The sequence below is a fragment of the Anguilla anguilla genome, chromosome 3 (genome assembly GCF_013347855.1).
Source record: "Anguilla anguilla isolate fAngAng1 chromosome 3, fAngAng1.pri, whole genome shotgun sequence".
Taxonomy (NCBI): Eukaryota; Metazoa; Chordata; class Actinopteri; order Anguilliformes; family Anguillidae; genus Anguilla; species Anguilla anguilla.
The window spans coordinates 29,167,992-29,312,170 of NC_049203.1; the positions used below are offsets into that span (position 1 = coordinate 29,167,992).

General features: G+C 40.9%; 1 protein-coding gene across 3 annotated transcripts; it reads right to left on the reverse strand.

Moving 5' to 3' along the window:
- Positions 1 to 20,106: 20,106 nt before the first annotated feature.
- Positions 20,107 to 113,430, reverse strand: dcbld2 (discoidin, CUB and LCCL domain containing 2). 3 transcript variants are annotated; one of them, XM_035409250.1, is made up of 15 exons: positions 113,088 to 113,430; positions 88,973 to 89,197; positions 88,401 to 88,538; positions 78,071 to 78,122; positions 77,722 to 77,794; positions 66,551 to 66,684; positions 66,120 to 66,160; positions 62,588 to 62,803; positions 62,232 to 62,356; positions 53,222 to 53,402; positions 51,712 to 51,834; positions 35,162 to 35,255; positions 35,023 to 35,072; positions 34,560 to 34,697; positions 20,107 to 23,176 (listed from the first exon to the last, which is right to left on the reverse strand). In XM_035409250.1, exons 1-15 carry the CDS (start codon positions 113,311 to 113,313, stop codon positions 22,770 to 22,772), a joined length of 2,223 nt encoding a protein of 740 aa, XP_035265141.1. In that variant the 5' UTR covers positions 113,314 to 113,430; the 3' UTR covers positions 20,107 to 22,769. The 3 variants fall into 3 exon arrangements, with proteins under 3 accessions (XP_035265141.1, XP_035265142.1, XP_035265143.1); XM_035409251.1 differs by having other exon boundaries at positions 20,107 to 23,152; positions 113,088 to 113,429; XM_035409252.1 differs by lacking the exon at positions 20,107 to 23,176 and adding an exon at positions 31,544 to 33,099.
- Between the last annotated feature and the right edge of the window lie 30,749 nt (positions 113,431 to 144,179).

Below are 144,179 nucleotides of genomic sequence, written 5' to 3' on the forward strand. Positions count from 1 at the left end.
AGCAGGGGAAAAAATGGAGTGAGAAAAGGGGAAAATGGTAGGAGTCATGGAAAAATGAAAGATAAGACGAGATATTGCAGATAATCAAACAAATAGATTAAAAATGGGGTTAAGTTAAAAAAAAAATTTTAAAAGAGAAAACACTGGTTTGTACAGGTAGCTCGCATTTCGGGTGTAATTTCTTTTCCATTTAGAAAAGCCACAGAGTAATCTTGAGATCACAGAATAGTTGGCCGTCAATGTACAATTTATCCACGGTGATTGAAGCTCTTTTCCCTTCTGCTCGATGGTGTTTAAGAATGGGATAGAGCCTCTTGCGGCGTTTGTTTGTTTATTTCAAGACGGAATTGATCATTGAGGCCATAGCAAGTTCCTTTTAATTCTCTGCCCCTGCTTTTCACCAGCTCCTTTTTTTGGTAATGTTCAAACTTTGCAATGATGGGCCGAGGCCCCCTCTTTGCTGTAACTCCAAGGCGATGAGCCTGGTGAAAATTTATATTGTCAACAGTTTCAGAGGGAAGCTTTAGTTTGGTTCGCATAAAATCTTTAATCGTGTTTATTGGGTTTTCAAATTTATTTTCAGGGATCCCAGAGAAAATTAAGTTATCACGCATGCTGCGCATTTTTGTATGTCCAGTATGGTTTCTTTCATGGTCTTATTTTCATGACAATATTGTCCATTTCCTTAGTCAAGGTTTCAACAGTGATTATCAAGCCCTCGTTATCTCTTCTTAAGTCCTTGATTTCTTTGTGGTTAAAGTCAAGACTCGCTCGCATTTCTTTCAGTTCAACACTCAGCGATTCTAAAATGCAGAGTCTTGCATCATTTGAATGAAGCACACTAACCTCTGGTGTTGGGGGGTTTAAGTCATCGGTGGAGGATTCCCGGTAGTGTTTCTTGGGTTTTTCATTCTTGGATGAGCCGTCTGTGTGCTGGTTGGTCTTCCGATCCGGCATCTCGCAAAGATTGCTATGGTATCCGTCAAAGAAATTTTCAATTTCCTCCACGGTTGATGTTCAGTGAGGACCACCGTCAATTTTTAAAGAAAAGAGAGGTTTGCATTCTTTGAAATTGAAAAACGCACCTGTGTGAGCGACCGGCTACACCGTCATGGCTGATCTCACCCGCGTCTGCACGTGATTATCAGAGTTTGCGCATTAGCTCCCTCCTAAATGTACCATTCAACGTGTCAGTAAATGTACCAATTACTTAATGAATTTGTAATTAATCCTTATAGACAGTACGGTTGAGCACCTGTGAACTATGGTTGGGGCCAATGGCAGAATGGAGAGGAGGGGGGAGTTGCTGTTGGAACCAATGGCGAACTGAGAGGGTTGAGGTGGGGGGGATGTTAGCCAGTGGATGAGATCGTGGACCAGAGATTGGAGATTGGAGACAGATGAGAAATAATTCCAAACTAATGGTAAATTTTAAAGTCAATTACACAGACTGGACATTACATTGGGACCATGCACCAGACCTGTACAAATAATTTCAAAACTGGACATCTGGCAACCTTACTGTGATCTGGCATAACAGACCAAACCCCAATTACTGCATCTCTTCTAAATGATGGTGCATTATCATTTTTTATTAAACAATCTACCTTTAAATTGTAATATTCAATGAAAAATAAAAATATGTAAATATTCAATGAAAATTGGACTGGTTCACTGATCTCTTCAACCTGTACCTTGAGTAACTCTAATGCTACTCCTCCACAGGGTTACTCCCAGAGACTATAAAAAATATGGACAAAGCTACTGTGACGTCACCCATTGACTCTCCGTGAGTCAATGGGTGTCAATTTGAAGCCAAAACCATAGAGTTAAGCAGTTCTGTGATTTTTACAATGTGATTGACAGTCCGGTGCGGAAAAGTCCATCAACCTGAACAAACGATTGCAGAACGAACTCGAGGCTAGCTGACTGTCTGCCGTTATGTTTTAACGTATATTTTCAAATGTTTACGGAGTTTAATTTCCATCCGTGACTGTACTGTGTCATGTAATCACGTTATATGTATGACATTAATAATAAAATTATGTCCAGTTATCTTCAATTTATGTTTCTCAGCAAAACGAATATGCTTAGCTAGCATAGCTTGCCAGTGAGGTAGGTAGGTAGGCTATCCGCATTAGCAATATGAACCACAGGGGAAGAACATCGACTACACTGATGGTCAATCAATCAGAGATGTGTACTGGTGATTTTAACTAGGGTAATTTTCATATAACTGTCTGGTAGACCTGCTGTTAACCGAGCAAGTTATCACCATATGTTTTCGCCACAGTCAGTTAATGAGCCAGTAACTGCTACTCCATCGCCGTTTGTGGTGTTCACTTGCTGGGTGACGCTAGCTGACCGACCGATTCGCAAGTTATTAATATAAATTAACACTGTCAGCGATGATTAACAAATCTACCAAGTATTTTAATAACTGATCTGCAGGTGTGTAAATATGACAACGCACTTTGTAGAGCAAGTTTTCCAGCTGGTGCATGAAGACAAAAATAATGAACATTGAATTTCTAATTTTTTTTTTTTTTTTTTTTTTTTTTTTCTTGTAGATCATCAAAACCAATAGAGAAAAGCCAATATACGCAAGGAGCCCTCAGGACCGATTCTGAGATCCACTGGCTTAAATGCTCTTGTCGGTCTCTTAAATGCTAAAAACATGTTCCTTTCTAAATGCCAGTCTTACAATGATGGTTAATTTCATTCTGTGTGTGTGATTTTATCATGTGTTGTATGTTATCCAGCAAATAAACCTTAAGACTCTTAATTTGCTTTGTGACACTGAAAATGTAGCAGTGTTTATCCCAAAATCGGGATTATAGTAGCTTTGTCACATTCGTGAAGCGTGGCCCAGGTAGACATTTGCGGAATGTACACGACTGAAAAGCTGTCCAAACACGTTTGACAGACTGAATATTTGCCGGTTAGGGTTAGCTAGCTAGTCAAATGGCTTGGTAGCCGAAGTTGCGAACTGTTTTAGCATAGGCTACTGGACTATCAAATATAGCAAATAAGTGTTAGCTGATTACGCTTTCTGCCTTGGCTACCGAAAAAACTTCAGAGGAGGATTATTTTATGGTCGTCTAGTGCAGCTGTAAATAGCACACACCATAATGAAATCACTAGGAAATGGGATGCCTGCATTTTCTGACTTTGCACAGGTGGATTGTGGACGATGAGTCAGAGCCGTAATGTCAAGGCCAAGAGGCGCCACCTCCCACCCCAGTGACCATAGACTGTAGCCCCTACTGTAGCTTAGTCCTCCGCAGTAATCAGGAAGTGACGCAAACTGTATCTCGGTCCACAACAAATATTATAACAGTGCCCAAATGACACAATGTATCACAAAATCGACCCATGGACAGTCATAAGACGAATAAAATACACATATTGTGACTATTTTTTCTTGTGAGAAAAAATTATTGACTTTGTATTTTGACTGCATTTGTACCGTAGACTTACATGGAGACCGGATATGAAAACACCTATACTGGAGCCAACCGCAGTGGCACTAGTGAGCAACCAGGAACAACAAGACCAGGAAATGAGCTTCAAAAACGAAGTCTGGTTTTGGCCGCTTGGTTACGCCCAATCACAAATCAGTGTCTTATCTCTTGTATCCTTCTATCTTGATTTTCTAGTACTTTCATGTTACACCTGCATCTTCATCTAGCACTTTTGTGTTGCTCTTGTGCTATCATCTTGATGCTGTAGCTCTTTATCATCTCTTATAATCATGCCTCACTTCTAGTTTGATTTTCCATAACTTTCCTGACTTAGCCTATGCTTACAGCGTGAACTTCACTTGATGTTCAGGGCTATGGATAACAGATACTTCATGAGAATTGTTCCTTAACGGACCTATGTTTTGTAGTTGTTCCAATGATCTTCAGTATGCATTTATTGTACATCTCTTTGGATAAAAACTTCTATCAAATAAATGTAACGTAAAATGTAATATATTATGATTTGTCTTTGTGTGTTATGTCTGATATTGTGAATGTGATGCTGCAAGCAAGCCATAAGGGGGGCAGGAAATGTAATGTAAAATATTTAGGATGTCAGATTAATTGTTTATTCCAATTAAATGCTAAAATTACAGCCAAAAATCCTCCTTGGGATAATATTTTCTGTGTCCAGCATCATTGAACAGCATGATAATAAGGCAATATCTTAGTCTGTCAGACATCAATCTGAGGTAGATTGGATAGTGCAGCACAGCATTCTGGGAACTTTGGCCTGCTCCACGTGCATCCACTTGTGAATCCAGATCTTGAATTTATGTTCCGGCTGTAAACTTTTGACTCTGTTGCTGCCATATCCATTTCAGTCAATTTTCCCTCTGCCTCTGATACTCTGCATGTTAGGATAAACGAGCATAAACTCCATTACTGTTATGAGCCTGGTACACTGTAAAAACAACACAGACACATGTCAAAATCCTGAGCCTACACCAGCTGCTTCTCCCAGGCTCATGCCCTCACCCAATCTCATGTCTCCTCACTCTCAAAGGTATTGCCCCCCAAGGGACCTCTCTCTTGTACCAAGATTTTGGCAGAATCAAACAGAAAAATGCTCAGTGGAAAACTAGGGTGTTCTCAGTTGAATGAACAGAGGATTTTATTGTGCAGAATGCAGTTCTGAACTCTGCGCAGCTGCTGTGTTTTGGCGCAAACTGCATCTGAGGCTGAGAAGAACATTCCAAAGTCACTTTACTTTTGCTAAGTCAATGAAAAACAGCAGGAGCCCCGAATACAGGGACAGAGCAAAGGGGTATCGATTTACGTGTTTTTGTGAAGCATGACAAATGGGCTGTCACATCAAAAAGGCCATACATACAGCAACTAAGAGGGAACATGCAAAACTGGGCACTTCCTCCACTCTAGGGCATGAGATCAAGCTGTCACTCAAACCCCCTCTCTCAAATTGCCCTCATAAATCCTTGCAAAAACATAATTCATAATCCCTTAAGAGGGAAGAAGCAATCCTGTTTAACAGTCAAAATGACACTGAGGGCTCCCCTCTCAGGTTATTAATGGCCAGCTTCTGTGTGTGCCTGTGGTTGCCATAGAGACCCCGTAGGATACAGCCTGCAAAGACCACCTGTTGTCCATTTCAGGGGGTCAGTACACTGGTATGCAGCAACAGGCATTCGGTGCCTAGTGCCAGCCATGTGGCAGGCTATTCAAAACCCCACAATAAAGTTGACAGACATCTTTAACTGGGTGATCTGTGGTTTCAGTAGGACTTTTTTTATTGAATAAATCACGCTTATGTTTCAAATTCATTCACGTAGCATTTTTATTAACTTTACAGTTGCTGTGATAATTAGTCAACAACAAGCAGGTGAAGTGATCAAGGTGCAGTGAGAACATGAATTCTTGCATTCTTGCTCTCTGGGAAAGAAATGTGTATGAAGACAGGGCTGAAATGGTGCGGATGCAGACATAATGTTCCTTTTTCTTTTGTTCTGCACCTACCAGATGCCATCTGCATGTTTAAGGTCATTACGAGAGATTACTGGAAGAGAAACAGCAAAAGGAAATGTGTGCTGCTTGTGATAAACTAGAGTGGCTTCATTACTTCTGCAACTCCAGAATCGTTTCTCAGTTCAGAGTGATTACACTTGACAAGGATATCTTACAGAATGATTACAGAGATTAAACCTCAGTCTCCGTTTAGTCACAGAGAATTTTCCTTATAATTACTTATTTAGTGAATGGCTCTATTTTAAATGCAGTCAAGGTATGTCATATGTATTCTCTCCTTTTTTTAAAAATTACAATAGTTTCCATTTGCTCGAATGTGCAAATGAACAATTAGCAGAAATCCATTAGCATAATTGTACAAACCAAGGAACCAACATTCAGAAAGCACTTAAATTCACACTAAGAGAAACAGGTAACATTCCAAAATATTAATTATTACAATACGAAATGCTCAAGTAAGTGTGTTTTTGTAATCTCATCATTGTAAGCTTGGGTAGACTGGACCGCTGGTGAGCCGGAGGTTTGTCACAGGGGGATATTGCCATAAATTCCAGGGGTAATGCACGTCATTCCCAGCTATGCTGAGGACTCTAGGAATGGAAGAATTGGATTCCATTTACGTATCACACTCAGCCTCTGCAGTGTTTTCTCAGAGACACAGAGCGTTCAAGGTTGTACCTCACATGCTTTCTGTCCCAGGGGCTGCAAAACTGGATCTCTTACATTCCCATCCTTAATTAGCACCTTATAAACACAAGATGGCCCTGGTGCATGGATTGGTAACCTGTCCAAGGTATATTCCTGCCTCTTGCCAAATGCCAGATAGGCTCCAGCCCCTGACAATCCTGACCAGGTGTAAATCGTTCAGGAAAAAAATGGATGGTTGGATGGATGGATGATGGATAATCACAAGGTACTGAAACTCTAGCCCTGTTCACACCTGTACTTTGTATCCGGATATATCCAGATTGTGTCCAGATTCAGTCGAGACGAATGTCAGTTCACACCTAGCATTAGAATGTGTCTCCACATGTGTCTCGAGTGACCACTTGTGATTGGATCTCACTTCCCCGCTCAATATGCAAATAAACACGTACATAATTTCCGTTTGCAAAGATCAAATGTGTTGTTGTTTTTAACCGACGGGAGGTTAAAAACAACCGGTATATATATGTTTTTAGCCGGTATATTTTTATACAGTCTATGGCAGCAAAGCACTACCTGTGCCTAGTCTGCCGGAAATTAAAAGAAGTTTGCAAAGACCTTAGCACGTGGGGAAAATCAAAACAAAAACAGACTGGGTCTATTCCTTGGCGTGTTCCAGGCAAACCAAATAGCCCAAGATGTTTGACGCACTCGTTTCTGTCGTTTATGTCTCCATGCGCTTTTCAAAATTTTCAAACGTCGTGGACAAAGCCACTTTACGCGATTTGAGAACCAACCAAAATTATACAGTTCTATACGCTTCTCTTTTGCTCCAGAAAACAATGTCAGCTAGGTCTATCAGCAAACACATGACTTAGCTATGCCAAGAAGTCCTCAATGATAATAGTATTTTCCAAGAAATTACAAAAAATTGTTGACAACGTTTCTTTAGGTTCAGCGTCTTTTACTAGTACCACAGAGTGAATGCGTAAATGAATGCGATGATAAGAAACAATTTGGTTATGCTGACCTATAAAACGTTATTCCAAAAGCAAAATTATACATGTTATACATCGTTAGAAAGCTAATACTCGCACCTACTGAATAAATGAATTGTCAGTCAAGCCAGACTGTACTAAAAAGGGCGACAACGCCGTAAACAATACGTGTGGTATCACGCACAGTAATTTTGGAAGGTACCCAGGCATCACAAATACCTGTATATTTCACTAACGGATTGTCCAAGACAATGTATGACCGCTCAGTCTCAAAAGGGACATCTCTATGCGTAAAACCAATGGTAAGGTTGTGTATTTATTTGATATTTAGTCCCAGATATTGACTGTAGAATGACATGGTATCATTTTTTAAAACTTTGTCTCGTTTATTTCATTATTCAGTGTGGCTTCTTCTTGTTGTTTCGCACTTTAATATGACGCTGTTGGCACACAAATGAGTACGTACTTCCGCTTAGGTAGAGGACGTCAGTTGACTAGGCGGTCCTTCAATGTGGCCCAGGATGCATTCGTGTTCACACTGCTAAAAGAATGTGGCCATATGCGACCCAGACCACCTACGAATGTGGTCTGAGTGATCGGATCTCAATGCGTCCTCAATGCGTCTTGGGTGCGTTCACACCAGTAGTTAGCGCTGTCCACTTGTGATCAGATCATCCAAGACGCATTTTAATGCAAGGTGTGAACAGGGCCACTGTGGCACTATTATCTGGACTTTTAAATGTGAATTTTAAGTCTGCATTTAATTGATAATTTTCAGGTCCATAAACCAGTTCTTTGCTAGATCACCTTATAAGATTAGGGCCTGCACTCAGTCAGCATCTTCTCTTAAATATGACTATTATGACCATTGTCAAGTTTTGTGTTTTGTCTGTTTTGCATATGTGTCTTGTGTACTTCCAGTTTGTCATTTCCATCTCTGAGTATTCGCTTTGAAAACCTGCCATTTTCCATTTACCAGTGGAGACTATCTCTTTGGTTTTGTGCTCTGTACTTGTAGATTGTGATTAATTTATTGACTTTGCATGTTTGAACATATTTTGTTGAATTAATGATTTTCATCTAGCCCCTCCAATTTGTTTGCTGATTGGATTTTGTGTTTGGTCATTGACTCATTCTATTTGACTCTGATTCTTGCCATAGCTTTCTAGTTTGTCTGCCCGGTGGATTTTGTGTTTTTGACTCTGTTTTGTTCAATTCATCCTCGACTATTGTTTGCTCACCATATAGCCTATTGACTCCAATTAGTTAGAATGCTCCCTGCTGGATTACAAATTCTTCCATCAGAACACTGTTTTGTAATTTTGTCTTGTTATTTTTCCTTTATTATTTATTATTACTGGGTGGAATTTTAAATCTCTTTTGGGGGGTACACTCTTTGGACTTTCAGTCTCAGTCCGCAGATTAAGTGACCTGAAGCGCAGCACAGCCTTCAAAGACAAGCCAGGCTTTAGTTTGTTTTGGATAGGCAGCTGGGACCCAAGTTACTTATCAGACTGCAGTATCATTTCCATTACCAATTCCCCACTCATTCCCCTTATCGTTTTTACTGTTGTGGTCTGACCTAGACCAGATCGTAACAAACTCACTATTCAATTTCTTCACCAGCACAGTTTGGCAGGTTCAGCAATCACTAAATTAAATTTAACTAACAACTGTTTGCAAAGGAAAAAATGAACACTCATTTAACTACAAGACAAATGTCTATATTTTTCCACAAAATTTACCTTGCCAGCCACCCATAGCCTTCTGGGTAGGAGTTTATGGAGATTTGCAGAAAAGCAGTGTTGGCTTTGTCAGTTCCTGTCCACAGTGACCCATGCCGGTAACTAAACACTAATCTCCGACATCACAGAATTAACCTCCTCTGGCACTGAATGTGCAGTGCTAAAACTTTCCACTTAGCCAAGTACTTGTGACTGAAGAGAGGGGCCTTCTATTCCGGTCTGGGGCTGAACCGTCCCCTATAATCCTCCACATGGAGGGAAGAGAGGAAAGAGGGCAAAACCTGCAATGCATTTATTTTGGTTTATATTATTTTATTCGGGATGACAGGTATTCCACCTGCCAAGCTATGAGTTGGTGTAAGTTGGGCATACCCCATAGCTGTACAGCAATGACAGTTCTGGCACTTTTTATGGTTTCTTGAAACCTGTCTTGTATCCACCAGGAGTCAGGAGGTTCAACCAACCTCCGATATAGTCAAATAAAATAATAGAAATTATGAATTACATCAGGTTCTTAAATTGCTTTACAGCGGAAAAATATTCTAAAAATATATAGTAGATGTGTAGCATCCGCCTGGGGAATGCATGGCAACCATTTTGTACAAGAACATCAGCTGAGTAGGAAAGGGTACTGAGTATGCCTCCTGGCAAAATATCCAAGGTGGCCTGCTGGTGTGTGCTGGAGGTGGGTGTAGCTCTGGCGCAGTGTAATAATAACCATTTTCAATGAGACAAACAGGGTGGTGTGGAGAGATGGAAGATTGCACTCAGCAATCAATCAAAACTACCATAGGGGTCAACATGATGCTCTTCAATCAATAACAAAAGCTTGTTCCAATCGCTTATTTTATCCATCCTTGCTTCCTTTCCTTGCATCCTTTCCTAGTATGGAAGGCCAAATGGGTCAAAAATATGCAAAATTGACATCTGGAAGCATACATTCTCAATGCTTTGTCAACCGGTGCATTCCAATTAGTTATTTTTACTTTTTAGACAGCCAATTACAGTTTATGGTTAATAATTAGATTATTTTGGCAAATATTTTTGTTCACAAATATAATTTCGTAAAAGCATACCTTCGTTTTTGTTTTCTGAGTTTGTGTTTTTAGATCAGTTTCTGTCTTGTTTTTGGTGATTTGGACTTTGTTTGTTGCGGCCCTTCGAGCCGGCCGTAACAAAAATGTGGGCTCGTCCGGGATCTGCCATCCCACTTCTGACACCAGAAACTGATCTAAAAACACAAACTCAGACATCTATTAATCTAAAACACAAACTAAAAGAGTCTTCACAAAAACCTACCAAATGCAAACCACACAAAAGAAACTCCAAAGAAGAATCTCCCCAGCCTCATACTGCAGGGCTTATATTGGGCCACAGGCAGGTGGAGGCAATCAAGCAAGTAAGCAATTAGGTATTACCTCCACCTGCACTACCCAGGCAAGCAGAGCCTGGGGACGTAACAGGGACACACTTTGTTGTTTGGAGGAGTATGCTATTTGTATAAATGAGCAGGTGTATCTGCTATTTATTTTTATAAATTTGACATGGCCATGCATGTACATTTTCATTTTATTATTTTTCATTGGATGATGCTTATCTGTTTGTTGTGGTGGTGACTAGCATTCCCATTAGTGTTTCTTTGTGTTTATTGGAAATCCATGCACATGGTCCCCAGAGTGAAATACAGGACTATGAGACGGCATTAGGTCCTGAATGAGGAAATAAAATAACTTAATGACCTTACTGAGATCTTCTGACACATATCCACAAAATACATATCTACAAACTCATTATACTTCCTTAACAAGTGGAAAGAGATTTAGGCTCCTGTAGACTGTGTTATTCCCCATGGCTTGACAAACAGCATTTAGGAGGAATACTCAGACCTTACACTTTGAAGGTCATTTTCTTCTCATCGAAACCTAATCCTATTTGGTAGCTTCATGTCTCTTTCTTAGTCCATGTCTTAAGACTGCTACAGGCAGTCATTTTTTCAGAGTCTTGCCCTTCATGGACAGTGATTTAGTTTACATCGTTTTCCAGGTTGACATGGGACATAAACCCGTTCACACAACAGCAGAACATCCACTTGACTCTCCTCCAAGTTGGCCTGGGGGATCAGGCAGGGAAATAATCCTGGGACCCTGGAGAGATGGGAAGGTTAAACCATGGGACTTTCCTCCCCTCTGTCCTGGCCCAGCATCGTAAAAGCTCAATCCTCACAGCCGTTTAGATGGCCGGGCCGGTGTTTAAAAATGGAGGTATTTATGATTCAGCATTCTCTCCTGCTGTCCAAGCCCTGCGCCCTATCACCCAGCATGGCTTGTGGGTTTAAAGATAGCCGTGCGACTACACTTGGTCGTCGGCTCCACCATCTAAATGTCAACCTTGCGACAGCCTGTGGAGCCGTTCTAGCTGAGGCAGCGTTTGCAGGGCCTTTGCTCAGGGAACAGAACCAGCCCCCAACCGTCCTTATCAGTACAACCCTGCCTGTTTGTGTTACATTTCCATTTCTAACTTGTAAACAGATGGTGTCACAGGAAACAGAATCTTTGGGGAACGGGAAGGCATTAAATCCACGTGAGGCCTGAAGAGTTGAGAGCAAAAAAATTGCAGCAATTATTTTTTAATAGCTATATAATTCTGAAATTACCAGAGTAGTTGAACAATTAATTGTTAAATGCTATTTTTGGTGAAGGGAAAGATGAGCTTTCCTTTCTGTTGCAGTCTGGTATATTAGAGACCAAGACAGGTGTCATGGGTGGCTTTTATTGATCCTACAGGACCGTTCAGTAGCTGCTTCCATGGTCTAGTCAGACGCTACTGAAGTGAAAGAGAATACACTTGTGAAGGCAGATCATGAGCTTGTCAGATTACAATTGGTTTTTATTGGAATAATTCTAAAGGAGTTTTGGCACCATGAACAGCACTTCATGTATGTCTCCACACCACTAAGCCCATTTCAATTTGACCACCAAAGAAAGAATGAATAAACCTTTTTAATTTCCAAATTTCCATATGGCTGAGACACCAATTGTAGGGACAAGCTGGAAGTGCAGTTTACACTACAGCCCATGCATGATACCCCTTTCTTTTACAATGGTCACAGTCCCATTTGCAGAATGTGCTGCAACTACAGGCAGTAGAAGCTTGAAATGATTGGATGTCCATGGTTGAACTGCTGCCCTCTGCTGGGGAAATGCCACAAACTGCTGACAAATTCTCTATTGGTCACAGTCCATTAAGACAGAATGACCAATAAAATGGTACATGTATATGAATATTGACATTTACAAATTGATCTGCAGATTACATGACATGTTGATCATGTCAGAGAAAAAGTCTTAAACGTAGGAAGTTCAGGTGTTTCTGAACTTCTGCTGAGAATGTGTTCACGTCACGTTTTCAGAATAAGAATACTCTGATATCAACAAAAGACTCTCATTTTTGTTCCAGATGAAAGCTTGGATATAGCATCATGAGGGAGAAAGATGGGTCTTCACCAAGCAGTTTCTGTATATTGTGCCATTTTTAGTAACTACAAACCTTTGGATGCTATTCATAATTGGTTAAGTTATTGTTGATATTTCACAATGACTGCTTAACTATATATGACCACAAATAAACAGTGTTAGACAACTCAACATCTGTGTGTTTGCACGTTTTGTTTGGGTAAACGGGAAGCCCTTCCCACAGGTGGATGGTCCCAAGTCTGTGCTCTGTTAGTAGGAAGTCACATTTATCCTAACATCCAGTTAACACTGACATAAACAGGGAACAGAGTGAAACAGAGAATATTCTATCTCTGGAAAATGTGCATGCAAAAGGTAGAAAAAGATCTAACCAGCAGCTGTATGTATTGGGATGCAGATATGCAATCCAGCCAAGTTATGCCTTGGTGGGGCATGTGTAACAGAGTTATAAATAACACTATAGTTAATGACTTTCTCCAAAATATTGTACCAGTCAAGTGTATTGTAAAACATACATTCCTATAAGATAATTTTGTCAAATTTATTTTCAGTTAAATGTAAATGGTTATACAGCGACCTCTGCTGGCTTTATGTGAGGGAAGATCTGTGTGTAGACCACTAGAGTAGCGTTGCTCCATGCTCCTGACAGAATCCATTTTGCATTGCAATAGAAGGTACGGATCTGGCACGCTCTCTTGAAAAAAAAATGCTGTTTTTATGTGACATATTTTGTCTTATGATGAAAATGTCAGTGCATTATAACCATTAATGAAGCTAGAACGTAATCTTACGATGCATCTAATGTATTGCACAAAATAAGTAATATATATTTTGAAGATTTGCAAATATGCCATGCTTTGCATAGCTAGCTAACGCTAGCTGCTAGTATATGAAATGGTGAATACAATGCTATAGGCTAATCTATGGCCGTTCACGTTATGTATGATAACATTTTGTACTTTAAAAGTAAAATCGCTCTTTATTTCATATCATTCAGAGGGAGGATACACAGATCGCCTGTCACATGAACACTCTGTGTTTACATACTATTTCGCCTGTGCAGGTATGTAGCACAATACGAGTTTAAATAATATTAGCCAAGAACGAATACTAACTAGGACTAGCCTTCAATATTGTGGCGGTTTCGCGAAGAAGCAGAGACGGAGACTGGCTTGGCTGTTTTCGAATCGCTCCCGGGAGCTTCGCTTTATTTGTGACATTTCTTACAAAGAGTAATTCGTAGACTGACCATTATAGCTGGATGAAGCCTGATTTTGTCAAACCACATTCGCCGTGATTGGCTGCCAAGGCACAGCAGGACTTAACCAATCACACAGCCTTAACGTCACACCACACAAAGGACGGATAATTTGCATACAGCGGGAAACAGCAGCACGAGACACACGCAAAACAGGGACAGGCAGGGAATGGAACAACGGTAGTGGCTAGTTCACTAATGACAGAAACATGACGGTGCAAATCATAAACCCGAGGGGCTGCTAGCGCTACGTAATCGATTCCTAGCAGGCTACACACATTTAAAATAACGAGTATTTACACGAGCGCGGAGCGGGACAAGTTAACCGCTAACAAGCTAGCACAATTATTTAGTTATACACAGGCAAGATCGCCACAATATGGTTCCAAAGAGATTCGGTATTAGAATCTCTTTGGTGGTTCATAGCCTAGCTAATGCCATGCCTACAGAGTTGTGTTACGCTGGAATTGTTGTGATTACTTTTTGTACCGAACGTTCCATGAAAATAAGAAAATGCTTTCCCAGATATTATTCTTATAACTGTAACTATTTGTCATTACAATCTATACTATCACTTGTCCACTTGTATATTTAATTGGTATTCACGTAAAGTTATTTGAACTGTTATATTACTGTGAGAATCCATTTTGCATTGCAACAGAAGGGGGAGGATACACAGATCGCCTGTCACATGAACACTGTTTACATACTATTTCGTCTGTGCAGAATAAACCTTGGGAAAGCACGTCCTGGGTCCTGACTGTCACTTCACTCATCCTGATTGCACCAAAGCGAGACATATAGTTCGACCCGGTTACACATGCCCCATACCTATACAGCACCGAGAGTTTGGCACTTTTCAGCGTTCCCCACAGAAATAATCGCAACAGCCACAGACTCTCGGTCACTCTCAGCCCTTAAAAACATTCTTTTCTGTACATTCTGGCTCCATTTCAACAGACAGAATTCATAAACAACATCACATGTCCACACAATAAAGCCCAAACTAAGGGGATTTTGCGTTCTCCTTCTTCCTGCCAAAAATGCTTCTTGCCCACAAAGAATATGGCTTCCCATTGGTCATTTTACGTAAATCAACCAATAAAAACACTGGCTGCAAACACAAAATAATCATATGTACAACTGCCAACGTTTAAAACAGTACAACTTTGCATCTGTGGTGTCTACTTTCCTTGTAGCCTATTGAGTAGTGCCATCATTTATTGGTTGGAACTGTAACAGGACCAAGAGACCCAGGTTCAATTCCCGCCTCAGACTGCAGCAAATCTCTGAACTCAGTAGGTACACTCCCTTGCTGCCTAACTGAAAATACTACATTTAAACTATTGCTTTTGCATCTGAAAAATCTTTCCAGGACGGTTACGCTTTCTGCATTTTCAGCATGTTTAACGTTAGCTACCTTGTTAACTTCCCTGTCTCGTACGTTGTTTTTCATGTCATAAATGTTACTGCAAGAATATTTTTGTCTCTCTAGCTGGTGCGATACCAGCGGAGGCAAGTAGATGGCAGTGGCCGCCAGTCAGTGTGAGATTCGCAGGCACAGGACATCTTGATTGGTAGCTACAAGTTTTGCTGGAATATTAGCAACAAGGTAAGCGAGCTGAAGCTGGACACCCACCGCACGCCGCGTGTACTACGCGCGTAACAGTGAAGCCACACCATACGCGGCCCCACCGCGCGGCGGCGCGAGGCCGCAGTGGAGATGACAAAAATTCAACTTTGGCCCCCTCGCCGCGTCGCGGTAACCAATCTGATTTGATCTAATGATCCGTCAAGTAAATTGTCCCTATTTTTTTTTCTAATTTTAGTTCCACATTCTATCGTTCCACAATGGAGGACCTAACTCGTAATTTCCGTATCGGGTTTCCCAACTTAATAAAATCTCCTACAGAGACATTGATTAGAGGAACGCTCTGAGTGTATGCGGTTAGCTGTTACGACTCGCCGCTGGCAAGTCGGAACATAAAATACGCCACACAAAACAGCTCAAATAAAGAATGTTTATTTAATATAATAAGTAAATGTATAAAGAAAACACAAAAACCAAAGTAACCCAAGGACGGCGACAGCAGTGCTACGTGCTGGTAGGAGAGCCGACTCCAGATAGCCCTTTTTTCCCCCCACTGGATGGGCGATGCCACCCTTTAAAAGCACCAATCCTGGCCTTCACTGCCCCCCACACAGGTGTTGCCAATTCCCTGTAATACAAGGTACCCACACAGCCGCCAGAAAAACATGCGCCACCATCTGAGGTGGAGGAGCATAACATCAGCTAAAAGCTTTTATGTTTTATTTGCAGGTAAGACCATATGAAGCACACATTTTCAATAGTTTTACTACTTGTACCAATTCCTATTGACTTTTACATGCGTATATACGACAATGTTGTTAGATAATTTTGTCTAAACTGGTTAGTAATATAACTAGCTTTTGTGCTAGTTGTTCACATGGTTAGTTAGCTAGCTACGTTACAGTGGTTTCTCCATGAACCATGTTATAATGCTTATTTATGCGTTGTAAAAACGCAGCTTCATTACTTTTCATGACATTAATCATTTCCGTTACAGAAAAACAAAATGCGATACAGAACAGTATTGTAACGTTATTGGTAGCAAGCTTTACTCGAATACTAGCAAGCTAAGCCAGCTGAAAGCGAGTGCCTCCGTATGTGGTTAGCTAAAAGCTATTATGTTTGTTTGCAGTGAAAAAAGAACTGCTTCTTTTCATTAAAATATGTGGCACTGGAAGACTTGTGTTGTCATTCTGCTAGTCTACATTTATACATGATTTATTATTATCACTTACTCATTGCAAACACAGTGCAAAAAGAAATGATCTCATTAACAAGCATAGAAACGTCCATACCCATGGCGCAACTCACTTCCGCAGACACATTTTAGCTGGCACCACCTGCACATGCGTCCTACTAAACGAAGCACCACCTGCGCATGCGTCCGACTAAACATCCATGAGTGAGTGAGTGACCACAATTTGCCACGCATAGCCCACAGCGGAAGTCCTGCCTGCGCGCCGTGGGAAAAACACGTTTTCAACGTACAACTACTATCTGCGTGGTTATTTCCTTACAAAAATGCCCTTTCACAAGGCGTTCACTGGAAGAAAAAAGAGGATAAAGGAGCTTGGACCGGACCGACCAAATATACAAATTCAGCAGCAGGCAAGTGATCGAGGACGAGCCTACACCCTGGGCTTCTCCCGCTCTTGTTATGACAAACGGAGTTGGCTAGCTGGATGTGGTGTAAGTAGTGCCTTCGGTTGCTTTCCCTGTTTGCTATTTCAAAGTGTCGGCACCGAAGTGTTGTGGACAACGACGGGGGTACAAGACCTATAACATATTTCTGAAAAATGCAAACGGCACGAAAGTAGCCGCAGCCGTCTAGACAATAGTATGAGACTACATTTTTTTGGCAGGCTTAGCATTGCTGAACAGCTAGATGAAGGCTACAGGATTGGCATTAGAAGGCACAACAAAATCGACACATCCTGTCCAGAATAATAGACTGTGAAATTTTGTGGAGCCTTTGAGTTGGCTTTGCGTGGCCACGATGAGTGAGAGCTCCGGTAATCCCGGGATATTCCGTGGATTGGTGAATTTTGTTGCCTCCTTTAAACTTCAGCATTCACATATTCACATTTTGTCCAGCAGATGGCAGCAGAAGGCTCTTTAAATGACCTTGGAGTTAGCTAATATTTTCCTACTCTTTTTATGACTTCATAGAATGTAACAGTGGCAGTAAAAATGACTTTAGTAGTTCCATATTTAGAAATTGAGCTGTTGGTAACTTTAGGTTATGTAGGTGAAATGGGCATTTTGTCATCTCTACGTATTATTTTATATTATTAAGGAGGGCAAAATATGTTCAAGTAGTGCTACTGGCTAATGTTTAGGCAACATTAGTGTGTTGTGTTGATTTATTTATTTATTTTATTTTATTTGCCGAGCTATGAAGTACTGCTTCAGTTTGTTTGGTCCACCCCAAAACTGCGCCCCCCCCAAAAATGTTATCACCAGCCGCCACTGCATACAGCCCTTTAAATCCTCATCAATCCATGGTGCTCTACAAGTCCTCATCGTCAGTTTCCTAACAGGTGCATGTTTGTCAATAACTGGTTGAAACTTTTTAAGAAATAGTTCTAGTGCTCTGATTTTTCCTCATTGTAGATGTTTGACCAACATATATTACTGACATCCTCCAAGAAAGCTTCCTGAGAAAACCTCTTGTACAGAACTCTTGGCTTGGCATTGGGTACTTTACTTTTTCTTGCAATCGCAACTACATTGTGATCACTACAACCTATTGGGACATGACATTAATAATTTCTGTTACAGAAAAACGAAATGCGATACAGTATTGTTACGTGCTTGCCTTGGTAGCAAGCTTTACTCGAATACTAGCAAACAAAGCCAGCTGAAAGAGTGCTTCCATATAAAATTATGGTCAGCTAAAAGCTATTATGTTTTGTTTGCAGTGAAAAAGAACTGCTTCTTTCCATTAAAATATGTGGCACCGGAAGACTTGTGTCATCATTCTGCGAGTGCAACATATGCACGTCTCTCATAGTCTACATTTATACGTGAATTATTATTACTTACTCATTACAAACACAGTGCAAAAAGAAATGATCTCATTAAAAACACATTTTCAACATACAAAAATGCCACGTTACTCACACTTACAAAGCACTGTCTATAAGCCATTCATTCAAACTGGCTAAATCTAGGCCTGCCATTAAAAATATTGATAACCAAATGATGCCAAGTTACTGTACTACAAACAATATAGGCTATCTTGCCTCACAGAAATTAAAGAAACTGTATTCCAAAGCAATGCTACCCTAAATTGTTTCATGTCACTTGGCTGTGTTTTTTCATTTTACCATCTCACAGTCATCATTCACACTTTGTGTCACATCAAAGTGTCAAATAACTACAAATCTCCTCATGCAAGACATTTAAATGAATGTACAAAACTGCTGATGAATACCTACAGAAAAGATTTCACTACATGTACAACTTCTTGTATATGTGCTACTTACAATAAATGCTGAATGTAAAATAAATCTTGTACATACATACATACAAACAATACTTCATTATCCCCATGGGGACATTTCCCTCGAAGCATATAACATTCACATTTACAAACCCACATTTATACCAAGAAACATACTATCATTCACGCAACCGAAAGGCTAGGCAGCTAAATGCATACCTACCAATACAAATTGGACATACTGACGCCTATTCAATCAATCTTCACTCTTACAAACCTATCCACACATATATTTGGCCTGTTCATCTACTGTATGCTTGTACACACAGGGCCAAATGATTTGAAACAATTTAAGAGACATTGGGTAGCATTGCTTTGGAATACTTTAATTTCTGTGAGGCAAGATATATATATTATATACAAGCCTATATTGTTTGTAGTACAGTAACTTGGCGTCATTTTGATATCAATACATTTAATGACAGGCCTAAATTTAGCCAGTTTTAATGAATGACTTACAGACAGTACTTTGTAGGTGTGAGTATTTGTAACTTGGTATTTTTACACATTGAAAATGTGTTTTTAATGAGATACTGTATACAGGACCTCAAAGATATGTGACAGAAAAGGTCCTGTGTGCAGTGCATACTCCCATTCAATCAGTCAATAATCAAACCTTTTCACATTCAATTATGCAACTACCTCAACAAAGCTGCTGTTCATTTCACTGTTCAGCAGAAATATAATTCTCAGAAATGCTGACAAGATGCTACAGATGTTTGTCACTAGTATTAAAAAAGCTGGCTGCATTTTATAATATTAGCGTCAGCACATAATGCAGACCTCATGAATAGCCTTGCTAAATACAAGGCAAAAGCTTAATTTGGTTGGGCATTTCATTTTATCATTGCCTTACTCCACCAGATGATGGCAGTATTTCTGCAAAAATAGAGTAGAACCCATTAAACATTAAGGGTGAAAAACAAAGTATTCCAAATACAAATTTATTAAGCCAGTTACTGTATTGGGAACATGATCACTGTACTTTTATCAACTCTATTTTTGTTGTCTACCTTTCTCAGCATGCAAACAAAACAGACTAAAGGCCATTATGGAAAAACACCCTGAGTGCGGACTACATGTGACTACCGCGAAAATACTGGTCTTCTTTGACCAATAAAATGTTTTTTAGTTTAGCCTCTTGGTAATTCCTTAGCTAACTGTAAATGCAATGTATAGCATGGTGCTAATCGTGGCAGCTGAACAATGAACATAGGATCTAGCTTAAGAACTAACCATGAAAAAATGTGCAATTGTTCTAATTCAGTGACCACAATATTATCATATATATTATTATAACTTAATACCCATTACAAAATATCAAACATTGTCACTTACCAGCTGAGCTTCCACATGAATGACCACACAACAAAATAAACCTCTAAATCTCCTTAAAACTTTTATTAAAACAAATTCTCAAAATGACTATGATCTTTTATTCTCCATACAATCTAATGATTCTACCAACAAACGCAAACACAGAGTGACTACAACACATGCCAAGGTAACATGAGGTACGTTCTGTGCTCCTCTTCCCCCTTATGCACAAAAAATCAAGACGTTCCCCTACATCTGCACCTTGTCCTACAAACAAGTGGTCCCCAAACTTACTGGGCTCATAACCAAATAATGAGATGCGCTTTCTGTGACACACCTGTTACTAAACAGCAGATAAGTAATTAAAATATGGATTTAAATGTTACTTCAGAACAACCGCGACAACACTGTAACCAGTGCAGTGCATGCAGCAAGTCTAGTGTTTATTTGGCTGGTGTTAATGTGAAAGTATGTCATCTGTATTCTTGTGACGCACTTAAATCCCATCCATGAGCCACAGTTTGGGAACCACCATAATCCACAGCTTGATGCTCACAGGGATGCAACTAGGGGCGCTGGACGCAACAGCACAATGCATAAAATGTTTTGCATGGTGTGGAGGTGTGGAGACTGAAAACAGAAAAGGAAGAAAGAGTTGAAAGTTGTTTTTTTAACTAGTCAAGGCCACTCTTATTACTGAAATCAATCCTCCACATTCTATGTGCCATACAATAAATATCCATAACTGACAACTAAAATGAAAAGATCCAGTTTTTCTGCACTAGAAAACTCAAGTCTATATTAGCCATAGATATCACACACTGATTTACTGACTGGAAATTTGGTTGTTATTATTTCTGCATCTAATTGTGAAAAGTACAAATTAATACCAACATACACAAGATGGGTGCATTTTTACATGCATATTATTTATAACTCTGTTGCATATTTTATTTAATACTGAGCCTTTGGCAAGGCTTCTGTTTGTAAGCCTGCACTTTTTAAGGTTGTAGATAAGCAAAACTGCCATTATAAAATGATTGGGTGTCAACTCCACTACAGGGATAGGAAACACTGAAACAGTGTGGATTAGCTTTCATTACATGCACCTATCAATTTTATTTGGCACACAAATTAATAAATGTTCTTGTTTTGATACTCATGACACTCAAGTGAATGATTAATTTTATTGGCACAAAAACATTAGGTGAAACATTCAGGGCAATGTGTGCAACCATTTTCCTGGCAACTGCATTTCTTACCATGACAACAAGCCTAGTCTACTGTGAAGCCAGTTCTGAATTCAGTAGTGGTGGTGTGTAAAAAAATGAAAATAAACATAAATAATCAATAAAAGGTAAATAGCTGGATATGTGGCTTCCAGTAACCAAAGGACACAGATGAATAAAAATAGCCAGGACCTGTTAGGAGAAGTCAGGACATGTCTTCGTAAAGGCAGACGATGCAGGATTTATTAGCCTGTGTTTATCAAAGAAGTTTCCTCTCCTCTGGCACTCACGCCCAATTACCCGTCGAAACACACAAATTCATTAGAAACTACCGTTAAATTTCTCCCTTCAGTCACCTGGACCGGATGTTAGGCTACATTGTCCGGTCAAGACCACAAATTATTTGAAAACTGGACATTCTGGTCAAAAACCAGATATCTGGCAACCCTGCATAGGTAAGAGGTAACGTTACTTACAGGTCCAACAGAAAACAACCCAGCACCGCGTCACTTCTCATCCACTTGGAAAACTTTATATGATGCTACAGAGAAAAAGCAAGGTTACAGTAACTCTAGTTCTTCAACGAGCCCAGTGGACTTGTCTTTTTGCTTCGCTGTATGTGGGCCATTACAGCAGCTAGCTAGCTAGCTATAGCAACAAACACGCTGTTGAAATCTGATCCCAAACCACAGGCTCTGTAACCACACCCACCCCTCCCCACACAGAAAAGAGCACCACACCCAAAAATGCCCTGAACACATTTTAGAATAACAAATACAGGTAAAGGGGCACAAATTTGGTGAAAGTGTGTAAAGACAGAGATTGCCAGTGCATCATAGATCTAGGAGTTAGCATGGTTATTTTATAATATTTTCAAGTAAAAAATCCTGCATATTATGCCTTTAACATAAATGTCAAATGATTTGGGGCAAGAAAATTAGATAGTTGTAAAATGAATGTCATGGTCTCAGTTATGCATTAGTGTAAACATCCATTCAAAACTCGAGCATCTAATGCAGATGAACATTCTCAATGATGTAACAGAGGGCAGGAGATGAAAAAAAGAAAGAGAAAGCATGTTTGGTGGATGTTTGTGTGTGAGAGTCAGAATTCTCAAAGATACTCACAGTTTGACATTGAACAAAAACAAACACACAATAAGAACAACCAAGATGGTGCTTGGCAGTGAGCGCTCTAGTGATGAACATTCACAACTTGTGTTTCAGTGATGGAACTGGAATGGCACTACATCCTAAAAGACTGACACTGTGCACATGTGGGCATATCATAAACATAATTCATATTTATATCAAACCATAAATAAGGCTGTGTGTGTGCAGGAGCCCAGCAGGCTCTGTGTTTGGGGGCCTGCGTGTACCCCCTCCAAATCCCTACATTCTACGCCTTAGCGTACGGTCCTCCCTATCCAGATCGAGGGATAGGTGTTATTGTGCACAGCTTCACCCCATGCATGAATTAACCATCGCCTTGCAGGTTCCCCTCAGCTGATTTCAGATCCCTTTTGGGCACAGTTCTGTGGAACCTGGTATACCAGCTCCTCTGTGGGTGGGGCCTGTCCCAGCATATTTTTGGGTGTGTCATACTGCGGACATGCCCCTGACTGGTTGCCATCTGTCCTGGCCAGGAGTGGGGCAGGGCCACGTCCCTTGAAGGAGGAAATGGATAGTTGCTGTCCCATAGGCCCACTGGCAGGGTAGCTGGCAACGTCCAAAACGATTGGTGTGGCGTACTCCGCTCCGGAAGCTGGTAGGGGCTCAGCGTAGGCATGGTATATATCTGTCTGTGGTGCGTCGTATTGGTCAGAATCAGGGTACCGCTGGCCCAGGGTGCCCACAGCCCCGCTGACCAAGGGCTGTGCGTACTCTGCAGAAGTTGAACAAGATTCATCTGTGAAGAGGTTGGACAAAATACAGTGCTTCGTTCACACACCCTACCAATGCTACATCTAGAGCTATTCATCAAACCCATTGGCTAGTTACAGCACTACAGTATATCCTCAGTCCCTCTTACACATACCATGGCACTGAACATAATGTTTCAGATTTATGTATCTACTGTTACTCTCAGTTTTGACACTGCTGTTATAAAGCAGAAAGATCCGGTCCATTGTTCCTATTGGTTAATTTGTGATCCAGCCATGAAAATAATCCCCAATAAACCACAGGCAAATAGAAAATTTGCACATTGTATTAATATCATTGCGAGTAAATATTTTTATGTTAACTGATCCATTAGTCTACACAAACAGTAAGTGCAAAGTTTTGAAAAATGTAAACTTTTAAGAAGCAGTGCACCTGCAAAACGGATGAAGAACACCTCTGCCTGCATTGACAGTTAGCTTCAGTAACTTCACCTCATTAGCAGTGCCCAAATGAATGTATACAATAAGGAAAAGTGATATTTTACAGTGTTTTGTGGAGCTAGCTGGATAATTTGTTTTAGTTTTTGTCTTTGAATTTCATCAACCTCACAACTAGCCAACAGTCAATTAACCCCTTAGCGCACATGACAAATATGGCCAATCCTTGCCCATTTAGGGGGTACTCTATTTAAAGCTTTACAACTCCAGATGTGAACACCACAGAGACTTGAAAAATGGCTTAAATGAAGCAAGACGTGTACCATTTACAATACTAACTTAGATTAGTTTATATTAATAATTTTGGAATAAAGTGCCACAAATGCAATTGTCTAGGCAAAAAATCAAAAATGAATTTGCTCTTTTTTAGTTTGCAATGAAATATTGAGAGATTGCATATATACAGCAGGTTAAACTATACATGTTGTGGATCAAAAACTTCTTGACCACAAGGTTCATAAAATCTAAGGGTGGATACGCAGAACTACTAAAGATATAAAGCAAAAACTAAGCAGTGTACCCAGCGTCTCCAAATCTACCCAAAATGTCTAAATTATGCATTGCTGTAAATCACAACAATCATGTATTGCATTACAAATCAACAGTTTGACAGAAGAAACTCACTATTGCATCATTTTAAAGTGGGAATTACAAGCTTTCCATAAGTACAGTGGCTTAAAATATCTAGGAGTACTGAAACATATCCAAAATCTCTCCACAAATGAATAAAATGCTTTTTGTCTATTATAAAGAATATACATGCGCCCCTTATGAAGGTTTAAGATGAAACATTGATATCAGATTTTAAAAATAATGCAAAAACATTGTGGTACAGTACCTACATGTGTCCATTAACTCTCGTATGTTTTGCTGTTCTCTACAGTATGTAATGTTTCCTTGTATGGGGATGGGACGACATTAAGACAATATTCAACCGTCCACCACGTTTTGCCAATGTTCCAGTTGAGGTCATATCTGGTACATACATTAAACACAAACTACAAGCAAACCACGAACACTTACGTTAGTGTGAAATATCCTCATTCTAAAATACCACTAACCTATTTAAAGACACTCAATTTCAAAAATAACGTATATAACCGAAATATTTTCAGCAGTAACACTTACATTTGGACAATGAAATATTATTTGTGTTCACGTACACTCCTGAGCAAAAAAAATGGGCCAAGCCCAAAATGGCAAAATATTAAGCTTTTAATAGTCTTAACAACAAATCATTGGTCATAAAATTAGCAAGAATTAAACAAATGCACTCCTGAGACCTCCTGTGCCACCATTTTCACGTTTACTATTGCTGCAGTGAACTGTTTGGGGAAAAGCTAGAAACAGGGAAATTCACTTATACAGTAGACAAATTAACAATGTCAAATAAAAGAGTCGATTAACTGTCGATCAAGCCAGATTGTACTACAACGTGTGGTATTACACACAGCTATTTTGGAAGGTACCCAGGCGTCACAAATGAGCATATATTTCACAAACGGATTGTCCCAAGACAATATATGACCACTCCGTCTGGAAAGCGACATCTCTACACATAAAACCAATGATAAGGTTGTATATTTATTCTATATTTAGTCACAGATATTGACAGTAGAATGACATGGCATAATTTTGAAAAATTCATCTTGTTTATTTCAGTGTTCAGTGAGCAGCGTTTTTCACAGCTGTACTGTGAACTATACCTTTGGCTACGGTTGGCTTTATCTTGTTGCTATGAGGGAATACAAATTTTTAGTAGTAAAAGAATGTTTTCATGCATGCCCAGATCAACACTATTATCCAGTGTGTCATGCGTGGGGGGTGTAGTTACAGATGAGACTGCAGGGAGGGGGTGCTTGGTAAATGCACAACCAGCGCGAAAATGGTGGCACTGCGAAACTCCGTATTCGGCATTGTTGTCCTGAATCATCCACGAATAGAGCTAGAAAGTTTGTGTTTTCAACTCATAATTTGGTTGCAGGAGCACAGAATGTCTGAATTGAGTAATCTAGGCACGCCGGCCTGCCGACCACTAGGGGCTTTGCGCTAAGAGGTTAATAACTGAATTAAATCAGTGGAAGGGCAAACTACAATCTGTTAAAAATATTAGTTAAAAAATTGTGCCATCTTTCTATTTTACTATTAGTAAAATAGAATTACTATATAAGACATATAGACATTGTTTTATAAAAGTAATACGGCACAAAAACCAATGGTATATCATGAATATTTACACAGCGGGGGTTTCGCAATTTTGAAAAGATTCTCTCACGTTTTATTCGTTTTATCATGTGATGTGTTTAGAACGTTTGGCGGAACAGAAGTGAATTGCCCACACTAAATGGAGAGCAGTGGCAATTTGGTTGCCAAAAAAAATGTGAAGGCTGCTATATGGCAGTATTTTGGTTTTGAACCAGACAAAAAGGGGGAGCCCAAAAATGTGGATGTAACTGCTACATGTTGTCTTTGCTGAGAACTGGTCAATCACCACCCAGCTCAGCCTGCATCACCCACAGCATCAACATCATCTGTTCCTGCCACGACAACCTGCAAAGTATTATGGGCAGCTTTTCAAGGTCCACAAAATATAAAAAAGTAAGAGATTGCACAAAGGCAGTGACCTGCTATTTATCCAATGATACAGTTGCTTTCCACACAGTGGAAAAAACGTCTTTCTTTGATATGGTTAATACATTGGATAAACATTACAAACTTCCTGGGAGGACATACTTTTTGTAGATTGCGATCCCAGAGATGGTGTATGAATAGATGTGAAAACCTTGGTCCAGGGGACATGCTACTCTCTAACGAGAGATGCGTGGTCAAGTGTCAACATGAGACTGTTTATATCATTGACTGCACACAAAATTAAATGGAGCTGAAGTGCCAACAAGCAACTTTCATGTCGAAGTACCACACAGCCGCTAATCTTGTGCTCCATGATGTTTTAGAAGACTGGCAACTTCATATCCAAACGCACTCATGCATTACAATCAGGAGACCAGGGATTGCCATTCTCCGTGAAGTTCATTAACTCCAGTTATTACTCGAGGTATTGCAGTTTAATAAGCCTCTGGTGCCAAAAAGCAAATTTCCCCATTGAAGTCCATTCAAAACTATGAATTTACCCTGGCCAAATCAAATTATTTTGGACAGAACATTTTATCTCTAAAATTTCTTCACACTGAACTAATTACGCTCCAGGCACCAATTTTTGTTGAGTCCCACAGAAGAAGATATAAGATTTATTTAATTCCAATTTGGTCCGCATAGTTTTATGTCACAGTGGACGCAGATATATCAGAATATGCAAAGTATTAAACCATGACCTAGAATAACATGAATCCACCGCCATTATTGCTTTACCGCCATTTAGCAGACGCTGTTGAGCCGTGTCTGTGAGCTCCCGCAGCTTTTTCCATTATAGGCCTATATCTTTTTCTGCTTTCTTTCGCAGCTTCTGCTGCAGTTTTATTCATTTTTTTTTTTAAATTTTTATCATTCTATCATTTTATTCCATTTTATTTTATTAGCTTTTTTAGTTTTTTTTCTTGTACACAGCCAGCTTTGTCTAGGACTATTTTCAACAAAAAATGCCTCCCCTTCCCTCCCCACCTCATTGCTCGGGCTGTCTCCAGTTAACACAAAAGATCACTGAACTTGAAGGAGGATGAGCAGCTTCTGGACTCTCTGGTGGCACCGGCCTCTCATGTTGCAGACAATGACACCACTCTCCCCTGGCTCGGTCCTAACACCACGGGTGAGCCGGCACCATCCACCACCTCGTCTGCTCCTGTGGTGCATCCCTGGCCCCGGCTCGGAGCAAAACCGAAGACCCTGGTCTGCTCCACGCCCTCTGGTCCGGAGCCTTGGGTCGGTGTCCGGGGAAACAGTCAGCGAGGAAGCAGTCACTCCTACAACCTACAACCCGATGCCCCTCACCGAGCCTTCTTGAAAAATACCCTCACGTTCGTAACGTTATAGTCCATGTTGGCACAAATGATACCTCAAAACAACAATCGGAAATACTGAAACGTGACTTTATTCGTCTTTTTAACTTACTCAAGTCCTGTGGCAAACATGTTTTTATCTCTGGTCCAATCCCTACTTTCGGTCGGCTACTGGGTCGTTTCAATAGAATCCTCAGTCATCCTCAGTCTCCATACATGGCTACAGTCTGTATGCTTGTCGCCCAATATGGTTTTTATTGACAATTTCATCTTTTTTGGGAGCGCAGAGCCTTTTACAAGAACGATGGAATCCACCCCAATGCCTTGGGCGCCAGAAGCCTTTCCGAAAACATTTTTTACTCCGTCCAAACCTCTGGACGCAAGTGACTAATTACTCACCACGCACACTTGGACTCAACACCGGTCAATAATCAGCACTCGCTTTCCCCACATCGTTGAACCACTACCTCTTTGAGTAGCTCCCCCAATCATTTAATCCCTGTTCAAATTGGAAACAAAGTTCGTGGAAATCCTAATTGCTCTGGGGTTAGTATTAGCAACCTGATATCAACACCGGTTCTAGCCACAAGTATCTCAGGCCCTGCTCCAACAAACCTAAAACTAGCCCTATTTAATATTAGGTCCCTGTGTAACAAGTCACTTTTAATCAATGATTTTATAACCTCTTACAAGCTTGATTTTATGTTTTTAACAGAGATTTTGTTGAACACCAAGAATGGGAATGCTATTCTTATTGAATCCTCCCCACCAAATTTCATATTTGAGTTTGAAGCACGACAGAACAAAAAAGGAGGGGGTGTTTGTGCCGTTTTTAGAGATAGGTTCCTTTGTAAGAAGTTATCATTTGGAGAGTTCTCATCCTTTGAATATGTGTCCTTTAAAATGGAAATGAAATTCTCTCAATGTATTCTATATATAGTTATATACAGGCCACCAAAATATTCTCCACATTTCCTTGATGATTTTACAGAGATGCTTTCAATTATCTGCACTGAATTTGACTGTGTAGTCATTATGGGTGATTTTAACCTCTTAGCGTAAAGCCTCTAGTGGTCGGCACGCCGGCGTGACGAGATTACTAAACTCAGACATTCGGTGCTACTGCAACTAATGTATGAGTTAAAAACAGAAACGCGTTGTTTTAGTTTCATTAGTAGATGATACAGGACAACTATGCCGAAAACGGAGTTTCGCAGCGTCACCATTGTCGCTCTGGTCGTTCATTTAACACGTACCCCCTCCCTGCAGTCTCATCTGCAACTATACCTCCCACCCATGTCATAATGGACAATATTGTCTATCTTGGCATTCATAAAAATATTCTTTCACCACTAAAAAATCGTATTCCGTCATAGCAACAAGATAAACCCGACTTAGTTCAGCAATCTCGGTACCCCAACCACTAGGGGCTTTGCGCTAAGAGGTTAAAATACCAACTTCCGGTTATACCCCGTCCAATTCCGGTTTAAGCCCCGCCCATTCCAAGTACGAATACGGATACAGATAATTTTGTTGGTTGAACAAATACAGATACAGATAATGGTGTACTCGCTCATCCCTACCAAGTAGTCATATATTGTCTTGGACAATCCGTTTGCGAAATATACGCGCATTTGTGACGCCGGGGTACTAGTCCCTCCAGGATTTCGTGGAGTTTTTTTGTGATTGTTGCGATCAAAAATGCTTGATTTTGCAGCAGCTTTTCTAAAAAATTGCGATGCAATTTGCTAAGTTTTACGTGACTTTTTTGCGGTAAAATTGCGGGAATTGGCAAAAATTGCAAGTCGAGGAATAAAATTGCAATTTTTTAAAAAACTACTACATAATGAAGAAAGAGTCATGTAATCACTTCCTACTGCACATCACAGAAATAGCTGGAAATATTTTAGTTCTCATCTTTTTTTATTTTCTGAACATAAAGAACCATGGGCTCAAAGTTACAAAAAAAATTGAAAAAAAAAAAAAAGCGACGTAGCTTTACAAAATAGACAGTCTGTGACTGCAATAGGCTATAGAATACATAGGCTACATCCTCTGTAAAAAGTGCTTTAAATGCTTTTTAAATAATATTAATTCAACACATAATGTATGCACAAAACAAAGTGCAATCTCTTACAACCGTGATTCAACGTTATTGAAGACTCCATTGACACATAAGTAGGCCTACTTATGATTGCTTTCCCTAATCATTTTGTCATGCATTTCTTTAAGACTGCAGCCCCTACAGATGCATTTGCTACGTAGCCTATTTTTTAAATATGCGTTAAGGCATATATACGGCTCTTTATACGGCTCTGGATTTGGACATTTAATGCGGAGAAATCGCAGGAATTTTGCAAAATTGCAAGCTCCCGCAAATATTCCGCGATTTCCTGGAGGGACTAGGGTACCTTCAAAAATAGCTGTGCGTAATACCACGTGTTGTTTACGTCGTTGTCGCCCTTTTTAGTACAGTGTGGCTTGATTGACAATTCATTTATTTAGTAGGTGAGAGTATAAGCTTTCTAACCATGTATAACATGTAAGTATTACTACTCAAAATATTTCGGTTATATGCGTTATTTTTTTTAATTGAGTGTTTTTAAATAGGTTAGTGGTATTTTATAATGAGGATATTTCACACTGTAATGTAAGCGTTCGTTGGTAATTTAGTAGTTTTTGTGATGCATGCAACAGTGATGACATGAGAACTGGAACATTAACAAAACGTGGTGGAAGGTTTAAAATTGTTTTCATGTCGTGACATTCCCCATACAAGAAAACGTACGACAGTACAGAGTATAGAAATACATACAAGAGTTCATTATTACACATTTAGGTACTGTACCGCATTGTGTGACAATGTTTTTGCATTATTTTTAATCTGATATCAATGTTTCATCTTAAACCTTCATAAGGGGCTCATTTATATGCTTTATAATGGACAAAAAGCATTTTATTCATTTTTGGAGAGATTTTGGATGTTTCTGGAACCCTAGATATTTTAGACCACTGTACTATTGAAAAGCTTGTAATTCGCACTTTAAAATGATGCAACAGTGAGTTTCTTGAGTCAAAACAGTTGATTTGTAGTGAAATACGTGAATATGTTGTGATTTACAGCAATGCATAATTTAGACATTTTGGATAGATTTGTAGACGCTGGGTTCACTGCTTAGTTTTTGCTTAATAGATCTATAGTAGTTCTATATGCCCACCCTTATATTTTATGACCTTGTGGTCAAGAAGTTTTTGATCCAGGACATTGTATAGTTTAACCTGGTGTATATATGCAATCTCTCAGTATTGTAAATGGTACAAATGTCTTGCTTCATTTAAGCCATTTTTCAAGTCTCTGTCGTGTTCACATTTGGAGTTATAAAGCTTTAAATAGGGTACCCCCTAAATGGGCAAGGATTGGCCAGATTTGGTATCTGCGCTAAGGGGTTAAAAAATGAGAATAGTTATATTTAATTTGCTCTTAAATTGTGTTTCAAATGATGCTGGTCAAGATGAAGTGGTTATGAAGATGATAAACATGTCATTTACAAAGATGAGGATTGTATGAATAGAACACATAAGCCTAATTTATCAATATTTTACGTAAATTTTAGCATTTTGGCCATTTATTCATTATTTCTTGGCTAAATCATAGTTCAATTTGCTCAGTAAGCATGAAAATTTGCCTCTGTGCTGTGATAAACCGGGCACAATGGCATAGTGGTTAGCACTGTTGCCTCGCAAGAAGGTGGTTCTGGGTTCGAATCCGACATCGAATATGACATCTTGAATAATTTTCACCTTGTACTGCTTAGATTGTCAGTGCCCAAGTTCAGGATAGCAGGACTAACAACATTACACTACAGCAAATTGTATCAAAAGGTTGTCTTTGCCCAGATTGTACTTTTTCCTGTAAACAATCAAAACGAGCCAATATTGCACTAGGTGACTAGTCATACTTTATTACAATACATTGTTCATATGCATTGCCAAAAATATAAAGCACATTGCATGTTTCCATTTGAATAAAGAATAAAACTCAGTATTGATTAAATCTTTTGCTTTCTCTCATGCACCTTAATTCAAGTCAAAGCAAGAAAATAAATCAAGTTAATTATATTAGCTAGCTGTTCCAGTCTGCAATAGCTTTTCACAACAGTGCATTATGCTTGAGATCAGGGTCACGCTAGCTAGGAATAGCTAGGAACCGTAGGGAGGTCATTTACGTATTTAGAAAGCTACAATTGAATCACCGATCTCCTTTAAACAACAGTAGCTAGATAGTAGCTGGCTCCCATAACACACTTCCTGACCGTAGGATTTAAACAAGTCAGAAGTTGTGGCTAGCCTGCGAGCTAGATATTACTTATTACAGCCGACTGCCACCAAATGTATCATTAGGAAAAGCCATCTACAACTGTTCTACTGTCTAGCTAACTGGCTGGGTTAGTCAGTAAGACAGCTCGATAGCTAGCTTGTGCAACCTAAAAGTTACTTAGTGAGCACTTAGTAAGCTAGCTAACCACAACTTCTCATTGCATTTCAGTCTAGCTAGCTCGGCATAGCTTTTTCATAAGTAGACTATGTATCTAGCAAGCTAGCTTATGTAATGTACAGTATTGCCGAATGCTTCTATAAAAATATCAACTACCTTATTTATTACTTTCACTTGCAGAGATGATAGAAACCATATCAGAAATGGTCACAATGGGTCCTGTAGCTAGCCAGCGAAGCCACAGTCACAGTTCAGTGGCCGCAGTTCGTCAGACGATTTGAAAGCTTTCGCGAAGCGCACCCCCACGGGTTAACATAATTTCTCTGCGTTTACTGTTATCCTTAACGTTTAGGTACCCAGTGCACATGCTCTGGTGCCAATGACCCATAGTCAAACATGGCTGCGTTCATGAACTGGATTCATGCACCTTCGGGCAGCTCCCATAGGAATCCATGGAAACGGTAAACAGAAGCTGTCCCCAGTTCTTGTATATCTCGATGATTACAATGGGCAATGCTGCAAACATCACTGCTGTCATCAGGAATCAGAAATGGCCATGGCTGAATTTTTTTGGTCCTAATTTGTACATCACCATCCTTGTTTGATATTCATGAATAAGCACATTCTGCTTTATGCTGATAATGTTGGGGACAAAGACATATTTCTTGATTTGGCTCTGTACTTTCACAATTTTAGATGTGTGCTCAAACAATTCACATGTGGTTAAAGTGCAAGATTTTCAGCTTTTATTTAAGGGCATATATATACACTATTGTTTCACCATGTAGAAATTACAGCACTTTTTATACATCCATTTCAGAGCACCATAATGGCTTCACAGACATGTCTGATTAGTCAGGCATGTTCACTTGCTTCCTTGGTGCAGGTATAAAAGAGTTTTCAGTATCTAGTCTTGATTCTTTGCCTTTGGAGACTGTTAGCGGTGTTTGTCAACACGAGGACCAGAATTGCTCCAATGAAAGTCAAGGAAGCCATTATAAGGCTGAGAAATGAGGGGGAAAAAACAGTCAGAGAAACAGGCCAAACCTTTGGCTTACCAAAATCAACAGTTTGGAACATCATTAAGAGGACAGAGAGCACTGGTGAGCTCAATAATCCAAAGTCCATTTGTCCATTCTCTACTTGGTTTGACCCATTGCTTTGGGTTTCATGGTGTTCACTTGTCTTGTTGCTCCACATAGATCACAATAATTTATTTATTCTGGCATTCCTCTGATACATTGTAATAAAATAAATAATAACTTCAACAAGGTCACATAATTGCCAACTTGGTGGAAACATGGAATGAAAATGGTATAAGCACATACCTATTTTTTTTTTCTTTCTGCCAAAACTCCTTTTTCCTATCCAAAAAATGTGGCATAATAATTTTGACAGTATTTTCAATTAAATCGGCCTTACTACATTCCAAGATTTCAAAATCAATACAATTTACCAGTGTTTTCCTCTTTCTTTACTTACACCTAAAATCTCCAATGCGGGCTTATGGAGTACCCTAGGGATCACCTCTACCAATTCATCCATTGCATAACCTTTTAGATGCTTAAGAAGGTGAAACAAGTTTGCTTCCTCTATATAAGCTCTTGGTGCTAACAACAGTTTGGCAGTGGGACCTGGATATCATGGGGGAAGGAATCAGCTGGGACGCAATATGGAATTTTACTTCTGCTTCAAAGAATCTGAATCACCAGTCAATTCATTCCAATTTTGTACAATGACTGTACCTGACTCCCCGTAAATGGCATTTGATCTACGTCCGCGCTGCTCTCTAAGTGTCATGTGCACATTTGTTGTCAATAAACATAGACACTTGCTAATATGGTTGGCAGGGCTTACAGCTCTGCATTCTTAGTCCTGGCACCATTAGATTCTCAAATGCATTGATATAATTGATATGGAGCTCTCTACAGCTCACATTTATGGGTCCAGGAAGGTACAAGAGAAGTACAGTATAAGCTTGGGGCTCTGCTGTTGAAACTATACAAGGCTTATTGCAATGATAATTTGTCTGTATATGACTGGGTGGAACATGGAGGGTTAGGAGTTTTATTTGTTACTATTTTTATATTATTATTTTTATTTTATTTCCCTTCTGAATGCATAGTCCTAACTTTTCATACGTGAAAATATTTTTAAAAATTTGATCACAAAATATGAACTTTTCAGCCACCCTGGTCTATAATAATATAAAAAGTCAGATAACTTTATAAGTAAGCATATATTTTCTCATGAGTGATTGTCTCAGGTTTTATTTAATCCACATTACATGGGTTTGTATCCTCAGTACTCTACAGTAGTTCTTTTCTCCATTGGAGTAAACCATTGCTTTATCCTTTTTTGGTATTCTGCAAAAATGACCAGAGAAAGAGCGAGAGAGGACCACGATAACAGGTGCCTGAACCAGATGTAACCAAAGTGGTTAAACCATGAATGTGCACATACCTGCAGGTTCAGTCTGTAGCACAGGGGCGCTCTCTCCCCCCCTGAGCCGAGCCACTTCAGTGCTGCTGTACCGCACCACAGACTCCTCCCCCTCCGCCATCTTAGAGGGCAAGAGCTGCTTCACTCCCTTCCACCAACCTGAAACACAGACACAAATCCTCTCCGAATTGACCAACTAAACACACTACTCTTGTTCATGTTCCAATTAACCAATTAAACTACCCCATTAGTTTAGTGAGGACAGACTGGGAAATCATAAGACCTCACAAATGATGTCCTGACACAGTATTGACGTTTATCTAAATCTGTAAATGTATACATTTTAATATCCAGAAACATCATCAGTTTTGTACTGGTACTTTCTGAAATGTTTGGCAATGCAAGATAACTCCTGTTATGCCAAAAAAGCATGTTAGTTTTAGTATTCCTGGGAAAAGATTTTAATAGTCTGTTGCTGGGCTACCTGCACGATCCCACTGCGGCAGGTCATAGACTCCCTCCATGCTCTTCTTCCTGTGCTCGAGCAGAGAGATAGATGATGTCACCCACAGATACCCACGCAGGTGTGGATATTACTTACCCTCAACATGTAAGCAACTCACCTGTTCTTCCAGTGCCAGGTGCAGATCAGGGCCAGGATGAGAGCAGTCAGGGCCATGGCCAGAGAGGGCACCAGCACAGCAGCCAACGCCACATCTAAAAGCACAGCCACAGATAGAAACTCTCATGTCCTCAGCAACAGAACCTGCACCCTACTTATATACATTACTATTTTAGACTCCCCGTAAAGCAGGGGTGCACAAGGGGTCCCAGAGAGCTGGTCTGCGGGCTGGTTTTTGTTCCAAACAATTACTTCAGTTTTAGTATTCTGACAGGTATATAAGCTACGCTGTTTCATTCCTGTACTAGAGCACAGTAAAAGCTCCAGGACAGACTTGTCTAAGGCTGTAGCTGGTGCTAAAACAAATGCCGGATCAAGATCTGATTGACCCAATTAAACAATTATTAGATTGGCCCTTGCTGTACACCCCTGCCTTAAAGTTAGTGTGAATGCACACACATGGTGACACCTTACGGAGGATTTGCTTACCGCTATGATTTTACAGCTCTGCAACAGAAATTCTGGTGAAATTACTCACAGTTGCCTGCATCTTGAAAGGTTGACAGCAGAGGGCAGTAGAGTCAGTGATGATAATAGCTCTGATGGTCACAATCCTATCATTAAAAAATCTCGCTAACCCTTCACATTTTGTAGTCGACGCTTGGCTTTGAAAATCAGGAGTAGGGTTTAGTAGTCGGTCAATAGTGGAAAACTAAATTTCCACCACTCTCAGCATTAATCCCAAAAAAACAGATTTAGGCTATAGGTAATTAAAGATTCCCCACAAATGCAATTGTCTAGGCAAAAATCTAAAATGAATTTGTTCATTTTTAGTTCGCAATGAAATACTGAGATTGCATATATACAGCAGGTTAAAGTATACATATCCTGAATCAAAAACTTCTTGACCAGAAGTTCATAAAATATAAGAGTGGATATGCAGAACTACTAAAGATCTATGAAGCAAAAACTAAGCAGTGTACCCAGCGTCTCCAAATCTACCCAAAATGTCTAAATCATGCATTGCTGTAAATCACAACATATTCACGTATTTCACTATAAATCAACTGTTTTGACTCAGGAAACTCACTGTTGCATCATTTTCAAATGGGAATTACAAGTCAGTACAGTGGTCTAAAATAGCTAGGGGTCCAGAAACATATCCAAAATCTCTCCAAAAAGGAATATAATGTTTTTTGTCCATTGTAAAGCATATAAACGAGCCCCTTATGAAGGTTTAAGATGAAACATTGATATCAGATTTTAAAATAATGCAAAAATATTGTCACACAATGCTGTACAATACCTATATGTATAATAATTAACTTGTGTCTGTATTTCTATACACTGTACCCTCGTATGTTTTCTTGTATGGGTATCGGATGACATGAAAACAATTTTAAACCGTCCACCACGTTTGGCAATGTTCCAACTCTCACATCATCACTGTTGCATGCATCACAAACACTACTAGACAACAACAAACGCTTACATTATTACAGTGTGAAATATCCTCATTATAAAATACCACTAACCTATTTAAAAACACTCAATTTCAAAAATAACGTATATAACCTAAATATTTTGAGTAGTAATACTTACATAGCAATGATGAAATCTTATCTGTTTTCAGTAGACAGAGACAGTAAATCAATGATACAGTTCTATCCGCTTCTGTCTTCCTCCAGAAAACGATCTCAGCTAGGTCAATCAGCAAACATATGGCTTAGCTATGCCCAGAAGTCTTCAATAAAAATTGTTTTTTCCAATAAAATTATGAAAAATCGTTGACAACGTTTCGTTAGGTGCAGCCTCTTTTACTGCTACCACAGAGTGAATGCATAAGTGAATGAGATGATGAGAAAACGCTATTCCAAAAGAAAAATTAGACATGTTATACATCGTTAGAAAGCATATACTCTTACCTACTGAATAAATGAATTGTCAATCAAGTCAGACTGTGCTAAAAAGGGCGACAATGCCGTAAACAACACGTGTGGTATTACGCACACCTATTTTGGAAGGTACCCAGACGTCACAAATGCGCGTGTATTTCATAAACAGATTGTCCAGGACAATATATGACCACTCAGTCTCAAATGGGACATGTCTATGCGTAAACCAATGGTAAGGTTGTATATTTATTCAATATTTAGTCCCAGATATTGACTCTAGAATGACATGGTATCATTTTTGAAAACTTTGTCTTGTTTATTTCATTATTCAGTGAGCAGCGTTTTCACTGCTGTATTGGCATATCTTAGGGCTATTGTCGGGTTTATATTGTTGCTATGATGGAATACGATTTTTGAGTGGTGAAAGAATATTTTTATGAATGTCCAGATAGACAATATTGTCCATTATGTCATGGGTGGGGTGTGTAGTTGCAGATGAGACTGCAGGGAGGGGCTGCTTGTTAAATGTACGACCAGAGCGACAATGGTGGCGCTGCGAAACTCCGTATTCGGCATAGTTGTCACATATCATCTACTAATTAAACTAAAACAAAGTGTTTCTGTTTTTAACTCATACTTTGGTCGCAGTAGCACTGAATGTCTGAGTTCAGTAATCTCGGCACGCCGGCGTGCCGACCACTAGGGGCTTTGTGCGAAGAGGTCAACCTGCTTTTTTCCTCACTAATAATTGTCTATTACTTCTCAATTATTGCTTTTGCACCACATCTACCCGCCGTTCACCGAACATATACACTGCATTATGACATACCATCTACACGTTCAGTTAACCGGCTACAATATTGCAAAGTCATATGGATTCAACAGGAGCTCTTCTATTATCTTCCAAGAACCTTCTTTGTTTCAACAGGTAGTCAGTTCATGGCTTAGTGGCACGTCTAACTGTCTACAGATCATGAAGTCACAGGTTCAAACCCTGCCTCAAGCAACTTTCTTAAACATGCTTTTTTGCTCACAAATAATTGTCTATTACTTCTCAACAATTTGCCTTTGCACCACATTTTCCCGGCATTCACCGAACATACACACTGCATTATGACATACCATCTGCATGTTCACTTAACCGGCTACAATATCGCCAGGCCATATGGATTCAACCGGACCTCGGCTGTGCTTATTGGCCTGTGTTCTTCTTTAAAACCACGGACAGGTTTGACCATGAAATTTCACGCATTGTACAGCTATGTCATGGTGGCGCACTAACAAAGTTATGGACTGGTAAGCCTGAGGCTGAAGGATCGAATCCCGCCTTGCCCTCGGGCGGATATTTTCATATTTTACACTAACGTTTTCTTACAATTATATTTGCTTTACCAAAAGTCACTCACGGCCAGCCATATGCATGTCATGACGGCAAATGTATTGATTTTCTTGCAAAGTTACACCAGTTGGCCACTGTGCCATTTGTACTAACTTCTTCACTTGGCTACTGTAGAAAACGTTCTTATAATGAAACGCCACGTTACTGCATTCATGTCACCTCGCCCTGTTCTCTATCTAGCCACACACAAACAATTACTACATATGTACGGTCTGCAACTCCCCATTAAAACATTACATTAAAATCATGACATCATAATTATAACAACTAGTACTGAACATGAGAAAAGCACATCAGTGCAATAGATTTCCTACGCATTATCACACATTACTGAACCCACCACTTTAACAAGGACGGAGTGTAGCACAGTGGGTAAGGAACTGGGCTTGTAACCGAAAGGTTGCAGGTTCGATTCCCGGGTAAGGACACTGCCGTTGTACCCTTGAGCAAGGTACTTAACCGTAATTGCTTCAGTATATATCCAGCTGTATAAATGGATACAATGTAAAATGCTATGTTGTGTAAGTGGCTCTGGATAAGAGCGTCTGCTAAATGCCTGTAATGTAACAACTAATAATTTATACCGTCTGTTATATATACCATTCGATAAGGAAACTCAGCTCACTCTTGGTCACTTCATTTACTTTGCATTATAGTCTGTGATCATGTGAACCTTCACCTACATGCCCATTCTGCTAAAGAGATATTGTCAACTACTCAATTTCATAATTTCTCTCGTACTATTGTTATTTTATGATATGCTTGCTGGGACATATGCGTCTACTCTTATTCTCCACTATTAACTGTCCCGGTTTTACTACTTCCAATTCTCACGTAAGGTGACTGATCTAGCAAAGCAAAACAGCGAAGAGGACTCCTACCTGCAGTTAAGTCTATCAAAATGCCTTATAAACTTTACAAATAGAGCCCGACCGATGCCAGATTTTTGGGTCCGATGCCGATCCCAATTTTGGAGAGTCCTAGCCCACCGATTTCCGTTGTTTTGACCGATATTTCGTCAAAAAGTGCAACATTTTCAAATCAATTTGAAAAACTTATATTTTATTAAAGTTTCTATATTTAAGAACATTTAACTTTTAAGCAAACAAATAAAAATAAAAATAAACACACAAAGAACTTTTCAGATAAAAAAATGTCAAAGATGATATTAAATTAAATATATATATATTAACACCATCTTTAAGTGTGTGGAATCAAAATAACTCCACACCTTGCTTTTATTCCTTTCTTTTCCAGCCATCTATAAAAAATTAATTTAAAAAAAATCAGTTTTCCAGTTTCAAACATGTATTTTTATGAATATTATCTATTCTCAGTAAATTAACCTCTTAAGGCACAAGCCAAATTTTGCCAATCCTTGCCCATTTAGGGGGTACCCTATTTAAAGCTTTATAACCCCAGACGTGAACACCACAGAGACTTGAAAAATGGCTTAAATGAAGCAAGACATTTGTACAATTTACAATACTAACACAGATTAGTTTATATTCATAATTTTGGAAGAAATAAAGTGCCACAAATGCAATTGTTTTGACAAAAAATCCAAAATAAATTTGCACTTTTTGAGTTTGCAATGAAATACTGCGAGATTGAATATATGCAGGAGGTTAAACTATACATGTGCTAGGTCAAAAACGTCTTGACCACAAGTTCATAAAATCTAAGGGTGGATATGTAGAACTACTATAGATGTATGAAGCAAAAACTAAGCAGTGTACCCAGCATCTCCAAATCTATCCAAAATGTCTAAATTATGCATTGCTGTAAATCATAACATATCCATGTATTTCACTACAAATCAACTGTTTTGACTCAAGAAAATCACTGTTGCATAATTTTCAAATGGGAATTACAAGCTTTCAGTCAGTACAGTGGTCTAAAATAGCTAGGTGTCCAGAAACATATCCAAAATCTCTCCAAAATTGAATAAAATGCTTTTTGTCCATTATAAAGCATATAAATGAGCCCCTTATGAGGGTTTAAGATGAAACATTGCTATCAGATTAAAAAAATAATGCAAAAACATTGTCACACAATGCGGTACAGTACCTAAATGTGTAATAATTAACTCGTGTGTATTTCTATACTCTGTACTCTCGTATGTTTTCTTGTATGGGGATGAGACAACATGAAAACAATTTTCACCCGTCCACCACGTTTTGGCAATGTTCCAGCTATGACGTCATCACTGTTGCATGCTTCACAAAAACTATTACACTTCCGTCTAACGCTTACATTACAGTGTAAAATATTTACATTATATAACACCACTAACCTATTTAAAGATACTCAATTTCAAAAATAACGTATATAACCGAAATATTTTGAACGGTAATACTTACATAGCAATGATGAAATCTCCTCTATGTTCAGTAGATAGAGACAGAGACGGTATCAATGATATTGTTCTATTCGCTTCTGTTTTGCTCCAGAAAACGATGTCAGCTAGGTCTATCAGCAAACATATGGTTTAGCTATGTTCAGAAGTCCTCAATAATAATAGTATTTTCCAAGAAATTACGAAATATCCTTGAACACGTTTCGTTAGGTGCATCGTATTTGTCTGCTAACAGAGTGATTGCGTAAGTGAATGCTATGCTAAGAATATTTTCTGTTACGCTGACCTATAAAACGCTATTCCAAAAGCAGAATTAGACATGTTATACATCGTTAGAAAGCTTATACTCTCGCCTACCGAATAAATGAATTGTAAATCAAGTCAGACTGTACTAAAAAGGACGAGGACGCCGTAAACAACAGGTGTGGTGTTACGCACAGCTATTTTGGAAGATACCCAGGCGTCACAGATGCGCCTATATTTCCCAAACAGATTGTCCAAGACAATATATGACCACGCAGTCTCAAAAGGGACATCTCTACACGTAAAACCAACAGTAAGGTTTTATATTTATTCAATATTTAGTCCCAGATATTGACTGTAGAATGACATGGTATCATTTTTAAAAACTTTTTCTCGTTTATTTCGTTATTCAGTGAGCAGCGTTTTCACTGCTGTATAGGCATATCTTAGTGCTATTGTCGGGTTTATCTTGCTGCTATGACGGAATACGTTTTTTTAGTGGTGAAAGAATATTTTTATTAATGCCAGGATAGACAATATTGTCCATTATGTCAAGGGTGGGGGGTGTTTTTTAGATGAGACTGCAGGGAGGGGGTGCGTGTTAAATGAACGACCGGAGCGACAATGGTGGGGCTGCGAAACTCCGTTTTCGGCATAGTTGTCATGTATCGTCTACTAATGAAACTGAAACAACGCGTTTCTGTTTTCATCTCACACGTTGGTTGCAGTAGCACCGAATGTTTGACTTTAGTAATCTAGGCACGCGGGCGTGCCCACCACTAGGGGCAATGCGCTAAGAGGTTAATTATATTTTCTTATTTTATTCCTACTACATGATCTCAAAGAGTAAGACTTTATCTTGCGAGCTTCCCTGTCCATAAGAATTTGGTGGTGAAAATAACTATAATGCCCTCTGACGCGTGACTAGATGACACACTCGCTCGCAATAATGCATTAGCTATTGACACAGCCTCATTATTTCTTATTATATATTCTCAGTAAGTTAAATGAATTGTATAGTCTTATTTTATTTCTACTACATGATCTCAAAGAGTAAGACATTATCTAGCGGAGCTAATGAGTGAATCAAGTGTAACGTTAGATAAAATTAAATTGACTGGATGAAATACGTGAAAAAAACTACAATGCGCTTTCGTGCAGGTTACCCGCGCTAACTGTTGGTTGATTCACTTCTCCAACAGCAATCCTTCTCTCATGTTATCACGACAAAGCTAGATAACATGGCTTAAAACTATCCACGTTAGAAGTGTTTTATCGGCATTTATTTACTGTCTGGTTAGCTTGCTACGATGACGCGTGACTAGATGACACACTAGCTTGCAATAACGCATTGGCTACTGACACAGCATCATATAGTAGCCAATATCATTATCTCAGATAAAAAAACAAATGTGTGATGCATTCAATCACCATTTTATTTTGGCTGGTTATTTATTTGAGAATACAGCGATGTCCTCTGGAAATGTAGATCCTACGCTGCTTATGTGTTCACTGCCACTTCATAAAGGCTTGCTAGCCAGCTAGTTTGCTAAAGTGAACCAAATATGTTAGCTAGCTTGCTCGCTTGATAATGAGGATTGATAAACATAGTGGTCGTATAAACCCATTTAATTAAAAACTTTCACTAAATATACACACCTTTATTGCGGCAATCGAATCTGTGCAGACAAGTCTTGCAGTGGAGAATATTGGATGAGGCACGAGTGTTACGTCTTATTACAGAAGTAGCGCGTCAGCTGCTGCAGTTCACACTTGTATTAGAGCTCCCTCTACTGAATAATTCTAGTAAATAGCAATTACAACGTTCGAACAGACAAGTACAGATAAATAATCAATGTTTTTTTTGTTTATTATACTTACTTAAAAATCGGGACACATCGGCTGCATAACTGCCGATCCCGATGTCGTCAAAAAAGTCAATTAATGGCCGATATATCGGCCAAACCGATATATCGGTCGGGCTCTACTTACAAACACTAAAAGTGTGTCTCCACGAAATAACAGAAAATGCAGCAGGACAGAAGGGTACACAAGTTGCGACCTAGGGAGCTCTAATTCTACGGGCTTGCTGATAATTTTGTCAATCAAGGCTTGCTGGATTGCTGTAAAATCCGTGAGTACATACACTGGCCATATTTCAGCTTCGTTTCTGATGCATTTATACTTACGCCACCGCACCCTTTGTCACAGCCACTGTTTTACATAGCTATATAGCAAAGCGAAAGTGCTAAACGGGACACGCTCATCAGACTGTATATATTCACACAAGGATAGCCATGATCCACAACCGTTTCTTAAAGGGCCATTTCGCATTTCTCACTTTCTCATAGCAAGAAGTTACTCACACATACAAGACATACACTGTTGATAACTCATTCATTCAAACTGGCAAAATCTAGGCCTGCCATTAAAAGTATTGATATCAAAATGACACCAAGTTACTGTACTACAAACAATATAGGCTATCTTGCCTCACCAAAATTAAATAAGCTGTAATCCAAAGCAATGCTACTCAATGTTTCCTAAATTGTTTCAAGCAACCTCTTTGAATTTGAGCTCCCTAGGTCGCAACTTGTGTACCCTTCTGTCCTTCCTGTTTTGTGTTATTTTTTTCAAGATGCACTTTTAGTGTTTCTAAGGTTTATAAGGCATTTTGATATGTTTAGCTGTAGGTAGGACTACTCTTCACTGTTTTCCTTAGCTAGATCACTGACCTTACGTAAGAATTCAAGGAGAACAGGAACACTTGATAGTGGAGAATAGCAACACAGACATATTTCCCAGCAATCTTTGCATATGAGAAAATAACAGTAGTACGAGAGAAATGAGGACAAATGATGAAATTGAGTAGTTGAAACAATATGTTTTTAGCAGAATGGGCATGTAGGTGATGTTTGACATGATCACAGACTATAGTGCAAAAAAAATATAGTGACCAGGAGCAAGAAGAGTTTCCTTATTGAATGGTATATAGACTAACAGTAAGTAGGCCTGTTTATAATATCCTCAACAACACTTCCAAGAATACATAAGGAGCTTTTAACCCTCTGGGATCGAGAGCTCCGCCGGCGGAGCTCGACAAGATGAAATTTACTTTCGTTTTTATTTGGATGATTAACTTCACGTGCTGTTATCATACAGACGCAACAAAAACATTGACAGAAACCTTAGAATCGCGACTTTCCAATGCGCCCATTGGCAAATAATGAATTGTTTTAAGTGTTCTAAATTTGATTAATTAGATCATGTATGCTTCGTTAAACTTTACTCATTACTATGTGAATTTCGCTCAGCAGGAAGTCCGCCCAAATCACATTCACATGTTAACAACATTATAATTACTCTCCATAGAAGGAGACTAAAGGAGGGGCGATGCGAGATCCATGTGAGAAATGCCAAGTCTGCGAAAGCGGGATAGAATGTCAACGTGTCACCTAATTCACTTCTTTTGAGGTGAACATTTTGTTTAATTTTGGAAAATGGTCCGTCCGGAAGCCGACACTGATGAAGAGCGGTGTCATTTCGAACAGCGAACTGATCCAGCTGAGGATCAACTTCATGCGTAAGTATATTTCTTATGATCATATTGGTAAATATGTGTACTGTATTGCAACGTATCTGTGTGTTTGTAGGAATATCCAGCAATATGCGCGTTTGTAAATTCCCACACTACGAACGATTCGAACTATTGCATCTCAAAATTATAGGCTAGGCTCTCTGCGTCTGGTTGTGTTAGAAGTATCAGGTAGACTGTATGTTTTTCGATCATATTGGTAATAAATAGCCCGTGGCGTGGCTAAAATTCTAAAACTGATGTCCTCGCACAATCGATATTAGCATACTGTAAGTAAATTCGGGAAATAGCAATATAATAACCACTTAGCTAAACAGACCTAGCCTACTTCAGATTGAGGCACTCATCTCTTCAGGCTGCACCTCTCCCCACCCCTCCCTAGCCTATAGTTTAGCTCACTGTACCTAGTTAGGATAATATGATTATGTTAGTGTATCTGGCAGGATTGTTTTTGTCTGATTAGGTGTGATTAGATGTGATTCCAGTGCTAGTTTGTACTTGGTAGGATTCTTGCTTGCTGAACAAGCTTACTCTACAGGGTTGGAGTCCTGATCGATGTGGTCACTTCTGGCACTACGATCCTTACTTCACTCTAGTGTTTCTTTTGCACCTCTACATCATGAACCAATGCACTTGTTGTACGTCGCTCTGGATAAGAGCGTCTGCTAAATGCCTATAATGTAATGTAATGTAATGTTATTGATGAGTTGCGTGTAGTTGAGCTGGAATATCAATGTTTATTTAGTTTAGCTAATGTTGTTTCGTTGATAGCTTGCATTATTTGTAAATGTGTGCTGTATTACATTCTCTGTGTGTTTGTAGGAATATTCACTAATATGCGCGCTTGTAAATTCCCACACTACGAACGATTCTAACCATTGCTTCTCAAAATTATAGGCTACCTCTCTGCGTCTGGTTGTGTTTGTTTGGTTCTTTGTTTGTATATGATGTAACCATGTCACATTTCCTAAGTTTTGTTTTCATTAGTTAGTGGTGTGCCCCTTTTTTGTAAAGCACATTTAATTTTCACCTGTTGAAGGAAATGTGCTATATAAATAAAGTTTGATTTGATGTCACATTTCCTAACAATTTTGTTTTTATCATATTTACAGAGATGCTGATCAGGAAACACGGCCTAGTTCACCACTAGCTAAGAGGCCACGCAAGCGTTGCAAGAGTACACCAGTCTCATCTCATCTTCCATGCGTATAGTTTGCTTCAATAAAGGTTCTGAAAATCAAAAGATGTCTTTGTTTCTGTCTTCTAAATGGCTCACTGAGTCTTTGTCTTAGTGGTGGGGAGGCATGCGGCCAGGTGTGAATAGCCTACTTAGCTGGCAGGTCGTCCTACCCAATGCATATTCATTACAGAAAGGCCATTTGCCCTCCCTCCCTCCCACCTGAAGTTGAAAAATAGTAGTCACAACACTAACTTTTAGCAATGTATTTTATATTTCTCATTGGATTTGCTAAAATATTTTGTCATCTTTTGATACCCAAGACCTTGATGAACACATTTCAGTGACCAAAAGTCTTATTCACAATTGTTCAGTGTGCTTTATTACAACATACCTGTGCATGTTCAAAACTACTGTTTACAGTTTGTGTGTTTTTAGAGCAGTTTACAATCCACACATGATTATGACCTACTTACTGCTGGAGTACTACTTACTCCATATTATTGTAGCTGAGTCTGTGCTGAAAACAAAGATATGAAACACTTTGGAATCACTGTATATAAAGTTGATGAAATTTACACAAATGTCAGAGCATCGCACAATCACCAGTGTGCCTCATTTTACCCTTAGACCCCAGAGGGTTAAAACAGGTCCATATCCATAAATGCTAAATGCAAGATGAACATAGTAAAACAGTAGCCATCAGACTAACAATAAATGGGCCTGTTCATGACACTATCAAAAACAATTCCAAGCAGACATAAGGTGCTTATAGCAGGTCCATATCCATATTTGTTAAAGGTGAAAACAGTAAAATACTATCCAGACTAACAATAAGTAGGCCTGTTTGAATCATCATAAAACAGATCTGTAGTCTTTGCATTTTCACTAAGATAGCATTACATGCCTCAATCAGGTGATTTACTATAGAACTACCATACATATCAGACTTCTGTCATTTTGAGCCTGTTTGAGTCAGTGAGAGAAATTACACTGCCTTGATTTTGCTATTTCAACATAGTTTGGCTCATAAGTGGTAAGGGCAATCCTGAGACACTCATACAACTTCGCATTGGTCATGGAACAACGTGCCCTTGTTTTGATGGCATTCATATGAGAAAAGCTAGACTCACAAGTATAAGTAGATCCAAACATAGTCAGTATTAGCAAGGCCACTTTCCTTATTGTGGGGTACTGATATTGGCTAGCATGGTTAGACCAAAAGTCCACTGCACCCTCAGACTGCAAGTGCTGTTTTAAAGCAAAGGAGGACTGCACATCAACCAATTCCATCTGAAAGATGCTCTCATCAATAAAAGACATTACCTCTTTTGCTTTTACACAGAAGTCAGGTTTGATGGAAAACGGGTCACAAGCAAACTGCAATACCTCAATGGGAATGCTGAAGCCTTGGAATCTCTCAGTAAAGTTCTCAGTCAATTTTGTCATGAAGTCTGTCATGACGGGCATTGTGTGTGTCCCAGGTGCTGTGCTCATGAATGCACGGAATTGCGGGAAGTGCAGCAATTTTGTTGCCATTAGGTCTGTAGTGAAAATAGTTAGCTTTGTCTTGAAGGCACAAAGCCACTCAACCAAATCAGCGATAGACTTTTCCCGCCCCTGCACTTCGAGATTCAAAGTGTTCAAGTGTCCAAAAATGTCACATAGAAGTAGACTTCTGCCATAAACCGTCCATCCAACATGTGCTCCAAGAGGTTGGTTGCCTGTTTGTGTTTACACGTGCGAAAAAAAGACACAATCTCCTGGCAGAGTTCACAGAAACGGTCCAGAACCTTTCCTTTGCTGAGCAATCTGACATTGTTATGGACGAGTAAATCAGTGTGTTCGGCAAACGTGTCAGCAAGCAGCTGACGGAAAAGGCGATGTTGTAGGCTGGAGGTTGAACGAATGAAATTCACAATGTTCATGACAGTGTCCATGGTGTTTTTCAGATCACCACTGAGCTTTGCACACAGCACAGACTGATGAATGATGCAGTGTAAAAACTGCATATGTGGGGCTATGGCTGATAGCCTCGCCACCAGCCATTGCACTCTACCAATCATAGCTGGAGCGCCATCAGTAACCAACAGGCAAACGTTTTGTAAATCCAGTTCACGCTCGTTAAAAAACGAGACAATCTTTTGAAAAATCACTTCACCTGTAGTGTGTCCCTCCAACGGAATAAGCCCCAGAAGTTCTTCCCAAAAGCGCACTCCATCGTAAAATCTGACATAGATGCATAGCTGGGCCATGTCAGTACAATCAGTTGATTCATCCACAGCGATAGAGATAACCTCTGCTTTTCGAAGGTTTTCCAAAAGCTTTCTTGAGACATCCTTTGCAAGTAGTTCCACTCTGCGAAGAGCTGATGTGTCCGACAGAGGTACTTTTTTAATGGATGAAGTGACGCTTTCCTTAACTTTTTCGTCAACAACCACTTCATCAATGACAGCAAGCATGCATCTTTAACAGTTTCAGCCTCGGTAAAAGCCTCTTCTGTCTGGTTACTGTCCAGGCTACACACAGGGATGCTATCGTGGCTCTCTCTTGTTCCGTGCAAAAGCGACCAAGGGCCACTTGACTCCGTTGAAAAGATGCTAGCAGTCCCTGTACTTTCCTTCTCCGTTCCTCCGAGCCCTCAGGAAAACTGGCAGAAAACGAGCCATGAGTTGACTTGTAGTGCCACTTCACGTTGAATTATTTTATCACAGCAATGCATTCGTTGCACAATAAACACACCGGTTTATTACTTGTTGCAGCTGGCAAAGTAAATAAATACTTGTCAGTCTATTTGCTCTGGAATTGGCGATTTTCACTGTCAACTTTACATCTTTTTGGCTTAGAAAGAGACATTTTGAAGCTTGTTGTTAGCTAACATGAGTTTCTCTGTGGCCCACCAGCCCAGAATGCAACCATGAGGCTTGACTGAGCGAATGGCAGGTGCGGAGCAGGTGTAATCCTGTTGCAGACAATCACAGCACATAGGTGCTTTAAAAAAACGTAACCAATAATCCCATATTGGTTCAGATCATACAATCTATGGTTCAGATGTCTAAAAGTAGCTCAGAGATATGTAGCCTACCATAGTTTTATTTATCATATCACACACATGCCAGCGGTAAAACATATACTGACATTGTTTTTTCTTGGCTTTTAAAAGTAATCGTGATTCTGTTGTAGAATACAGTAATACGTTTAGTTTGGGAAGTGGGCAGTGGCAATGATTGGGGGCTTGGGGTGGATGGGTAGGAGGAGGTTCTACTGAAAAAGAATAGAATTTAAAAAACTGAAAAAATGAACGTGAACTAGTTCATTTTTTGGGACTGTGAACTTAGTTCAAAATTCAAAATTGTGAACTATGAACGTGAACTAATTCATTTTAATCTGTATGAACTGAACTTTGAGCTTGCTCTTGCACAACACTGCCCCACATTACAACAGAGGCTAGCACTGGCTACGACCTGATACTTATTCAAAGAAGCTATATTTAAAATATAGCTATTTTAACACCTACTTCGCCCCACGTTTTCATTCTTAGAAGACTTTAGTCACATTTATTGGTGAAATGAAAACTAAAAAAAGTTTAATTTGGCTCAGCTAACACGTAATACTATCCTCTGGCTACAAATTGTTCTTTAAGGTATCAGATACAACTCTACGAGTTTAAATAAGCATTTCCAATGTATTCTCTATTGATGTTCATGGCCAACTAATTCTTATTAATATTAATAATATATTGTGAAATAATGTTCCAGCTAACGTTAGCTAGGTAACGTAAACACATTTGCAACTATATCTGAAATAGGTGAAATATCGCTACCAACCTGTACCTAGTTATGTAGGGAAAAATGTCCTTGTTATCCTCCAGTGGTTATTTTTTCAGTATTTTTGCGATTTTTTTTGTGCCAGCAAATAAGTCAGAGGTGGCCTAGCACTAGCTTTTGGTTGCTAAGGGGACCTGTATCGACCACCCCATATAAATTAATGGAACTTGACAGAAATTTGCTAGCATACAGTATAAGTGTCCTGTCTTGCGTATTCGGTGTTAATATGAGAAAGGGTGGTCGCTATCGGCACGTCCAGGAATACGTACATATTCACAGTTGTAACCCAAGTTGCAGGACACAAAATAGTCGTTAGGAAAGCAGTTTGAAATTATGAAGCAACGTCTGCGCCGTTGGGTTTAGTGGGTCGCGATGAGATAATTCCGAGCGTGTTGCTTGTCTTAAAGTTGATATGGTAAATACGGCTGTATTAATATAACTAAATGTATGAAGTTGGTTTTTCACATTTACACAGTTTATTATGTGTACTTTTACAGGACTTACATTTTAATAGGTAACGATGTCCAGTTCTCTCTAATAAATTACTAAATAAAGTAAATACACTAGCGGTTCAGGTGGTCGATACACGTCCCGCCCCTCGGGTGGTCGATAATGTGCGCTATCTCTAACGTTACTTTCGCTAGAGAGGGGCTCAAGGTTCTTACCTATGCCCCGAAATTTTGAAGGGAAAGAAATGCCTTCTAGTTCTAAAATATGTAATGTTAGTGGTGGCCACTGCAATATTTTAATGTTCTTACTGGTTGCGTGATCAAATATTTGTGATGTGAGAGAATTATCTAACGTTACTTATTCTCAAATGTAACCTTATTTGACAAGTACACAGGCAGGTGTAGTGGAGGCCAGTGGAGCAGGAGAGCAGAGTGAAGCAGGAGAGAGGGCAGAAAGATACGAGCGGAGAGGAGAGTGGAGGAGGACAGGAGAGAGGAGAGAAAATGAAGACTAAGCACATACTATCAGGCTGGGACCCTAATTGGGTAGACAAGACAAGGTTCCACCCATGGCTCTCAACCAGGCTGCAAACTTTGCCACTGAGGCTAATATACAGTGCCCTCTGTAAGTAGTGGGTCAAAGAGGCATTGTGTATGAATAAATAGATGTCAATAAATATGTTCTAATGTTTGTTTTGCAGTCAAGTGTGATTTTATTTCATATTTTTAAATGACCTATTGATATTCACTCCGACGCCAGCGGCACGTGCACACCACCCAGGTACAACAAAACCCTTTCCCCTGCTGCTGAAAAAAATCCTAAAGGAAACACTGTTAGGTCCAGCCATATACTAGGTTTTAACCTGGTCTTGTTTTCATAACAATTGCTACCAGTAGTGGTGTAGAATACCCCACCGCCAAATTCTATGTACATTTGGTGGGCGGCATGTCTTAATGCCAACCCTTGGTTGTAATATATCCATGGGTGCAATAAAGCAACTGGAACAAAATTGGTCTGCAGCAAAACAAGGTTTGTTTTCATTTTGTCATATTTTCTTTATTTAAAATACAAAATGAATTAGTCGTCATTATTATTTCAAAAAGGTTTGTCACCTTATTGTCTTCATCATCGTAATCACAAAACAAGGCGTTGACGAAAAATTGTGTCATAATATTAGTTGACAAAACAATCCTGGTATGGACTGAGGGGGCATCATTTGGAGACAGATTCCATTTGTAAAGTGACTAATAATATCATCAAGGTTCATTGATAGTACCCGAGTGCATAGAGGACTGGAATGGAGGCCATCGAGGATTCACGCTTTCCAGAACAGATTTAAATTATCGATAAAAGCCTGATTTTGCTCATTCTGGACCTCCAAATCAATCTCACCAACAGTAATTTGTCCTTAAAAAACAAATGAGTCTGTCCTAACATTCCTAATGAGATGCTAAGAAGTACAAAATAACTCGTTCATTGCCAAATGTTTTACTCTAGTGTTGACTACTTAAGTGGTCAACACGCAGTGGGGCACAACTGAAAGAACTGAAATGCAGGGAAGGATCAGGTGTATGGTTGCATGCGATTAACATAGGGTTGCTCTCACCTTTGTTGCCACTGGGGGTCATGGTGGTGTTGCGGATATCTGGAGTGAGCGTGGTTTTGTCACTTTGAAGTGGGGGGTCGGTGCTCAGTTTAGGGGGTGATGGAAGGAAGATTCGGGGCCTCACTACCGAGTAGAAAGAAGAAAGAGAAATGTGACTGCTGTTTCGCTATGCTTATTCCCTCTGAAACAAAGAACAGAAAAAAACAGTTAAACACGGAAATGCATACATTTCTCCACCCACAATAAGGCCAATTGTTTAAAAAGTACAAGGCTTTCTAATTGTTTTTCTGACAGTGTCTACCTCACCTGATATCACCTTTGCCATTGCGGTGCCATCACATTACTATGTGCCTCGCCGATGTAGGGCTGTTACCTATCTGAGTACCCCACATGACTGGGACCTTGCCTCTGTACGGCTGTTACCTATCTGAGTACCCCACATGACTGGGACCTTGCCTATGCAGGGCCGGTACCTATCTGAGTACCCCACATGACTGGGACCTTGCCTATGTAGGGCCAGTACCTATCTGAGTACCCCACATGACTGGGACCTTGCCTCTGTACGGCTGTTACCTATCTGAGTACCCCACATGACTGAGACCTTGCCTATGCAGGGCCGGTACCTATCTGAGTACCCCACATGACTGGGACCTTGCCTATGTAGGGCCAGTACCTATCTGAGTACCCCACATGACTGGGACCTTGCCTCGGTAGGGCCGGTACCTATCTGAGTACCCCACATGACTGGGACCTTGCCTATGTAGGGCCAGTACCTATCTGAGTACCCCACATGACTGGGACCTTGCCTCGGTAGGGCCGGTACCTATCTGAGTACCCCGCATGACTGGGACCTTGCCTCGGTAGGGCCGGTACCTATCTGAGTACCCCGCATGACTGGGACCTTGCCTCTGTAGGGCCGGTACCTATCTGAGTACCCCGCATGACTGGGACCTTGCCTCTGTAGGGCCGGTACCTATCTGAGTACCCCACATGACTGGGACCTTGCCTATGCAGGGCCGGTACCTATCTGAGTACCCCACATGACTGGGACCTTGCCTATGTAGGGCCAGTACCTATCCGAGTACCCCGCATGACTGGGACCTTGCCTCTGTAGGGCCGGTACCTATCGGAGTACCCAACATGATTGGGACCTTGCCTATGCAGGGCCGGTACCTATCTGAGTACCCCACATGACTGGGACCTTGCCTATGTAGGGCCAGTACCTATCTGAGTACCCCACATGACTGGGACCTTGCCTCGGTAGGGCCGGTACCTATCGGAGTACCCCACATGACTGGGACCTTGCCTCGGTAGGGCCGGTACCTATCTGAGTACCCCGCATGACTGGGACCTTGCCTATGTAGGGCCAGTACCTATCTGAGTACCCCGCATGACTGGGACCTTGCCTATGTAGGGCCAGTACCTATCTGAGTACCCCGCATGACTGGGACCTTGCCTATGTAGGGCTGTTACCAATCTGTGTACCACTTTGTCTGTGTGGGGGTCTTACCTGTCTGTGGCCCTCGCCTGGCAGGCCCCTCACTTATCTGTGGCAGGCAGCCCAGCAGCTCCAGCTTCATGGCGATGCGCTGCTGCCAGTGTGTGGGGCTCACGCGCAAAAACCTCGCCTCAATCGGTGGGATGAAGTTATTACGCACTTCCTGCAGATAATTAGTGTTGCCTTGGAAAACCTGGTGGAAAGATGCATGATAAATAAGAAATTATCTGAAAGTAAAGATACATTTATTTATAAATTATAAACATTTATAATATAAATATGTATTGAACAAACAAGATTAAATCACAGAGTCAGTTCATTAAAGTTACAATCTCGAAGATTTCCGTTTCGTTCTCTTTGGCGGTACCAATGGCGAAAAGCAGTAATTGCAGGTGTGTTTTTGGACCTCACTTCCCAGAGATCCAACCGGATCCAACCAGTGTCGCCTGTGTGACGTCAGTCAGTTGGCTCCTGGGCCACGCCAACTATAACACTTAGTATTTACTGAATAAAAAATGGTTGTTATAAAAGTAACATTATGCACATTACTCATTCATTGTCTAACATTAGGCTAACTTAAGCTGTCTTTACACTGCCGAGCCGGGTTAAAATGCTGTAGCAGACCTGGGGTAGAATTAGTGATGATCAATTTCCACAAACGTTCTTTATCCACCTTTTGCCTGGTATGAACATCTTTACACTACAGAGAAGAATCCATTGGATTCGCTGTGGCTCGTGCAATTATGTATCTCCTGCACAATAAACATTGTCTTTCTCGTGAATGATTGTTGTGTGATATTTTTGAAACCCTGCCTTGCAAAATGTTACCCCTGGTGTTTCTGGTTTTGCTAGCTAAACTGTTTGAGAATAAAGCTGAGCTGGGTGTTAAATTAGCAATCAGAACAAGAAGAATAAAAAATAAAAAAAAAAGGAGATTTTGTCAAAAAAGGGCATCAAGGCTGAAGGAACATAGGAGGAAGCATAATAAAATAATAACAACGCTAATCCATACTGCCATATTTTTTTTATTTAGTTTTCTCCGGCTTGACATCTTTACACTGAAATCAGACCGGCTCTGCTCCACCTATACCCCAGGTTAATGCTCTGTTTAAAGACAGCATTATTCTGATCATTATAATATATTGATGAACTTGATGGCAATGTAAATAACGGTAACGTTAAGGCCAGTTCAGAACAATGATTCACAACGAGACAAAAAGGTTTTAGAATGTTGCAGAGAAAAATGCAGCGATGTGAACTGGTTAGTTGCAGAGCGTCTGAAGCCTTTGCCTGGGGTTTCAAAAGACCCACCTTGTCAAATTGCCAAGTGCAGTTAGAACATTTACAATCAGACGTTTTGGAATTTTGCAAGTGGCATCCAGTCTCTTTGCGAATCTTTGATCGGAACTGACCTTTAGTTAGCTACATTGCAACGTTGCAACAAGGTAGCATTGCATTCGAGAGACGTTTTGCAAGGTCGGTACCAGTCGGTAGCGTAAGCTAGCGTTTTTTCTAATTGTTAGCTGACATTCGATTGTGTTAATTACATTAGCTAGCTAGCTAACACAACGTTACCTGATATGAGAGATGGCTACTGTGCGCAACTGTGTCTAAACTAATGTTGCCTTTCTTGACATGGTCCGGTAGTTAGCGTTAGCTGTGCAAATAGCTAGGCTATGTAATTTAGTAACGTTATACTGTCATCAACTGTAATACGAAATCTACATCAACAAATAATATGACCTCTCATGTTACAAAAAAAACCTTTTAGGGTTCCATAACCTCCCCTTTCTCTGTTATTGTAATGCTAGCAGACACCGGAAAAAACAGTACGCCACTCACACACAAGTGAGTTGAAGAGCGAGCCTGTTGCGTTAGCTCCGTCTACCCTCTCTGGTGGACCAACCACTGATGGGTGATGGAAAACGCGTCACTAACTATGCGCCGTTTGTGATTTTATCCCGGGAATGTCGCCACAGACATCCAGTTCTTTAATCATAAATAATAATAATAATAATAATAATAATAATAATATAAATTAATATAATAATTGGCACAATCACCATTGTGTTACCTAAGTCGGCGAAAGATAGTGACTTAACAGACATTTATTTTAATGAAAATCTTCGAGATTATTACTTTAAAATGAGTTCTATGTTTCCAGTTCTGGACATAAATGTTGCATTTTTCATGTGTGACAGCTGCAGACAAAAGCTAGACTGTAATTAAATGTAAGATTTTCCCAAGAAGAATGAACTGTCCACCCAGGCACATTCTTCACATGAGCTCTCAACCCCAGTTCAAAATGAGTAACTGCTTGTCAGAAACTCAGAAATGACATCACAACTCCGGCCACTTTCCTACATGGGAATTGAAGATTTACCTCTGTAGAGAGACATAAGACGTCAGAACTAATTCCTCAGTTAAGACAAGTGAAACCATGAAGCACGGCCAACTAAGGCAGCTATGTGGCTGACTACTTATAATGAGGAATTCCAGCATCAGGAACTCTTGACAAAGGGCAATAAAAGATTTGTAATCAGCATTTCAATACCATACGATTAAACTCATCATTCAAACACCGCAGGATTACATTCTGAATTCCAACACCACAGGATTACATTCAATATTCCAAGACCACAGGATTACATTCAGAATTTCAACATCATAGGATTACATTCAGAATTCCAATACCACAGGGTTACACTCAGCATTCCAGCACTACAATTTAACACAGCAGGAGCTGAGCAAACCAACACTGCTAGACTTAAATATACCAACACAACCAAGCTTTATCATTCAACAAGAGGGCCTAACATTCCAATAAAGAAGGCCTTTCCATTCCAAAACCACAGGATTATTCCAATACTGGGATATTAGAGGACCTGAATATTCCAGTTAAAGATAGGCCTGAACACAATGTTTCCTGTCCCCAGTAGGGAACATCTGCTTTTAGAAGTGCAGTTTCAGTAATCTGGGGTGGACATAACCTAAACCATAATAAGAGTAAGATTACATCACCACTGATGTATTTTTTGCATGTTTTGACTTTTCACAGCAAGGCAGCTGTGATGACACAGTAAACTGTAAAGTACTGCACTGTTGCAGTGTGAGTGTGCCATCTCAATTATTTAATTCAATAATTCATATTTCCCAGCTTGTACAAGAATTATCTCATCATTCCTGTGAATGTAGCCACGGGAAACATCATCAACATAACCCAAAGTGACAGAACCAGGGCCCTTTTGGTCCATGAGAATAAATGAAACAAGAAAGTTAAAAACATCCTATTAAATGACTCAATTAAAGGAGGCATGACACACATTTCTGAAAAGTAGGCCATACTGTACAGATTCATTCCTTCCTCTGAGTTCAAAATTGTCAAAAGAGTGCTTAGAATGTATTATATTAGGTTATCATTTTTTCCTATAAGGTCTGTGTGCTTATGTGGCAGGTTAGCCCAACAAACTTTTAGTGATGCCCAGGGTTTTTGTAATGTTCCTGATTGATTGATTTTCATTTCTGAGCCTTTTGACGGCCAGCTTAATTTGCATCAACACTGCTGTCTTCCTCATGTTGTCACACCCCAACAACAATCTCCAAAGGCAATTGCAAAGTCTAGAATCAAGACTAGACATCAACAGCTCTCTTCTGCATTCACTAAGGACACCTGCCTAACAAAACACATCTGTGAAGCCAATTCAACAAATACTTGTAGTACCCTAAAATGGGGGGACTATGTACAAAAGGTTCTATAATTTCAAAATGGTTCATCTGATATGTATGAAAATATCCTCAAATTAGGGCTGACAGTCTGCACTTCCAACCTCATGGTCATTGTATCCTTTCAAACTCAAAGTGCTAGAGTACAGAACCAAAATAACAAAAATTGTGTCACTGTCCAATGAATTATGGTGCTCACTGTATATGCATTACTATTATCACTTGCTCATAACAAACACAGTAAAAAAAAGAAATGATCTGATGAAAAACATGCTTTCAACATACAAAAATGCCAAGTTACTCACACAGACAAAGCACTGTCTATGAGTAATTAATTGAAACTTGTAATCTAGGCCTGCTGGTGAATATCTACAGAATGGATATTTCTCCAGAAGGGAGAAATAAATACACAAAAAATAGACATATTGAATCTTACAAACTTATCCACACATTTGCCCCATTAATGTACTGTATGCTTGTACACGCAAGGCCAAGTTACTTGAAATAATTTAGGAAGTACTGGGTAGCATTGCATTGGAATACAGCTTGTTTAATTTGTGTGAGCTAAGATAGCCAATATGGTTTTGTGCAACTTGGCATAACTTTGATAGATAGTGCTTTGTATTTGTGAGAAACTTGGCATTTTTGTACATTGAAAACGTGTTTTCATCAGATTGCATATACAGTAGGGGAAGATGTCCCTATTTGTATTTGTATCTGTACTTCTTGAACCAACAAAATTATTTTTATTTATATTTGGATAAAACCACAAGTATGCGTGTCGTAAACTGGAAGTGGGTAGGGTTTAACACGGAAGCTGTATAAAATGACAAAAATCCCCAATTTTTACCATTATAATCGCTTACACTGCTATTGTTGAGATACTGAAATATTAAAGTCATAGTTTTACAATCACATCAATAATAATACAGCTTTCTAAAGCTGTATTTAACAATGACCTTAACATATAACAGACTTTTTTTAAACATTGAGGTAAACAAAAAAGTAAACAAAGACAGACAAAAATCAAGTTTCAAACAGACAAAATGGTTTTCACGCAGTTGTGATATAGCTGCTCTATTCAGTTTATTCAAAGTCTCACTTTCAAAGAAAACCTGAAAATATGTTGGTGGCCTTATCTACACAGAGTTCTAATTTGTATAACAACAGCGTTCAACGTCATCACATGATTGCAGTGAATGAATCTTGAGCGATTATATGTGCGAAATTAATTTTGATAGTGCTTGATTAGGGACATTTGTATCAAAGCACCATTGAATAGCGTGCAGGAGTAAATAAGTAGGCATCTGTTGTCTATTGTCTGGCAAATTTTTTAAATGAAGTTATTTTAACCACTTCATGCAATCTCCGTAGTGGTCGGCATGCCAGGGTGCCCTGATTGCTCAACTCAGACATTCGTTGCTCCTGCAACCAAACTATGAGTTGTTCTAGTTTCATTAGTAGACAACACACAACAACTATGCCGAATACGTTTCACAGCGCCACCATTGTTGCTCCGGCCATTTAACAACACCACCTCCCTGTAGTCTCATCTGCAACTACACCCCCCACGCACGACACAATGGACAATAGTGTCTATCAGGGTATTCATACAAAACATGCTTTCACCACAAAAAAAATCATATTTCGTCATAGCAACAAGATGAAACCGACAATAGCCCTAAGATATGCTAATACGGCAGTGAAAACACTGCTCACTAAATAACGAAATAAACAAGACAAATTTTTCTAAAATTATACATGTCATTCTACAGTCAATATCTGAGACTAAATATGGAATAAATATTCAACCTTACCATTGGTTTTAGGCAAAGAGATGTCAAATATTATCTTGGACAATCCGTTTGTGAAATATACGCTCATTTGTAATGCCTGGGTGCCTTCCAAAATAGCTGTGCGCAATACCATACCTGCTGTTTACAGTGTTGTCGCCCTTTGTAGTACAATCTTGCTTGATTGACAATGAATCTATGCAACAGGTGACAGAATAAGCTTTCTAACAATGTATAACATGTTTAATTTTACTTTTGTAATAACGTTTTATAGCTAAGCGTATCTGAAAGTTTTGTCTCACTATCGCCTTCACACAATGAGTTTCGTCATTTCTTGGAAAATACGATTATTCTTGAGAACTTCTGAGCATGGCTAATAGGGGTGTGCAGAGACGTCATTATCTGTATCTGTATCTGTGTCCATTCAACCAACAAAATTATCTGTATCTGTATTCGGATAGAATACCGGAAGTCACGTTAAATCAGGCAAATGTTGTATTTTCTAACTTAATATTCATTGGCAATGCAATGGCATATGATTAATTATGAAATATATTTCCACATCCTCATACTGTACTTTTCATCTCTCTCTGTCTTTTTTTTATTTTAAACTAAACTAAGTTTTATGAACTGTCTGAACCCCAGCACCCCCCCCCCCCCCCCCTTTAACTGGGGTGCATTGAACAATCATAAACAGAAAAAAATGTTTTATAAATCGAAAGATTCTGTTTTGCATGCAAAATAGAAACTATATACAGTAAAGATATATAGAAACATATGCTTCAGTTGAAGGGAATAATCTTAAATTGCAATGATGCTGCGTTGAGTTTCTTGATGTGTTAATGTTACTGTAGTTCGCTAGGGAAACATGAATTACTACTTTACAACAGTAATTACATATAACAGTAATAGCCTACATGAACTTTTTTTGCCTGTTTTATTTTTAATTATTTATTTTTTCCCCTACTGAACTATGTTTGGATAGACTGCAAAACCATCTGATGTCCTCATATTTTCCCTGTTACCATGAATGGATTTCGTGCTCATAATAGCCAAGACCTATGACTGATACATACAGCATGTTACATCTTAAACGGATGAATATTAACTGAAATACAAGGTAAAACGTCGGTTTTTTCAATATTTCGACTGGGTTTTTTAATGGAGGAAAATAACACATACAGCTAAAAGCTTGATTTTTATGTATAGGTTGCGGGGGGTTGAAAGAAATAATGTGTAGTAAATGAAACGACTAGTTAGTGAAATCTAAGTCCTATGCTCCAAACAGAATGGGCATTTTTTATCTAGTGGCCATCCACAATGATATGAACCGATTTGAAGAAACATAATGGCTGACGCATAGAACTTAATCATTAAACGTTTTGCAGCGCAGTGTCTCTCTCTCTCTCTCTCTCTCTCCCCTCTCCCCTCTCCCCTCTCTCAGATTTGGCATGTGTGCAAAGGGGTTAAGAACAAATTTTTAGGAACGTTTTTGAAGGAGGAGGATATAGCGTTTACGGAATTAGTAATTTAAATTTTTAAGTCCCCAAAGCCCCATAGCGTCACTCTGGCCTATCTAGTGTTAAGGTAAACTCTCACTCGCTGTCTCTCTGCAGGTGTGTGTGCATGTCTAATTGAGAAACTTCTGAGTGAATCGCATCAAAGAGGTAAGAAATAAAAATATCTGAATCCAAATAATATTGGGTAAATTCGGGAGTAGAAAACATTCGGGAAGGCATTATTTGAGTGTGTCCAAAATGGCATTTGTATTTGGCACCATTCAGAACATACACAAGCTGTTCTGCCAGGTCTACCACAAGAAACACTTACAGTGAGGTCCATAATTTTTGGAAGAAGGACATCATTTGCTTGTGGCCCTGTACTCACAATTTTAGATTTGTAATCAAATAATTCCCATGTGATTATAGTGCAGGCTTTTCAGCTTTTATAAAAGGTTAATTTTTTTATACATTTTGGTTTCACCATGTAGAAATTACAGCACTTTTTGTTTCATTTATTTTTTTTATTTTTTTTTTTTTTTATACATACCCCCCTCCCATTTTCAGGTACCATAACATTTGGGACAAATGGCTTTACATATGTTTCCGATTGAACACACCTGAAGGCAGGTGTGTTCAATTGCTTTCTTCGTGCAGGTATAGGAGATCTTTCAGTATCTAGTCTTGATTCCAGGCTTTTGATAGTCTGTGGAGTCCATTATTGTCACTTGTCAACATTAGGATCAGAGTTGTGCCAGTGAAAGTCAAGGAAGCAATTACGAGGCTGAGAAATACACGAAAAAAAACAGTCAGAGTTATAGGCCAAACTTTAGGCTTAACAAAGTAAACTATTAAGAATGTCATTAAGAAGAAAGAGAGCGCTGGTGAGCTCAGTAATCACAAAGGGCCTGGTAGGCCAAGGAAGATCTCTACAGTTGAGGATCGAAGAGTTCTCACCATAATGAAGAAAGACCCCTAAAACACCTGTCCAACAGAACAGAAACACTCTTGAGCATACACGCATGTGTTGGTTACTATGGTCCACAGAAGAATTCATGAACAGAACTACAGAGTCTACACTGCAAGATGCAAACCATACTGTAAGTTAGCTACAGAAATAGAATGGCCAGGTTACAGTTTGCTAAAAAAAAAAGTACCTAAAAGAGCCCGCAGGGTTCTGAAAAAGCACAGATGAGATCAAGATTTACTTTACTTACTCAGAATGATGGCAAGAGCAAATGTGTGAAGGCCAAAAGGAACTGCAGCCCCCCGACCAAAAAGCAGCCCCCCTCACCTGTGAAACATGGTGGAGGGGGTGTCATAGTTTTGACATGTATGGCTGCCACAAGTAGTCTTCCAAGATTATGTAACTGCTGACAGCAGCAGCAGAATGAACTCTGAAGTGTACAGAAGCATCTTATCTGCTCAAGCAAAGTTCAAGCAAATGCCTCAAAACTCATTTGACACTAGACTGTGGTTCCAAACATACTGCCAAAGCAAAAAAGTTTTTCAAAAGCCAAAAACTGAAAAATTCTTGGCTGACCATGCATCTGATCTGAACCCAACTGAACACGTGTTTCATATGCTGAAGAGAAAACTTAAGGCACCTAGCCCCTCAAACAAGAGGAGCTCAAGATGGCTGCAGTACAGGCCTGGCAGAGAATCATCAGAGAAGATACACAGCACCTGGCGATGAGTATGGGTCACAGACTTTAAGCAGTCATTGCATACAAAGGATATGTTATATGTCCCAAACATTATGGTGCCCTGAAATAGGGGGATATGTATAAAAAGTGCTGTAATTTCTACATGGTGAAACCAAAGTATATAAAAATACCATTTTTGTTGAAATTGTTGAAAATCAAGTGAAAAATATGTCTTTGTCCCAAACATTATGGAGCTCACTGTATATTCTCTCATGTTATAATTTTGTGTAGGTAAGTCTGCTAAGGAAGGTAATGTATGTGGTCTGGCACACTTAAACCATGGTAACAGCCAACCCAGTACCTTGTCCCTGTCGATGTCCGGTTCCCTGAAAGGTTTCCAGTTCTGGCCGTCCTGGCTGTACAGAATGCGGTATACAGACACATAGAAGGGGAATTCCATGAGGGTGGAGCCAGTGGTGGTGATTCCTGGGTGGATACAGAGAAATGAGAACTACAGAATCTACGCCATGGCAATCAAGGGGCCTTTTTTCCATGCTGCAATATAATGTGTGTGTAAGCACACATATATAGAGGCCCCTTTTATTGGTCTGTCCCCCCACACTTTCCTCATCACTCCCTTGTTCCCTCCATTCCCTTCCCGTTTAACCCTCTTCTCACATTCCTCTGTATATCCTCACTCTTCTCCTTCCTACACACCTGTGATCCTCATCTCCCTCTTCAGGTCCACCTGGAGCCACTGATGCTGGTCACTGTGGGCAGCAGCCCAGGGGAGCCCTGCCTTCTTCAGCCTGGCTCCTGGAGGCCCCCACACGCTGGGTTGGCCAATCGCATCACTCCATTCCCATACAGAGGAGGCAGAGATCTGGGACTCCCGGACCACACCTGCCTTCAACCCCAGAGTGCCATAGCAGCCTGCAAAGAGAGCAGGAGACTGTGAGATTAGATAAAAACAGAGAGCAAAGGCATACCTATTACACAAGCATATGTGTGTTTCATGATGGTCAATAGAGAGCTCATGTTATTAAGAGACTGAAGCCAAAAGAATTAGCAAGCAGTGTGTTTCTGTGGTAGCAGTGTGTGGCACGGCCGTCAGAGAACTGAATGGGAGGCCAACTGCTTAGGATCGGATCAAAACATTGGGAGGGTAGCAGTATGGGGAGGGTAGAGGTATGGAGAGTAGGGATGCCACGGTGAGGAAATTTTCCCACCGGTTAATAAACTCATGACAACACCGGACATGTTACAAGATATTCATTGATGACGCTTAATATCTGTAGAGCGCTTACTTTGATCTTTAACGTTAGATCTTCCCCTTACTTTGAACAACACGAATGCTTAGAAGGTTGGTTCATTATTATTTTTTAATGAAAAACACAACAACAATAAAACAAAGTGCAATGACAAACTCTCTTATATTAAACATAGAAATAGAACTTTTATTAACAATACGAATAAGACGGATGACGGTGAGAGTGAGAGCACCTATTGTCCTTGTTATCCTCCAGTGGTTATTTTTGAGTACTTTCGCGATTATTTTCTGTGCCGGCAAATAAGTCAGAGGTGGTCTAGCGCTAGCTATTGGATGCTAAGGGGACGTGTATCCCCATATAAATGAATGGAACTTGACATACATTTGCTAGCATACTGTATAAGTGTTCGGTCTTGCGTATTTGAGGTTAATATGAGAAAGGGTGGTCGCTATCAGCACGTCTAGGAATCCGAATATATTCACAGTTGTAACCCAAGTCGCAGGACGCAAAATAGCCCTTATGAAAGCAGTTAATCAGTGAAATTATTAAGTAACGTCTGAGCCATTGGGTTAATGGGTCACGATGAGAAAAATCCGAGCGTGTTGCTTGTCTTAAAGTTGATAGAGTAAATAAAGCTGTACAGCACATATACGTTGGACCAGTCGTGTTTGGATGCCAATGTAGGTTCGCAAAGCCAGGAGCAACACTTGTAAAAATGTGATGTAGTCCACCATTGTTGTTGTTGCGCTTGAAGTTGGTGCTAGTGTTTCTGGGAAAGCGGAGACGTATACGGACGTATACAGTGACGTAATGACGTGGCTCTCTATTTTTTTTTTTTCTTTTGACCTGCGACGCTGCTGCGCGTGCAGACAGAGCAGACATTTTCAGTTTATAATTGTAGCGTCTGTCGTCCAACTAAGTATTGATAACACGCTTAGTATTTTACAAATGAGTTTTTTTATTTAATGAACGTGGGCGCTGATACACGAAAATTAACTAAATGGGTTTTATTTCTATTTTTTTTAAAAAGCAAAACGACGGTGGGGGCGGTGGGCAAGTAATGTAATCGGTGTATGCCCGAACACCGTGCAACACCGGTAACACCGGTAACCGCAGCAACCCTAATGAAGAGGGCAGCGGTATGTAGAGGGCAGCAGTATGGGGAGGGCAGTGGGATGGAGAGGGCAGCGGGATGGAGAGGGCAGCAGGATGGAGAGGGCAGCAGGATGGGGAGGGCAGCAGTAGGGAGGGGGTAGCGGTATGGAGAGGGCAGTGGGATGGAGAGGGCAGTGGTAGGGAGAGGGCAGCATTATGGAGAGTGCAGCAGTAGGGAGGGGGTAGCGGTATGGGGAGGGTAGCGGTATGGGAAGGGCAGTGGTATGGAGAGGGCAGCAGTATGGAGAGGGCAGCAGGATGGAGAGGGCAGCAGGATGGGGAGGGCAGCAGGATGGGGAGGGCAGCAGTATATAGAGGACAGTGGGATGGAGAGGACAGCGGGAAGGAGAGGGCAGCGGGATGGAGAGGGCAGCAGTAGGGAGGGGGTAGCGGTATGGAGAGGGCAGTGGGATGGAGAGGGCAGTGGTAGGGAGAGGGCAGCATTATGGAGAGGGCAGCAGTAGGGAGAGGGCAGCGGGATGGGGAGGGCAGTGGTATTGGGGAGTGTAGCGGGATGAGGAGTGCAGCAGTATGGAGAGGGCAGTGGGATGGGGAGGGCAGTGGTATGGGGAGTGTAGCGGTATGGAGAGTGTAGCAGGATGGAGAGGGCAGCGGGATGGGGAGGGCAGTGCTATGGGGAGTGTAGCGGTATGGAGAGTGTAGCAGGATGGAGAGGGCAGCAGTATAGAGAGGGCAGCGGGATGAAGAGGGCAGCAGTATGGAGAGGGCAGTGGTATGGGGAGTGTAGCGGTATGGAGAGTGTAGCAGGATGGAGAGGGCAGCGGGATGGAGAGGGCAGCGAGATGGGGAGGGCAGTGGTATGGGGAGTGTAGCGGTATGGAGAGTGTAGCAGGATGGAGAGGGCAGCGGGATGGAGAGGGCAGCAGTATGGAGAGGGCAGTGGGATGGGAAGGGCAGTGGTATGGGGAGTGTAGCTGTATGGAGAGGGTAGCGGGATGGGGAGGGCAGTGGAATGGAGAGGGCAGCAGGATGAAGAGGGCAGCAGTATAGAGAGGGCAGTGGGATGGGGAGGGCAGTGCTATGGGGAGTGTAGCGGTATGGAGAGTGTAGCAGGATGGAGAGGGCAGCAGTATAGAGAGGGCAGCGGGATGGGGAGGGCAGTGCTATGGGGAGTGTAGCGGTATGGAGAGTGTAGCAGGATGGAGAGGGCAGCAGTATAGAGAGGGCAGCGGGATGAAGAGGGCAGCAGTATGGAAAGGGCAGTGGGATGAAGAGGGCAACAGGATGGGTAGGCTAGCGGTATGGGGAGAGCAGCAGTACAGTTGAGGCCAAAAGTTTACATACACCTAGGCTAAAAATATTCAAACCCAGTTTTTCACAACTCCGCACATTTCATGTTACCATACATTGTTTTTGACAAGTCAATTATGGCATCTACTTTGTTCACATCAGAGGTAATTTTAAAACAATCAATTCCGAAAGCTACCCCACTGAAAATCTGAGATAGTACATAAAAGTTGAAATAAATGTCTCTTAGCTATTATTTTGAAATTACCTCTTATGGAAATAAAGTAGAAACCCTAATTGACTTAACACAGGAAAAGTATAAAATGTGTGGAGTTGTGAAAATCAAGTTTGAATGTCTTTAGCCTAGGTGTATGTAAACTTTTGGCCTCAACTCTATGTAGAGGGTCGTGGTACGAAGAGGGCAGCGGTATGGAGAGGGTAGCAGTATGGAGTTGTGGGTAGGGAACTGCAGGGTTGAATCCAAAGCTGAACAATGGTCACTTTTCATCACACATTCAAACCACAGCACTGATATATTCTAGTTCCATTTAAAAGGAAACGGAACCAGAACTCACCACTTGTTTTGAAAGTAAAGAGGCTGTTGGATAGAAGGCCACTGTGGGGGGAAGCGTAAAAAATATATTTTCATTCACATGGGACAGAATAACCACAGAGGAAACAATTACAACAGAGATATAATCATTTGGTCCGAAATGAGAATATGTACATAACTGGATAGAAATTCCAATAGACATCGTACAGTTCACCATACAACATACGCAATAATTTACGAGAAAGTAAAGGCATTTTATGTACAATGTATTCATATATATTTGAATAATATACATATTTGGCATGTACTATGAAATATTCCTACAGGACACCTTTTTGAGCAAACATGATCATATTATTTCTTCATACTGGCAATATGTGGATTTCTTTGATGAGGCCTGCAGGGTTCGCTGCTGAGCTCAGGTCAGCACAGCCAGCAGAAAGGTGAACTCACCTGGTGGAAGTGACGTTGTTGGCCAGTGTTCTTTCGTAGTACGGGATGCCTTTGCTGGCAACCACATTGATTTGGCCTCCCAGGGTGTTGGACACCACCCCTGCGTGTATGGCAGCCAGGCACACAGAGGAGGACTGTGGGGTGAGAGAGGAGATATAGGTGAGCCAAAAAGAGACACAGTTTCAGAATAAGTAAGGAATACTGTAAGAGCATGCATTATGTAAAGCACTGTTCTTGCGCATGAATGAGCCCCACAATCTGGCATCAAATCCAGAGTGTGTCTGCCATTTGTGAGCAGCAGCCCTGCGGGGAGACAACAATGGCTCTTGTGTTGCCCATGGTTAGGAGGGTTTCAGATAACCAGGATGACAGCTCATCAAGTACCAGCGACCTCTGAGGTTTGATTGGGTGTCCGCTTGCCCACCTGTTGAGCTACAACATCAAGTGTTCTCCTCTGAATAGTGTCTTTGTGAACCCGACATGCAAACTGTGGTGTGATGGCAAGCAGTGGTTGACCTCGCATAGGAGAGCACACTTTCTGGACTCACCTGAACTGTTGCATCAATGAGAACTAATAAATATGATTGGGCATCCCAAATAAGTGGCGATAAAGGGAGGCAGCAATAAAAATTAAGGGAGCACTTAAGCAATAACTCACTCCAGGCAGTGGCATATTGTAATTATATGGCAGCAATATACCAAGGCCTGGAGTGAGTTATTGCTTTTATAAAATGGTTACCAAATATGAAAATATGGATGTTATAGCCTCAACCCAATTAAAACATTTTATTAACAATTTCATTACAAGAATAATTTACAAGAACATTGTTCCCAGGAGATCACATATAGTGCCAGGCGGTTGCTATGCAACTCTACTGAATTGCCTTTTGTTCTGCCAAACTAGCTAGCAAGCAAGCTAGCGTTAGTGAGCTAACGAGTTTATACCTTATTGATGTTTATTTGTACGTTCCCATTGATTGTGCAACCACTGAAAAACGTTGTGTAGGTCTACTCATTTTGTTATTTGGAGGAAGCACATTGCTCGATGTGGCGAGGATTATGCTCCACCTTCTCTGGTCCTCAAGTCTTGGTCGTCAGTAGCTCTGGAGAGAGCTCTCGCACTTGTGCCCACTTATGGGCATAATCTCTCTCACCTAAAGACCCATTACATGTAGCGGTTTTTTAAAAAAATTGACTACAATGACTGCTTAGCCGTGGAGTGATAATTGAAATCGAAAAGTAAAGAAGCAGTAGATCTTATAGCTGTGGTATCCGGTTATTATATCACGGCTATTATATCATTGTATGTAGTGACTTATACTACAGGAAGGCAGAGAGCATTAGATCACCAACACAAGGGACAAACAGTCAGCTCTGATGTATTTTCAGGAGAATGAGGACCAAATGGGAGCAGCTGCAGATGGAAGAGCTGAAGCTCACACACACATACACACACACACACAAACACAGATACTATCACACTTACACTTGCATACACACCAGCACAAACACAAACTTACACAAATACACACACACAAGCACACACAAAGTCACTTACAGTTGAGGCCAAAAGTTTGCATACACCTAGGCTAAAGACATTCAAACTCAATTTTTCATAACTCCACACATTTCATGTTACCATACATTGCTTTTGACAAGTCAATTATGGCACCTACTTTGTTCACATCAGAGGTAATTTTAAAACAATCAATTCGGAAAGCTACCCCATGTTACCATACCCTAATTGACGTAACACAGGAAATGTATCTACTTTATTTCTATAAGATGTCATTTCAAAATAAATTAAAAAATAATAGCTAAGAGACAGATTTATTTAAACTTTAATTCACTACATCAGAATTCCTGTGGGTCAAAAGTTTACATACGCCAAGTTGTCTCTTTATACTGTCTGGAAGATTCCAGAAATTGATGTAATGACTTTTTAGAAGCTTCTGGTTGGCCAATTTTCATAATTAGGAGTTAATTTGGAGTTAATTGGCACCTGTGGCTGTATTTAACGGCCTACCTTTAGAGCCACTGACTTTTTGCCCACGATACTATGGGAAAATCCAAGCAACTCAGCCAAGACCTCAGAAAAAAAAGTGGACTGAACTCTTATGGAAATAAAGTAGATACCCTAATTGACTTAACACAGGAAATGTACGGTAACATGAAATGTGCGGAGTTGTGAAAACCTGAGTTTGAATTTCTTTAGCCTAGTGTATGTAAATTTTTGGCCTCAACTGTACATACGCAAACACAGATACTGTACATCAGCACACATGTGCATGCATGCCCACAAACACACGCACAAATACAAGTGCACATATGCACAAGCACAAACACAGACACACCAGCACGCAGGCACGTGCCTGCCCACACACACACACACACACACACACACACACAAACGCATGCCCACACACAAACACTGACAGACACCCACACAAATGAGACACACTTGTACAGTGTTACGACCTGGTCTAGGGTCAGACCATAACAGGGTAAATGATAAGGGAAATGGGAAGAGAAACATACTGCAAACCGACGTACTGGGCACAAGGCGTCTTGGAACGCTGAACTTTGGACAATTAGCTGATGGTCGTAAACTAAAAGCCTGAATAGCTTACCCCCTACTGAGTGTTGAATCTCCACACAGAGTAGCTTCAAAACTAAGAAAGGAAAAATAACAAAGCAAAATAAGAAAGTTGTGTCCCGATGGAATTTTTAGTTCATCTGGGAACACACTAATTAAACGGAGCACTATACGGTGAGCAGACGGAAAAATGTGAGTCGAGGTCAAAAATGAGCGTAAGGTCAAACACGAAATCCAATCAGCAAACAAAGAAGATGGGCTAGGCGAGAATCGGAGTCAAACAAAGATAACGTTGAATATGCAAAGTCAAACGAGGCAATCACTAAACACAACACACCAACCACATGTTCAAAGAGCTAGTTTCCACTGGTAAGCGGAAAACAGCAGCTTTTTCAAGCAAAGCAACCAGATAGAGAAACGACCAATTGCATGCCAACCAGAAAGAAGAAACACACTCAAAAGTGACAAATATAAACACAAACATACTGGGGTCGTAACACACAGCCACATACGCACATGTAGAAAAGCAGATGCATACACACGCACATAAGTGCACAAATGCATTCTCTGATCTAATGAACCTACATGACTGCCTCCAAGTGTGAGCAGGATGTGCCTTGTGCTGCAGCTGCTAAAAATTATTATTTACACTTCAATGTTTTTTCCCCCTTTCGATAGGCTGTATAAATCCACCTCCATGGGGCGCAGCTCCACAAGACAGAGCTAAAATTAGGCACACAGGTCCGTGCTTTTATAACGTGTTAGAATCCAGCCTCTTCATTCTAACTTTGTACAGGGTAGAAAACTAATTCTGGTCACAAGCTATGCATTAATGGCAATGTGTTACTTATTTTCTCTTCATTCTATAAATTGAAGAAATTTTTTTTGCTTATATATGCACATAATCTGGGCATGAGCCAGAACCGTGCCTTGTATTTACATGCTCCAGGGCAGATTCCAGGCTGTGCTGCAATCGCTGTTCGGATAATTGACAGAGAGGCAGAGCATATCGACAGAACAGGCCAATCAAACAAGGGCGAATGAACATACATCACAAAGACTGTCGATAAACGCAACTCTGTTCATCACAATCACTTGGAATGGATTTTGGAGTTGTTCCTCTTCCCATAAAGAAGAATAAAAACCACTAACTGTGACTCCGCTTGACAGCACATTCTAATGGAGGACACACAAGGACATCTGCACTGTGATTTCTGAAAGATTCTGATCGACCACCGTTTTATCATACAGGCGGCATTTAACCAGCTTAAACGCAGCAAGGACTACCACAGAAACCCTGTGACACACGGTGACTGAGATCTGCAAAGCAGGCTTCCCTGAAAAGGGACCGTAACCTTGAATGGGCTTCATTCCCATGTAAAAAAAAAAAAAAAAAAAAAAAAAAAGACAAAGGTAAAAAATGGTTGGAAGCGGACAGAAACCCGAGCTGGCTGTCCCAGTTTCCACAAGTGGGTGCAGGGAGAGACGTTTACCCCCCCCCCCCCTCCCCTCCCCCTCCAGAGGAGTACCGCAGCTGGAAGAGCTGTGGACAACACCACACGGGCCAGGCTCACCACAGAGGTCAGGTCTTGTCCCCGGGCAAACATTCACCGCTCAAGCATCCCACACAAAACCGCTCACCGCTTCCTGCTGGTTAGCAAACTAGCACCCCTCCAACGCTGAACTAACCGACCAAAATAAACAGCCACTTCTGTTCTGCCACGTTTGCCATGTACTGCATACACAAAAAAGAACAAAAGAAAAAACATGAATAAAAAGCCTCTGTTCCAGAGAGGATGTTGGTCGCTGTGGGAAAACCCACTGCAGACAAGTGAGCAACCCAGTAATACCGGACCAGGAGGGTGGGGGTAATGTCCCACAGAGGGGGACAATTTTGGGGGGATGTCTCATGTCTGACTACCCCATTCATTCCCTATGTTTTTTCACGTACCAGGGTTCCTCCTGTCCCCCAGACACACCGCCCCACCACCAACCCTAGGGCACAGGGCGTGACTGGTGGAACACAGAGCATTCCAATAGCATTACTCAAATTTCTGTAACACAGATGGTTCCAATTGTTTTGAGCCACAAAAGACCACATCCCTATTACATATAAATGTGTTGATAAATTCAGCCCTTGTGACATGACAACTTATAGATACCATTAGGCTACATTTTCTAGTCTGGTCAAGGAACACATCTGCTGGAGGAATTGAGATATACACATTGTTTCTTATGTTGTAGTTGTTTATTATTATTGTTATAATAACATATATTATTATTATTCTCACTCCCACATTAACTGAGGAGACCTGCATTCAGACTGTGACAGGCTGTTCAAGCACTGGTCTGATCTACAACAAGCTTGGGTTGGGCAATTGTGCTTCGCTCAAACCCAGGGCTATTTAACTGGCAGTCCTGGGACCAAATACCCCTCAGAGAGCCCTCTTGGTCTTTTGATCACTGAGGAATAAATGTATATTATTCAGATGCTTCAGAACATGTGGCTATGTGAATGTCTACATCTTCTGTGACAACATACCGCAAAGCTATGCATATTTCAACAAGACATCTACACTACATGGGCAAAAGTATGTGGACACCTGACATCCAACATCTCATCCAAAATGATGGCCATTGATATGGAGTTGGTCAATCCTTAGCTGTTATAACAACCTCCATTCTTCTGGGAAGGCTTTATACAAGATGTTGGAGCATTGCTACAGGGATTTGCTTCCATTCAGCCAGTGAGGTCAGGCACTGATTAGGCGACTAGGCGTGGCTCGCAGTTGGCATTCCAACTGATCAAAAAGGTGTTGAGGCCAGGGCTCTGTGCAGGCCAGTCAAGTTCTTCCACACCGATCTTGACAAAACCATTTCCATATGAAACTCGCTGTGTGCCCAGGTGCATTGTTATGCTGAAAAAGGAAACGGCCTTCCTCAGACCACAAAGTTGGAAGCACAGAATCATCTAGAATGTTATTGCATCAAGATTTGCCTTTACTGGAACTAAGGGGCCTAGCCCAAACCATGAAAAACAGCCCCAGACTAAGGGGCGTCCAGGCCCCAAACCAGAAGTAGTTTAGTATCTCTGGTCCACTCTATAACATCCAATCCCATAACAGAGTACAGAGCGGGGAATGTGGCAGGGGGTTAGAAATCAGAGAGATTTCACTGGCCAGACTGCACTTGACTGGCCACATCCAGCAGCTGGACTGTATTAGCAGGGTATCCAGCCAAATTATTATCTCACCTCTCCCTACACTGACTCACAGGAGTCTAGCCATCTGTGGCCCAGCCCTGCGACCTGGCCATGACTCGCTAACCAAGCATGAGGTAACCACCCAGATGCTCTCTGATGATGACCTCACACATGAACGAAGGGCCGAGCCGGACCTTTGTGTGGTAACCAAAAAATGGACTGATGAACATGCTCTCTCAAATCCAGATGTGGATATGATGGTGTGATGTGACTCAGCAGGTGGGTGACATGCATGCAGTGCATGAATATAAGCGCAGACATTCTCTGGCTGTTCAGGACAGGAGACATGATCCTAATTCTTCACTGTCCAAAAGGAAAGGAAGGGAAAGGCAACCAAGTCAGCTGATAAGCAGCCTCACATGTCCGGCCCATATCCTATCAGCCAAACTTCCAGGGACGTTCTTTCTGAGAAATCCCAATCTTGTGCATTAAGGCTTCTAACTGTAGGCAATGATTCAAAAAGGAAAATTCTCAAGTGGTACATCAGTACAGTTGAGGCCAAAAGTTTACATACACCTAGGCTAAAGACATTCAAACTCAACACAGGAAATGTATGGTAACATGAAATTAAGTCAATTAGGGTATCTACTTTATTTCTATGAGGTCATTTCAAAATAATAGCTAAGAGACAGATTTATTTCAGCCTTTATGTACTATATCAGATTTTCAGTGGGTCAAAAGTTTACATACACTTTGTTAGTATTTGGTGGCATTGCCTTTTATTTGCTTAACTTGAATCAAATGCTTGGGGTAGCGTTCTGCAAGTTTCTCACTATACTTTGCCAAATGTTTTGCCCATTCCTCCTGACAGAACTGGTCTAACTCAGTCAGGTTTATGAGCCTCCTTGATCGGACACACTTTTTCATTATGGAATTCAGGCAGGGGTTAAATTGGGGGTGGACATAGGTGTTGGTAAATAAATAAATAATTTTGACCGGCAGTTTTACAAATAACTATGACAATCCAGTCAATTTTTTGTGTGCTCCAGTCCATGTGTTCCCTCTAGCCACTTACTCGCTCAACCAATCAAAAATCAGAAGAAAAAAAACTCAGGAAGAACAGTCATTTATATAGACAGAAAGAAAAATATAATTGATTGTCTTGACTGTTTGGAAGCGGACACGGTATGTAATTTCATTACCATGTAATTTCATCTATGCAACATTTTAAAGAGAGATGAATAAACTGCCCCCACGAATGCCGGCTATTATTAACGGCAACTTTGATTGCATGAGGAAAATCAGCAGGTTGCTGGTCAGCAAACTAGGATTGAATATTTCCCACATACATAGGCCTAACGGTTTATTCAGCGGCGACTGGTGAGCTGAAAATTGGTGGGGCGCAAAACTTTCCTTTAAGCTAATCACTGATCACAACCTGTTTTCATTAGTAATTTTCCTTTATAATCAAGCGTGCCAACGATCGGACTAATCAAATGGCAAGTAGCCTAACACACAGCGTCTTCATACAGTGTTAGGGGGATTAAATCATAAATTCAATGTATCTGTTAAAAATCCGTTTTAATCACCAAGTAGTCTACACTTAACAAACAAGATACACCAGTCTGTTATCTACAGTGTTAGTTTTCAGAATAACCAGCAAAAACAAAACCTGCAATTCAATTTTGTTTACAATCTACACATTGCAGATATTTGCTATGAATATGAGTGCGGAGAAAGAAGTGCATCTATCCGCAAATAATGTTGATTAAAAATGTGCACAATTTCGTAGTGCAAATGAAAATAAATGTAGGCTATAAGGCCTAGGCTACTCGCTAAAACTGCCTACTTGGGGAGAGCTGGCTATATATGATAGTATTGAGTAGCCTATTTTGAGGATTAATCGTATTGATACTCAAGGAAAATTAGGAGAAGATTCCGCCACTGCTTAGTGATTAAAACTGATTTTCTAAATCGCATTTATCATTTGATCTCCCTAACACAATGCAAAGAAGCACTGTGTCCCTTTCCAATTGATTAGTCAGATTTTTGCATGATGTTTCAAAGGAAAGTTTTGCGCCTCACCAGTTTAAGACAAATGGATAAAGGAGGAAGAAAGGGAGGACAAAAGAGGAGGATGACGATTATTTTCGTGGGTAAAAATAAATTCTCAGCATTAATGACACTCAATAAACTTAAAATATTTTATGTAAAAGCTTGCATAAATAGTATACATTCTTTTTAAAACATTGTTTTCCTTAATTACAATTATGTGCACAATACATTAAAGATACAACTATTTTGAGCTGAGACATTCATTGGTTTGTACCTTTTTTCATCCACCTCCCACCGAATCTCAGGGTCCATCCACCTCCCAAATCCCAATTTAACCCCTGGATTCAGGTCAGGGCCTTGTGACGGCCACTCCAATACTTTCACTTTGTTGTCTTTCAGCCATTTTGTTACAACTTTGGAGGTATGCTTAGGATCACTGTCCTGCTGACAGACCCAGTTTTTAGCTGATTTTAACTTTCTAGCTGATGTCTTGAGGTGTTGCTTCAGTATTTCTAGATAATCCTCCTTCCTCATGATGCCATCAATTTTCTGAAGTGCACCAGTCCTTTTTCCAGCAAAACACCCCCACAGCATGATGCTGTCACCCCCATGCTTCACAGTTGGGATGGTGTTATTAGGATTAAAAGCCTCACCCTTTTTACCTCCATACATAGCGCTGATCATTATGGACAAACAGTTCCATTTTTGTTTCATCTGACCAGAGAACACTCCTCCAAAAGGCTAAATCTTCGTCCTGGTGATCACCTGCAAACTTCATTCTGGCTTTATCATGCCGGTCTTGGAGTAGGGCTTCTTCCTTGCGTGACATCCTTTCAGGACATGGCAATGTAGATTTCTCTTAATAGTGGATGTAGATACTTTGGTGCCTGATGCCTCCAAATCCTTCACCAGTTCCTTTGTTGTTGTCTTGGGGTTCAGTTGAACCTTGTGGACCAAAGTTCGTTCAGCACTGGGAGTTAATTTGTGCATCCTTCCTAAATGATGCAGTGTCTGTACGGTTCTAGGTCTTGGCTGAGTTGCTTGGATTCTTCCATGGTATCAAGGGCAAAAAAGCAGTGGCTCTAAAGGTAGGCCCTTAAATACAGCAGCCACAGGTGCCAATTAACTCCCAATTAACTCCTAAATATGACTGCCCTAGACTCTTTTACCATGGTTAATGAAGATCTGCTTAGTAAAGTGGTAACACTGTTTTTACTTGTTTATCAGGGGATGTTCTAAATATTGTCAAGTACTCGCTCCAGACTGGCTTTTTCCCAACTACACTTAAAACTGCCATTGTAATCTGGTTTCCGTGCCAGGCACAGAACAGAGACAGCCCTAGTTAAGGTTTTAAATGATCTTAGATTCAATCTGGATGCCAAGAAACTCTCTGTCCTGGTCCTGCTAGACCTCAGTGCGGCATTTCATACCATTGACCATGAGATCCTCCTTGACAGACTGCATAATTGGGACAGTCTTTCTGGTGCAGTTTTAAATTGGTTTAGGTCCTACCTAATAAACCGTGATTTTTTTGTTTCCCTCGGTGGCCACTATTCAGAGAAAGTGCATATTACATGTGGTGTGCCCCAGGGCTCGATTTTAGGGCCTTTACTATTCAGTCTGTATAAGATCCCATTAGGGGCTATCATCCGCAAGCATGGCATCAACTTCCATAGTTATGCAGATGACACCCAGCTGTATGTCTCGGTCATGCCAGACGATCTCAGCCACATTGATACCCTTATAAGCTGTATCACTAACATTCCCTCCAGCTGAACGAAGACAAGACTGAAATACTAGTGATCGGAGCAAAGGCCCCAAGAGAGAAAGTGGTGACACAACTTAAATCATTGTCACAAAAAAATATCAAACCACAGGCTAAAAACCTGGGTGTCATTTTTGATAAACTGAACTTTGACACCAATATTACGAATGTGACTAAGGCTGCCTTTTATCATCTAAAAAATATTGCCACGGTCAGGCCTTTTTTCTCTCAAGCTGACACAGAGAGGCTTATGCATGCTTTTATCTCTATCAGGTTGGACTACTGTAACTCCTTTCTGGTCTACCCAAAAAAACAATAGGTCGATAACAACTAATACAGAATGCTGCCGCCAGGGTCTTAACTAGGACCAGAAGGAGAGCACATATCACAGCTGTTTTAAAGTCTCTGCATCGGCTTCCAGTCAGTTTTAGGATCGATTCTAAGATTCTTTTACTGGTTTTTAAGTCCTTACGTGGCACTGCACCTGAGTATATTTCAGACATGCTTTTAAGATATGTTCCTGGCAGATCCCTCAGATCCTCTAGCTCCGGTCTTTTAGTTGTTCGTAAAACCAGGACAAAATGGTGAGGTGGCATTTAGTTTCTATGCCCCCTAGGCTTTGGAACACCCTACCTGAGGATCTGAGGACAGCTCAAACAGTTGACATTTTTAAACAAGGACTAAAAACATACCTTTTTACCATGCCTTTACCTAGGAACAATTTTTATTTTATCACTTTTTTTTTCTTACATTTGCTAATACTCTTCCTACTTGATTTTATTTTGTTATTTTATTCTATTTTATTTTATTTTTATTTTTTATTTTTTGTGAAGTGCATTGCAAAACCTTGTACAAAATGTGCTATATAAATAAAGTTTGATTTAATATGACAATTGGCCAATCAGAAGCTTCTAATAAATCATTACATCAATTTCTAGAATCTTCCAGACTGTTTAAAGAGACAGTCAACTTGGTGTATGTAAACTTTTGGTTTCAACTGTAGATAAATTAAGACTGGCTAAAACAACATTGGCTAGAACCAATCAGACAGTTTTTTTGCAGAAAGGTCTCTCAGAAAATTAATTTCCACTTCCACAAACTCCAGAGAGTGCATCTGTGGTGTTGTCCAGCATCACAGGGTCTGATGGGAGTACTTTAGGCTCATTGAAAGGCCTAATTTAGGGAGAGATCTCACTGGGAGAAAAAACAGTCTTGGCACCTTCCGGGACTGGACTGCGGCCTGCCCCAGCCTTCCCACTGAACACACTGAGCACATAGTTTTGCGAGGCGGGGGAGGGGAGATACCGGGGTGCTACAGCAGACATTCCTCTGGGGGGCTGGGGAGGGGTGGTGGAAGAGGGTGGGATATCACCAGCTAAGGGATGTGTCATTGAACTGTTCTCTCACCAAGGAGCTGCACTGCTCTCTATACTGCAGGACCATTCCATCCACTGCAGTAAGCACTGAGTGGCTCAGTCTCTTCTCTCACAGACAAGAACATAGTGAATATAATAATTAAAGCTTCATTGCCATTAAACTTAAGAAATACTTACATCTCTGTATCCATGAGGGATTGTTCCTGAAATCTCTCCAAAGACTGCCTGGCACCCAGCAGGACAGAATTTACTGAAAGGATATGGAAAAACATCCATCTATACACACAAAAAATGTTATCAAATTGATTATATGTTCTTTAGAGTGATAATAATAATAAGTATTATTATTATTATTACTATTATTATATACATCTCATAGTTCTCAAATTTCAGATACGCCAATCTTCACACTCAAATGGACCTCCAGTGGTGTGTCTCATCGCCTCAGTAAGCTCCCAGGCATGATTCATCAACGATAGAACTGGTGACATTCAACGTAGAAAAAAGATCACAAATCTTACTGTACCTGAACTCTGGCTCTGTGAAATTGACTCCTTTGTCAAGACAAGTGATCAGATCTGGAAAGAGAGGGATAAAATTATTAAATGTATAAAATAATAAAGATACAACCCCACTTGTGTGATTACACATAAACAGACCTGAAAACCTCAGTGGTTGGACAAAGAGCTTCCTCCATGTAGTGTGTCCCTGCACTGAATTTTGGGTTCCGCTGCTGAAAGCCCCCTGTTTTCCATGTTCTGATGAGTGTCTGTAGGGCTTTGTGGTGACTGAGAAGAAACATTCCCTTCACTGCCCACAGTGAACAAGTAAATAATACATTGTATTATTGTATTAATACACATTGTCTACCAATGCTGCAATGTTGTCATTTATTTGAGTGTGGGGGACAATTACTTGATGCCTAACATTGGTGATATGAAAACAGTTAAAGGTCCAGCAAACTGAAATTAGTGAATTCTTTGCTGGTATGTTTTTTTTTTATTGCATTCACAAATAGGCCAAAAATATTTTAAATTATTCTTGGAAAAAAAACAAAAAAAAACACATAGATAGGCTCGCGCTGAGTTTGGCTTGCTTTCCCCTGCAGTGAAACACCAGGTTTTCAGTGGGTGTAGTTAGCTGGGGTCTGAAACACCCTAAGAACAGTGAAATTCTTTCTACATGTAATGATGCTCTTGTCACTTGTGCATGTTGCTTGTCATGCCACATATTTTTGGGGAATGGTACAAATTTCATTAAGAAACTGAAAGAAACTGAATTATTAAGAATGCAATCAATTATCACTTCTGGGGAATATAACCACAATTTGAATAGAGTTTCCCTTACTTTTAAGCTAAGATTAAAAGTTTCCCCAACCTATAAGATAAGCTTAAGATCTAAGTGGTGTGGGGGACAATAAAGAAGAAGAAAGACTGTTACAGTTGGAGCTCAACACGGGGAAGCATAGTGTTAGGCAGGTGCCGGTCAACAGTCATTTTGATCGGCATTTTGAAAAAATGACAGGTTCCTTTTCCGTGCACCAATCAAAATGACTGGTTGAAATGTATGCATCTGAACTTCCGCAAGCCATCGGTCCTGAACATAGGCTTTTCTGAGGAGGCAACAATGTTGGAGTTAAATATCTATTTGCTAGCTACATCAATGTGTATGTGGTTACAATGGTTTCATTATCTATTTGCTAGCTACATCGATGTGAACGTGGTTACAATGGTTTAAAACATTATTTCCAGCATCAAGTTAGCAAAGCTGTCTGCATCCGACTGTGAAGCCTAACGTTATGTCTATTACGTGAGGGACTGATACGGTTTGCGCTGGAATATAAATAATTAGCAGCTGGCCAAGGTAGATACAGCAGCCTGTTCTCTGAGGTAACATTTGCTACATCAATATGAATGCAACAAAGCGGTTGCAATGTTCTATTAATTTAAAACAATTAACGTTAGCTACACACTAACTGTATACTGTACTACTAGGCCAGATGATTTCTAGCAGTTAGTTGAAAAAGCTATATCTCTACTCTGATAAGTATTATGTTAACTATAAAAATTTTTTCAAAACTGTTGAATGTTAATAAAGTTTAAGTACTGTTAAAAGATGAATGTTGACACCAGATGTTCATGTTGTTGGAACATATCTTACAGATAATCTCTAATTGGAACCTGTTGATTAAACATTTTAGCTATTTGAGGTTGAAAAGAGCCATTTTTTGGTGTAGAAATGGTGTCCCTGATAAGTTAAATTTCAATCACCACCCAGATTTTAGTTGAATGTGATCTCTAAATCTGACACAGCAGGCGGTGCCATATTTTTTACTGCAACATTAGAGCGCGATTCCAAATACTTAAACAAACCAGTACAACACTTAGTTTCTTTGATGGGTCAAATGTAAGCTCAAGCATCTTAAAAGGTGCATGAGTTTATTGAACTGCATGGGTTTATGATTGGATATGATTGATCACCGCACAAAATTCTTTACAGATCTGGCCTCTTAATTTTCCTATGAATGTGCACCAGATTGATGCATTAAATTTTTTTTTAAAAATCTTGGGTGGACATGCCCCTGGACCCCCCTAGAGGGTCCAGGGTCCCCGTCACAGTATTCCAAAATCCTGTGGGAAACACTGGGTTATGTCTTTGCATTTGTTACAAAGCTATGTTACTGTAAATCCAGGGGTAATTTTTCCGAACATACATTTTGACTCCTAATTAAGACAGACCATGTAATGTTCTCTTCTCATAAATCCCACGAACCATTTCAGAGTGATTTCAGAAAAAAGCCTTTCATGGGGTACCATGCCCCCAAACCACCCCCCACCCCCCCATCTCCTCTTATTTTGAGTTTTTATAATACTTGCTTTTATGGTTCTTCAATTTAGACCAGTGTCCTATGTTTTAGATGATCACTACTCTTTAAGTGTAACTGTAGTGGCTAGTAAATTCACACCATTACCAGTTGCAAAGAGTTTTAAATTTTACATTATATGCTAGTTACTATTACATCGATATCATTTTAAAAGCTAGCTATCAACATAACTTTAAAAAGATCATGAATATAAACAGATCTAATTTCCAAAAACAAACAAGTTTTGATTCACTAGGGTATTTTGTAAAAAGTTTAGAAAATAAAATTGCTCTCACTTTCAAAATAATATTTCATATTTTCCCAAGCTCTGATATGTTTTACATGCTAGTTAATAGTGTACTTGTAGTATTTCGAACTGTAGTATTTTGAACTATGCGGTTGTTCCCTGTACTTGGACCGGTACTTCTCTCTAGGGGTTTCGTCATACTTGTTCCTGGTTATGGTTATACACTTTGTTGTACGTCGCTCTGGATAAGAGCGTCTGCCAAATGCCTGTAATGTAATGTAATGTAATTTCAGATAGGGAAAACTGAAAAGTCACTGAAATAAACGTGCATGCTTTTATTTTCAAAACTTTGAAAAACTTTTGTAATTTTCACACCTACCCGGGCTTTTGTGTGCACCCCAGACAGTTTTTAGGTTCCTTGCTTCAATATTTAGATATATACACCCCCCGCCCCCCATCCATCCAAAAGAAGCCCCTTCAACATCAACTCCACGTTAGACTCATTGTAAACACACGTCCCTGCTTCTCATGACTGATATCGTCCTTCTAATGAATGTCACCCTTCATCTTTCAATTAGTTATTTCATTATGTTAATATTTTACGCTGTTTTGTTGCTTTCCTTTACAAATACAGGAAGTATACCCAGGCAGTTGATTGTCGAACTCGAGGATGCATATCATTGCGCGACTTCTGATGTGGGCGTACCTGCAGACAATAACATTAGGTTGGTCGTATAAATAGTGTTGTATTACTACTAGCTAGCGAAACCGAAAATGTCTGAGGATGAAATAAATGGATGGTGGCAACCCTATAACAACAGCCAGCAAGCTGTCTAACTGTTACCGTAGACATCCTATGTATCACAAACAGACGCGATAGCGTTAGCCAGCCCGCTTAGTACCTACCTCGAGCGGTTCGACTAACGATGGGAAAACGGTTGGTACAGCTCCAGGCTTCAGACAGTCGCCTTGGTAGTCGGTGGCTTCAAAGTGGTCGCTGCATACCCTTAGTCCTCATTTGCGAACTTCTTTGGCTGTTATGTTGGGGTGTCTGATTACATCCAGCCATGTCTGGCACAAAGTTGCATCGCGTGGAAAACTATGAAAATGTGCTTTCAAGGCAAGTTTAACGGGGGCATTATAACAACCGGGTATAATGCACCTCATTATTACACCGATATCGCATCAAACAAAAGCTAGCAGACGTTAGTTTGTTCGATTTCAACGCTAAGTTAACGGAATGTTTTGCTTCACTTCTCGAAATCGAACAAAAAGAAGAAAACGGAAACCGTACTACTATGTGGACTTGCGCTAAAAAATAGGTCTTTGTTTCCAAAATTAGACATTTAAAATGAAATAACTAATCAAAAAATTAAGGGCGACACATTCATTAGAAGGACAATATCAATCATGAGAAGCAGGGACGTGTGTTTACAATGAGTCTAACGTGGAGTTTGATGTTGAATGGGCTTCTATTGGATGGGGGGGGTTTGTTTACACGGGTATATCTAAATATCTAAATATTGAAGCAAGCAACCTAAAAACTGTCTGGGGTGCACACAAAAGCCCGGGCACGTGTGAAAATGACCCCAGAAGTGTTATAAAGTGAAATTCCCATCTAAGTCCAAATACATAAATATATACCTCAAATAAAAAGAAAGTGTTTCCAGAAAAAATACCTTTTATCTACCTCTAAATATGATTCAAATGCTAGTGCATTAATTTCTACTGGGGGAGGGAGTCCCCCACTTGGTGCATAGCTCCGGACCCTGATGGGGTCTCAGTAGCCCCCAAACCCCTGGCCTTCTCATGACAGGCAGTTTCAAATTCCTGCCAAATAGCCTGCGAGGAAGGGCTACAAAGCAATGGAATGCAGACTTACTGCACTGGCTTCCATGTCAAGTAACCACCAAACATACATGCCAATTCATCCATAAAGTTAACATGAAGATCCAAAAACCTTATCATATAAGTGAAATTTTTTTGTCCAGGATTCATATTCAAAATTCTTTGGTGTGAGGTTTTAAAATTTTTGTGTGGTTTGGTTCAGACTATTTCACTCCCCTGTGTTGCTAAAACTGTCACCTGAGTGAGAGCTACACCCTTCTTCATCTATAGATTTAGCACAATGCAACAGAACATACACAACAGGGAAATGGTACATATTAGCAATACTAGTAAGGTTAAATAGTTTACACTGGCTAAAATTAAATGCAAGAAAGGAAAGTATGATACAGAAGAGTGACTCAGTTGAGTATCACTGCACTGAGATCCACAGGGTTTGCTGTTGATTCTGACTTAGGAAAACCAACAGCCTGTGAGCCTATCTGCAGTTCCCTTTGGCAATGCAGGGGGGCAAGGAACCGCATAAAGGGGTGGGGGTGGGATGTGTGATCAGAACTTGACAGTGCTCCTTCTGTATGGATGATACAAAACCTACAAAAAAAAAATCTTCCCAACTAAAAACCAAATCAACATGACCCAGCCTAAACAGACCACCTTCACTACATTTGTTCATGGGTCAGGAATTTGACTGGTTTGATAGAAATATGGTTTATGGTGGTCAGTGGGATGAGGTTACGAAGGGGACCCTCTAAATGTCAGCTTGCCCTCCAGGGAGAGACAGCTGCCGCAGTGTCTGAGATATGGGTAACAGTCATTGCGTTCCACAGCCCATTCTGACCTGATGTCACATGATTTCTCTGCTGTAGCACATATAGGTTTACCTGCAGTTCATTCATTAGCAGGAGTCTGAGCAGCCTCCATTTGTTAAACCCAGGACAAAAAAAGAATGTCAATGGAGTCAGAGAATCAATGGAGTCAGAGAATGTATCCATTCAGAAAAGTGGTCCACTGTGACACTTGCTACATTTTAGCACTTTTACTGCAATACACTGGGACTATAAATTGACTCTACCTGGGAAAAATGGAGAACTGGTCACCATGGTCTCATTCACTTCCTCTACTCACCTCACTGGTGACATCAATGAAAACAGCCCATACCACGGCATCACAAAGAAAGGTTTTCACCAGCAGGTATGACTTCAAGAGAGCTGCTGGTCTCCAGAATTCCATTTGATTTTTTAATCTTCCCTTTTAAAATAACACTCCTAACGTGATGGGGTCTGACAGTTCATTTCATATCTAGCCTCTTAGTATCTAGCTCACTCCCGGCACAGCACTGTAACCCAATATCTACCACTCACAGGAAGTGAATTAACGCTTTAGAGCAAGCCATACAATAAATTGTACCATCAATCTCTGTATGATGTCAGTATGGATTAAACCCACCCTCCCACCCCTGTAAATGTAGAGGGACTTGGCTCTTGGGACAATTCAGGGAGTTCAGAATGGTATCTCAGCAATATGACTCATAGCCACACTGTGTGAGTGATATTCAATGGCACAAAGTGCACAACAAGGTGATCACAAATTCTCAATACAATGAAGATATCTGTGGTTGCTTTTGGATGCCAGATGCCTAATAAAGCAATGCTTTAGAGACAGAAGGTACGGTGTGAAAGCCCTCAGAAGTCCAGGGAAGTAGGGGGATGATTTTCCAGAGTGGAGTCAGCTCTGTGATTGTGGGAATGTGTGAGTGAGACAGTGATCTGAGCCACAGTTCTTTCTGCCCCCTTGCCCCAGAATTACACTCACATTGCCTGGGAGAGAGTCCTGATAACAGGATGCTTCCCACTGCATGGTACCTCCTGAGCCCACTGCACTAACCAAATCCTGGCAGCCTTGAGTCATATTCCCAACACTGTCTGTATGAGAGAGCTAGTGTATGTGAATGTGGAAATGTGTGTGTGTGTAAGTAAATGTGTGTTAATATGAATGCATATGTACAAACAGCGTGGGAACAAGAACAATTTTAACATAGCTAGAATATTCTCACTGTATGTGCTGTAGCTCACAATTAACTGTGCTCACACAAAAATGTAACAAGACAAAATAAACCAGTTAACTAACATTCTGCAGTATTTGTTTAAATCCGTTTTTAATAACCTTTGAAACATCTTCATAATATTCCAGGAGTGAATTTTGTGCATTCTTTGAGTGTTTATGTGCGTGTGTTCCTGATCCCCATTATGCATCTGCTATGCAAACAACGGTCAGAAGCAACAGCTTGTGTTTTACTGGTCTAGTGTTGTTAAATGTTTATGACTACTTGGTTCAAGGGTACACTAAAGCTGGTCTCTCCCACTGTGTCTAACAAGGTCCATATTAATATGGACAAAAAAAGCCCCTTTGTATTTTTTGCTGATGGAGTTGGAGGGGGTAGGCAAAAGCTAAAGGGCACAGGGGGCTCAACCCTCAAAATTAATGTACGGCAGGATTTAATTAACAAGCTGGTTCATTTATATACAGCTTTAAAGAACTGCGCAAGGCAAAAAATGCCCCAAATCAGCACATAAACCTGACTGCCGTGCTTGAGGTTGGTCTTTGTGGTTACTCTCCAGCCTGGTACTCTATGGCACACCAGGATGTCCGAGAGAATGCCTTCCGTTGTCTGGCTTCTGTGAATGCATCACTAAGCATAATGGAAACAACACGATAGTGATATGCTGAACCAAGCCAAGGAGCTACAGTATGTTAAAAAATGACAATGCCTGTAGGTAAAATACAGAAATACCAATATACATTTTTTTAAATGCAACATATAAACAATAAAGGGGTATTCTGTGAAAAAGTGTCACTTGACACTTCAGCTAGGACCATTATACCCTGCTTGCTTTTCTTTATTGTACTTGTAACACTAACCAACGTCTCATGCGGTTGACTTTATTTTTGTAGGTTTATAAGGTGGACGTTCAGCACTTCTACAGCTGATATGACATTCTCACTGTTGCCCTGTTAAGACTTCATGACTTAATGACAATAATTTGCTGTCTTACACAGGCATTCTCAATGGGTGGGGGTGTTACGCTCTTTTGTCTTTTCTCCCCAGCTTTGCATTTCTTTTTGAGGCTGTATCTCTCTGCCAGTAGGTGAAGCACACCTTTGTAACTTGCATTCCAGGAGATAAAACAACCCATACCTGCCTGCATGATTGTTCTCTCATGTGCTCACTCGTTTTTGGTTTTTGGAGTTTAGTCCAGTCTCGTATTACCCTTCTTTAGTGTTTTTGTGTAGGGTACATTGCAGTGTACGTGAAGTGATTTTCTTTTACTTTTTGTGCACTTTGTTAGTTTGCTAAAAAAAAAAAAAACAGGGATCCTGCAAAAAAACTCATTTTGTTTTTCTGTCTGTCTTGAGGGCAAAAATAATCTGCCACTTCAGAGATTAAGGTATTTGTCTTCTACAGGTTATGAAACCTGAAACCTACAACCAGTTATGGCAATGTATGGCCAGGTATGACAATGTGGCTTGGCATTAGTGTTTATGATCATTCCATTGCTTTGTTGCATTCATGTTATAATACATTTTGCTTTTGCTACATTGGCAGCCCAAATTTTGTATATAGTGGATTATTTCATGTTATTATGTCTATGTCATCCCCTGGGTCACTGAAACTCAGGTGGACTTTAGGATGTTCAAGTCATGTGTGAGATTTCTGTGGAGGGGGGGTACGGAGGAACTTTTGAGAATGGAAGGAAACTGACAACAATTCTGTTAAAGCCAATGGGGCTTTTAGCATAATCCACAGACATTACATTTTCAACAATCCAAATTTGGCATCAAAATGGTGGTAATCCCTGCTTCTATAAGCAACCACATTTTTAAAACAAGCCTCCAAAAATCCAACCTACAAATGCCAAATTTTACAAACAGCTTCTGAAAAAATGGAGCCCAAACTCACTTATTATAAGTGCACTTAGCTACACTGGCATCTATCATAAATAATGCAGTGATGCAGAGTCTTAGCAGTCTGCTTTATTTTATTACTGTGATGAAATATTATAAAAAACAGGAAATGTACAACTTGAAATTCACACATTTTATAATTCCATTATGTACATTATTAAAGGATCCCAACCCATGTGAGGTAACTAACAATGATTTCCTAAATGAGAGCCAGCATGTGGTTGTCTTTGTTGCTCCAATGAGTCTAGTGATCTCACTATGAAAGTCACACAATGATGATAGAAGCAGAGATTTTGTACAGAAACAAAAGTGTCTACATCATACCATTTGGTATTTGGTTAGCTGAAGAATGACTAAATGATGTGATCGGTTCATCACAAACTTCATCACAGAATCCTAATCCAGGAAATAGCCTTCACTCACAGCTGTCTCCCAGTGGTTCATTGTGCCATCTAACCCCTGACCCCATAACAGGTGTTGGCCAAAATCCACTCAAACGTCCAGATATCACCAACTGTATCACTTCAAGCCACTGACAACAGATCTATTTTTGCCAAGGGTTTGATGAATCATAACTGGAGGGCAACAGTATATAGAAGATTTTCACTTCAGTCCACTTCTGAGAACATCTTAATGGAATGCCTGGTTCTTTATTTTTATTCAATATAATGACGCAAATACAGAATCACAGACACTTGAGGTCAGAAGGCCTCTGCTTTTGTTTCCACACCACCATCACATATTCTACAGACCAACCAGATATACAGCTCTGTATTCTCAACATTGGAAGCCAGAGCATTCCAATTCCATGAATCTTCTGAAAATTAATTGTAACAAGCAAATGAATAACAAAAGCTGAACAAGACCAGAGCTCCAATGTGGTGATGACACCACTAGTCTGGCTGCACAGTCGTGCAGAATGCCCTGCATTCTGGTGATCAGATGCACAGCTGATCAGTACATCCATGCTTGTTTCAGACCCTAAAACTCTTAAATAGTTCTGCCAGCACTCTTTGCCATTCCCACAATCTGGCAGCACTCTCCTCCCGAGGACTGGCCCCTGCACTGCTAAAGGCTTTAATAAGCTGAGCCAGTTCTGCTGGATGCACTGCATTTACATGCTCACTGATCAACCCCCTACCTTCCCACTCCCCCCCCGCCAAACACACAGACAGATATACACACACACTGACACACAAACAGACTGACGTGCATACACGCACACGCACACACAATCTTACTTCAAACCACCAGTGTATTTTCCCCCACCAGCTGACAGACACGTCACTCAATAACCTAGCCCTCGCCATTGCTAATGCAGCATCAATCTTCAGCTAATGGAATGTCTCTCAGTCACCTGATGCTTCCTGCGCAAGGCCTCTGACACTGGCAATGATGAAGTGATACACGCTAATGAATGAGCGGATGGGTTAGGATATCAGAAGAAAGTAGAATATGGTAGAGTAGGAAAATCGAGAAAGAGTGAAAGGGAAAGAAAGTAACAGAGGGGGCCCTGTAGCTATGCCTCTCTCTCTATCACTTCATGACTGGTCTACTATCAAAGCCTCCATCTTCCTTTACAGACTGTGTTTTATTCCCCACCTTGTGTTTTGTTTGATATCGTATCTTCTTTCTCCCCTCCAGTTAAATGAAAGATAAATCCTTGCTGGCTTTAGATTTATTCAAACCAGCTCCGATAAATAGCTTTTTATATCTGGATTAATCCTCTGAAAGGGGACAAACATTATTAAATTTGTGCAGTTCTGTAAAAGCAGCACCTACATATAACAGCCACCACTTCTGAGAAAAGGAAAATTTTCCCCAAGCCCCCAAACAAACCCAACCCCCCAAACAAAGCCCAGTTTGTTCACCGAATGCAACCCAGAGCTGTTTATGAGCAGTTGTGTGTAGCATGGCAGTAAAGCTAGCATCTCATACCTGTGTGCTCAGTTGTCGAGTAGGACAGGAAGAAGCCACGACCAGACTTGTGTACCCCACTCATGAACTGGACTGTGACCTCATTCCCACTGGATTGGATTAGCTCAGGAACCTGCAGGCCTAGTCCACAGTACTTCACTGAAGCAGAGGATATGAGGAAGAAGGTCAGGAAAACCATAATTAACAGCCATTTATTCACTCCAGGGATGGAGATAATGATAACACTGTAACAATATAAATATTTAGGTGCATTTATGCCAAGTGCATGCTGAAGCATAGCTGGAGGGTAACTATAGCAGGAAGGCAATAGCAGATGTCCTCTTCTGTCAACTTGAAAAAATAGAAGAGGTTCTACGTCCCTACTGTTGAAGCCAGAGTATTCCAATTCCATGAATCTTCAGAAAGTTCATTAAGGAGACCTAACCAAGGACAATACTGTGGAAATGGATCTTCTAGACTGTAATATAACACTGGAAACTGTTATTAGCCAGAACCTACTGTAGTCATTAAGAATAGAAGACAGAAGGAACACAGGAGGTGAGTATCTGAGTATGTACCTCCTGGGCACTCACCAATCTCAGCTCGGCTGGTCCCAATGCCATTGTAGATCCTCAGATAGTTGAAGTGGCAGTCTGAGTCCTCAATGTCAAAGTCTGCAAATTTGAAGTGGACCCTCTTCTGGGGGGGCACTCGGATCTCCCACTCACATACTGTGTGGTTGGGGTATGTCTGGGGGTAGTTGATAGAGGACAGTGTGCCGCTGCTGGGACCCAGAAAGGTGTTACCGCAGCCATCCCCTAAAAATGTGCAGGTAAAACCAATATAGGGTTAGACCATAGAACTTCAAGCTTGATTGTTATGGCTTCAGCGCTACCAACATTTAATCTAACCTGGAAAAGTACAACATTCTGAAATTTGGATTTTCTACCAAATATGGAATACTCAGTTATATTCACAATATGCTGTCATTGCTGCAACCTCTGCTATCAAATTAAGAACAGTTTTTTTTCTTTATTAAAAAAAAAGGTTTTACAGACAACATGTACAAACCCAACTCGGAAAAAGTTGGGACGGTATGGAAAATTCAAATTAAAAAAAAGAAAGCAGTGATTTCTAAATTTACTTTGACTTGTATTTCATTGCAGACAGTATGAACACAAGATATTTCATGTTTTGTCTGGTCAACTTCATTTCATTTGTAAATGTAGGCCTACATCCATTCTTGCCATTCAGGCCTGCAACACATTCCAAAAAAAGTTGGGACGGGGGGAATTTAGGGCTAGTAATGAGGTAAAATAATTAAATAATGATGTGCTTTCAAACAGGTGATGTCAACAGGTGATTATAAACATGATTTGGTACAAAAGCAGCGTCCAGGAAAGGCCTGGTCCTTTAGGAGCAAAGATGGGCCGAGGATCGTCAGTTTGCCAACAAATGCGTGAGAAAATAATTGAAATGTTTAAAAACAATGTTCCTCAAAGAAAGATAGGAAGGGATTTGGCTATTTCACCCTCTATGGTGCATAACATAATTTAAAGATTCAAGGAATCTGGAGGAATTTCAGTGCGTAAAAGACAAGGGCGCAAGCCTAAGCTGACTAACTGTGCTCTCCGATCCCTCAGACGGCACTGCATCAAGAACCGTCATTCATCTATAAGCGATATAACCACATGGGCTCAGGATTACTTTGGCAAACCTCTGTCAAGCACTACAATACATAGTTACATCCACAAATGCCAGTTAAAACTTTACTGTGCCAAAAGGAACCCTTATGTTAACCATGTCCAGAAGCACCGTCGACTTCTCTGGGCTCAGAGGCATCTGGGATGGACCATCACACAGTGGAAACGTGTATTGTGGTCAGACAAAGACGAAAAGGACCATCCAAACTCTTACCAGCAACAAGTCCAAAAGCCAGGGTCTGTCATGGTATGGGGTTGTGTCAGTGCCCTTGGCAAAGGTAACTTACACTTCTGTGATGGCACCATTAATGCCAAAAAGTACATAGAGGTTTTGGAGCAACATATGCTGCCTTCAAGATGACATCTTTTCCAGGGCCCATGCATATTTCAACAAGACAATGCAAAACCACATTCTGCACACATTACAAAGGCATAGCTGCGGAAGAATAGGGTGTGGGTGCTGGACTGGCCTGCCTGCAGTCCCAACCGGTCCCCAATAGAGAATGCGTGGCGCATTTTGAAACGCAAAATGTGACAACAAAGACCCCGTACTGTTGCACACCTTAAGACTTGTTTGCGGGACGAATGGGACAAAATTACACCTGAAAAGCTTCATCATTTAGTGTCTTCAGTCCCTAAACATCTTTTAAGTGTTGTGAAAAGGAATGGCAACATTACAAAGTGGTAAATGCTTTACTGTCCCAACTTCTTTTGAAATAGGCTATGTTGCAAGAATAAAAATTAAAATAAGTGTTTATTTTGAAAAAACTATAAAATTCATGAGGTAAAACATCAAATAGTGTGCTGTTGTATTGTTTTCAATGTAATACATGTCAAAGATAATTTACAAATCACTGTTTTCAGTTTTAGTACGTTAAATTTTAATTTAACGTACCGTCCCAACTCTTACTGATTTGGGTTTGTAGATATAAAACACTCCAATAATCCTGTATATTGTGATAGAAAAATGAAACCTTCCCCATTCCAGCCATCTGTAGAGTCATTGCTGTGATTATGAAAAAATCTTCTGGGCATCTGAGTCACATGTTTCAAGTACACATTTTCTGACATTTCAGCAAACACCAGAACCATTACAACAACAAATTCTTTAGGGGGAAGGATGGGGCTTTGTGTGGAACTCCAGTACTAGCGAGAGGATCCTTGGCAACAGTTGATATGCACCACAAAAAAAAACAGTGCCCTTCCTCCTCCACCCTGCACCCACTCACTCTGGCTCCTGCCATGGGTCAGTGACCTGCAAGATTTCTATATGCCTGGCCAATGCTCGACTGCGGAGACCATGCAAAATATCACAAACACACCACTCCAGTCTTTGTCACCCAGTAGTCCAAAATTCCAAACTACTCTAAATTTCAGTAAAGACAGTTCTTCACACAAAATTCTCTGGAGTCTTTTTTCTTGCCACCAAATTTTATAATCTACAAGGATTATGCCTGTGAAAGTTTTTTTTTTTTTTTTTTTTTTTTTTTTAAAGTTAATTTGGGTGCATTTGAGGCTCCAGCATTTTAATCTGTATGTGGATTCTACCTTTCCCTTGACTGGTCCTTACCAATCACAATTTCCTTTTCCTCCCCTGCATGCATAATTCCAATAATATTCCTGCATGGAGAATGTGCGTCACCCAGGGAGAGACTTTGTGTCACTCAGGGTGAGTCTTTGTGTGCGACTCATCCCGGAGCCTCAGTAGGCAACTCCTCAGTGGTCATGGTGACTAAAATGCCAGCACAGCAAAATCCAGGTCATACACTTAACAAGCCATTAATGACTGGAAAAAAAATCCAGATCATGTACAGGACAAAACAAGCTTCAATGGCAAGCGAACAAAGTCCAGATCTCGGATGGAACATAGCAAGCCTTTAATGGTAGACCAGCACAGACCAATTTATGAATGCGCAATAGTGGGCCTTAAATGACAAAGTCTAAATTATGGACAAGACAAAAACTAGCCTTAACTGGAAAATGAACAAAGCCCTGGTCATGGACAAAGTGAGCCCTTAATGGAAAGTAAACCAAGTCCAACTCATGGACGTAGCAAAGCGATCCATAAAAAGAAAGCAACAAAGCCCATTTTCCAGACTACTGCAAAATGAATCCATTCAAAGACCCAAAAACAGATTTTACAAACAAGGGGCAAAACAGAAAAAATGCCACACCTCCTCATGAATATTCATATCCCGGACAAGTGCCCAATTATGTTATGTCCAAAATGTCTAGCTGAGTTCAAATTACCAGGGACCATAATGGACAGCAACACAAACCAATGCCACGAACCAAAAAAGAAATCAAGATAAACATATGACAAAGCTAAACAATTTATTACAAAAAATAAGACATACAAAACACATTACCGACACGTAGGTTGACAGTAGACCGTAGACCTGCCAGAGCGGAGGCAAATCAAAAGTCTTTTGCGGCAAATACATTCCTTAACACCATCTCCAAAAGGTGTTAAAAACACCAAGTTATGTGAGCTCCCATAAGGAGGGGTCTGAGCTCCCATGAAGGCAGTAAAATCCTACATCTGTGGGGGTCCCTAATACATTACCAACAACCATTATTTTAATCACAAATAATGCCTTTTTCAATGTAATGAGTATTATTTATGTTAACGAGATAAATAGGCTAAAAGAAACATGTTTTCCTAAAGAACTAGGCCTAAATGCACCATATTCTCTTGTGAATGACAGTATGGCTGCATTTCACCACCAAGTTACCCATCGTCCCCAAATCTACCCAAAATGTCTGAATTATGCATTGCTGTAAATCACAACATATTCACATATTTCACTATAGATCAACTGTTTTTACTCAAGAAACTCATTATTGCATCATTTTCAAGTGGGAATTACAAGCTTTCATCAGTACAGTGGTCTAAAATAGCTAGAGGTCCAGAAACATATCCAATAATGAATATAATGCTTTTTTGTCCATTGTAAAGCATATAAATGAGCCCCTTATGAAGGTTTAAGATGAAACATTGATATCATATTTAAACATAATGCAAAAATATTGTCAAACAATGCTGTACAGTACCTAAATGTGTAATAATTAGCCTAACTTTTGTATGTATTTCTATACTCTGTACTCTCGTATGTTTTCTTGTATGGGGATGGGATGACATGAAAACAATTTTCAACCGTCCACCACGTTTTGGCAATGTTCCAACACTCTCCAATCACTGTTGCATGCTTCACAAAAACTATTACACTCCTAACTAACGCTTACATTACGGTGTGAAATATCCACATTATATAATACCACTAACCTATTTAAAGACACTCAATTTCAAAAATAACGTATATAACCGACGTATTTTGAGCAGTAATACTTACATAGCAATGATGAAATCTTATGTTCAGTAGATGAAGACAGAGAATAAATAAATAAATGATACTGTTCTATTTGCTTCTGTTTTGCTACAGAAAACGATGCCCGCTAGGTCTATCAGCAAACATGTGGCTTAGCTATGCCCAGAATTCCTCAATAATAATTTTCAAAGAAATTATGAAAAATCGTTGACCACGTTTCGTTAGGAGCAACGTCTTTTACTGCTACCACAGAGTGAATGTGTGAGTGAAAGCGGTGATAAGAATATTTTCAGTTACGCTGACCTAAAAAACGCTATTCCAAAAGCAAAATTAGACATGTTATACATCGTTAGAAAGCGTATACTCTCGCCTACTGAATAAATTAATTATCAATCATGCCAGACTGTACAAAAAAGGGTGACAACGCCGTAAACAGCACGTGTGGTATTACGCACAGCTATTTCGGGAGGTACCCAGGCATCTCAAATGCGCGTATATTTCACAAACGGATTGTCCAAGACAATGTATGACCACTCAGTCTCAAAAGGGATATCTCTACGTGTAAAACCAACAGTAAGGTTGTATATTTATTCAATATTTAGTCCCAGATATTGACTGTAGAATGACATGGTATCATTTTTAAAAACTTTTTCTTGTTTATTTTGTTATTCAGTGAGCAGCGTTTTCACTGCTGTATTGGCATATTTCAGGGCTATTGTTGGGTTTATCTTGTTGCTATGACGGAACACAATTTTTTAGTGGTGAAAGAATATTTTTATGAATGCCAAGATAGACAATATTGTCCATTATGTCATGGGTGGGGGGTGTAGTTGTAGATGAGACTGCAGGGAGGGGGGCGTGTAAAATGAACGACCAGAGCGACAATGGTGGCGCTGTGAAACTCCATATTCGGCAGAGTTGTCGTGTATCGTCTACTTATGAAACTAAAACAACGCGTTTCTGTTTTTAACTCGTACTTTGGTTGCAGTAGCACTGAATGTCTGAGTTCAGTAATCTTGGCACGCCGGCGTGCCAACGACTAGGGGGCTTGCGCGAAGGGGTTTAAGGAAAGTTTTGCGCCACACCAATTTTCAGCTCAGTCGCCGATGGTTTAATATTGATTTTTAAAAAGTGGCTGGTAAAAAAGGTGAGTGGCTGGTAGAAGTTGAGAATCTACCAGACACAGTGGCTAGTGCATAAAAAAGTTAATTTTACACCCTGTGTATCAGCCAACATTATCTTTATAATATACTGAATAGAAAGTAGTAGTATAGACTAGCTACCATGCCGCTGAAAAAAAGGCCGCTGCTGCCGACAGGGTCTACAAGCCTGGCTAGTTTTGGTTTTTTCACAAAGAAACAAAAAACTGCTTTAGACAACAGGAATTCACCTGCTAGCATGACAGCTAGCACTAGCTTTGCTGCTACGGACTCCGTTGGGCTATTATTTATTTATTTATCTCCGCCCCTAACATTAGTTATTTTAGAGACCCCCACGACACTCAGGTTATAACTCGAACCCTGTCTGCAACTTACAACAGAAAAATACACTAATGCGAAACAAACTGAAAACAAACCATGCTGCAAAACGTGACAGCTGAAAAAATTTTTAACTACAAGCAAGCATAGCTTAGGAACCTAAATGGAGTCTCAAAAAGGAGTGTCAAAGGAGTTCAGGTCTGCAATCTTCAAGCTTTATCCACTTGAGCCATCCAGTGAACACAGGTGAGTGTAATCAGCAATTAAATCATCAGACCCTCAATCAGATTCACATGCAGGACCCAGACACAGGCATGCAGAGACCCCACAAAGCAAGATGATGTAACAGTGGACACGGTCATTACTTGTGTCTGAGGTGACTGCACCCTCCTCAACCCACCATCTAAATTTGGTGTTACCTGGAAAAATAATAAAAATACTAGCAAAAACAATATGATTCCTACTAGGGATGTTAAGAGTTAATTGATTAACTGTTAGTTGTTAATAAGAATCCTGATCGATTAATCTTATTGGTTAAACAGTTACATTTCAATATATCATTTTAATGAATAACTTACTGCTGGTGATTAGATTTTAGATTAGGAAAACGTTTCTCCGTCGATAGACACAAAACCCCTTGACCTGTGGAAAGTTAACGACTCACGGTTCCCTGGACAGGCAGCCTTAGCAAAATGCTTTTGTCCATTCCTGGAACATCGGTTCTATCGGCGCGCGTCCTCTCAGCAGCCAATCCAACTTCAGCAAACTGCGCACCAGAATTATCCCAGAGCACACAGACATGCTCATATTCCTTAACAAATATGCTTAGGTATATTTGGTAATTGCATATAGGCTATGTTGTTCATGTTACGGCTACAGAATTCAGGAATATTGTCTATTAGCGTTTTTTTTGTTGGAGGTCTTACAGCACTTCATTCTATTTTAGGCCTTACCTTTTTTGTTTGCTGCACAAGATGACTAATTTACAAAGTTGTGAACTCGCCACTATTTTCATAAACGAACAGCCCGCCATTTGCACTATAGAATGCGAATTGCACTATTGAAGAGATCGATGTTTTCTTTTTTTTATAAGACACTCATCAGAACCACATGAACAACAAATCAGCACAGACTACAGGTTTCAACTCTGCATTCTACACACAGAACAAAAATAACGAAAATGTCCTGAAATGTGTGTCCTGAGTAGTGCATGTGACCACAGCACGGGACTTCAACTACTGGGCTGACCAACGCTCAGTGGCGTCACTAGGGTTGGTGACTCCTGGTGCGGTTGACCGTTGGTGTCACCCAATGTTGTGGACGGGGGACGGGGGGGTATGGGCACAAGGAGTTGCGTGTTATGCATTCAAACGACAAAGCGCTTCTCATCACATTAATACCGTTAATTAAATCAACCGGCAGTAAACTGCATCAGAGAAATTAACACTGCACAAAAAATTTACTGCCAGTCATTTCGGTGTCACTCTGCTCTGATGGTGTCACGTGGTGCAGTCCACACCCCCCACACCCCCCTAGTGACGCCGCTGCCAGCGCTGATCCGGGTTTCCATTTATTGGGATGGCAGGTCTGCCATCAAGCCAAGTTACGCCTTGGCGGGGCATGCCCCAGACCTATACGGCACCGAGAGTTTGGAACTTCTCAGGGTTCCCCACACAAATAACCGCAAAAGCCACAGACCCTCAGCCTTTAAAAACATTAATTTTGGTACATTCTGACTCCATTTCAACAGACAAAATTTATGAACAACTTCACATGTCCACACAATAAAGCCCCAAACTAAGGGGATGTTGCTTCTTCTCCTCCTTCTTCATTTTCCAGCCTCCGAGCCCACAAAAAATGTCTCCCCATTGGTCATTTTACACACACCAGCCAATCAAAATGTCACATAATGCACACACAAATGCAAAATGGACATCTTTTTACCCAAGAAAACTGCCAGTCTCTACACCTAGTCAGTTCGTGGCTCAGTGGTAACGTCATGGTCTACAGATCGTTGAGTCACAGGTTCAAACCCCACCTGCAGCACATTTCTTATACATGCTTATTTGCTCACTAATAATTGTCTTTTATTTCTCAACTATTGCTTTTGCACCACATCTACCTGCCGTTCACCGAACGTAAAGACTGCATCATCACATACCATCTACACATTCAGTTGACCTCCTACAATATTGCCAGGCCATATGGATACAACCTGATCTCAGCTGTGCTAACTGACCTGTCTTCTTCTTTAAAACTATGGACACCTTTGACCAAGAAAATTCACACTTTTAGACAGCTACTTGACAGTGGCACACTGCCAATGTTATTGACGTTCAAATCCCGCCTCACCCTCAGGCAGATCTTTTCATATCTTAAACTAACATTTTCTTACACGTATATTGCTAACTAATAATTGTCTATTGCTTTTGAACTATTGCTTTTTACACTTATCAAAATATCTGAATCTTCAATGTAGATGTTTTACCAAAAGTCAGTCACAGCCTGAAGTTACACCAGCTGACCACTGTGGCGTTTGTACTAACTACAATTCTTCACTTGACTACTGTAGAAAATGTTCTTAGCAGCAAATGCCACGTTTCTGCATTCATGTTACCTCGCCCTGTTCTCTATCCACCCACATACAAACAATTACTACGTATGAACTGCCTGCAACACCCCATTAAAACATTACATGTTTTTACACAAACATGACTCATTCATAATTATAACTAGGCTACTAGTACTGAACGTCAGAAAAGTACATTTTCACTACAGTTTCGCTGCGCAATTTCATGCATTGCTTCAACAACTAATTCAACGAGTAACTAGTAATACCGTCTGTTTTATATACCATTCAATAAGGAAACTCATCTCACTCATGGTCACTTTATTTTCTTTACACTATAGTCTGTGATCATGTCCGACTTCACCTACATGCCCATTCTGCTAGCAACATATTGTTTCAACTACTCAATTTTATCATTTGTCCTCATTTCTCTCGTACTATTGTTATTTTCAAATATGCAAAGATTGCTGGGACATATGCGTGTGCTGCTATTTTCCACTGTCTAGCTAAGCAAAACAGTGAAGAGTACTCCTACCTACAGCTAACAGTATCAAAATGCCTTATAAACCTTACAAACACTGAAAGTGCATCTCGATGAAATAAAAAACGGATCAGGACAGAAGGGTACACAAGTTGCGATCTATGGAGCTCAAATTCTATGAGCTTCCTGATAATTTTTTCAATGAAGGCTCAATGGATGGCCGTCAGATTAGTGAGTACATACACTAGGGACATTTCTGTTCATTTTCTAATGGTGCATGCTTCTTTTTTACTTACGTCCTCGCACCCTTAGTCACAGCCATTGTTTTACATATATAGCAAAGTGAAAGTGCTAAACGGTACACGTTCATCAGACTGTACAAATTCACACAAGGATAGCCATAATCTACAACAATTTCTTAAAGGGTTACTTCGCATTTTTACACCCAGGTCCGCTCTGCTGTTCATCACGAATCATGTCCTCAACTTGGCCCCCCCAAAATCTCGCTCTGCCTCCCAAACAAACCAGTTTACATCCGGCACTGCCTACACTGTATGCGTGTTTGCATGTATGTATGTGTACGCATACTTCTCTCCGTCTACATTTATATGCATTACTGTTCTCACTTTCTCATAACAAACACATTGCAAAAAGAAATGATATCTCATAAAAAACGTTTTCAACGTACAAAAATGCCAAGTTACTCACACACACAAGGCACTGTCTACAACTCATTCATTCACACTGGCTAAATGTAGGCCTGCCATTAAAAGTATGGATATCAAAATGACACCAAGTTACTGTACTACAAACAATATAGGCTATCTTGCCTAACCGAAATTAAAGAAGCTGTATTCCAAAGCACAGTGTTTTTTTATTAGCTGCGACTGCAGCTCAGAGCTCAACAGTGAGGTTCCGGAAGTGAAAATCCCATTCATATTCTGAATTGAGGATTTTGATTATTAGCCATAATGTCGTAACCATCCAAGGTAGACTTACCACGAGCTATCAGATTGTGAAACGATGGTATATGCTCCTGTAGAAGTCCGTATGATATCAACCTTGTTTTAAGAAAAACATGTTTTATTTGCGATGTCATGGAGAAGCACTACACTACCCGCAATCCTAAAGTGTAACAGCGACGTCTCTGATTGGTGGAGCTCGCTGTTACCACTGAGATGTTCAGGTGGCAGCCATTGAACTATGAACTTTCTATGAAAAGCGTGAAATAGTCTCCATCGGTTAGAAACGTGGCGCGTTCAGCCCCGACAAAACGTAGCAAAACGTTTATTTAAACGGAATACATTACAACACTATTATTAACAATATAAATTATATTAATGACACTATAATAATTCAAGAAGAAGCGAGCTAAACTACCATTAGGTTGGAAGTCGTTGGAAAGGTATCATTCCCAATGGTTTGTGGGATGAGTAGTTCCTTCATTCTTAAAATAATCATGTACACAGTCTCGTACCTTTGCCTTTTTTTTCCGTTTTCCAATTTTTTTTTGCTCCGAATCAAATGTTTTATGGTCACGATTCATCTGGTAGTTTGTTGGCTTTGTTCCAGGCTTAAAACTCTTTATATAAGGCTTTTCTGAAACGTAAATGGAGTAAATTAATGGGAAATTCACTTCCGGAACCGGGGCCGTTCAAAAAGTGGGCGGTCACTGTTGAGCCCTATAGCTCTGTCTGTCGGTCGGTCGGTTGGTCCACAAAAGTGTCCCACCCCGTAGTGACCACAGTTTTAGCCCCAGGAGGCTGAAATTTGGCAAGGAGGTTGGTCATGATGGAAGGTAGAGCTGAGTAACTTTCAGGCCAATTGACCAAGAGGGGGCGTGGCGATGGGGGTGGCCAATCACAAAAAGGCGCATACCTCCCGAATGGATTCACAGATTTGCACAAGATTTTGTGGAAAGGTTAGTCACGAGCCAAAGAAGAGGTCACGTGTTTGTGTGAGGGTGTGTGCATGGATGCATGCACACATGGATGCATGCGCGTGTGCGGTCGCAGCTATTGTGGATTCGCGCTTGTTAATCTTATGATCTTACAATGTCATTCAAAATTTGTCACATCAAAGTGTGAAATACCTCAAATTGTCTCATGCAAGACATTTAAATGAATGAACAAACTGCTGGTGAATACCTACAGAATGCATACTCCAGAAAACATATCTTTATACGTGGTTGTCAAATTAATTTTACTAAATGTAGGCCTACAAGTTCTTGTATATTTGCTACATACAATAAATACAGTCAAATAAATATCATACATACATACATACAATACTTCATTATCCCCATGGGGACATTTCCCTTGCAGCATGTAACATTCACATTTACGAACAGACATTTATACCAAGAAACATACACTCATGCAACAGAAAGACTGGGCAGCTAAACACATACATACCGATACAAATTTTACATATTCAGGCCTATTCAATCAATCTTGACTCATACAAACCTACCCAGACATATGTTTGGCCTGCTCATGTAGGCTACTATATGCTTATACACACAGGGCCAAGTGACTTGAAACAATTTAGAAAACACCTGGCAGCATTGCTTTGGAATACAGCTTCTTTAATTTTGGTGAGGCAAGATAGCCTAAACTGTCTGTAGTACAGTAACTTGGCATCATTTTTTTATCAATACTTTTAATGGCAGGCCTAGATTTAGCCTGTTTGAATGAATGAGTTATAGACAGTGCTTTGTGTGTAACTTGGCATTTTTGTACGCTGAAAGCGTGTTTTTTATGAGATTTAGATCTATACGCTGAATAAAATGCACAACACTGATGCTGGCTCCTAATTCGCAGCTCCCTATTCGAAAATTCCGGTCCACCTTATATATTATATGATTGGATGGTTTCGCAGTCTTCCTTTGCTTCTAAAAGTGAGAGACGGTTCAAGAGAGAAATTGAACAATGGTGGTCATGTGAAAATTATTATAATTATGTTACGTTCACTTCACCTGTCTTTTTAAGGCTGTAATATGGAAGGATCAGATACCCAGGTGTCACGCATTTTATTTTCTCCTCAAAATCTAATAGTCTCAACTAAAGTGTGGATACTCGACCCGGGGCCTGACGGGACCCGACGGGTTTGGGTCAGGTCGGACTGAATATTTACTGTTAACGCTCGGACTCGGTCGAGTTCGGTTATGATTGTATTCATGTTTAAGCTATATATATTTAAATTATTTTAAGATTAATTTGAATTGCATGGCTTATTTAATTCAATAAAATGACTTGATATCTTGCCTGTGCTGCTGCCTTCCTGTGCGTGCGACGTGGGTGTGTGTTTTGTTGAATCTGTGTCACTACCTCTGCTGCGCATGTTTTTGGCGAAAAAGACAAAAAAAGCGTTTGACCATGGATGAAGTCAAGCAAAAGCTCTCATCGGGAGAGCTAATTATTACCGAAAACCATGGCTAATCACCCGTATGGAAACACTTCCACTTGGTTGTAACTGTGGAAGCAAAACAACCCATTGGTTTTGTTAAATGCAAAACATGCAGCGTTGTAATGAAATATGACAGCAAAAAGACAGGAAATTCGTCCCTACAGCATCATCTGGACCGAGGGTGCACCGCTGAAGCAGGCACAAGTCAAACTGTTGTGAATTGGGATGGCAGGTATGCCATCCCGCCAAGTTACGCCTTGGCGGGGGCATGCCCCATACCTATACAGCACCGAGAGTTTGGCACTTTTCAGGGTTCCCCACAGAAATAACCACAACAGCCACAGACACTCAGCCCTTAAAAACATTAAATTCTGTACATTCTGACCCCATTTCAACAGACACATTTCATAAACAACTTCACATGTCCACACAATAAAGCCCCAAACTAAGGGGATTTCGCGTTTTCTCCTTCTTCTGCTTCTCCTCTTTCTTCTTCTTCTTCTTCTTCTCATTCTTATTTTTCCTGCCGCCTTCCCCACTAACAACGTGTCTCCCCATTGGACATTTCACTGACACCAGCCAAATCTTCATCTACACGACCCAATCAAAAACGCGCATACACACGCAAAATACCCATACCTTTTTAGTCTGAAACATTTCCAGTTTAAACAGCTAGTCCACCTGTGGCCTAGTGGGCAAGGTTACAGTCTTGGGGACACGGGGTAGTTCAAGCCCAGCTAGGAACAAGGAGTACTATGTTGATTTTCACACTTTCTCGCTTCTATGTGCTATTTGCACAAGAGGCATTGAACAAACACAATAAGTTAAGTATTAAGTAGGTCCGTTCTGTATTTCTTGAGAAATATGCGTTTTAAATTTACCGTCCTATTTTCAACCGGTTGAGAAAGTTCTCAAAACTTGGTGCCTCACGAACACAGTAACCACTCCCCTTCCCACGCCCCGTAAACCCATGGATAACTCGAGACCCATAGTTTGCGCCGCTGGCTTACGGGCAAGACAATGCAAATATTTCACTAACGTTAGGTTCACTTAAATTAGAGTGCCTTTTAAGGACTATTAGATTATTTCTGGTTATATTCATTTAGCTAGCTAGCTAGCTAGCTAACGTTAGCTAACTAGGTAGTTCGCTTTCAAAAGCTGTCATCGATAACGTTAGCTAGCTAGTTTGCTTTTATGAGGACCTTACAATTCTGCTTTCATCTTAACTTGGCTAGCTAGATAGCAAAAATTATAATTGGATATAAGTCAACGTCCTTATCTTAGCTATCTATCGATACTTGATGTACTACTAAGTTAGCTAGCTTGTGAAAAGTCTCCCAAAAATAGCGCTTAACATGGGGGTAGCTAATGGTAACGGGGCACGGTCTGTCAATCATAGCTAACTGGCAGTTCTCATTACCACGCTCAGACGGTTCGGGTGAACTTTTATAGTGGGAAATTTAGGCTTAGAAAAATACGTTTTCAAGTACATTGAAATGACTGAATAATAAAAAAATTATGGACATTCGTTTTGTTGTTGCCTAAAGACAACTGGGAAGTGTCACGTTCAATCACCATGTTACTCCTTTAACCTGCTTCGACCCTCACTGATATTTCTCTACTACTTATCAATTATTGCTTTTGCACCATATCTACCCGCCGTTCACCGTTCAGTTATTAACCGGCTACAATATTGCTAAGCCATATGCATTATGACGTACCGTCTGTACGTTCAGTTATTAACCAGCTACAATATTGCAAAGCCATATGGATTCAACGGGAGCTCTTCTGTGCTTACTGGCCTGTGTCCTTTAAAACCACGGACAGGTTTGCTAATGCTATTTCACCCATTGCATAGCTATGTCATGGTGCTGCACTAACAAAGTCACAGACTGGTAAACCTCCGGTTGAAGGATTGAATACCGCCTCGCCCTCAGGCAGATAATTCCCTCGTTTACACTAACGTTTCCTTACGCTTTTATGTTTTCTCTACCAAAACTCACTCACGGCCACCCATATGCATTTCATCACAGCAAATGTATTCCTTTTATTAAAAAGTTACACCACTTCACCACCCAGTCAAAAACTCGCATACACAGGCAAAATGCCCATACCTTCTCACTCTTCAACATTTCCGGTTTAAATTGCTAATCTGCTTGTGGCCTAGTGGGTAAGGTTACAGTCTTGGGGACACGGGGTTATAGGTTCAAGCCCAGCTAGCGACACGTTTCTTTAACCTGCTTTTACCCTCACTAATAATTGTCTACTACTTCTCAATTATTGCTTTTGCACCATATCTACCCGCCGTTCACCGAACGTATACACTGAATTATTACATACCGTCTGCATGTTCAGTTATTAACCGGCTACAATATTGCAAAGTCATATGGATTCAACGGGAGCTCTTCTGTGCTTACTGGCCTGTGTTCTTCTTTAAAACCACGGACAGGCTTGCTAATGACATTTCACGCATTGCATAGCTATGTCATGGTGCTGCACTAACAAAGTCACAGACTGGTAAACCTCCGGTTGAAGGATTGAATCCCGCCTCGTCCTCAGGCAGATAATTTCCTCTTTTACACTAACGTTCTCTTACGCTTACATTTGCTTTACCAAAACTCACTCATGGCCACCCATATGCATTTCATGACGGCAAATGTATTCCTTTTATTAAAAAGTTACACCAGTTCACAGCTGCGCCATTTCTACTAACTACATTTCTTCACTTGGCTACTGTACAAAACCTTCTTATCAGCAAACGCCACGTTTCTACATTCATGTTACCTCGCCCTGTTCTCTATCTAGCCACATACAAACAATTAGGCTACTACGTACGTACGTTCTGCAACTCCCCATTAAAACATTACATTTAAAAACATGATTCACTCAATTATAACTACTAGTACTGAACATGAAAAAACACAGCAATGCAATAGATTTCACACGTTACTTAACCCTCCACCTCGACAGCTAGTGCTTTATGGCGACTGTTATATATACCGTTCGATAAGGAATATAAGCTCGCTCATGGTCACACTATTTACTTCGCACTATACTCCGTGATCATGTCAACCTTCACCTACATGCCCATTCTGCTAAAAACATATTGTTTCAACTACGCAATTTCATAATTTCATCCTAATTTCTCTCACACTGTTGTTATTTTCTCATATGCAAAGCCTGCTGGGACATATGCGCTTGCTCCTATTCTCCACTATCATGTTTTCCGGTTCTACTTTAGCAAAACAGCAAAGAAGATTCCTACCTGCAGATAAGCCTATCAAAATGCCTTACAAACCTTACAGACACTAAAAGTGCATCTCCACGAAATAACAGACAACGGAGCAGGACAGAAGGCTACACAAGTTGCGACCTAGGGAGTTATAATTCCACGGGCTTGCTGATTCTTTTGTCAGTCAAGGCTCGTTCGATGGACGTCAAATCCGTGAGTACATACACTGGCCATATTTAATATGCGTTTCTGATGCTTTTCATATGCGTTCTTTCATTTTACGCTTATACGCCACCGCACCCTTTGTCACAGCCACTGTTTTACATATATAGCAAACCGAAACTGCTAAACAGTACATGCTCACCAGACTACAAATTCACACAAGGATTGCCATAATCCACAACCGTTTCTTAAAGGGTCACTTCGCATTTCTCACTCTCATAATAAAACGCTTTGCAAAAAGAAATGATATCTCATGAAAAACACGTTTTCAACGTACAAAAATGCCAAGTTACTCAAAAGTATTGATATCAAAATTACGCCAAGTTACGGTACTACAAATATAGGCTATCTTGCCTCACCGAAATGACATAAGATGTATTTCAAAGCAATGCTACCCAATATTTCCTCAATTCTTTCAAGTCACTTGGCCCTGTGTGTATAAGCATGCACTACATGGACAGGCCAAACATGTGTGTGGATGGCTCTCTCACAGTCAAGATTGATTGAATAGGCATGTATATGTACAATTTGTATTGGTATGTATGTATTTCGCTGCCCAGCCTTTCTGTTGCGTGAATGATAGTATGTTTCTTGGTATAAGTGTGTGTTCGTAAATGTGAATGTAACATGCAGCGAGGGAAATGTCCTCATGGGGATAAAGAAGTTCTCTATGTATGTATGTACAATATGTGTTTTACATGCAGTATTTATTGTACGTAGCAAATATACAATAACTTGCACATGTACTCAAATTCAGTTTAGAAGCAAGTACAAACATGTTTTCTGGAGAAATATGCTTCCTGTAGTTACTCAGCAGCAGTTTTGTCCATTAATTTCAATGTGTTCCATGAGGCAATTCGAAATATTTGACTCTTCCATCTGACACAAAGTTTGCAAGATATTGTTAAATGGTGAGGTTATAAAATACAGGGCCAAGTGACTTGAAAGAATTGAGGAAATATTGGGTAGCACTGCTTTGAAATACATCTTATGTCATTTTGGTGAGGCAAGATAGCCTATATTGTTTGTAGTACCGTAACTTGGCGTAATTTTGATATCAATACTTTTGAGTAACTTGGCATTTTTGTACGTTGAAAACGTGTTTTTTATGAGATGCTATTTACAGCCAGCAGCAGCACGCTGGAAAGTGACAGACAGCTTTCCCCCACACGGCTCTCTACAGCGTTCTCTCTCCTTACGAATGAACGTAGCTAGCACTAGCATTACATACTTATGGCATGTTTAGCTAACGTTAGCAACAATATTTGGCTAACGTTTTTACCTGGTCGATAGCAGCTTGCTAGCTAAGCAAGGCTAGAATGGTTTGCTGATGGTGGTTACTTAGCAACTGAATCAGTGAGTCTGCTGTTTACAGCCACCAGCAGCGCGTTGGAAAGTGACATGTCTTTCCCCCACACACTCCATTGTTTGCAACGTAGCTAGCATTACATACTTATGTACTTAATATCTATGATTTTAGGCAGTGAGCTATGTATATTTTAAATTGCGTCGGGTTCGGTTCGGACACCAAAATACAGAATGCTCGTCGGGCTCGTGTCGGGTCGGGTACTATTCTCTCGGGCTTGGTACGGTTTCGGACGCAAATATCCGGCCCGAACCACACTCTAGTTTCAACATTGCATCATGTGTGTATGACAGAACAGGAGCTAATGTACATCTGAAATGGTGTGGATGAAATATCACAGCACTGTATGCAAATAAAACTCCAAACTGTCTATATAAACAAAAACAGTAATCAAATCTAATTGGAAAATGGACATATTGGATGGCAATTTCTCCACAAAATTTAAAGGTCTCAAAGTTGACACACAGCAGGGGCCCTGGTCTACATCCTACCCCATTTCTGTGAAATTTTACTGTAGCATGCTGCAATACTGTGAAGTTGATAATCCCACAGTCTAAGTGAGAAATGTGAAGATTTGGTTTGGAACTTCTCTGTAAATTTAAAAGGTCACAAACTTTTGTTACTTGTTCATGACAGAAGGTACAGAAGAACTGTACTGTCTTCAAATAATTCCACTCAAAAAAGTGAAATTTTCAAATTTCTCCCCAAAACTGAAAGGACTTTCTGGACCATGTCACTGCCTGCTGTGGTCTTAGGGCCTCCATAGGGTGATGTGCACTTAAGGCTAATTTATGCTTCGGAGACAAAGTGCCGTACGACATGTCACAAAAATGATGCAAATTCGACAGTTTTGACGTCAAGCCGAAACTTTTAGAGGGTCGGCGACGGGTGTCATGTACCTGCTGATTTTTGTAAGGTTACAGACGCCGTCATAAGTGTCGTGCAACTGTGATTGGATGGCTGAAATGAAGGCAAAAAGGTTGCCATGTTTACTACGTACTTGTTTTTATGAATGAAGACGGTTTTGCATAGCTAGCTAGCTAGCAAAATGGATGGGTTTGAGGAGAAGTTGGCCGAAGAGGTGAGGAAATATCCTCACATCTACGATTCTGCAAGGGCCGACTACCAAGACCATGAAAAAACAAAGGAACATTAGTGGCGCTGCCATTTTTCGCGGAATGTAAACAAACCTCTGCTGGCCTTGGCGTCTGGTTGCTATAGTAACAATGCAAAACGTCATGCGACAAAGTTCTGTCGGCCGACACTTTGTTGTACGACACTTTGTCTCCGAAGCATAAATTAGCCTTTAGCAATTGGATCGGGCTGGATAAGGGAGCACTCATTTGGTTAGGGAGCCAAGTTCCATCACTGTCTAGTGACCCCCACTTGTTAATCAGGCACCGACAGACTACATGTCAAAGTTGTACGTGACAAATCTTCCTCTGACATGTGGAATCACAACTAGTGGGATTATTTGAAAACAGTACAATAATTGTATCACAGTTGGGGGCAGACATACAGAATGACATCAGTGAAAATCAAGTGTCAAAATTGAGACATAAAAATTTTAAGAAGAAATTGCAATCCAAATGACCACTTTTTTCAATAAGGCTGTATTGATTTGCACAGAAAGACTGTAGTGGGATTATTTGAAAATGCTACAGTAAAACTCCACACAATTGGGCTAGGATGTAGATCAGGACTGCTTCTGTCATGAACAAGTATTAAAAGCTTGAGACCTTTTAAATTTACAGAGAAATTCCAAACCAGATTTCTTACTGAGCCTGTACTGAATTACATAAAGGTTTGAATGGGATTATTTGAAAACGCTACTGTACAATTTCACAGAAATAGGGTAGAACATAGATCAGGACCCCTTCTGTCATGAACAAGTGTCAGAAGTTTGAGACATTTTAATTGTGGGGAGAAATCAAAATTTCACTTTTTTATATTAGCCTGCATTAGATTACATTGAAGGTTTGAAGTGGGATTATTTGAAAATGCCACAATAAATCTTAGAACATACATAGAACAGGACCCCTTTTATCACAAACAAGAGTCAAAACTTTGAGACCTTTTAATTTTGGAGAGTTTAACTTTTTAACTTTTAAATGTAACTTTTTTAAATATTATCTTACATTTGATTACATGGAATGTTTAAAGCAGGATTATTCCAAGATACTACAGTAAAATTTCTGAGAAATGAGGAAAGATGTAGACCAGGACCCCATTGCTCATGACAAAGTGTCAAAACGTTGAGACCTTTAAAATTTCAGGAGATATTCCAGTCCAAAATGTTACTTTTTATATTATCTTGCATTGGATTACATGGAAGGTTTGAAGCGGGATTATTCAAAGATGCTACAGTAAAATTTCAGAGAAACGGGGTAAGATGTCATGAACAAGTAGTCAAAACTTTGAGACCTTTAAAATTTCAGAAGATATTCCAGTCCAAAATGTTACTTTTTTTCACTCAGCCGGTGTTGTATAACATATTTGGGGTGGGATTGTTTGAAAACACTTTCACTTTTCACCCAAATCAAGTCAGTGCTACTTCAGGACCCCTTCATCATAATTAAATGTCAAAGGTTTGAGACCTTTAGATTTTGAGGAGAAATGGCCATCTAATATGTCAATTTTTCAATAGGATTTTATTACTGTATTACTGAATTTATCACTGTATTTGTTTGTTATTCTTCAACTACACACTGCTGCATTCTGGTCTTCCAGACTCGAAACGGGTTCCCTTGAGTGCAGACTTGATTTTATGGAAAAGAAAAAAGTCGCACGGTGCTAGATCAGGTGAATAGGGAGGGTGGTCAAGTACTTCTCCTTAAAATCAAGTCTGCACTCAAGAGAACCCGTTTCGAGTCTGTTCCAGAAGTGAAGAAGTAAACGACGGAGCTTCCGAGACAACCAACGGAAGAAGACCTACTGCACCGCTTTGATCAGTGGAAGACCAGAATGCAGCAGTGTGTAGTTGCAGAAGGGGAATATATTGAACGGGAAAGGAATTGAAATGTAAGTTTTCTTCATTAAAATTGAATTACAGCATTAGTCTCATTATGTAATAGCCACACCTTGTATATGCTTTATAATTGACAAGAAGCATTTTATTCATTTTTGTAGAGATTTTGGATATGTTTCAGGAACCCTTGATATTGTAAGCCACTGTACTGACAGAAAGCTTCTAATTCCCATTTGAAAATGATGCAACAGTGAGTTTCAGTCAAACAGTTGATTTGTAGCGAAATACATGATTGTGATTTACAGCAATGCATAATTCAGACATACTGGATAGATTTGGAGACACTGGGTACACTGCTTACTTTTTGATTCATAGATCTTTAGTATTTCTGCGTATCCACCCTAAGATTTGATGCACTTGTGGTCAAGGGGTTTTTGATCTAGGACATGTATAGTTTAACCTGCTGTATGTATGCAATCTCCTAGTATTTCATTGCAAACTAAAAAAGAGCAAATTCATTTTAGATTGTTTGCCTAGACAACTGCATTTGTGGCACGTTATTTCTTCCAAAATTATGAATATAAAGTAATCTAAGCTAGTATTGTAAATGGTACAAATGTCTTGCTTCATTTAAGCCATTTTTCAAGTATCTGTGGTGTTCACATCTGGAGTTATAGAGCTTTAAATATGGTACCCCCTAAATGGGCAAGGATTTGCCAGATTTGGCATGTGCGCTAAGGGGTTAATATTAATGTATCAAAATAACAATATAATCAAAACAATAATGGCGGTGGATTCATGTTATTTTAGGTCATGGTTTAATACTCCGCATATTCTGATACATTGGTTCTGCGCAAGCAACTCTGAATTCACTCCTTTTCTGCATCGATGAGTCAATAACAGTCTCATACTCGTTCATGTATGAGATGAGAGGGTGTGCTCGTCTAAGCAGTTACGAACACGGTGACGTAAAACTATGTGGACCAAATTGGAATGAAATATATAATCCCATATCTTCTTGTGTGTGACTCAGAACAAAAATCGGTGCCTGAGTCGTAATTAGATCTGTGTGAAAAAATTTTAGAAATAAAAGGTTCTGTCCAAAATAATTTTATTTGGCCAATAATTTAATTTGGACGTGTCGAATGAACTGCAAATTCGAAAAACACAAGTGCATTAACGGAAAACACAAATGCAAAAATCACAACACAAATGCAAAAGCCACAACAAAGCGGAAGTGAGCAACAACGGATGTTGACAATAAAACGAGCCGGCTATTATTGCCGGCAGACTATTATTGCCTACACATGTGGAAGAGGAAAGTTCTTGCCGTTTAAGAAGTAAGTGAAACGTTGTTCGCTAGCTAACTATGAGTACTTTCGCTATGTGATTGTCACATATGAGCAATGTTATTGTGCCGCTGTTTTAACACATTTCTACGGCTTCAGGTCAGGCACTGCATAGCTAGCTTCATAGTAGCCTAACATTAGATTGCAGAGTACATAAATATGAAAATATAAAGACATTGAACAACATTGCTCACTTGTGACAATCACATAGCGATAGTAATCATAGTTAGCTAGCAAACAACGTTTCACTTAGCCTACTTCTCAAACGGTAAAGTGACCAGATTTCTGAAATGAAAACCGGGGACATTTCCAGTTTGGCTGTCAATATATCATTAAATTATCCAATGTTATAATCTATTAAATAAAAAACTATATAGGCCTACAATAAAGAAAATGATCAAACTACAATGGTTCAATACAGTGTATTTAATTATCTATACGTACAAGACAGAGAAGACAGACAAGCAACACTACCAGACTGACACACTGTAACAGAGAGGCAAAACTATGATACTATGAAGTTGTGGATTCACTTGACACTTGCTAGCTTCTGGCCGAGTTTTCCACAGCAGTTTTCTCTAAAACTAGCGCGAGCAAGTAGTTAGTAGAAGAAGAGTGATATGAAGCTGCTATAGCGAGCAGCACCCTCTGTTGGCCAAAACAAGCACAATGCGATTGAGACGTCCGGTCTTTTTTGCCACGTAAAATATGATTTCACTTTGCGGTCTGTTTTTAACGCACAGTTAAAAACGGGGACATTCCCAGGGACAGGCCATCAAAAACAGGGGTTGTCCCCGGAAAACGGGAACGTCTGGTCACCCTATCAAACGGGCAAGAACTTTCCTCTTCCACATGTGTAGGCGATAGTCTGCCGGCAATAATAGCCGGCCCGTTTCATTGTCAACATTCGTTGTTGCTCACTTCCGTTATGTTGTGGCTTTTGCATTTGTGTTGTGATTTTTGAATTTGTGTTTTCCGTTAATGCGCTTGTGTTCATCGAATTTGCAGTTCGTTCGACACGTCTCGGCCACCGTATAAATTCGTAGTTTTGAATGGACTTCAATGGAGAAATTTGCTTCTTGGCACCAGAGGCTTACTAAACTGCAATACCTTGAGTAAACACTGGAGTTTATGTGCTTCGCAGAGAATGGCAAGCCCTGGTCCACTGTATGAAATAAAATGCAGGGTGGGAGTTGTTCTGTGTGTCATTTAATCTGAGGGCGATTGCACTGCGGACACAGCTGCTTGTAGCAAGAGCTGATATGTTCGAAGAACGCTCACACATCAACCTTCCTTTTAATAAAAACATCTTTTTCAAAAAAAAAAAATCAAGTGAGTAGGCTATGGCCTCATTAAACATTTTCGCCTCCTCGTAATTTTGGTTTGTCCATTTTTATTCAGACGACACATTTCTAACTGTAATATCAGGTATTCAATTCTCAAAGATTAAAAAAAATACTGTTAACTTTAACAAAACAGTATTTTAAAACAACAGATTAGGACTGCGACGTACCTCATCCAAAATCAGCAGATTTAATAACCATAACAACTAATTTTCACAGAAGCAACCTGGTAGCAGCTTTTGTGAATTTGGCAGGGCGGTCAATTTTTCACGTGGACTCTGTAACCAATCACGAAGAGAACAGTTGCAAGGTCACTGACTACAGATAGGAGCAAACACCACGATATAAAATGAACGTACGGTCCAAACCACAGTCGCCACCTTTCCTCAGTAAAATAATTCTCAATAAGTATCACAATGATCGCAACACACTATGAAAACATAAGCATCATGTTTGTTTTCGTATGCTGTAACACTAGACACGGCGTGACTCTCGGGCTGGGACGTATTACATAATGCGTTGAACTCGCTCCAGACAAATCGAAACACAACACTACCATCTTCGTGACATCTTTCTGTTATTTGCTCAGCGCTGTACCCTGGAATGTTTCTCAAACCGTTTTTCCCCAATACAACGGTAATATCGTAAAAAGTTTTCAATGTGTAGCCTACCAAAGACAGTTACGAGAATCGCATATTTAACAACCAACTCATAGGCTACATCGTGAATCGATGTTAAAATCACTTGTACACATATCTTTGGCTACCCTAGAAACTAACATAACCGTCAGCTGTGGTGTTTGCGTTCATCCTGAGGTTATGACCAGCCGATAAAATACTGGGATGGTTCACCAATGTCGTAAACTGTAATCGAATGGCCATCGCGTCCATTTACGAAAGCTTTGCCAAATTTGGTCCATAGCACCCAACATCTCTAATGTTGGAAACCGAGCTCCGAGTGTTGGTGGGGAGATTTATCCAACACAAGTTATCATAGAACCTGGAATCCCAGTACATGTTGTTTCGAATGTTCATAGCTACGAACGAATACCCAACTAACTGGATACATTTGTGCTAAACAACTGAAACACCACACATTTGTCAGTGCTACTGTTTGCAGAGATGCGCATAATGTCACAATGGATTACATCAAAGGCGTAACAGGTAAACGCACATTATTGCGGTTAACATATCGCAACGGGTTTTCAGCTAAGAAAGCAAACATTAGTTAACTTTTTCATATTTGTGTGTCAGTACCAACCTTTCTGAGCTCGACTGGCTCCAGTGCTGAAGATGATGATGATGAAGAATGCTCCGGCCCCGCTGGGTCCTGTCCTCACCATTCCCAATGTGGCCATTCTAGCCTGCAGTCCGACTGCATAATGAAGTGTTTTTGTTCGTAAGATCTCGTGCAGCACAGTATTTAGGAGTTGGTGTTCCGCTCGGAAATCCTGTCTTCCTTGAAGACTATCTCTAACTCTATTCATGGAGTTTAATTTAACGCTTTGAACACCTCGTGTGCCTCCTGCTCCACTCTCACTGCCGCTAGCCTCAACACTTCCAATCTATTGTACAACTTCCTCGACTTCCGCTACTCCCACAATGCAACAGGGTCCCAAAACAGCTGCGGCTAGCGAGAGTGGGCACCGCATAAATTGATCTCATTAAACACACGTTTTCAACGTACAAATAAGCCAAGCTACTCACACTTAGAAAGCACTGTTTATAAGTCATTCATTCAAACTGGCTAAATCTAGGCCTGCCATTAAATGTATTGATATCAAAATGACGCCACGTTACTGTACTATAAACAATATAGGTTATCTTGCCCTACAGAAATTAAAGAAGCTGTATTCCAAAGCAATGTTTCCTAATGTCTCCTAAATTGTTTCAAGTCATTTGGCCCTGTGTGTACAAGCATACGGTAGATGAACAGGCCAAACAGGGATATGTTTATAAGAGTGAAGATTGATTGAATAGGCGTCAATATGTCCAATTTGTATCTGTATGTATGTATTTAGCTGCCAAGCCTTTCTGTTGCTTGAATGACTGTATGTTTCTTGGTATAAATGTCTGTTTGTAAATGTGAATGTTACATGCTGCGAGGGAAATGTCCCCATGGGGATAATGAAGTATTGTATGTATGTATGTATGTATGTACAATATTTATTTTACATTCAGTATGTATTGTAAGTAGCAAATATACAAGAAGTTGTACATTTAGTGGAATAAACTTGACAACCAAGGTATTCTATAGGTATTCACCAGAAGTTTTGTACATTCATTTAAATGTCTTGCATGAGGCAGTTGTAGTCATTTGACACTTTGATGTGACACAAAGTGTGAATGACAACAATGTGAGATAATAAGATTAAAAAACACAGGGCCAAGTGACTTGAAACAATTTAGGAGACATTGGGTAGCACTGCTTTGGAATACAGCTTCTTTTGGTGTAGGGCAAGATAGCCTATATGTAGTTTATAGTACAATAACTTGGCATCATTTTGATATCAATACTTTTAAAGGCTTAGATTTAGCTAGTTTGAATGATTGACTTATAGTAACATACAAAAATGTCATGTACAAAGCACTGTCTATAACTCATTCATTCAAACTGGTAAAATCTAGGCCTGCCATTAAAAGAATTGATATCAAAATGACACCAAGTAAAATAACTGTCAAGAGACGTGAATTTTCTTGGTGAAATGTGTCCGTGTTTTTAAAGAAGATAAGCCAGTAGGCACAGCTGAGCTCCGGTTGTATCCATATGGCCTGGCGATATTGTAGGCAGTTAACTGAACGTGTAGATGGTATGTCAAAATGCAGTCTATACGTTCGGTGAACGCCGGGTAGATGTGGTGCAAAAGCAATAGTTGAGAAGTAATAGACAATTATTAGTGAGAAAATAAGCACATATAAAAAATCTGCTTCAGGTGGGATTTGACCCTGTGACAACAATCCATAGACCACAACATTACCACTGAGCCACAAACTGATTAGCTGTAGAGAATGTCAATTTTCTTGGAAAAAAAGATATAAGTCCATTTTGCGTGTGTATGTGACGTTTTGATTGGCTGGTGTAGGTGAAGGATTGGCTGGTGTATGTAAAATGACCAATGGGGAGACATATTCTTTATGGGCTAGGAGCATTTCTGCCAGGAAAAAGAATAATAAGTTAGTTAGGGGCATTATTGTGTGGACGTGTGAAGTTGTTTACAAATTCTGTCTCTTGAAATCGGGTCAGAATGTACAGAAATTAATGTTTTTAAGGGCTGACAGTCTGTGGCTATTGTGGCTATTTCTGTGGGGAACCCTGAAAAGTGCTGTATAGGCATGGGACGCCAAGGTGTAACTTGGCTAAATGGCATCCCTACCATCCCAATATCTCTGCTTACTGGGTGGTTATTCCTAAATTATGAAGGATTTAGTCACTAGATAGTAGTAATTTGCATTTTAAACAAAGTTGGTGCTTATCAGAGCTCAGAAGGCACAGGGATGAGGTGGGTATACTTTTATTAACCAACAAGGTAGCATTTTTATACAGTCACTGCCATCTTTATGCACTTAAATTGCAACCCATAGTGACAAGCTTTACATGCTGCCAATAATTCCAGTATATATAGTCTGTTTTTAAAAGGATTATTTCTAGTGACAGAAACTCATAAACACCTAATTATAATGATACCAAGAAGTGCTGGCTATGGACAATTCTCTTCTGTGGCCCCCACCACAACTGCCCCTCCACCCATCTCTTTTTGCTCCCTCCATCACCAGTGTCTCTGCCCATCCAATGACTTTGTGGCCCGTTCCATCAGAGGCCTTGTTGCCAACGTCAAAAATTAGTCCATTTTGTTCACTGGGTACAAACATGCAAACAGCTCCTTTTAGTCTCCTTATACTGATTATCCTATTCAATCCTGCATGGAAATATTGTAACTGTTTTCATGTTTTGTCAGGGTGCTGTATCCAGACGTGCAGACCATTGAATGGGTGCAATGCTGCAAATGCAAAGGGTGCCTCCACAGACGGTGCTGGTCCAACCCATCCACATTCTGTTGTGGATGTGAAGCTAGCGAGAACTGCAATTGGTGAACATGTATACAAACATATATTCCATTCAAAGCTTGTGCATGTGTGTTTGTGTGTGTGTGTCTGTGGCATGTCTTGGTGGTTTTATATTGTATAAGGATGTTTAATACTGGAACAACAATGGTCAATGTTCTCTTGGTTCAGAACAATTGAATTGCTGCACGTGCATGGCGTCCAGGCTCTGTTATCTACAGATGAAATAAATGTGATTTCATCTGTGATGAAATTTTTAAATGTAATAATTAAGAACATTCAGACCATGTTTACATCGGACATCTGCACTTGATACACTAAATATATACACATAAGTGCTGCAATATGTATGTCAGTAGACTGTCTTTGCATTTTTCCTGGTAATGCCATTACCCCTGGAACAATGGATTAATATTCTATCTGACCCTGGCTACCTCTATACAACCGTGTCATAGACATAGACCACACTACCAATGTTTGACGATTTCTTTCTGTCTCTGCCCAATGCATGTCTTGTGTCCCCTATACTGTATGTAATGTACAATGATTGAAGAATAAACTGTTAAAGTTGTATTGGCATGCCACTTTGTATCAAAGGAAGTTCCTTGTACATTATTGTGAAGTGTTTTGATTTTGATGATTATAATTCTCACTTCACTTCCAGAACTTGCATGAGCAGTTAAAAACAGGCAGTAAGAAGTCCAGCAGGATTTACTTGTGGGAGAATCCTGCGGCATCCCTGAATCTCAGAGTTTGCCAACTATGCTTCATTTTGATGAGGACCAGGTAAATTAATCTGACATTTTTTAAAATCTGTTCTTAACTAGAGTTTAACTGTTCTCTATAATATTATCTAAATGTAAAGCACTTGTAACCAGGCATTTGAAAAGTGCAATACAAAATAAGTGATGTCAAATTGTTTAAGTATGTAAATTTAAATCTTTAGACTATCAAGCTCATGAAGCTGATTGCATCTGCAACTGGGTGCAAGAAGGAATTGATGGGGGTGAATTAAATATGATGGACTACCTCTTTGATGTCATACTTCGAGAGGTAAGATGTGAATGCAGAGTTAATGCTGACAGGTATTGGTTACAGTTGAGGCCAAAAGTTTACACCTAGGCTAAATATATTCAAACTCAATTTTTCACAACTACACACATTTCATGTTACCATACATTTCCTGTGTTAAGTCAGTTAGGGTATCTACTTTATTTCCATAAGAGGTCATTTCAAAGTAATAGCTAAGAGACAGATTTATCTCAGCTTTAATGTACTATATCAGATTTTCAGTGGCTAAAAAGTTTGCATACACTTTGTTAGTATTTGGTGGCATTGCCTTTAATCACTTAACCTGAATCAAATGCTTGCGGTTGCCTTCCACAAGCTTTTCACAATACTTCGCTGGAATTTTTGCCCATTCCTCCGGACAGAACTGGTGTAACTCAGTCAGCTTTGTGGGCCTCCTTGCTTGGACACGCTTTTTCAGTTCAGTCCACACATTTTCTATGGGATTCAGGTCAGGGCTTTGTGATGGCCACTTCAATACCTTCACTTTGCTGTCTTTAAGCCATTTTGTTACAACTTTGGAGGTATGCTTAGGATCACTGTCCTGCTGCAAGACCCAGTTGCGACCAAGTTTTAACTTTATAGCTGATGTCTTGAGGTGTTGCTTCAAGATTTGTAGATAATCCTCCTTCTTCAGGATGTCATCTATTTTCTGAAGTGCACCAGTCCCTTTCCAGTAAAACACCCCCAACATGCTTCACAGTTGAGATGGTGTTCTTTGGATTGAAAGCCTCACCCTTTTACAGTTTTTTACAATTGCTAACAAGCATTTTTCAATACTGAGTACTGAATACTGATCTACAGCACTTTTTGCACGTTAACATACTGTTTTCAAAAGCTGTTAAACCTGAGTTCAAAACATAGCAAACATGATTTAGACAGCAATTTGATATATTTCCGATACATTTCCATGGTAATATCATATTGAAAAATATAGAAAATCTAAAAATAAAAAGAATATAAAAAACTTAGACCAGCCACAGCTGATCCCCCTTTTAGCTGAGGACCTACCCAGGTGTTTTGCCTTTGCCTTCACCTTCATTACCATCTATACACAAGGGGACAACTTTGGATTGATTTTAGACCAGGCACAGCTGATCCCCCTTTTAGCTCAGGAGTGTTTTGTCTTCACCTTCATTACCATCTATACAAAAGGGGAGAACTTTGGAATCATTTTTTTTATTCAAACATGGACCCTGCCAGAGACAGAGGAGTGGGTGCTAGAGTGGCCAGGAGAGGGAGAGGGAGAGGGAGAGGTGGGTGTAGGGGTGGTGGAAGACTGCAGAGAGGGAGACCAAGAACAGTAGTCTCCGATGAGATTAGGGCTACTATAATTGATCATGTGATAAATCATGGTCTCTCAATGAGAGAGGCTGGACTGAGGGTGCAGCCAAATCTGCCACGCTCAACAGTGGCATCTATTGTGCGAATATTCCAGCAAACCAACAGCTAAGATTTGGCATTCTCCAAGGGCACGTGACTGAATTGCATTTTACAATAGTACTGTAAATTGAGCAAAGCCTCCAGAACTTCTTGTGTGTGATTCTGTATTTCTGCTTTAGTACCCAAAGGCTACCTCCCACAGGGGGGAGGGAGAGGATTTTCACCGCTCAGCAGGAAACTGCAATTGTTGATATGGTCATTGCCAACAATGCCATAGTCTTAGCAGACAATGCTACATTTGCAAATGTCCACAATGTTAGCATGATGACCATTGCTAGAGTCTTGACAAAACATCAAGCCACGATGAAGCTGTGCACTGTCCCCTTTGAGAGGAACTCCGAGCGTGTAAAGGAACTGAGGTACCAATATGTCCAGGTAAGATGTCTATACACTACAGTACAGGTTTTGATCAAAACCAAATGGCACAAAACACACAGTAATGTTACAGTTTTTCTCAGATGTTTACACACTAAAACTGGAACTATGCACACGATGGTGAACACTTGAGGCTCATGTGTCAACAACAAAGACTATTTCTGCAAAACTCTAAGCACAGTTTTCACTCAAATAGCAATTCTAAATCACATGTTTTGCACAACTCTACACACAAAATCTCATCATTTAGCACAATTTTCATAATCAAGCCTTGTTTGTTTACATGGAAAACATTGGCCTTCAAATGCCAAACTCTAATTACCAATTGGTCTCACTCACACCACACCTGCTCAAACTCAATAGGCTAAACTTTCAATTATCTGTCAGAGCATAAAAGAGACCTCAGGTGACCTCTATTGTGTTGGAAAACAATGGAGCAACACGGAGCACAGAGAGGTAGAGGTAGAGGAGGAGGTGTACGTGTATGAGGTGGATAAGGAAGAGAGGAGACAAGATAATATTTCAAATGAAATACGTGCAACTTTGATTGATCATGTAATCAACCATGGGTTGACCATGACCGAAGCTGGGTGGCAAGTGCAGCCCAATATGAGCTGCTTCACTGTGGCCTCTGTTATCCGGGCTTTTAGAGATGAGAATAGGTAAATAACCACTTCAATAGTCTTCTACACTGTCTACAGTAATTACAGTAATACAACTTTATGGTATCATATCAATACAGTGCTCAGTGGTTAGAGTACACTACTGAGATGCATAGTATACAGTAATATTATTTTGTGTCTTACATTTATGAAATATGTAGCCTATATATACTTCCTTTTCATAGAATTGAAAGACGACCAGCAAGTGCTGGCAGAGCTTGAATATTCACAAATGAGCAAGAGACAGTTATAGTAGACATGGTGTTAGCTAATAATGTGATAAAACTGCGGGAAATTCAAAGAAGAGTTATCCAAGACAACACACACATGTTCACATACACGGGTCAGCCTTTCCACCATTGATCACGTCCTACGCCGAAATCATGTACGAATGAAGCAAGTCTATCGTGTGCCATTTGAGAGGAACTCTGACCGAGTAAAAGAGCTACGCTATTGTCGGGAGTCAGGAGCAGCCCCGCGCTGCCTCCGGCCACCTAACAATGCTTTTTTTCAGGAACCCACCCACCACCAGGAGATCAGGACAAGGCAGGTAAAAGGGAAACTTTTATTTAACATTTAATTCATAAAACAGAGCACGCCACAATCTCGCACCAACCCCGCCCTTCCTTCTTCCCCCCGGCTTCCTCTAACACTTCCACTCTGGCCCTCCCCTTCCCTTCCACGGAGCCCCCGACGCAGGTAAGAGCAACACCCCTCACACACCACACACTTTTATGCCGCTGGGGTTCCCCTCACACGTGCCCACACTCAGCAAAAAAACAGTGTACCCACTCTGGCCCCCCTGCGCCTCAGCCCCGCTGCCGGAGGGGGGAGACCTCACCCTGCCGTCTCACGGGGGGAGCCACTAACACAGGCGGGGTCTCACGCACACTCACACCTCTCACTCCCACACGCACACCACAAACAATCAGCCAAATCAAAGAAAGGATGTAGCTGGCCCACACCTCACTGCTGGGCCACTCTACATCCAAAAAAAAAAGAAAAAAAGAAAAATAAATCAAACCACCAAAGGTCTGCTGTCTCCCACTGTCCACGTCAGTCTCTAGGCTGCTGGGTGGCGCCCCGGCCCACTCTGCCGTCCGCTGTAGGTTCTTGAAGTTCCACTGGTTACCACGCAGAGTCCCTGCTGCGCCCTGTAGCTGGAGAGTGAGTCGGCGCCGGCTCCGGTCCTGGTCCGCGCTTTACAGTCTCGGAGTGGGAGACTCACTGTTCCTCCGCCCTCGTCAGGGCTTGTCCAGAGTCTCCCCTCGCGGCGTTGGTCCTGGCTGACGTAGCGCAGTGTCCTAGCCACAGGACCAGTCCGGCTCTGCACAGCGCCGCTCCTCCCCGGATCCCACCACGTTTTCCGCTTGGTCTGGGCGCAGCTCGCTCCTCGTGGCACCAGTGCAGCGTCCGGGACCGCCAGCCCACCACCAAGGACGGGAGACAGCTCAAACAAAGAGAAACAGAAATAATAATAACCAAAGAAACAGAAACCCAACCCAACAAACTTAAACTAACTTAAAGAAAAGAAAAAAAGGAAAAATCCTCATCTGAGGAACCAAACACCCTCCCCGGCGTCTCTCGTGTTCTCCCTCTCACCTGCCTTCTTATCCCTGCAAGGCTGTTAGGACCAAACACAAAACAGCTGCGCCACGCCCCCAACTCCCGCGACCGGCGAATCGGCTTAGGCCCCGATCTGAATGTGCACCCAGACTCCAATAACCAATCCCCCAGTGAATCAGGCACAGCCGTCAGGCTACCTCCTGACACTATCAATATGCACAAGTGAGTACAGTTGGTTACTGTGATTGATCACATTCTTTCAATACTCTATATAGACCTATTGCTGTTCACTATGCACTTCAGTGTTCCTGTATGTAGGCCTATTGTCTGATATGGTCATGTTTTCCTTTTCAGAGAGTTCTTGAACTCGATTCGAATGCTACTCCGCACGAGTATATCTTCATTGATGAGGTGGGATTCAATCTCACCGAGACCAGGCGGCGGGGAAGGAACATCATTGGCCACCGCACCACCGTTGATGTCCCTGGCCTGGAAATGTAACTGTGCGCAGCCAAGTCACCGTGGTGTCATCCACCATCATGCAAATCTTGGTCCCTACAATACAGCCCGTTTGCTTGTATTTCTAGACGCACTCCAATATCCTCATCTCCCCAGAAGGAGAGGGACCAGACCAGCCTAACTATGTTATTATTTGGGATAATGTAAGTTTCCACCATGCTGCTCAGGTCCACAACTGGTTCATATCCACCCACGATTTTCAGTCCTTTATCTGTCACCATATTTCCCCTATCTCAATCCGATAGAAGAATTTTTTTCAGCATGGCGTTGGAAAGTGTATGACCATAAATCCCATGAGCATATGACCCTACTCCAGGCAATGAAAGAGGCATGTGGTGACATTGGTGCACACGTCTGCCAGGCCTAGATCCGTCATTCAAGGCGCTTTTTACCTCGCTGCTTGGCCAGGGAAAATATTGCTTGTGATGTAGATGAAGTCCTCTGGCCTGATCGGGATCAGAGGCAGGATGCGGACTGATTTGCTTTTGTTTTTTTTTACAGCAGGCCTACAAACTATGATTTTTATTTTTGCAGTCTGCTGAACAAATATTTATTTTACAGTAACAAATAAAGATTTGCTTTGTTACATTTTTGATATATGATAACAGATCATTACATCCATTGTCCAGACTGACACAGTCTAAGCATTTTCTTGGAGTTTTGAGAAGACACAAATGTTATCTATTTTGGCAAAACTCATAATTGCACTGATAAGGAAAATGAAAAAACACTTCTAACAACGTTCGGTATGACTCATGATGGAACCTGGGTTGTGAGTGCAGCCCAACTGGACCTCATTGGCAGGACAATACAGTAAATATGCTTTGTATAATACACAATAACAACAACACTCAAAGTGATAACAGTTCACACACTTTGCTGTACTGTACTGAATTAGGTTTACCTAGCAAATGCACTATTTATATGATGACATATTTACTGTATTGTGTCATGGCAACAGTCTTTATATTTACTATAAAATTGCAGCCTATTTTGGGACCCCTCGAAAAGAAAACTAAAACTTCAAAAAAGGAGAAAAAATAAGCTATTTTTACACAATTTTATACACTTGAATATGTAACATGACCTCATGAGGCCTGAACATATATACAGTATTTTGATGGTTGTGTTTTTAAATTTATCGTACCAGTGTGAAATCAATGCTCAATAAGACCTATTCATATGAGGCCTGTGTGAATCATTTTGATGGAAAAAGTCAGTTCTGAGAAGAGAGAACATGGTTTTGAATGAATGAATGCATTTTGCAAGAGATTTGTGTAGTTTTGGCAAAAGGTTAACTGTTGCTGTGCTTTGTGTGTAGAGTTTTGAGAAATTGAGCTACAGTTTCAGGAAATGCATTTAAACAATTGAGAAAAACTGTAACTACTACTGGTACTGTAACTGTTCTGTATTGTGGGTTTAGAGAGTCATGGAGCTTGAGGCCAGGCAAACACCCCACATGTTTATATTCATCGATGAAGCTGGTTTCAACCTGGCCAAGACACGCCGGCGCGGGAGGAATATCATTGGAAAAAGAGCTACAGTGGATGTTCCTGGTCAGAGGGGAGCCAACATAACAATGTGTGCAGCAATATCCTCTGAAGGACTGCTGTTACACATACCACTAATTGGTCCATATAATACAGAGCTCTTCATTGTATTTATGGATGACCTCTATGGAAGGCTTGTCCCAGGTGAGGAAAGGGGGAAAGTGAGGAGAAATGTGCCAACATTCGTAATCATATGGGACAATGTGGCATTTCACCACGCCTGTGTCCTCACATAGTGGTTTGAGGCCCATCCAAGGATGATGTCACTTTTCCTCCCACCTTACTCGCCATTCCTCAACCCCATAGAGGAATTCTCTTCCTCATGTAGGTGGAAGGTATACGACCACCGTCCACATGAGCAGATGTTACTCCTGGATGCAATGAATGCTGCATGCCAGGAAATATCTGTGGAAGACTGCCAGGGATGGATTAGGCATTCAAAGAGGTTTTTTCCCAGGTGTATGGCAAGAGAGAATATAAGGTGTGACATCGATGAGAACTTGTGGCCCAATCCAGGGGACCGCGTTGACTAGTACATGTTTATCAATGAGTATTCTTTATAAACAGTGTGTGTTTTTTTGTTTGTTTGTTCGTTTTGATAATACGGTATTGGAAATGCTGTTTCATTTTGTGTTTCCATTTTGTGTTGGCATTCTGGAATTGCAGTACGACTGCATATGCAAAAATATGACAAAAATAAAGCACATTGAGAAATATTGCTGCATTATTGATTTATTCCTTTAAAATAATTTATTACATTGCTGACAGTAATGAAGGGCCATTCTTATTTTGTATTGGAACCTTGGGTTTATGAAGGGGTGACATAGCTCAGGAGGTAAGACCGATTGTCTGGCAGTCAGAGGGTTGCTGGTTCAAACCCCGCCCTGGGCATGTCGAAGTGTCCTTGAGCAAGACACCTAACCCCTAACTGCTCTGGCAAATGAGAGGCATCAATTGTAAAGCGCTTTGGATAAAAGCGCTATATAAATGCAGTCCATGAAAAGAAAAAGATCCTTCAAAGATAAAATTATACATCTGGTAATGCCACGTTAGTGTTTTTTAGGCAATTCTGTTATGAGTGACAAAGTGATCTTGTTGGGTGACACCTTTAGCCAGTGTTATGGTAGAATGCATTAATTTTGAGACATGTATGAAGTGTTTTGGTAGACTTAGTGCATTTTGCATGCAAGATTAACCATTGTGCCAAGCTGCCTGTTGGTAAAGGGAACTGTGTTAAGAGTTTTGAAAAGATGTACGCAGTATTGAGACATGGGTATTGTCACGGTACGGGGGCTAGGACCCAGGCGCAGAGTGGGAAAAAACACGAAACTCAAAAATGTTGATACAAATAAGACTTTACTAACAAAAAACAGAACGAACAAAGAGCCATGAGGGGCATATAACAAAAACTAAAATAATACAAAAAACAGAACTTTACAAGCACAGAAAATAAGTGGCAGAAGCACAAGCAGGTCAAAAACACAGGCAGGTACATACGGTCAAAAACAAGCACAAGTCGGAAACAAACACAAGGAACCAGCACCCAAGTCAAGGAGACAAAGAACTTAAATAGACAGGGGGTAACAAGACACAGGTGAACTCAAAAAACAATCAAACCAGAAAAGGAGGGGATAACAAGACACAGGTGGGAACAATGATAGAATAACGAGACAACAATAATACAATTAACAGGGGGGAGCAGGACACAAAACAGAAGTGCCGCCATCTGGCGGCCCAACAAGGGAAACACAGACAGGAAAACACAGAACCATGACAGTCCCCCCCCCCCAAGGGACGGCTCCTGACGTCCCAGGAGGCCGACCCGGGGAGGGAGTGAACAGAGGGTGGGAGCCGGAGACAGGACTCGGGACTGGGACGAGACGAGACCGGACTCGGGACTGGGACAGGACAGGGGGAACTCAAGACTCGGGACTGGGACAGGACAGGGGGAACTCAGGACTCGGGACTGGACTCGGACGGGGGGACAGGACTCGGGACTGGACTCGGACGGGGGAACAGGACTCGGGACTGGACTCGGACGGGGACAGGACAGAGGGGGAACTCAGGACTCGGGACTGGACTCGGACGGGGGGACAGGACTCGGGACTGGACTCGGACGGGGGGACAGGACTCGGGACTGGACTCGGACGGGGACAGGACTCGGGACTGGACTCGGACGGGGACAGGACTCGGGACTGGACTCGGACGGGGACAGGACTCAGACAGGAACACCGGGAGACCTACAAGGACAGACAAAGGGACAAGCAGGCGGGGAGACACACGGCAAGACCTATAGACACACTAAGGGACAGACAGAGAGGGAAGGAGAGGGGTGAACTATGACACACAACCTGACACATGGGGAGGCATGACAAGAAACACGCAGACTGACACACCGACAGACAGGCAGACAGGCGGGAGAACAGATTGGCCGAAGAGCCGACGGCCTGGGGGGCAGACAGACAGGCCAACAAACTGGCTGACACACATGCGGGCAAACAGGCAGACAGGCAGGCGGGCAGACAACTAGACAAGGGGGCAGGTGCACAGGCAAACACACGGTGGGGAACATGGATAGGGCAAGGTCTCGGGGCACTGGGTAGGGGCAGCGATGGCTTGGACACACTAGGGGGTGCGAAAACACTAGGGGGAGCACGAACACTAGGGGGCAAGGCGTGGACACTAGGGGGAGCGAGAACACTAGGGGAAGAACGGACACTGGGGGGCGCGAGAACACTAGGGGGAGCACAAACACTAGGGGGAGCATGAACACTAGGGGGAGCGAGAACACTAGGGGGAGCGAGAACACTAGGGGGCAAGGCAGGTGGCTTCGCCTGCGGAACAGCGGCCAGAGCAGGCCGCGGCGGCCCCTGCGGGACAACAGACGGAGCAGGCGGCCTCTCCGGGGCTCTGGACGGCTTCGGAGGCCTCCCCGGGGCTCGAGGCGCAAGCGAAGCACGAAATTTGGGTGTAGCAGGCGGCAGTGGCCCCTGCGGAACGAGGGTCAGAGCAGGCGGGCCCCGCGGAACGAGGGTCAGAGCAGGCGGGCCCTCTGGGACTTGGGGCGGAGCAGGCGGACCCTCCGGGACTCGAGGCGGCTCTGGAGGCCTCTCCGGGGCTCGAGGCGACTCTGGAGGCCTCTCCGGGGCTTGAGGCGGCTCTGGAGGCCTCTCCGGGGCTCGAGGCGCTCTGGAGGCCTCTCCGGGGCTCAAGGCACGGGCGAAGCACGAACAGTGGGTGGAGCAGGCGGCAGTGGCCCCTGCGGAACAACGGGCGGAGCAGGCGGACCCCCCTGCAGTCTGGGCTGGGCAGGGGACTGGAACACGGACCCCAGCTGTAGGGAACCCGGCTGGGCAGAAGACAGGAACACGGACCCCAGCCATAGGGAACCCGGCTGGGCAGCTGGACGGGACCGGCGGGACCCCCGCGGGCCGGGCCCTGAAAAAATGACTAGCCGAGACCCTTCAAAAGACGCAGGGCCGGGATCCGCTGGCTGAGCAGCTGGAGGTCTGGCCGACCGGGAGGCAGCCCGACCACGGCGCCTTCGTGACCACCCGCCCCGGGCACTGGGAGGCTCAAGGGCGAAAACTGGGTCGAGCTCCCACCACCCCGGTGGCATGATAAACAAAAAAACAAACAAAAAAAAAAAAAAAAAAAAGAAAAAACCAGCACTGGCTGGTTCCTTCTGTCACGGTACGGGGGCTAGGACCCAGGCGCAGAGTGGGAAAAAACTCGAAACTCAAAAATGTTGATACAAATAAGACTTTACTAACAAAAAACAGAACGAACAAAGAGCCATGAGGGGCATATAACAAAAACTAAAAGAATACAAAAAAGGAAAAGGAGACTTAGTGCATTTTGCATGCAAGATTAACCATTGTGCCAAGCTGCGTGTTGGTAAAGGGAACTGTGTTAAGAGTTTTGAAAAGATGTACGCAGTATTGAGACATGGGTATTGTCACGGTACGGGGGCTAGGACCCAGGCGCAGAGTGGGAAAAAACACGAAACTCAAAAATGTTGATACAAATAAGACTTTACTAACAAAAAACAGAACGAACAAAGAGCCATGAGGGGCATATAACAAAAACTAAAAGAATACAAAAAACAGAACTTCACAAGCACAGAAAACAAGTGGCAGAAGCACAAGCAGGTCAAAAACACAGGCAGGTACATACGGTCAAAAACAAGCACAAGTCGGAAACAAACACAAGGAACCAGCACCCGAGTCAAGGGGACAAAGAACTTAAATATACAGGGGGTAACAAGACACAGGTGAACTCAAAAAACAATCAAACCAGAAAAGGAGTGGATAACAAGACACAGGTGGGAACAATGATAGAATAACGAGACAACAATAATACAATTAACAGGGGGGAGCAGGACACAAAACAGAAGTGCTGCCATCTGGTGGCCCAACAAGGGAAACACAGACAGGAAAACACAGAACCATGACAGGTATAACCAATTGTAAAAAAATGTAACTCCATACATAGCGTTGATCATTATGGCCAAACAGTTCAATTTTTGTTTCATCTGACCACAGAACAGTCCTCCAAAAGGCTAGGTCTTCGTCTTGGTGATCACCTGCAAAGTTAATTCTGGCCTTTTTATGCCGGTCTTGGACTAGGGGCTTCTTTCTTGCATGACAGCCTTTCATGCCATGGCGATGTAGGATTCTCTTAATGGTAAATGTAGATACTTTGGTACCTGATGTCTCCAACTCCTTTGCCAGTTCCTTTGTTGTTGTCTTGAAGTTCAGTAGAACCTTTTGGACCAAAGTTTGTTCAGCCGTGGGAGTTAGTTTGTGCCTCCTTTCTGAACAATGCAGTGTCTGTGTGGTCCCAAGATTTTTATATTTGCATAATAAGAGTGCTAGAGTGAGAGCACCTATTATTTTTTTTGTGCCGGCAAATAAGTCAGAGCGCTAGCTTTTGGTTGCTAAGGGGACGTGTATAGACCGCCCCATATAAATGAATGGAACTTGACATGAATTTGCTAGCATACTGTATAAGTGTCCTGTCTTGGGTATTTGAGGTTAATATGAGTGGTCTCTATCAGCACGTCTAGGAATCCGTACATATTCACTGTTGTAACGCAAGTCGCAGGATGCAAAATAGCCGTTAGAAAAGCAGTTTGAAATTATGAAGCAACGTCTGTGCCATTGGCTTTTATGGGTCGTGATGAGATCATTTTGAGCGTGTTGCTTGTCTTAAAGTTGATATAGTAAATAAGGCTGTATTAGTATTACTAAATGTGTATGTATGAAGTTTTTTTTTTTAAATACAGTTTATTATGTATATTTTTACAGGACTTACATTTTAATAGGTAACGATGTCCAGTTATTTCTCAAAAATACGAAGTAACAATGGGCAGGCACCAGCTATAACAATCGCAGTGATTCGAGCAATTAGTTTCACAATGGCGTTTGTTCCTGAGGTCAGGTTGCACCCCACAGCACAACCACCTGAGCCCAACGTCGGTCTGCTCATCAGCTTAATTTTCACTCCATTTGTATTCAGTGCCATATTATCCAGTAAACACAAAGCCAATAATAAATAAACACAGAGCGGAAGTTAACTTCGGGCCAGGTGCATAACCTTGGCAACGCACGTGCGTCTGATGAAAGCGTCTATATCTGTCTAGCTATCTAGAGCTTATAGAGTTATCTATCTGTCTATATAACTAGCTAGCTAGTAAGCTAGCTAGCTAGCTAGTGGTTTATTTTTATCTATGTAAATATCTAAACACTAAGCGTACCTTGCACAATTAACTTTTTTACATGTAGAATTTTGGAGGGGGGAACATTTTGCAGCAAGGGAGGAATGAGGTAGGCTTGCAAGAATATCCACATTTGAACATGGCAAATATACTAAGGCTGTTAGGGAGGTATATATGGATTTAGTGACATCTAAGGGGGTAAGCGCAAATAAAGCCACAGAGGTGGTGACGGCAATTTTAGAGAAGCTTGCCAGCACCCAGGTAGAGAGGCTGCCACATGCCACTTTTTGTAAATACATGGTCTTGGAGGCACGACAGGAGGCACTCCAGCATGTGCAGGATGCTCTTTTGACAGAAGAAGACATCACCCTCTCTACTGATTCCACTAGCAACATAAATATGGCACTGCAGGTGTATATTTAAAACATGGCAGTAGGCTACATTTAGGTCTGAGAGAGCAAGCTTCCGGCTCTGCCCAGTACACTTTAAGACTGTTAAACAAATGATTCAGGATGTAGTTAGCAGCGGTGGCGGAGAGATGAATGTTGAATTCTGTGAGAAAAACATCTTCTCCATGATCAAAAATTTAATGAGCAACAGGGCTAGTGCTGAGAGTTCAATGAAATACTTACGGAATACAGAGCCAGCGTTCTGCCAGATATAGTGTAGGGGTTTGATGCATGTAGTGAGGAAAAGAAAGCAAGCCTACGTGCTGTAAATGAGTTATTTTGCAGCTTGCATCTTATTGATTCCCCTTGTGTTGTTACCTTGCCGCGGTGGGGAGGCTTGTGTGCCTCCGTGACTCTGAAGGCTATATCAGTGGGGGTCATACCCCCAGCAGGTCCAACCAAGCCTGGAAGGTTTCAGGGTAGAGGCCAGACGAAAAACAGCACCTAGCCCTCCAGGTTGGGGGTTGGGAATGGGGCTAACAACTCCACCCCGTAAAATGCCATCTTGTTACAGAAACTATGACAAATGCTACATATGCTAAAACCACGGGTCCTACAGTAGACTCAAGCCAACCCACTGGCAATATGACCACTCCTGATGAAAGCCTTCAACAGGAAGTCAGGAGTGCAATAGACAGTCTACTTTGGCCCAAAACGGTGATCCGCCTAGGAGCACTGAATGTCCGCACCATGTATGAGACATCCAAACTAGCCCAGGTCATCAGTGAGATGAAAAGGTACAGGCTGGATATTTTAGGAATTAGCGAATGTCGATGCACTGGTTCTGAATGCCAAACAACCAGCGACGGATCAGTTGTCCTCCACTCAGGGCATGAAGACAAGCACATACACAGCATGGCTCTTATTGTCTCCAAAGAAAAGGCAAAAACCTTGGTAGAATGGGAACCTGTAAGTGACAAAATTATCAGAGCTCGCTTCAATTCCAAACATTGCAAACTGACCATCATACAATGCTATGCACCAACAAATGAAGCTGAGAAAGAGGACAAGGATGACTGGTATGAGGAGCTACAACAAATTGTCTCCAAGGTCCCTCGACACGATATGTTGCTGATAACAGGTATTATGAACGCCAAGGTTGGAGCCGATAATGACAACTGTGATAGAGCTATAGGGAGCCATGGCTGTGGTGTGAGGAATAACAATGGTGAGCGTCTTGTTGACTTCTGCCTTGAAAACAACTGAGTAGTTAGTGGTACGATCTTCCCACATAAGAACATCCACAAACTCACTTGGAGGTCACCTGATGGCAATGTTCCCTCTAAGCTGCGCGCGTGCGCAATCGCGCACTGCCCGCACATTCTCAGCGCACAAGAAAATCTATCCAGCGCATAAACAACATCAACATAACGTATTAATTCATATCTAATATTAGACCTAATCTAATCTAATTAATTCGCCCAATAATATTGTTTTTTTGTTTCTCACTCAGTGAGTGACAGGTGTCCAGCCAATGATACGATACGGTTCACTTACGGTACGAAGCCTATCATGGCATTGACGGTGCTTGCGTCTGGGCCCTGCCTATATGCGCCGTGCAGGTTAGCTAGCAGGTTAATAGATGCTAATACAAACCCCGCATCATGGCGAAACGAACAGGCAGCGACACATCCACTCAGCAAGCCACAGTAAAAAAGAAATGCAGTTCTTTTAAGATGGAATGGCTGTCGGAGTATGTGCAAATTGAAGAAAAAGCGGTGAAATTGGGTGAGATTTTTTCTTTTTCAAGTGAGAAAGGTCTACTCTGCAAAACATGCAGCGATGCCAAAGTAGCAAGTGAGTTTTCAGAGGGTTTTAAGTGGACCAAATTACTTATTTAAAAATAAAGCGTGCATATCTAATGTTGCTCACAGTAGTCCTCAGTTTGCTCAGGGAGCTTGTGTGTATGCCCAGATACATGAAAAATTAGAGGGAACATTGCCTGATGGTCTCACAACTAACCAGATTGACCACATCTTAATCAACGGGAAGTAGCGCAGGTCTCTGCAAGATGTCAGAGTTTGTCGTCGTCCAGATGCCAACAGTGACCACTATCTGGTGACAGCTAACATCAAGCTGAAACTCCGGAAAGTAAAACAACAGGGTCAAGCAGGAGACAACTTGACATCGGCAAACTGAAATGTCAAAATATCAGCAAAGAGTTTGTGTTAGAGCTGGGAAATCACTTCGGTGCTCTTGGAACTCTGGCTGATTCAACTGATCAGGACCCTGATATCCACACCAAATGGGAAACCATCAAGAACACCTAAGTTGAGACAGCTTCCAAGGTCCTGAGCTACAGAGAAAAGAAGAACAAGAAGTGGCTGACACCTGGCACTTGGCAGAAAATAGAACAAAGAAAACTAAACTAAAGGCCAAGATGCTGAACACCAAGTCACTGAGGCTCCAGAAACAGGACCAAGAAGCCTATAAGACCAAGGATAAGGAGGTCAAAAAGAGCGCAAGGAATGACAAAAGGGTCTTTGTTGAGATGCTAGCTTGCAAAGCAGAATGGGCAGCTGCAAGAGGCGAAATGAGTGTTGTATACAAACTCACCAAACAACTCTGTGGCAAGAACAATAGCCAATCTGCTCCTGTAAAAGACAAGGATGGTAACAACCTCATAACAGAGAGTGAACAGGCAGCGAGATGGGTACAGCACTTTCGTCCTCAACTGCCCTGAACCAGAACACGCTGCTAACCCCACACCTGCAGATAAGATACTCAACATCAACACCAGCCCCCTGACTGAAATAGAAGTCAAGAGTGCCATTAAAGCAACAAAGAATGGGAAAGCTGCAGGCATTGACTCCACGGCGAGATGCTGAAGGCTGACCTCAACACCTCAGTCAAGGTTCTCACAGACCTGTTCAGAAACAGCTGGGACAGAAATGTCATTCCTGAGGACTGGGCCAAAGGTTTGATTGCCAAAATTCCAAAGAAAGATCTACAAAATTGCAACTGCCCAGCAAGACTCTGCAGAAGACCTTGGATGGTATGGCTAGCAATGAGATGCCTCGCCAGTTGAAGTGACATGGTGATTGACACCAAACTGAGGCAGGAACAGGCAGGCTTCAGGAAAGGAAGACGGTGCACAGACCAGATCTTTGCATTAAGAAACATCATTGAGCAATGCCTGGAGTGGAATAATCCATTATTCATCAACTTCGACTTCCAGAAAGCTTGACAGCTTACACCGTGACACCCTGTGGAAGATCGTGCAATCCTATGGAGTTCTTCCAAAGATGACTGCATTGATAAGGATGTTTTACCATCAATTTGAGTGCAATGTCATCGTAAATGGTAACCTCACTGAATGGTTCCCTGTGGAATCTGGTGTACGAAAAAATCATGCGAAAGATCACCTCAGACAAGCCCAGATTCATCCAGTGGACTATTTACCCAGCTAGAAGATCTTGATTATGCTGATGACCTTGCTGTTCTCTCAAATCATACTCACCAGCAAGAGAAGACGGGTAGGGCTGACAGATTTGCCAAACAGATAGGTTTGAACATTAATATCTCCAAAACCAAAGTGATGTGCATAAATTCAGCACCACATGCATCAATCACTGTGGAAGGTAACTCTCTCGATTATGCCGAGGAGTTTACATATCTGGGAAGTCTCCTCAGTAAGGACAATGCATGCAGCAAAGACATCAGTATAAGGTTCGGGAGAGCTCGCAGTACATTTGCAAGCCTGTAAACCATCTGGAAGTCAAAGCAGTACAGCCTAAAAACCAAGATTCGACTGTATAACAGTAATGTTAAATCAGTTCTGCTGTACGGCTCAGAATGCTGGTGAGTGGTTGAGAGTGACATAAAAAAAGGATCAGTGCATTCCACAATGGATGTCTCCGGAAGATTTGTCGCATCTTTTGGCCAGAAAAGATCTCCAATGAGAACCTATACAAAAACACAAACTGTCGCAATGTGGTGCTGGAATTTAAACACTGACGGCTCCAATAGCTCGGACATGTCTTCAGAATGGACCAGGATCGTATTCCAAAAGTAGCCTTGAGGTGGACCCCACCTGGAAAGAGGAAACAAGAGAGGCCAAAAACAACCTGGTGGGAAACTGTGACCTCGGAACTCAAAACGGAAAACCTATGGGCGAGGCACAGTCCAAAAGCTCCTAAATGAGCCTGCAGCCTGGCGATCAGCGAGCTCCCGATGATCCAAACGTGTGGTAACAAATCAGTCATGATGCCAACAGAAATATAAATGGCGCAAATAGGCTAATTTATTTATAGACCTACTAAGCATGTAGTTTATACAAACAATGCAACTTTATTGGCAAATGACCCGTCCCATGATTCTGCCCTCTAGTTGTGAATGGGGACTCCCTGAAAACTTGGTATTTCACCCGGATGGGCGTGGTTTTGCAGGACGTAGCAGTGCGCGCTTTGGCGAGCGGCAAGCTCCATGACCATCTCAGCCCATGCTCTGAGTGCACGTTCATGAGTTTTCCACAATGGAGGGTGAGTTACGTTAGTTTTGTACAAATAATGTAGGTTGAAGACATCTATTCATGTTTTCCTATAATTTGTATATTTGGTCTCACACCTATGTACATGGAAATTGATAGTCTGCATTGTAAGCCCGTTTTGGGCTGGGCATCTATTGATGCAAGATACTACATTGATATCAGAATACAGACCCCCCCCATCTCAGTAGATTTTTGGACATAATTTAGTCCATCTAAATGTCAATATATTTTAGCAGTATTTAGTTGTGCATATTTTCCAGTATAATGCTATGATGGTCAATTTGAGAATATATTAACAGTCTGGTAAAAGTCATTTGAAAATCTGCAGGGAAGTCTAGTCGCGGTTGCAGCTGTGCCAGCAGTACAAGGAGAAGGAGCAAAAATCTAAGTGTATCTTCGTAAACTTATGATCACAAAAAATAAAAAATCATCTCTGTTTGATGTTACAATTAAGTAGGCGATATACTTAGTAAGAAGTAGAACTTTTTGAGCAAAAAGACGCAATAAGACCAACTGAAGAACAAAAACACGCGGTGTTGTGTGTTCTCACGGTGCAGTGTGCAATGGAAAAGAAAGAAAAGTTCTTTCTTGTTCTCCGACCTCCCCCTCTCAGCTATTGGTCCAAATATCACATAGCTGGGTACATCACGGTTGAGAGTTCGGAGGGCAGACTTCACATGCTAATGTACACAGAGTCAACGCCAGTCTCTCTTCTGTAGAGATGGGATTTATGTGAGTTCCCGCATGTTTGATAAATGGTGCTACTCGTTTCAGCAAGTCATCAAAATGCCTAGCACACATTCAGAATCAGAATCAGAATCCTCTTTATTTGCCAAGTATTTTTACATGTAAGTGATTTCACTCCAGTTTAGTGGCTCTCAATGTCTTTACACAAAAGAAAAAGAGTAACAACACAACAGTCTTCAGACTGTACGGAAATAAGAGAAATGGACCCCCTCGTCTAAACTCCGCAATTGTTGAATGTACAGACAAAACTCTCCATTCTCCATCCTACTCTGATTTAGAGGGCGAACGTACCATCTCCTTCACATTTTTTTCTTCTTTTGCATAGCTAGATAAACTAAAGCCACTTTATCCTCTTAACGCAAAGTCCCTAGTGGTCAGCACGCCGCATGCCGAGATTGATGGGGCGACATAGCTAGAGCTGTTGTCTGGCAGTCGGAGGGTTGCCGGTTTGATCCCCGCCCTGGGCGCGTCGAAGTGTCCATGAACAAGACACCTAACCCCTAACTGCACTGGTGAATGAGAGGCATCAACTGTAAAGCACTTTGGATAAAAGCGCTACATAAATGAACTCCATTTACCATTTGATGAACACAGACATTCAGTGCTACTGCAACCAAAGTACAAGTTAAAAACAGAAACGCTTTGTTTTAGTTTCATTAGTAGAGATACGTGGTCATTCCTATGTTCCCAGGGTCTTATGTTCCCCAGATTTATATGGCATATAATGGGAACATGACAAAGGGTCCTATGTTCCCCAGCTCTACATATGTGCTCTCCCAGGGTCCTATGTTCCCAAGGTCCTATGTTCTCAGGGTCCTATGTTCCCCAGCTCTTCAAAATCAAATAAAATGATAAACATTGGTTTTGTTGTGTTTATATAGCTGTTTTGAAGTCTTGTTCTAATAAAAAAACTGAAAAAAATATATATATATATTTTACCTTGAAATGGGTCAAATTTGAACCAAACACAATAGGAGGGTTAATGCATGTTAACAGAATATTGAACCTGGGAACATAGAACCCTGGGAACATAGATACGTTCCCAACGATACACGACAACTATGCCGAATATGGAGTTTCGCAGCACCACCATTGTCGCTCTGGTCGTTCATTTAACAGGCACCCCCTCCCTGCAGTCTCATCTGCAACTACACCCCCTTACCCATGACATAATGGACAATATTGTCTATCTGGGCATTCATAAAAATATTCTTTAACCACTCAAAAAATCATATTCCGTCATAGCAGCAAGATAAACCCAACATTAGCCCTAAGATATGCCAATACAGCAGTGAAAAGGCTGCTCACTGAATAACGAAATAAACGAGACAAAGTTTTAAAAAATTATACCATGTAATTCTACAGTCAATAACTGGGACTAACTCTTGAATAAATATACAACCTTACCATTGGTTTTATGTGTAGCGATGTCCATTTTGAGATTGAGTGGTCATATATTGTCTTGGAAAATCCGTTTGTGAAATATATGTGCATTTGTGATGCCTGGGTACCTTCCAAAATAGCTGTGCATAATACCACACCTGTTGTTTAGGCGTCGTCGCCCTTTTTAGTACAGTCTGGCTTGATTGACAATTCATTTATTCAGTAGGTGAGAGTATACAGTATGCTTTCTAACAAGGTATAACATGTCTAACTTTGCTTTTGGAATAGCGTTTTATAGGTCAATAAAAGACACTGCACCTAACGAAACGTAACGTAACGAACGTAATTTCTTGTAAAATACTATTATTATTGAGGACTTCTCGACATAGCTAAGCCATATGTTTGCTGATAGATCTGAAATCCTTTTCTGGAGCAAAACAGAAGCGGATAGAACTGTCATTGATTTAGGCTACTGTCTCTGTCTCTATCTACAGAACACAGATAAAAGTTCATCATTGCTATGTAAGTATTACTGCTCAAAATATTTTGGTTATATACGTTATTTTTGAAATTGAGTGTCTTTAAATAGGCTTGGTATTATATAACGTGGATATTTCACATTGTAATGTAAGCGTTAGTTACTAGTGTAATAGTTTTTGTGATGCATGCAACACTGATGACGAGATGGTTGGAACATTGCCAAAACGTGGTTGGCGGTTGAAAATTGTTTTCATATTGTCCCATCCCCAAGAAAACATACGAGAGTACAGAGTATAGAAATACATACAAGAGTTAATTATTACACATTTAGGTACTGTACAGTATTGTGTGACAATATTTTTGCATTATTTTTAAATCTGATATCAATTTTTCATGTTAAACCTTCATAAGGGGCTCATTTATATGCTTTATAATGGACAAAAAGCATTATATTCCTTTTTGGAGAGATTTTGGATATGTTTCTGGACCCCTAGCTATTTTAGACCACTATACTGACAGAAATCTTGCAGTTGCCACTTGAAAATGATGCAACTGTGAGTTTCTTGAGTAAAAACAGTTGATTTGTAGTGAAATATGTGAATTTGTTGTGATTTACAGCAATGCATAATTTAGACATTTTGGGTAGATTTGGAGACACTGGGTACACTGCTAAGTTTTTGCTTTATAGATCTTTAGTAGTTCTACATATCCACCCTTAGATTTTATGAACTTGTGGCCAATATATATTCTCCCAAAATATGAATATGAATATTATATGAACATAAAGTAATCTACGCTAGTATTGTAAATGGTACAAATGTCTTGCTTCATTTTTCATTCATTTTTCAAGTCTCTGTGGTGTTCACATCTGGAGTTATAAAGCTTTAAATAGGGCACCCCCTACATGGGCAAGGATTGGCCAGATTTGGCATGTGCGCTAAGGGGTTAAACACTTTAGACTTTTTGTTTTGTGTTAGTGTTTTGTCGTTCGCGAATGATTCGTTCAAAAGAACGAATCTTTTGGGTGAACGAACGGTACTAAATCACTTCGTGAAACGATTCGTTCACGAACGTGAACTGGTCGTTCACTGACTATAGTTCACAGACGCGGTGAAGGAATCAGTTCAGTGATTCGTTCACTGAACGTACTACGCCCGAATCGTTCGCAACAACACAGCACTAGCCCGAATCGTTCGCGAATGACACAACAGTACACTTGCCCGAATCGTTCGTGAACTACACAACAGTACACTTGCCCAAATCGCTGGCGAACGACACAACAGTACTCTTTCCCGAATCGTTCACAAACGACATAACAGTACACTTGCCCAAATCGTTCGCGAACGACACAACACTAGTTCGTTCCTCTTGCTGTAGCGAATGCAAGGAGCGAGGAGTCTCTGGGGAGGAGAGTGGGTACGGTATGGAATAATGGATAATACATAGACAATAATCGAACATCAGTGTCAAGTGTGCTGTTTATTTTCAATGAAATAACAAGCCTTTTTTTAACATGTCTCAACGTAGGCTAGCCAAGGCTACTATTTTATCGACTACATTTTATGAGAAAACGTGATCTACTTAGCTAATGTATATCAGCACTTTCTATTTCAAGCAGCCGTTAGAACAAGTCACAGGAAAGAAATCAACATCTAGGGCTAAAACAACCCATTTTGGGAAATGTAGTGAAATGAAATGGCTACATGAAACAAATTCTTTCAAAATAAATTGTGTGGAATAAAATCGAAACAAAAACATTTTATGAAAAATAGGGAAAGAAAGTGTTTGGTTCTTTGGCTATTAAATATTCTGTAGGAAAATGCTCTGTCTAGAAATGCTCCCCCCCCCCCGGTCGACAACATCCAACAGCACCGCCCCCCCCCCCCCCCCCCCCCCCCCCCCCCGACCAACACCAACCCTAGTGACGCCACTGATTCGGTGAACGAATCTTTTGAACGAATCTTTTTAGTGAACTGATTCTACTGATTTAGTACACGGAAAAGAACTGTTTTGCCCATCACTATTTTGTGTTGTGATCTTGCGTAGCCTTTCTCTTTATACATCCATGGCGTAGCCGCGAGAGGTCTGGGCGAGATTCCAGCCCCGGTTAATAGCTGCCTCATAATTATTCTGCGTCCCCCAGCGGTGTGGAGTGACATTAAACAGTGCCGTGTTCTCACCAAGCGGCCAAAACCAGACTTCGTTTTTGAAGCTCATTTCCTGGTGTTGTAGTTCCTGGTTGCTCACTAGCGCCACTACGGATGGCTCCAGTATAGGTGTTTTCATATCCGGTTTCCATGTAAGTCTACGGTACAAATGCGATCAAAATACAAAGTCAATAATTTTTTCTCACAAGAACAAATAGTCATAATAGGTGTATTTTATTCGTCTTATGACTGTCCATGGGTCGATTTCATGATTTATTGCGTCATTTGGGCACAGTGCCAATATTTCTTCTGGACCAATGAGGTACAGCTTGCGTCACTTCCGGATTACTGCGGAGGACTGAGCTACAGTAGGGGCTACAATCTGTGGTCACTGGGGTGGGAGGTGGCGTCTCTTGGCCTTGACATTGCGGCTCCGACCACGGTCCACCTGTGCGAAGTCAGAAAATGCAGGCATCCCATTTTGTAGTGGTTTCATTATAGCGTGTGCTATTAACAGCTGCACTAGACGACCATAAAATAATCCTCCTCTGAAGTTTTGCGGTAGCCGAGTCATTTTTACTATTTCCTTTAGCCCACTTAACCAAATAATTAGTTGGCAGAAAGCGTAATCAGCTAACGCTTATTTGCTATATGTGGTAGTCCAGTAGCCTATGCTAAAACAGTTCGCAACTTCGGCTACCAAGCCATTTGACTAGCTAGCTAACCCTAACCGGCAAATATTCCATCTGTCAAACGTGTTTGACGGCTTGTCAGTCGTGTACATTCCGTAAATGTCTACCTGGGCTATGCTGCACGAATGTGACAAAGCTAGAAGCTAGCAAGAAAATAATAATAATTAGAAATTCAATGTACATTATTTTTGTCTTTATGCAACAGGTGGAAAACTTGCTCTTCAAAGTGCGTTGTCATATTTACACGCCTGTAGATCAGTTAAAATACTTGGTAGATTTGTTAATCACCGTCAGTGTTAATTTTTATTCGGTAAAAAGTGACTTGCGAACGATCGGTCAGCTAGCGTCACCCAGCAAGTAAACACCACAAACGGCGATGGAGTAGTAGCAGTTAATGGCTCATTAACTGACTATGGCGAAAACCTACGACGATAACTTGCTTGGTTACCAGCAAGTCTACCAGACAGTTATATGAAAATTAGCCTAGTCAAATCACCAGTAGTCTACACATCTCTGATTGATTGACCATCAGTGCAGTCGATGTTCTTCCCCTGTAGTTCATATTGCTAATGCGTGAGCTAACCACGGATAGCTTTCCTAGCTCACTGGCAAGCTGATATGCTAGCTAAGCATATTCGTTTTGCCGAGAAACATAAATTGAAGATAACTGAACATAATTGTATTATTAATGTCATACATATAACGTGATTACATGACACAGTACAGTCACGGATGGAAATTAAACTCCGTAAACATTTGATAATATATTTTAAAACATAACGGCAGACAGTCAGCTAGCCTCAAGTTCGTTCTGCAATCGTTCGTTCAGGTTGATGGGCTTTTCCGCATCGGACTGTCAATCACATCGTAAAAATCACAAGACCGCTTAACTCTATGGTTTTGGCTCCAAATCGAGAACCGCGCCCGCCATTGAGCTTCAAAACGTGTTTTACAGACCCACGGAGAGGCAATGGGTGACGTCACAGTAGCTTTGTCCATATTTTTTACAGTCTCTGGTTCTCACTGAGTATACCTACAACGGTGTTCGTGGACATGTTCGCCGGTGGTTCTCAATTCTGAAGTTCTTTCTTCTTACTGAGTATACCGCCAGCTTTAGGCATGAGGTCTCCTGTAGGCTTAACCTTGGGGTTAAGGTAAAGAATAGGTTAATAAACAACTTTTTAGGTTACGGTTTTGCTAACTTATCCAAAAAGTGAAGAGACGACCCAATGCGAGCCGACGAGAACGCGCATCAGGCACACAACACTCTGTGTGATGCAGGACGTAAGGCACCACCCCCGGGTGAAATACCAAGTTTTCAGGGAGTCCCGTTGTGAATGGCCAACAGCAGTTCAAGAACAAAAGCCAATAGGATTGAATTAAATGTATTAAATACCCCCGACAATGTTAAAATAAATGACAAGTATTAGCAATCGTATATACAATGGAATTTTGATGCCGCAGGACTGCATGGTTTGGAACTGAGCTGTTTTTGCAGGTGTAGCGTTTTGGGACCACATATTTAATTCAATGCCACATTGTTTAACAATAAATACGAGTAAATACGTTCAGTATATTAGTTTTACTGTACGAATACCACAAAATATTGGTTCATGTTATTGGATAAACAAGACCAGGTTAAAACCTAGTATGTGGCTGGACCTAACACACGTGATCCGGCCGACCAATGGCGTGCCTTCATCACTCACTCAGTCAGTCACAGACATCAATGTTTGTAGGACTGGCCCCACTGTTACGGTCCAGCCAAAAAACATAACCCCACCCTTAAAGCTACGCAGGCGACGATGCGTTTCCCACCAACGAGTGTGATTACACGGAAAAGGAAGCGACAATTTTTTAAAAATCTTATTAAAGCAAACAACCGTTATTTTCTGGCAGGTTAGCGATTTATATGTTGTTATTTCATTATACGGTAGCACGTATGACCTTATATATGAAAAATAAACTGTCAAAATATGTTTTTAGAAAAATCGCCAAAATGGGTTTGACCTCCCTAATTGTGGCAGTGCCCGCCAAATTAGCTAGCTAGTTAGCTAGTATCTCGCTTGGTTACAATCTATCTAGCTAACATTAGCTATAGTTTCTGTCAATATACTTAAAGTGACAATCTCGAAGATTTCAGTTTTGTTCTCTATGGCGGTGCCAATGGCGAGAAGCGGTAATTACAGGTGTGTTTTTGGACCTCACTTCCCATAGATCCAACCAGATCCAACCAGTGTCGCCAGTGTGACGTCAGGCAGTTGGCACGCCAACTATAACACTTACTGTTTACTGAATAAAAAACGGTTGTTATAAAAGTAACGTTATGTACATACTCATTCGTTGTCTAACATTAGGCTAACTCAAGATGTCTTTACACTGCCGAGCCGGGTTAAAATGCCGTAGCAAACCTGGGGTAGAATTAGTGATGATCAATTTCTGCAAACGTTCTTTATCCACCTTTTGCCCGGTATGAACATCTTTACACTGCAGAGAAGAATTTGCGGGATTCGCTGTGGCTCGTGCAATCATGTATCTCGTGCACAATAAGCAGTCTTTTTCGTGAATGATTGTTGTGTGGTATTTTTGAAACAACTGCCTTGCAAAATGTTACACCTGGTGTTTCTGGTTTTGCTAGCTAAACTGTTCGAGAATAAAGCTGAGCTGGGTGTTAAATTAGCAATCAGAACAAGAAGAATAAAACAAAAACAAAGGAGATTTCATCAAAAAGGGCATAAAGGCTGAAGGAACATATGCGTAATAAAATAATAACAATGTTAATCCATACTGCCGTATTCTTTTATTTAGTTTTCTGCATGACGTCTTCAGAAATCAGACCCGGCTCTGCTCCACATACCCCGGCTTTATTCCGATCATTATAATATATTGATGAACTCGATGGCAATGTAAATAACGGTAACGTAATCAGATCAATGATTTGCAACGAGGCAAAACGGTTTTAGAATGTTGCAGAGAAAATTGCAGCGGTGTGAACTGGCTAGTAGCAGAGCCGTTGCCTGCCCTGAGGTTTTAAAAGACCGTCCTTGTCAAATAGCCAAGTGCAGTTTTAGAACGTTTACAATCAGACGTCTTGGAATTTTGCAAGTTGCACCCAGTCTCGTTGCAAATCATTGATCTGAACTGGCCTTAAGTTAGCTACACTGCAACATTGCAACAAGGTAGCATTGCATTCGAGAGACGGTTTGCGAGGTTGGTACCGGTCGGTAGCGTTAGCTAGCGTTTTTTTCTAATTGTTAGCCGACATTAGATTGTGTTAATTACATTAGCTAGCTAGCTAACGCAACGTTACCTGATATGAGAGATGGATACTGTGCGCAACGTTGTCTAAACTAATGTTGTATTTCTTGACATGGTCCGGTAGCTAGCGTTAGCTGTGCAAATAGCTATGTAATTTAGTAAAGTTACATTGTCATTAAATGTAATACGAAATCTACATCAACAAATAATATGATCTCTCATGTTACACAAAAACTTTTTAGGGTTCCATAACTCTCCCAACCCCCCCTTTCTCTGTTATTGTAACGCATGCAGACACCGTAAAAAACAGTACGCTGCTCACACACAAGTGAGTTGAAGAGCGAGCCTGTTGCGTTAGTTCCGCCTACCCTTTCTGGCAAACCAACCACTGATGGGTGATGAAAAACGCGTCACTAACTGTGCGCCGCTTGTGATTTTTTCCCGGGAATGTCGCCACAGACACCAAGTTTTTTAATCATGAATTGTGATAATAATAATAGTATAAATTAATATAAAAATAGGCTCAATCACCATTGTGTTACCCAATGCAGCGATAGATAGTGACTTAAAAGACATTTATTTTAATGAACATCTTTGAGATTATTACTTTAACTAGCCAACTAACCACACTCTAATATGTAAACGAACCTTAATGGCATTTCTGATAACGCAAACAAAAGTTAATGTTAGTTTCACAAAAGTGCAAAAAAATGTTTGACTAGTTCGAAGGTCACTAACGTAGCCTGAAAATGTAACTTAAAGGGCAACTTGCAGGTTGGCATAACCATGATTTAATATGTGGGGAAATTATATAGCAATGGGATTTTTAAGGTAAAAATAATTTTAAAAATACACTTAGAATTACACCTGTAACATGATCGGCCACGCCCACCTTAAATCTAGGGAAATCGAACGTGACGTCACATAGGGGAATCGGAACAAAGCGAGAGCTAAGATCAATGGCAAAGTAAGCAATATTAACAGGAAGATTAATCACAATCTCGACATCGTGGAGACTTGATGAGGTAATCCTGTTGCCAATACTTGTGATGGGCCACAGCCGTATAATTTCGAGCCTGCAAGGTGCCCAAGGGACCGGGAAGAGGCAAGGATAATCAAAACAACGGGGAATGCCAATAGATGAAGTCGTGGTGTGAGGAGAACCTGTTGCGAACTGGACAGATGTTTTGTGAGTGACTCATGAGAGCTACTGTACTGCTTAACATTGTTTGCTATGTTAATACATATCAGGCAGTACCTAACCTAACAGTTATCAGGTAGAGGCTGCGTCTGAAAGCTTATGCTCAGCTAGCAACATCCCAGTTAATTGAATACTGGAGCACTAATAAAATAATGCAAAATAAAGCATGTTTATTTAAATATGCAGACTACGCAGAAGTATAAAACAGCATTTACTGCCTTATAGTAGTTCTATGGCAAACGGTCCTGATGATCTAACGAGCGTGCCCATGCAATTACTGTACTGTTGCAGAATTACCAGTTGGTTGGTTGTAGCCAGCGAGCTAAATAATGTGGCAAGTTGGACAAATGGAGGCAGAGACAGGAGTTTAAATTATCGAATCGCTCGCACTGAGCTTCGCTTTATTTACCAGTCCTAACAAGGACTATTGGTTTGCTTCTCCAGAATGATCGCAGCATGACACACTGACTACACTGCTCGAAGCCTCCCCTTATATTGCCTGCGCTATGCGAATAAGGTTACTTGTAGAGCGGCCACTGATTG

What these genes read in the sequence shown, in the direction of transcription:
- dcbld2 (XM_035409250.1), bottom strand. Translation starts at nt 113,313, where the DNA reads ATGAATAGAGTTAGAGATAGTCTTCAAGGAAGACAGGATTTCCGAGCG. An exon ending in GACCAGCCGAGCTGAGATTG is followed by an intron (nt 88,539 to 88,972) that starts GTGAGTGCCCAG and finishes CCTCTGCTTCAG; the next exon opens with TGAAGTACTGTGGACTAGGC. An exon ending in CGGACATCGACAGGGACAAG is followed by an intron (nt 53,403 to 62,231) that starts GTACTGGGTTGG and finishes TCTTTCCACCAG; the next exon opens with GTTTTCCAAGGCAACACTAA.